The sequence below is a fragment of the Stigmatopora nigra genome, chromosome 7 (assembly GCF_051989575.1).
Source record: "Stigmatopora nigra isolate UIUO_SnigA chromosome 7, RoL_Snig_1.1, whole genome shotgun sequence".
Taxonomy (NCBI): domain Eukaryota; kingdom Metazoa; phylum Chordata; class Actinopteri; order Syngnathiformes; family Syngnathidae; genus Stigmatopora; species Stigmatopora nigra.
Genome location: NC_135514.1, coordinates 13,388,380 through 13,516,959, shown reverse-complemented (window position 1 = coordinate 13,516,959; position 128,580 = coordinate 13,388,380). Strand labels below are relative to the sequence as shown.

The following is a 128,580-nucleotide window of genomic DNA, read 5'->3' as shown; positions in this document are numbered from 1 at the left end:
TACGGGGACCAGAAGATTTACGGGGAAAAGAAGAGTTATGGGGACCAAAAGATTTACGGGGACAAGAAGCGTTACGGGGACAAGAAGCGTTATGGGGACAAAAAGAATTACGGGGACAAGAAGCGTTATGGGGACCCGAAGCGTTACGGGGACAAGGGTTATGGGCACAAGAAGCATTTTGGGGACAAGAAGTGTTACGGGGTGAAGAAGCGTTACGGGGAGAAGAAGCGTTATGGGGACAAGAAGCGTTATGGGGACAAGAAGGGTTACGGGCACAAGAAGAATTACGGGGACAAGAAGCATTACGGGGACAAGAAGCGTTACAGGGACAAGAAGCGTTACGGGGACCAAAAGTGTTACGGGGACAAGAACCGTTACGGGGACAAGAAGCGTTACGGGGACAAGAAGCGTTACGGGGACAAGAAGCGTTACGGGGACAAGAAGCGTTACGGGGACAAGAAGCGTTACGGGGACAAGAAGCATTACGTGGACAAGAAGCGTTACGGGGACCAACAGCGTCATTTTTTGTCCAATCAAAGCGTACGAATAGATGCCCACTTAAAATGTGAGATTTCAAAAACTCTAACAACATAAATAAACAAAAAAAAACACCCACCATTTCTCTCCCCACGCCACCTCATACAATCTTTCCCACATTCCCCCCTCCACCAGCAAGTACAAGAAACCATTTTAGGAAGGAATTTAAGCCCTGAAGCTTTTATTTTAAAGTAGAATACCTTCTGTTGGAAGGATTTACCGGCTGTTTTTTTTTAACATGACGGCTTGTCCGCGACAAATGAGAAGAGAAGAAGAAGAAGAGGTAGAAGAAAAAGAAGAAGAAGAGGACGTTTATGCGTAACGTCATTGTGCTTGATGCAATGTAGGTCAGCATTCTGCGGGGCGCCAGATAAGACACCAGGAACAAGTATTTCCCGCACTTACAAGCACATATCTGTCAACAGAGAAAGTGACAGATCTACAAGAGCCTCCTCTCTCTTCCTTCTCACCCATCCTTTTTTGTTTTTGTTGTTTTTTTTTTGGCCCGCCAAGCCGCTTCCTTTTCCCGTCGTCATTAGCATTTTCAGCAAAAACGGGGGCCAAATTCGGGCCTATCTTGTCGGCGCGTCGGGCCTGGCCCGCTTCGTTATCTGAGTACTACAGAGGTGCAGCTGTTGAGTAAAATGGATTTGCCCATTTTTTTTATTTATTTATTTAAAAAGGGAGACGAGGGAAGGAAGGAGGGGGGGGGGGAATAGGAGAGGGGGGGTAGGTTCAGGTATTCGTGGGAATTTAAATGGGCCGTCTTATGTGAAATGTTTGGTTCTGGATTCGATGGCTGAACTGGATTGAACTGGATTAATAGGGAAAATTGATTTTACTTTTGTGTTGAGGGTAAAGTTTAAAAAGGTAAAACTGTGTTTGATATTCTTGGACAAATTCTGTTGATTTTGGATCTCGTGCTAGTTTTGCGTGGCCGGACGTTTGGTCGCCAGTCTTTTGGTCGCAGGTCAAATGTACTTATATAATAAACAGTACTTTGATATTAAACTCTCTCTCGGATAATAAACTCTCTCCCAAAAATTAAACTCTCTCTCAGGTATTAAACTCTCAGATATTAAACTCTCTTGGATATTAAACTCTCTCTCAGTATTTAAACTCTCTCTCTCAGTATTTAAACTCTCAGTATTTAAACTCTCTCTCTTAGATATGAAACTGTCTCTCAGGTATTAAACTCTCAGGTATTAAACTCTCTCAGGTATTAAACTGTCTCTCTCAGATATTAAACTGTCTCTCTCAGATATTAAACTGTCTCTCTCAGATATTAAACTGTCTCAGAATTTAAACTCTCTCTCATATTAAACTTTCTCTCTCTCTCAGGAATTAAACTCTCTCAGGTATTAAACTCCGACTTAAAACTCTCTTTCTCAGATACGAAACTCTCTTAGATATTAAACTCTCTCTCTCAGGTATTAAACTCTCTCTCTCAGGTTTTAAACTCTCTCTCTCAGATATTAAACTCTCTCAGGTATTAAACTCTCTCTCATAGATTTGAAACTCTCTCTTAGATATTAAACTCTCTCTTAGATATTAAACTCTCTCTCTCATATATTAAACTCTCTCTCTCTCATATATTAAACTCTCTCTCTCTCATATATTAAACTCTCTCTCTTAGATATTGAACTCTCTTAGCTATAGTGAAAGTTTTTAATTTGCACTAACTCACCACATTTTCAAATATTTGTGTGCAGTTTCCCTTTACAATACCATCATACAACATATCCTTTATCTACAACAAAAAAATGAACAAAAATTGACCCCCATCTTCCCCCCTCCCAAATTCAAACCATCTAAAACAGTAGCCACACCTCCTGAAACACTGCATCACATGACGTATCCCACCATTCACACTAAAACCCATCAAAACAGTAACTTTCCCAAAACTTGTTGCCCCCTTTTGAACCAATTTCCAGACTCCCGAGGGTCTTTTTTGTCGGCTCGAGAAGTGCCCAGGTGGGTTGGAGATGCTGCTACAGTATTCTGCGCAACTTCTGGCAAATGCATTTCTTTTGTTTCCCATGCACACACACACACACACACACACATATAAACACCCGTGTGGAGGAATCCTGGCGAGCTCCGTGACCCCCGTGGGAGCCGGCAGCGAGCCTCCAGCCATCAGGGAGGTTGTTGGCTTCACACATTTGTGTGTTTGTGTGTGTGTGTGTGTGTGTGTGTGTGTGTGTGTGTGTGTGTGTGTGTGTACCTGCCAGCCCCTGCCGAATTGAATAAAAACCACACACACACGTACAACCATATGCACTCCAAACAGGAATGGTGCCATAGTTTTAATAGTATCAGATGGGTGAATGTCATTCATGTGTTTGATCACATGTTCAGTGTTTGGAATCCAGGTTGTAAAAATTTGGTTGGAGTGGCTTACTTTTAGGATTATTTAGACAAGTGTATTTTGGGGCATTTTTGCTGTCTCCTTGTATAAGATGCACCATTGAAATTGTCTTAAATTTGGTGAATTTTAGAATTTCTCTTGTATAAGTCGCACCCTTAAAATTGTTGAATTTGACAATTTCTCTCGTATAAGCTGCAAACTTAAAATTGACTTAAAATTGGTGAATTTTATAATTTCTCTTCTGTAAGTCGCACCCTTAAAATTGTTGATTTTAACAATTTCTTTCATATAAGCCGCACCCTTAAAATTGTTGAAGTTTACAATTTCTCTCACATAAGCTGCACCCTTAAAATTGTCTTAAAATTGGCAAATTTTACAATTTCTCTTGTATAAGCCGCACCCATAAAATTGTTGAATTTTACAATTTCTCCCGTATAAGCTGCAAATTTAAAATTTACTTAAAATTGGCAAATTTTAAAATTTCTCTTGTATAAGTCGCACCCTTAAAATTGTTGAATTTTACAATTTCACCCGTGTAAGATGCAAACTTAAAATTTACTTAAAATTGGCAAACTTTAAAATTTCTCTTGTATAAGCCGCACCCTTAAAATTGTTGAATTTTACCATTTCTCTCGTATAAGCCGCACACTTACAATTGTCTTAAAATTGTTGAATTTTACAATTTCTCTCATATAAGCCGCATCCTTACAATTGTCTTAAAATGGTTGAATTTTACAATTTCTTGCGTATAAGCTACCGTATTTTCTCACATTTTAGCCGCCTCCTCGTATAAGCCACACTCTTAAAATTGTCTTAAAATTGTTGAATTTTATAATTTCTCTTGTATAAGCCGCACCCTTAAAATTGTCTAAAAATGTTTGAATCTTACAATATCGATATGAATCGGCCGCACTGTCTTGCGTCAAGGCGTTTCATGCATGTTATGTCTAATTTATGCGCATATAAGCCATACCTTCGATTATTTTTTGCGACAAATAGGACATATATGCGAGAAAATACAGTAATCTAATTGTTAATAACTTCTGACGTTGTATATTGATTCACTCTACAATGGCTAAATTAATCTTTTTGGTTCAAACTTGTCTAAAAAGCAAAGATAAGGACTTACCCTGGAAATAAAGCAGGATTGGTTACATTGTCTCTGCACATCAAGACTACGAAAACATCTCAGGTCAATTTTCATTGGTTAAGAATATCTGCAAAAATTAGACAAAGGAAATCATTAGGATTAACACAAGAATACACACAAGTTTGTCTTTTTTGTTAGCAGGAGGACACATTAAAAAATATATATCTTATGTGTTCAAAAAATGGACAGATTCCATTATTTTCGTAGGTAACCCTGCTTTTATTTTGTAAGGAAACCCAAAATTTTAATTTGTATCCATACTAAACTTATTTTCCAGCACAGTGGAATTTTATCAACCACAAAAAATAGTTTATGCGTAAAAAAGGAAAACAAACATCACCTATATTAACTAAAAAAAATCATCTCCATAAAAATGGAGTCAACCATTTTCCTCGCAAGATGCCTGGCCAAAACTCCATGTTTACGCATTTATTTTAGTGTTTTTTTGGTTGTTTTTTTTTTAAGCGCCAAAGGTCAAAGCACTTAATGGCGTCTCCACAATCAAGTGTTGTTGATTAAGACGGAAGAAAACTTTTGGGTAATGTCAACTTATTTATTCTTTGTGAGTGGGCCACTCGTCGGATTTTGGCGCGGTGGCAACAGCGGCGGGGAATTGAACAAAGCGCCGCATTGAAATGTTAGCGCGCGGAGGTGCGCAGGTGTCTCTTAATGGTATTCATGTCGTCTTTGTCCCGCTGCGCCCACGCGGCGGCGCACAATTAAACGATTGTGAAGACAATTTGAACACCCGTGAAAAGTTTACTGGTAACGCCGCCACGTTGCTCGACCATAATTACTATTAAGCCGTCTAACCCAAAAGCGATGGACAGCTGCTGCTTAAACAAAATGGCCGCCCGTCGTCGGGGGGCTTGATGTGCTTTTATTTTTTTGTAAAGAGGTTTAATCGTTTGGAGAAAAACGACAACTTTTGAAAATGAAACCTAAAAAGCCAAGTTGTCCCTACAGTTAAATGTACGGTGCGTTTAGGGACAGTCCGGAAAACACGGTACAACACTTGGGGCATTGCAAACTGAAGCATATTGGTGCTAATTTGTGACGTTACCATGTTGTTTTTTTTAGTTTACGTGAGTCAGCAGTTGTTTGACTATGACTACAGTGTTCCCTCGCTACTTCGCAGTTCAGCTACCGCAGATTCAGAGCTTTGCGGATTTTTGGGGGGGAAAATAATACAAATATTACATTGAAACAACATATTTTACATTTTATTTTTGTTATAACATGAAATTCACTCTCTCTAACCCTATTCTATAGGGTGTATTGTACACGGGGTAGTTTTTTTTTTTTTTAAATTGAATTAAATTCAAATTAAGCATTTTTGAAGGGGAATCCCACTTTGCGGAAATTCCTGGTGCCCATTAACCGCGATAACCGAGGGAACACTGTATTTACGACTTAAGGTTTCTATAAACACAAAATAAAGCAAATTTTATTCCGTTTGTTTCGGAATATTTGTCATTTTTGGTGATTTAAAGAATATTGAGCCGTATTGTGATGCAATCCATAATTCGGCAACCCAAAAAGTTCCAAATTATCATCATTAATTGCAGGCAAAAGATCCGCAAAAATTAATGTCGTATTGTGATGAAATCCATAATTCGCCACCCCAAAAAGTTCCAAATTATGGTCATTAATTGCAAGCAAAAGATCCGCAAAAATTAATGTCGTATTTTGATGAAATCCATAATTCGCCACCCCAAAAAGTTCCAAATTATCATCATTAATTGCAGGCAAAAGATCCGCAAAAATTAATGTTGTATCGTCATAAAATCCGTAATTCCTGACCCCAAAAAGTTCCAAATTATCATCATTAATTGCAGGCAAAAGATCCGCAAAAATTAATGTCATATTGTGATGAAATCCATAATTCGCCACCCCAAAAAGTTCCAAATTATCATTATTAAATGCAGGCAAAATATCTGCAAAAATTAATGTCACATTGTGATGAAATCCGAAATTCGCCACCCCAAAAAATTCCAAATTATCATTATTAATTGCAGGCAAAAGATCCGCAAAAATTAATGTCACATTGTGATGAAATCCATAATTCGCCACCCCAAAAATTTCCAAATTATCACCATTAATTGCAGTCAAAACAGGCAAAAACAACAAACCAACAGTAACAAAACAACAATTCACCCTAACTCACTTTTTGGCCCTTTCTCCCCGCCCCTTTTCCCAACCCTCACCCAATCAAATATCTTTAAATCCCAACTTGTTCCCAATACCCCGCGAGGGTCCACATATTTGCTCACAAACCAGGTCCCCGTGTAAACACCCGCGTACCCCCCCCGCGCGTGCACATTATAGACAATGGCTATTAGCGTGCGCACCTGTGCTCCCGCCTGCGCCGCCATGCTAATATCGTCTAAATCTCCACATAAGGTGCGCCTTCCACGGGGCTTACAGCACCATTTGCTCTAATAAATTCTTTTGGCAACGTTGTACGCAAGCTGCTTCCGCCAGAGCCCCGCGAGGCCCCCCGCAGGACGAGCAGGGGGTGGCCACGAGATGAGGATAAATTGTGGGTGGGGGGGATAGTCCATGCGGACTTGCTTGTCTAAAATCTTACAAATGGAAATGTTTGACAATTCTTTATCTTCATTTAGATGGCGGACATTGCTTGTTAGCCTTTGAATGGATTTAGTAGTAAACAAACTAGCTAAGCTAAAGTTGGACATTTGGCAAAGAAACTCGGATTCGGGGTAAACTTTTTCCAACATGGCAACATTTTGCAGTTTTTTTGGTTGGGTTTTTTTGGAGTGTCATGTACTTGAGATCTGTTTTGGTTCTGTAGAAGGTTTTGAGGATGTTTTTCTGTTGGTAGATTGCTAAAATGTCTTAATCTGAACCCGTCTTGGTCTAGTTCTTCATCCTCAGTCTGGTTCTTGGTCTTTTTCTGACTGTAGGATTGCTGAACTTGTTTCAGTCTTGGTCTTGGTTTGTTCTCAGTATTAGATTCTTGGTCCTAGTCCTAGTACTTTTGTCTTGATCAGGTCTCAGATTGCCAAAGAGTCTGTATTGGCATCTGTCTTGGTCTAGTTCTTTCTCTTGCAATGGTTTCAGAGAGCTAACTGTTTCTGTCTTGTTCTTTGTCTTTGGTTCTAAGATTTCTGAACGATTGTGAGGTTCTAAGTTAGGTCTTGGACCAGCAAAAGACTGCCATGTACCTGACTCTGTCTGGGTTTTTCTCTTTCCAGGTTTTGGACTTGTTTCTGTCTTGTTCTTGGTCCGGTCTACGACTACAAAAACTCTGTCTACATCTGAATTCTCTTGTTCCTTCTCAGGTCTTGTTTTGATCTTTGTGTGACCGTAAGATTCCTGAACTTGTTTCCGTCTTGGTCTTGGTTTGCCAAATGTTTCTGTCTGGATTTTGGTCTAGGTCCTCTTTCGGTCTTGATCTTGACCTTCTCTGAGACTGGTAAAAATACTTTTTCTTGTTCTTGTTTTTGTCTCAGACTGCCAAAAGGTTCTGTCTCGATTTTGGTCTAGGTCCTCTTTCGGTCTTGATCTTGACCTTATCTCAGACTGGCGCAATTCTTTTGTTCTTGTTCTTCTTGTTTTTGTCTTAGTCTGGTTTTGGACCACCTAAGCACAGTGTCTTAGTCACTGTCTAGATCTTGTGTTTGTCTTCTTATGATTGGTCTTTATTCCAACAGAACCCCAATACCAACTGAATCATCATAACTACCACTGAGTCAGAGACCCCTACTCCATTTTGTTGGGATCGGATATTTAGCTACACCACTCAGTTTCCAGGAAGTACCTCAAAACCCCCAAATATGTCGAAGGCCTCCATCTTCAAACTCCATCACGGATATGATCAGCCAATGAGAGGCTCATTACCACAGCGTTCAGAAAAGGGGAGGCGTGGGTTATGGAGGTACCGAGGCGTAGGGGTAGCACAGAAGAGGGTACCGAGGAGGGGGTGTCTTTAGAGGGGCTTACATGTTGACTAATAGAGGCGCTCCGAGGTATTTATTTCTTATTGTTCCTCCGGAAAGTCATTATAGCGCACCAGAGTGCCGCCTTCTTTCTGATCCCCAGCAGGGCGCACCAGAGTGATCACAAGCGGGGGGTGACTGTACTTGTTTGGCGGTGTGGGTATGTTTGTGTTGAATCCACTTCCCACTCCCACTCATCACGCCTACTCCACTTTGAGGGACAGGAGCATGGCTTTGAGGCATCTTCACACTTGTTAGAGTACACAAATTATCATAGTAGAGATATTATTATGGCAAAATTGTGAAAGTATGGGGAGTACTCCAGTTGCCATGTACTCGGTCAGGGTTGGAACTTTTTGGGGTCGTAAATTAAGGATTTCATCACAATACGACAGTTTTTGCTGATCTTTTGCCTGCAATTAATGACGATAATTTGGAATTTTTGGGAATTACGGATTTCATGACATTGTTGATTTTTTTGTACAGCATTTCTTGTAGTGGGGAGGAGCTATATGATGGAAGATTTTGTAAACTAAGATGGCTGATCTGCATATTTAAAAGTATTGTTTCAGTTCAGGCGTTTGTGTTTTTTTTTAATATCCGACAGTGGTGGTTTTTCGTTTTTGGTTTTCTTTTTTTTCCATATATAAGGCGCACTGGATTATAAGGCGCACTGTCTATTTTAGAGAAAATTTAAGACTTTTAAGTGCGCCTCATAGTGGTGAAAATACAGTAATTGCTATTGACTTCCAGCTATGAAGCACTCACTCACTACACAGTCACCTCTAGAGCCAGCCATTGTTGATGTTTTGGATTTTTTTGTATAAAATCTTGCAGTGGGGGAGGAGCTATATGATGGAAGATTTTGTAAACTAAGATGGCTGATCTGCATATTTAAAAGTACTGTTTCAGTTCAGGCGTTTGTGTTTTTTTTTTAATATCCGACAGTGGTGGTTTTTCCTTTTTGGTTTTCAGTTTTTTCCATATATCAGGCGCACTGGATTATAGGGCGCACTGTCTATTTTGGAGAAAATTTCAGACTTTTAAGTGCGCCTTATAGTCTTGAAAATACGGTACTTGTACCACAATTCTATTAAAATGACTGTATACCGTATAATACACATTTATATAGTATTTCACCAAACTTGACCAAAGTTTTGGTGCTTAAAAGGCGTATTAAACGGAGAGCACCTTCCCCGAATTTATGCGGCGTAATTATTCCATGAGTAACACCTGCACAACAAATTTGCCATTCAAATTTGCGAAGCTGATCAAACAACGGCGAAACACTGTCATTATTGGATGGTTGAAAACGAGGGGTGGATCTTTTTTTAAGCATTTTTTTCGTCTCTTTTTAGGGAATGGGGTTTTGAAAAAGAATTAACGATTGAGCTGGAAGCAAACTTCATTTTTATAGGTTTCGCACAACCCATTTCCCAAAGTGTATTTAACAAAAACAACAAGGTAAATTGCTTTTGAATCTCACCTGCTGGAAAAAAAATGAACCAAAAAAAAAAAAAACAATCATGTTGGCTTTGTTTTTCTTTGCCAATTACTTTTTGGGAAACGAGGATGACGGTAAATTGGGGCTAACGGGCCTAGTTGATGTAATCTCGTAATGGCTATAATCCTTGATGCATGAATAAAGATGGCCGCCGTCACCTGGCTTCTGGAGAGTGGTTATTTAAATCATTTTTTGGGATGATAAAATATTCATTTTGGTAAATGGTAAGTATATTAAATGTTTTTTTTGGGTAACAATGGCTTAAATAAGGGTGGGTCAATGAAAAGTATAAAATATATTGGTTGGTTTATACTAATTTTGAGCAAAAAATATTTTTTGAATAAATTATAGGACAACTATCCTATTAATTAAAGTTAATCTGAAATATGGAATTTCAAAATGTGGCTTTTTATAATAATTCTTGTGGTAGAAATGAAGTTTATTATTTTCCCACATGAAGAAAATACTTTAAACTGTCCTAAAAATTGCACTTGGGAATGAAATCTTAAATTTTTGACCTTTTAAAAAGAGGCTAATAAAATCTGAAATTTGGCAGGCGAAACGTTATATAAAAAAAGAGCTTTTATGTTTCATAAGATGTCTTTAAAAATGCGGTTCATTATCTGACATGGATGAAATATATGATCAAAGTAATGATTATTACGTGTAATGTCTCTATGAGCACTGGGCGGAGCATTACATATTTTATAGTGATTTGTTTTTCCCGTTAGTCAGTTTTAATGGCGGAGTATGTTCGCTAATACGAGAGAAATATATACTACTTCTTGTTCGTGCGTTATCCTATTGTGAGGACATTTGTGTGCATCATTTTCAGACTATTTTGAGGGGAATACTAAAGGAAACAACCCTCGATAGTTTGAGTCTGAAAGTCAGGGTGGAGGCGGGGCTAATAGAGTCAACCCGGGAGAAGAAAGGTATCAAAATGTCAAACAAAATTAGAATTAAATTTAGTGTAAGGTTAGATTAAATTTATTTTTGATAGTCTGCATCGTAATATAAGTTCATTTAATTTTTTTAATGTTATGTTACGAGCGCGTTGCCATGGGAAAAAAAACTACCTTCGGCAAAATCTGTCAAATTTTAGTACTATTAAACACATTTCAGTACTATTAACCCACTAGTTATTTGTTACTTTGTTAATAGATGGCGAATTACAACAAATTAAGTTTTTCCAATCTAATATCCTGTTTTTGGCGATTTTTTTTCAGACCGTTGGAACGAATTAATTAGTTTTTAGTCCATTTCTATGGGAAACATTTAGTGTAAGGTTAGATAATATTTATTTTTGAGTGTGTCTGCTTTGTAATCGTAAATTTCCTTTAAATTTGTTTATGTTATGTTACCAGCGCCTTGCCATGCAAAAAATACTCTCCCTTCCGCAAAATCTGTCAAATTTTAGTGCCATTAAACACATTTCAGTAGTATTAACCCACTAGTTATTTGTTACTTTGTTAATAGATGGCGAATTACAACAAATTAAAGTTTTTCCAATCCAATATCCTGTTTTTGGTGCTTTTTTCAGACTGTAGAAACAAATTAATTAGTTTTTAGTTCATTTCTATGGGAAACATTTAGTTTAAGGTTAGATTATATTTATTTTTGAGTGTGTCTGCTTCGTAATCGTAAATTTCCTTTAAATTTGTTTATGTTATGTTACCAGCGCCTTGCCATGCAAAAAATACTCTCCCTTCCGCAAAATCTGTCAAATTTTAGTGCTATTAAACACATTTCAGTACTATTAACCCACTAGTTATTTGTTACTTTGTTAATAGATGGCGAATTAGAACAAATAAAAATATTTTTCCAATCCAATATCCTGTTTTTGGTGTTTTTTTCAGACAGTTGAAACAAATTAATTAGTTTTTAGTTCATTTCTATGGCAAACATTCATTTAAATTACGAGTAAATCAACATACGAGCTCAGTCCCAGAACGAATTAAGCTCATATCTCAAGGTACCACTGTATTAGGACCGGTGTAGTCTACTTTAAAGCCAATCGGCGGTCTGGAACTCTGCATTTAATCCACGATTACCAGTGTCCCAATTAAACCTAATCTACGATTACAAAATGAAATATCTTTCCCCTGGCTGCCGCCAGATTATTCAAATCCCCGCTAGTGTAATCGTAGCGGCGCGTAATCCCGACCCGCCGCGTTTGCCATTCATACGCCCGCTCGTAAACAACCGGCGTGGGGGTGACGGCGTCAAACTTTGGTTTCCGATCATTAAAATATTAATAGCAGATTAGACGCCTTAATGTCGTCAAGTACAATAGTAGTCGCTTCGGCGCCTTTTATGGGCGGACGTAATCCGGCGCCGTTGACGACGCCGCTAACTTCTCGCTAAAACGTGTGACTAATGGCCGAAAAGCCGCAGCTTTGGGAGCGACGCCGCAAAGCGCCGAGATGGCGTTTGAACGCCACCTCAGGGTCGCCATCCCGTTTTGTTATAATGACATTAAGTGAGATTTAAGGACAGTGTGCGTGGGGTGATAAGGCAAAGCTTCCGGAATATTGACCAAAAAAATGGATGTGAACCCTTTTATGCAGGAATTATGTGGGTTTTTTGGGGTTCAGAACTGGGAAAGTGGCAATGAATGAACTTGAAATTGGATGTCAATTTACGTCAATGGCAGCCAATGGGTTAATAGTAGTGTAGATGTGATTATTTGGAGGTAATTTAACAGACTTCACTTTAAAATTATTACTATATTATTATGTTGTAATGATTATTCTGTTGTAAAATGTATGCTAACTAATGTCCTGTTTGAGTAAATTAATACCTATACATCTATACCTATACTTCTATACTTATACATATTATACCTATACTTCTATACCTATACTTCTATACCTATACATATTATACCTATACATATTATACCTATACATCTATACCTATACTTCTTTACCTATACTTCTTTACCTATACTTCTTTACCTATACTTCTATACCTATACACCTATACTTCTATACCTATACTTCTATACCTATTCTTCTATACCTATACATCTATACCTATACTTCTATACCTATACTTCTATACCTATACTTCTATACCTATACTTCTATACCTATACACCTATACTTCTATACCTATACTTCTATACCTATACTTCTATACCTATACTTCTATACCTATACTTCTATACCTATACACCTATACTTCTATACCTATACTTCTATACCTATACTTCTATACCTATACCTATACATATACATATACACATGAATGTTAATAAAAACTAATAAAATCAACATAAACCAATAATATAACTATTGTTGTTATATTCAATATATCATCATAAATTACTATACATTTAATAAAAATAATTGTGATACTTCCCACTTAAATTACTATACATTTACTAAAATTTAGTTAATTTTTTTCAGTTTTATAGCAAACACATCCGCCGATGTTGTTAAATTTGTTGGGCAGGTGTTACTCGTGGAATAATTATTTAATTATTCCACGAGTAACACCTGCCCAACAAATTTAACAACATCGGCGGACCGGATTAAAACACCTCACAAGCCACATCCGGCCCGCGGGCCGTAGTTTGCCCACTCCTGTGCTACTTAGTTCCTTCCTACTTCTCCCTCTTCCGTTTCCATTAGCCCACCTTCCTCATTTCCTTCATTTTCTTCTTCATCCTCCCTCATTTCATTCCATTCATTCTTCCCATCTTCATTCTTCGCCCCATCAAATCTCAACTAACAAGCGTATCTTCTCTTTTTCCGAAACGCCAATCACGCCGCGATTTCCTCTTCTTCCGCATCCCTCCTTTAATTTTCTTCCCTCCTTCCCAGAGGCTAAAAAAATTAATTCCTCCTCCTCCTCTCTTCTTTTCTCCTCCTCCTCCTCCTCCTCTTCTTCATCCTCCTCCTCTCTTTACACACTCGCCCTCTGGAAAAAGAAGTCGAAGGAGAACCTCTCCCCAAAGGGGGATGCGGCTTATATCGCATTTCATCCTCCTTTTCTCAAATCCTCCGATAAAACGTGAATGAAAGTTTCCGAATAAAAAGAGAGATTATTTCCCGCAGATACTAATATTAGTCTTTTGGCACGCCCGTCGACTCGCTATTGACGGCGCCGTTTAATCTCGCCGCGTCCTTTTGTAGCGACGGGATAAAAGAGGGGGGTTTGTTTTATATGTTCCCATACCTGCGAAAAGAAGCAGCTATTCATGTAGATGACTTATCAGGCCGCGGCAGAACCTCCCCTCCCTCTCCCCACGGCGATGAAAACGAGGAGGACGAGGAGGAGGAGGAAGGAGAAGTTGAATGGTTCCTGTTGGTTGGCACGTTTTAGCGGGATTCAACTTCCTACTCAAGTTTTGCGCTATTGTAGCGTCATCTGAGAGGACTGCTAACATTTATTCATTTATATGCCGGGAATAATACCGTCTAAATCAGGGGTGGGTAAACTTTTGGGCCTGGGGGCTATATTAACTTTAAAAATTTGACAGATGGGTCAGCACAAGATAGGATACATATAAAAAAGTGCATCCGTTAACAGTACATATGAAACATAAACAGAAAAAAAGGTTTTAAAAGTATTAACATACTCATCATTAAAGTCAAAAGTATAAAGTACAAAGTAAAGTCAAAAGGAATGTATTAAGAAATATTAAAATGTCATTTAAAAAACTATAGAGGGGCTGTAAAACACCAAAAACAAATAAGAGTGGACAGCACAAGATAGGATACATATAAAAAAGTGCCTCCGTTAACAGTACATATGAAATATAAACTAAAAAAAAGGACTGAAGTATTAACATACTCATCACTCATCATTAAAGTTAAAAGTATAAAGTACAAAGTCAAGTAAAAAGGAATGTATTAAGAAATAGTAATATGTAATTTAAAAAAAAGATAGAGGGGCTGTAAAACACCAAAAACAAATAAGAGTGGACTGAGCTACTGCCATTGGCTTTTGGGGGGGGGGGGAACATGCTCCAGCACCCCCTGTGAGCCTTGTGAGGATAAGTGGCTCAGAAAATGAATAACGAATGAACTGAAGGGCTAATAAGTATATTTGGATAAGAAATGGTCAATACATGTCAACTTATATGATTTTTTTTCGTATTTTATACGTTTTTTTGATCATTTTAAATTGTGTACGTTGTATAACAACTTTTGTACAGGATTTTTTAAAAGTAGGTTTTTGGTAAAAAAAAAATGTGGTCAAAATAGTCAATGAATAAACAAGAAAGGAAGGAAAAGGGAAACCGGGAAGTGTAAGAAAAACATAAAAAAGGCACAAAGTCAGGAAGTCATTAAAAACCAGCAAGAAAACACGAAACTAGTATAACTAAATTATCAAAAAATGGAGAAAAAAAACTAATACGGACTAAAAATATAGACAAAACTTTGCAAAAAAAAAACGGCAAGCGATCCACAAGAATGCAAAAAACATTCAAAAAAAGTTCCGCAAAACATTAACTAAGGGCTCAATCTGAATTTACACAACACACACCGAAAACCATGTGAGAATCCCAATCCAATTCCCGCTGTTCGTTTGACTCCACAAAAAACCAAGCTTTGACTCTTGAGCTAAAAGTTCAATCTTGAACTTTCCAACAGCCAAAGTGCTTAGTCTCCCCCCCCCCCCCCCCCCCCCCAAACAAACATGGCATGGTCACAAAAAGTAAGAAGCGGCTTGGGTTGGCCCCGACACAAAACCCACAAAACTCCCCAACTCTTATTTGAACAAAAGTAGCCGCGACAGTGTTAGCGCCACTAGCGTCATTCCTTTGTTTCCCCCTGCTCCAAAATCTCCTCCCCGACCTTCCCTGACCTCCATGATAATTCCCTAACCGCCTCCCTCATCCAAAAAACGTTCTTCTGATCTCCTCACGGTCACGGATGGTCCATCTCCGAACTTTGCCGCCACTCAAAGCTTAATTCTAACATCGTTCCTCCCCCAACCGTAGGAGAAGGGGGTTATTTTCCAACTTTTAGTCCGACCTTTGCCACTTTTGCATTACCGAGATTATACTACCATGAGCCAAGTGGCTTTTTAAAAAGAATTCTTAGTTTTTTGTGTTCCGAAAAGTCCGTTTTTTTGTCCGGCGACGTAGCGGTGACTTACCGAATCGGAGAAAAAAAACGGGGGGTCCGCCCGTTGCTGCCAAGCTTGACTTGGAGTGCACTTTCCCGATAAACAAAAGCACATCCGGGCTTGAGCTTCTCATTTCACACTATGTGCTTTGGCTTCGGGGCGCCGCTGTCCTGGCGTCCAAAAAGACGGCTCCAGTTGGCTTTCCTTAAACAACAACAACAAAAAACAAGATGCCACATGTGGAGGATTAGCTACCATCCTTCTTCATCCTCGGAGCGTTTGGCCCGCCCTACGCCTACCTTCCACGCGGAACCCGTCGCTAAACGTGGTCAGCTCGGGTTCCCCCACCCCTCTACGCCAGGCACTCGATTGGATTCGCACCTTCCGTGTCCAAGCCGACTGGGAGTAAAACCATGCCGGTGGAAATGCCTCGAGGCTAGAAAAAAAGCCAAGGCGATAATCTGTTTGGGAATGCCGGTGGAATTCCAAATACTCGGCGAGGTCTTTGATATTTGCTTAGGCGAAATTATTGTGAGTCATCTCGTGATGGAGGGATGGATAGAAAGTTTTGTTTTGAAGTTATGGTAAGTTATTTGGAAGTTAGGGAGAGTTTTTCCTGTTCTTTTTTGTTTGAGTTTTAGACCAAAGCAAGGTTTTACTTTTCTGGCAAATAATCGTAAGTTTTTGGACTATGTATTCCACCAAATAGGCAGAAAAAAATTACATATTTGGGGAGAATTGTTTTATTATAGGAGGTCAAGAAGTGATATCTCACATGAGGGAAAACTTATGGGTTTTGAATATAAGATTAGTCAAATTGTAACAATTTAGATCATGCAAATATTATTTTCAACTTTGTACAGTCATACCTCTACTTATGAATAATTCTACGTACGAAATTTTCAGGTTACGAAATCCTTTGTTGTATTTAATGCAGTGTTTATGTAAATTCTTCATTTCAAGTTTATTTAGATGTGTTTATGGGCATGTGTTCGTATGCTAACGTTAGCTTCTTCCTTATTGTACTGTACTACTGCATAAATAGTACGTTTTTGCATGCTTGTTATAAATTTTATTACATCAATAAATCCTTTTCTAATATTTTTTGTCTGTTTCTCGCATTTTTCATACAAAATCGAGAAACTGATCATTTTTTAAAGTTTTAAGTTGGTACTTTCTTGAGGACAATGGAACAAATTACGGAATTTACATATAAAGTACTACTCTACTTACCAAATAGTCAAGTTACGAAAAAAGTTCTGAAACCAATACATTTTGTAAGTAGACTGTCTTCGTAGGAGTCTGATATACGCAATTGCCACCAGAGGGCAGTACAAACCCCCCAAATCAATACGACTAAACACAATACTTTCAATACAAACCACTCCAATTAAAAGACCAATCAATCGACCAATTTTTCCTATCGAAATACATCTAGAATCAACTAAAGCACACAAACACGCTAACACCGCTACATTTCAACGTCCTCAAATGATCCCCTTGTTGCTAAACACCCATGCTAACACTCCCCGTACATATGGCGCATCAATAGCATAGAAACGTACGACCGACACGCGCCTAATGCACCCCCAATTACAAAACCAACAACCAGGATCTGACGACATTGGCACCCGTCAAGGCCCGAGCCGCTACGTACCAGAGCAGCGATTAGCATAGCGCCAGTTAGCCCATTCCGGCGCCCACCCGTCTCCAACCCCCACTCCGTCACCCCCCCGGCTGTCTCGGTGAACAGATGCGCCGCCCACTCGCAACAGTTGTACGCTCCCCGCGGTGGCCTAGTGGGAGACGCCGGGCCCCCAAAAGACGCTAGCTTGGCCACGTTTAGCGTACGCCTAGCGGAACGCTATTTACCCAAAATGCGGCACCTGCCGAAATGTTGGCGTGAGGAAATATTTGAGAGTTTTAGTGAACAAATAACAATTTATATTGTGTGAATAGTACGTGTCAGAATTGATTAAGGGGGGGTGGATTGCAAATGGAGGCTAATTTAAGCGGCTAATAATAAACAGGCATGTACTAATAACGCTTAATGAACGCATTTACAGAAGAAGTTGGTTTTAATGCAATAGTTGGTTTTAATTGCTTTTTAATGGAACGCTATGAGGAGGATGTCGCATAACTTTCATTTATTTTTTATAATACGTAATATTGTCTTGATAGAACTTTATTCATCTCACTTGGGGAGATTTTATATATTAAAGCAGTATAATGGAAAATAAAGAAGGTTGGGAAATGATGGGGAATAAATCAAATGAAATGTATTAGCTGGGACAAATATTATTTGGGATTGTTTTTATGATTATAATGAGTAGGAAGGGATGATTTATTATTATTAATGTTGGGAACTAAAAGAATGGCTTTGTGTTTGTTAGAGAAAAATCTGAATACATAAATATATTTTAATACTAAGACTATGCTTCTTAAATTAAATAAAAACATCCCTAATTCTATTTTTAAATAAAGATATTTTATGTTTGTTATGATTGACAATTATAACTTCAAAATCAAAATATTTGAGAAAATAATAATAATAGTTGCAATAATAACAGTGAAAATGACAATAATTTATCATCCAAATAAATAAAAACATAAAAAAATATATTTGCTGGTGAAAAAAAATAATGCAACAAAATGGTATTTAATTATCTTATAATATATTTATCATTGGTATTTTAAATTAATATGTAATGCAAAAAATTACCTAATGTACTGAAAATATTTCATAAAATTTAATACATCTAAATATATAAATAATAAATATATAATATTTTTTTATAAATCCTTGTAACGGACCATAAATATATTTCATATGTTACGATTGACAATTATAATTTAAAAATATAAATATTTTAGAGGAAATAACAATAATAGTTGTAATATAACAGTGAAAATCACAATAGTTTATCCACCAAAAAAATAAAAACTAAGTAAAAAAAAATATATATATATATTTGCAGGTGAAAAAAATAATGCAACAAAATAGTATTTAATTATCTTATAATATATTAATTATTGGTATTTTAAATTAATATAAAATGCAAAAAAATTACCTAATTTACTGAAAATATTTTATAAATTTCAATAAATATAAATATATATAATAAATATATTATATTTTTTAAATAAATCCACATAAAAGACCACAAAAATATTACTAAAAATATTCCTCCTTAATTTTCCGTCTAACTTAGCTAACTATGGTTATAATATAAAATACATATTTCTGAATGCCAATATTTTCCCAACTATGACAGACTGAACGATATATGATGCCCTTCTTTGTTTTACAGATTTGACAGTATTGCAAGGCACTTCCCTGTTGACTGGATTTAGAATGGGGGGTCCGCCCGGGGGGTGCTTTTCCATTGATTGTCATGTAAAGTACAGTAAATCTCCAATAAACAGCCGAATGATTGGCATCCCATAATGATGTTTCGGGAGGTGCAAAAAAAAGGGCTCCATTTGAACCCACAGCTTGCCACCAGCCCGAAAAATCAACATTTGGCAGAAGGACTTTGCCCCCAAATTCAAGTGTCAACACGCTGAGTCAACAGTAGCTGATCTGGGAGCAGCTCGGCTGCCGTCTGGACAAAATTAAGACCCAAAAAAATTGAGACTGGGGGGGTAAGGAGGGAGTTTTGGAGGGGGGTTTAAAATCTTTTTTTTTTTGATTGGCGTGTCTGAAAAAGTAGAGACGTCTTCGCTTTCCTTTCACAAAACTGCTTTTGTTCGACAACCTGGAGCCAAGATGGCCGCTTGATCCTCCGACATGACATCCTCTGTTTGTTCATGTAGAATACGTCTTAGCGTTTCTATTGTATAGACAAGTCATTCTCAAAGTTTGCTTGTGTGGGCTCCTTCTAGTGGTGAGATGTAAAAAGAATCACTCAAATGCATTAATATCTTCATTCGTTGGTTGTGCTAAGAAGCGCTTATCCTCACTAGGATCTCTTGGCCGACTATTTAAGTTTAAGTTTGATTTATATGATATTATTTTTGATGTATATAAGTGTGTGTATATGAATATATGTATATTTGTGTATGTGTATAAGTGTATAAATATATTTGTGTATGTGTATATGTGTGTGTATATGTGTATATGTATGTGTATATGTATACGTGTATGTGTATATGTATATGTGTATATGAGTATATGAATATATACTCATGTATAGAAGTGTATGTGTATATGTGTATAAGTGTATATGTATAGAAGTGTGTGTATATGAATATATGTATATTTGTGAATGTGTATATGAGTATATGAATATATATATATGTATAGAAGTGTGTGTATATGAATATATGTATATTTGTGAATGTGTATATGTGTATGTGCATATGTATACGAGTGTATGAATATATGTATATATGTATATATGTATATGTGTATATGTGTATATGTGTATATGTGTATATGTGTATATGTGTATATGTGTATATGTGTATGTGCATATGTATACGAGTATATGAATATATGTATATATGTATATATGTATATGTGTATATGTGTATATGTGTATATGTGTATATGTGTATACGTGTATACGTGTATACGTGTATACGTGTATACGTGTATACGTGTATACGTGTATACGTGTATACGTGTATACGTGTATACGTGTATACGTGTATACGTGTATACGTGTATGTGTATATATGTGTGTATAAATATGTATGTGTATATATGTATATATGTATGTTTAAATATGTGTATATGTATATGTGTACATATGTATGTGTACATATGTATGTGTACATATGTATGTGTACATATGTATATGTGTACATATGTATATGTGTATATATGTATGTGTGTATATGTAGATGTGTATATTGTATGTGTATACGTGTCGAAGAGCCAGAAGGGAGTTCACATATGCTAATTGTCATTGACTTCTAGGTATGAAGAGAAGCTAATTTAGCACTCTTTTGGAAGGGAACTTACACAGTCACCTCTAGAGCCAGCCCTAGTCGATATCCACCTAAGAATTTCTCTTGCGACAACAGTAGAGTTGTGCAACATCTTCCCTCAAATGAAATCGCCGACATTGGCTAACGTCGGCTGGGATGCCCGAGGGCGCGTTCTGCGTGGGCCGATAGTGCGGCGGCGGGTGGGCCGAGGTGGGCCCGCGGGGGAAGGGTTGGCGCGTCGGAGGCCGGGACCGGCCGCCTGCTCTCCTGGCATTTTGGCAGCGTCAGGCGGGCGAAAGCGCGTCTAAGCTGGTTTACTCGATTCCAATACGGGCGCTCTTGGCGCCATCTTGATCGCCAGTTGGGAAAATGAGATCCCACCAATTGGTTCCACGTTGACTGACTGCCATTGACGCCCATAGACATCCAATCCATTGGAACTGGGAGGACTGGAAACAATGGAATGGGTAGTCGTAGTACCGTATTTTCACGACTATAAGGCGCACCGCATTATAAGGCGCACCCTCAATGGATGACATTTTTTCCATATATAAGGCGCACTGCACTGTATTATAAGGCGCACTGCACTGTATTATAAGGCGCACTGTATTATAAGGCGCACTGTATTATAAGGCGCACTGTATTATAAGGCGCACTGTCTATTTTTGGAGAAAATTTTAGACTTTTAAGTGCGCCTTATAGTGGTGAAAATACGGTAATTGCTATTGACTTCCAGGTATGAAGCACTCACTACTTTACAGTCACCTCTAGAGCCAGCCATTGTTAATGTTTTGGATTTTTTTGTATCAAATCTTGCAGTGGGGGAGGAGCTATATGATGGTAGATTTTGTAAACTAAGATGGCTGATCTGCATATTTACCAGTATTGTTTCAGTTCAGGCGTTTGTGTTTTTTTAATATTCGACAGTGGTGGTTTTTCCTTTTTGGTTTTCAGTTTTTCCCATATATAAGGCGCACTGGATTATAAGGCGCACTGTCTATTTTGGAGAAAATTTAAGCCTTTTAAGTGCGCCTTATAGTCGTGAAAATACGGTAGTAATAGTAGTAGTAGTAATACTGGTTTCCTGTTAAGTCAAGTGTACTGTCATTCCCAAGGTTTTATTTTCGAGTTTGGTGTTGAATGAATGGACTCCCAAAACAACAGGCGGCTGATTATCGGGGCGATAGGTCGGACGACGTGACCCCGATTCGTCCCCAAGACACAATATGGACATTATGTGAGGCACGACAAAGTCTATTGACGTGGTCACAATAAAAGTCCCACGAGGACGTTGATGGAATTTTGTGATAAGCGCTAAAAATCCCCCTCAAATGCTGTTGGAAAAGGCAAGAATTCATTCGGACGAGTGGAGGAAGTGAACTGCGGCAACAGGTGGCGCTGGCATTAGAGCGGAGATTAACTTTTTAAATGATTTTGATTGGGAGAGGCAAGCATTTTTTTTTAAATAAAGTAAATAAAAGGATCATTCAGATTGATTTGATTAGTTTATATTGGATATGATCGATAGTAAGAAAATAAAATGGCCTTGACTATCAAATATTTATAATAGAAATGTACTATGACAGTTTGGTATTGATTAAAATTGGTGTTTATATTTTTAGGCAATATTTTGTGGGGCAAAATGTTGTATTTTTAAAAAAAAAATTATTTGGTTATGTTATATATATATTATTTTTTACTGTTATGGGTAAAGGTTGTTGCTAGGGAAAAATAGATGGCGCTTTCTAGTATTTTTTGAGTTTACGGTCCATTTTAGGTGAAACTTTTATTAATAAATAAAAAAGTTGGGTAGAAAAAGTACTTTTTTGGTCATGAAATGTTTAAAAAATTGAGTACATTATTTTTCAAGGAAATAAACCGGTATTTTCGAGAAAAAAGCGCATTTTTTCAGGAACGAGTCGAACTTTTTGCATGTTTTTTTACAAGCTAGCTAGCCGCTAGCCGCTAGCACGTTCCCAAGCTAATGCCGATCCCTGACATCAGTTCCTGCTAATTTAATTGCGGCAAACGCGGTCTCAACCACATAAATTCACAGACATCACCATATCCGAGCAGATTAGACCGGCATAGCAACAACTCCAGACTGAAACCTGATTGGCCCAAAAAGAATAACACATCCTACTGTACTGTATGTCAATATAACCCCAAAACATCCTTCTTTTTTGCACACCTCCAGCTATTACACAACTTGTTGAATGCTTTACATGTTTTTTTTTCCACAAGCTAGCTAGCCGCTAACCGCTAGCACGTTCCCAAGGCGATACCAATCCCTGGCATCGGTTCCTGCTAATTTCATTGCGGCGAGCGAGGTTTCATGGAGGAGGCCCATTTATTAGAGATTGCTTTTAGTCTAATTCAATTTTCTTCCTATTTTTTTAAACTTGTTTATTTCCGTGCCGAAAGTCCGGCTGAGGAAAAGCCAGGCCTTATTTCCCTCGTTAGCCGAAATAATGGGCGTAATAGCAATAATGGCATTTAATGCAATCAAAGGCAGAGACGCGGCCCATCAATGTCGGTGGGAAAATATACAAGCGACTCTGCACATCATTCTGGAGCACTTAAAGGGGGCGGGAAGGGCGGCGTGGATCACGTCGTAAAAAAAAACAGATTGGATTTCATGCATTCGAACTTAGCGGCCATTGATAAACATTGTAAGAATTTTTGTAAGTGAGTTTTTTCATGTTTGATGCGAGATATGGTTTATTATTTTCTTGGATTTCATTCATAGATGTCAAAATAAGTCTTGTTTTGCGGTTTATTTGATTATCTTTGCTTTATTTTTGAAATAAATGACCTTATTGGAGGCATTTTCTTGCGTTATGGCGTTTCGTCTTGTTCAGTTTGCATTTTTGTGAATGGCAAGTCTAATTTGTGCGCATATAAGCCGTACTCTTGATTCAGTCAGTTTTTTTTTTTGTTAAAAATACGGCTTATATGCGAGAAAAGTCGGTAAGCAAAAAAAATGCAAGTTCTCAACTCGATTTCATGTGGGCCGGACCATTTTAGATTTTTTTTTTTTATAAATGGATTTAAAAAACTGGATTAAAATCCCTGAATATTCAGTTTTTTTAATAGATCTAAAACAATGTTTATTTTAGCTTTTTTAGACATATTTTTAGATTTTACAAAATGATTTTTGAACTAAAAACAGGAAAAAATTGATTAAAAAATGACAATAATTGATTTAAAAGGAGGAAATCAGGAAATTTAATATATATCTATACTCTACGTTTAAATTTGATCCTAAAACAGAAAATTGGCACTCATCATTTACTTTCCCGGGCCACACCAAATGATGCGGCGGGCCAAATTTGGCCCCCCGGGCCGCCACTTTGACACAAATGCACTAGAGGGAAACATAAGCTAACTGAGGGGTTTCCAGCAAGTATACATCAAGTATACTTATTCATGTTGCTAGGACAGAAAACTGCTTTGTTTCGACTTTAAGACTTTTTTCAATCCACCAAATTCTGTCAATCAATGAAATTTTGAAAATTGATAGTTTGCTTTCTTAACTTTACAACTCGATACAAGCCCTGAAATTTAAAATCTAAACTTCCCGCAAAAGTTCTCTCCACGTGTTTAATTGATGCGCTTAATTACAACGCCACCGCGCCTACGAGACGAGACAAAAACGTACAACTTTTTCCATTTGGGCCTTGTCCGGGCCGCTTACATGAATTTTAATTGCGGCCCATGTTGACAGACACACATACCCGCCTTCCCTGGGGTGTAAAAATTTAAAATCAACTAAGTAAGAAAGAAAGTCTGGCTAAATGGGGTGACGGCGTAAAGGGAGGGAGGACGGGAAAATGAAGAGGCGAGCGAGACGGCGGCGGCGGCGACGGGAGGCTTTTGAATTCCCCAAAGGTGGTTGATTATTCCGCGCTAAAAGGAAGCGTGAGCCGACGCGTGGCATTAAAACGCTCGCCGCGACGCCAAGACCAGATGTTGCCGCATGCTTTATTTATGCTAGTGTGGACCAAAAAACAGTCGCCGGCTTCATTCCTTTTTGGCCCACTGCAATAAAAAACAGGTTTTCGGGATGGCCATGTTTTGATACAGGCTAAATTCTTCAAAATTTTGAGGAAATATATTTTTGGAGGGAAAAGGGTGAACTGTGATGACGTTAGTTGCCGGGGACATTGGAAGCAGATATTTTTTAGAGAAATTATTGGGGAGTAAAAGTACTTTTTTTTTAAATACAAGGATATTTTTGCGGAAAAATCACATGATGTTATGGTCAAAAAGTACAAAAAGATATATTTTATTGCTTGAAATAGAAGTTTTTTTTGGGGGGGGGGGGCATAGGCGGATATGTGATGACGTTAGTTGCCGGGGACATTGGAAGCAGATATTTTTTTGAGAAAAATTAGTGGGGAGTAAAAGTACTTTTTTTTTTAATTTAAGGATATTTTTGAGTAAAAAATCACATGATGTTGTGATCAAAAAGTACAAAAAGAATAGAATTTATTGCTTGAAATAGAAGTTTTTGGGGGGTTGTAATGAATAAGCATTTTTCTTACTGTACAAATTACTGCAAAAATACTTGTATAACTTCAGAAGTACATATTTTCATTCTTTAAAAAAGTGTGTTTGTGAAAGTTGAAAAATAATATATTTTTTGGTTTCCCAAAATAAGTAAATTGAAACAAAATAATTTTGCAGTAAATATAAAAGGCAATCTAATCCTTAAATGCTATTTTTAGGCAACCTAATTCTTGAGTTATTTTTTTTTAGAGGCGGGGCCAAAAATAAAACTTTTTCCTTTTGTTTGTTATTTTAAACCCAATTTTCACCCAAAAAATCTGAAAACCTACCTTTTTAACAGTAAACATTTTGGTTTTAAGCAAAATGACATGCTTAGAATATACAAAAAAAAATCAAATTAAATTCTTCAAAAAACATCTGGTTCCTCTCAAATCAGATATAATTTTTATTGAAATTTTTTTAAATATTTTTTCCATATCTTTTTAATGTCTTTCCAATTTTTTTGACTTTTTTTGACTTTTTTTGACCAACTTTCCAACAATAATGACTTATCCACACACACTGTGGCATTATGGGTAAAAAAAAAAAAATCCACCAAACAGTAGCATCTTGTATTCAGCCAAATCTACCCGAATTGCCTCGCTTTTGTCTCCAGGTCGCTAATCGTCGTGGCCAGCGAGCTAATTGCCAGAGCGCTAACGACGAGCGTGCTAATAGGCCGGCGTCTGTCGCACGTGATTGTTTTCGACCGGTCGTCCTATTTTTTTATTTTTTTGCCGGTCCGGTCCGGGGGAAATGAGAGCAAAACATCTCTTCTCTAATATCTACGGCGCAGGCATCAACATGCTTTTGCGCGAAATGAATTAGCGCTAATTAAAAATCAACAGAAATGAGCATGCAACACTCTGTGCCCCATTAATATTTGAACCAGTAGCGGCAGCGGTAATTAAAGCGCCACTTTCTCTTCTTCTCAATCCGGCTGTCCGCCGATAAAAACAAAATGGAGAAGAATACAGGTGCGCCACCCGTCAACAAAATCTAGACGATGACGGATCGATATCATCCGTCATTGTTTAGGAAATGCGAAGCCAAAAAAAACAACACGATCCATTAAGAAGTCAAAGAATTTAAAAAAAAATGCATTTTTGACAAAAAAAAAATTATTGTGCCGTATTTCCGGACTATAAGTCGCACTTTTTTTCTAATAGTTTAGCTGGATCTGCCACGAATACTCAAGTGTGACTTAGTATAGTATTTTCTCGCATATAAGACGTATTTGAAACAAAAAAATATTGATGACTGAATCGTTCTCGCATATAAGCCGTATTTGGAAAAAAAAACTAAAAATGATGACTGAATTGACGGTATTAAATTAGAGTTGACAAAGCAGTTTTCTGTCCTAGCAACAACAGAAATCAGTATACTTGATTTATACAAGCTGGAAACTCCTTACTTATTTTACATTTCCCTCCAGTGCATTTTTTTATGCTTACCGATTTTCTCGCATATAAGCCGTATTTGTAACAAAAAAAAAAATGACTGCATCAAGGGTACGGCTTATATGCGCACAAATTAGACTTGACATGCACAAAACTGAAGAAAATGCGGCCGATAAGTTCATTTATTTAAAACTACAGAAAAGATAAACACATAAAACGTTAAGCAAAATTAATTTTGACGTCTATGAATGAAATTCAAGAAAAAAAATAAACCCTACCTTGCAAAAAATGTGAAAAAACTCACTTACTTGTGCCTCCTATGGCTCAATTGGCGTTGCCATCTTACCTTTTAAGCATGCTCTGATTGGCCAGATGCGTTGATAGATGTTTTTGTAGTGTTTATCATGTCAGCACATCCCAATAGTTGTTAAGGGGGATTGAAGGTCTTGTGCTCGAGCATTAAAATATCAGTCTTGATACCTGCGTAATGTGTATCTCATGTTATTATTGCACCCAGTGACTTGGTGAATACTAGACAGTTACGGACACACTTCCTGGTTGTACTGCTCACATGACTTCCTTTTAGAATTTGTCTAACTGAAGGCAACGCCCTTTCAAAATCCGCAATGCAGCAATCAATTTATAGAGTATCTCAAAAATACCAAACGGGGCAAATACAGTCAACCCGGGAGAAGAAATGTATCAAAATTTATGACAAAATTAGAATTAAGTTTAGGGTAAAGTTAAATTAAATTTATTTTTGAGTGTGTCTGGATCATAATCCAAGTTCATTTAAAAAAAAATGTTATGTTACCAGCGCGTTGCCGTGCAAAAAGCAAAAATCTGTCTAATTTTAATAATATTAAACACATTTTACTACTATTAAACCACTAGTTATTTGTTACTTTGTTAAAAAAATGGCAAATTAAAACAAATAAAAATGTTTTTCCAGTCTAATATCCTGTTTTTGGTGTTTTTTTCAGAGGGTTGGAACAAATTAATTAGTTTTTAGTTCATTTCTATGGGTTCATTTTAGTTACAAGTAATTTGACATACGAGCTTAGTCCTGGAACGCATTAAGCTCATATCTCAAGGTACCACTGTAATGTTTTTCCAATCCAATATCCTGTTTTTAGTGTTTTTTTTTCAGAGGGTTGGAACAAATTAATTAGTTTTTAGTTCATTTCTATGGGTTCATTTTAGTTACAAGTAATTTGACATACAAGCTTAGTCCTGGAACGCATTAAGCTCATATCTCAAGGTACCACTGTAATTAAATTCTGCAAAAATGTAAAATTTGGGTTTTCAGAGAAGCTATTTGTCTAAAAAAAAGTGGAGATTTGTATCATGTCTAAATTCTGAGAGTGAAAATATGACGTAAAGGCAACGTGACTATTCTTGACGGCTTTCAATGGCAGGAAAAGGAAAGAAACAAAAGGCGTTATCAGGACGTGCCGGCGGGTCAACAGCTGAGCCAAAATGGCGTCACTGCGTCTCAAGAGTCATTTTCTATAGACGGCTGACTTTTTTTTTTAGAGAGTGAGAAAAGCGGCCTCTTTTTTTCCCGGAGATTTGGAAACGTATATTTTCTTTTCGCTTTGCGCCACGGGCCATCTGTCGGCGCGTCGCGGTGATCCCGGGATTCGAACGCGTCCCGTTAACTCCCAGGTGCGAACGCGCTTGGGCTAAATCCCGCCGTCTATCCGTCAATAAGGTTTCAAATATTGCCGAGGTTTAACGACATTTAGGAAAATCAAAGATGGAGGCTCAGAGGGATTCTGCGCGAAAAAAAAAACATTCTGGAAAAAAAATGAGAAATTAAAATGGCGGTGCCAACAAAGTGTTTTAAAAGGGAACGGAAGGTGGCGCCGTACTCGCTATGTTTTTGGATGTCATTTTTAGGGCTGACGGGAATTTAGATTTGGGGTAAAATGGATATAATTATGAAAATATCATGAATAATTTTGCCTGTTTTGGCATATTTTGACATATATTTTGTATATGATCTGCTTATTTTTTTAAGTATATATTGTTCAAGAATACATAATCAAAACTTATTTTTTAAGTCGTTTTAGATCTTTAAAATTAACACATGAATTAATAAGGGAAAATAAAGAATGAAAAATTATTAGGTTTTGACAAAAAAGTCCTCTAAGATTAGATTTTTAAAGAAAACGTATTGCGTATTTGGCATATTTTGGTTAAAAAAGTTTTTTTTTATTTGAATTTCAGAAAATTATGTACAAATTATGTTTTATTTTATCATATAAGCACATGTTTGTGCTTTTTTTTTGTTTAAATTTAATTAATTCATTTTCTGAACTACATTATTCTCACTAGGGTCACAGGGGTGCCGGAGCCTATCCCATCTGAGAAACCCCACACAGGCCCAGGAAAAATGCAAAAACTCCACACAAGTGGACTAACCTGGATTTGAACCCGAGACCCCAAAGCTGCGAGCCCAATTTGCTAACCACTCTTCCACCGTGCCGCCTGATTTAAAATAGTTTTCTTTAAAACACTCTTTTTACACAAAATAATGTTCTTAAAACAGTTTGACCATTGCTTAAACTTAAAGTCTCTTAATTCTATAAAAAATGCAAGTCATTGTTGTCTTTACTTCACAAAAAGGTTATTTCGGGGGACAGAATAATAGTTTTTTTCAAGACAGCCATATTTTGTGTAAAAAAACGAGATAGTACAAATACAGATCCAAAAAATAATGCGCACGAGACATGAGAGCACTTTTGAGGGGCCTATAAAACCGTTATTGCAAACACAAGTGGCACCTGAACGCACCGCGTTGTCGAGTCTGTTTTGGTCCACGCATAAGTGGCCACGGTACGTTTTAGTGGCGCTACCAAAGAGCGGCGAGGAGAGTTCGGGGTTCAACGAGCGACCAAAGGACAACAGCTGTTAGTCATGTGTCAGCGCACGCACCCACGTTTTTGCAGAATATAATTTTATGGCCTTTTACGTGCAGTTACAACTCGCTCATCTTTTTTAACCCTTGATGGCACCATATGTCCTATGAGTTTTGACGGAAAAGGGGTGGGGTTGCTTGTTCAATCCGGGATGTTTTTAAGAGGATTTTTGTTGTTTTGGGCAAAATGTAGTTTTTGGGCAAAAACTGTGTTAAACTATTTTTACAACATTTTAAAAATGCTGTTTAACTATACAATTCCAGTACTAAATTTGATTACTGTTATTGATTATGATAGTTTTATTCCTGATTTTTTTTTTTGTTTTGGGGGCTCTTTTTGCAGTTTTTAATGTTTTTGTGGGTTTAGCATTTTAAAAACAACTTTTATCCCCTTTAAAATATATCATGATGGAAGCCATTGAATATAAACAGGATTTTCTTCAAATCCAATTTTTGTATGGGTCATTTTGGGCAAAAAAAATCGGTTTTTGAACGATATATCGACTATTGGGGGAGCTTATCAATACCGTATAGGCACACATGCAATACTCACTATGGCCACACATCAGCAAAGCGCCTGGCAAGCATTCAACCTTACAGGTGTATTAATAATGTCATGATCCTCAAATGTAATGATTCATATCCATAAATAAAACATCTTAATAAATATCATTAGAATATGAACAGATCTGACTTAAATCTTACCTTATTTGTCACGATGTTTCTGCTGAATGATCAGCTTGAGGCTTGCAATTAGTTTGTGTAGATCTCTATTGCGAAACTCGCTTCCAACTTTAGCCTCGCTGCACGTTTTGCAAAGTATAGCTTTTACAATCGAAAAAGTAAAGATGATCCCCCGATTCACTGCTTCTTCTTCTTTTTGCACATATTACGATAGCCATTGCTTAAACTTAAAATAGCCGCAATTGTTTGTAATTTTGGTTTGTGAAGTGGACGTGTGGCGTCCACCTTAGCAAGTTAGCATTAGCGTCACTCAACTCCTACAGTCAATGCCGTGATTGGCTGCGTTACGTCACGAGTCATTACGTCGTCTGTGATTGGCTGGATCCCTGGCACAGCAAAATGATGCGGAAAAAAGTTTTATATTTTTAAATACGTATATTAAATTCAGCGTTATTGTTGTCATTAAACAAGTATAATTAACATAAAGTGAAGAATTAACAACATAAAAAAATACATAATCAAAAAATAAAAACGATTTACAACAAGTAAATAACATGTAATTTTGTACTATTTCCAAGGGGTTCAGGCATTAAAGGGGTTTAAAGAAAAAGCACCAATAAAAAGGTTTTTAAAAAATCTTGCAAAATCAGAAAAATACAAAAAAATTGTACAAAAATACATTATTTATGTTTTGTTTTTTTAACTTCTTGTTGTAAGAATGTACTTGTATTATATTTGTATTTATTGTGTTTTAGGACTTCCAGGAGAATGAGATGGTTAATCTAAAGGGGCTATCCTTAATAAAATTCAAATATAAAAAATAAAAAAAGCCTTCAGGGATCAAAAGATGGTTTCTGCCGTGCCTCCCGGGCAAACCAGATTGGACACATATGGCAGAGAATGGGTTAAGAAGACTAAATTTCCATTGAAGTGATGATGGAGTGCAGGCCTACCAGAAGGTGCATCAGATATGTTCTCTGCCATTTTATCTCCAGGTAAATTCAATCAGTTCCCATAAGAGAGCTGGTTCAAATCTAGATTAGTACGCCCAGGTCAGCCCGAGGGAGGATCCCGTAAAACCGGCAGAGAGTTCAGCGGGAAGCCATCGACGTCTCATGGAAAAATAATAATTGAAAGTCCAATTTTAATGGATTTTTTTAATGTGGCCCCCATTGACGGCAATGGAAGTCCGAACTAAACGAGACGTTTGTTTGTTTCTCCGTTTTCAATTAGCCAAAGACTCAAATATGAATAAGTGTGTGTCAATATGAATGACGGGAGGTGAAGATGGCGACAAACAAGGGGAGCTCATTATGGGGGGTTTCCGTGTGTTTGCAGAGATTGAAGACGTGCAGATGGCCAGCCAACGTCAACTACGCTTTAAAAAATTTAAATTAAGGAGATCGCTATGGGAGAAAAGTTTCTACTATAAGAAAATGTCAATGTACAAAACTCTTGGATATGAAACTGGCCGTTCTGATATACAAAAGCATGATCCAAGTTACAACACTTTAAAAAATGTCAATACTAGGGATGTTTTCCATTGGAAATCCAATGTGATTTTATTGGAAATTGACATTTTTTACAGCTTTGGAAAAGAAGGGGATTTTTAATGTTTTAAAAATGTGTTTACATTTTTAACTTATCAGCTGACACTGAAGGCGATAGGCGACCAATCTAATTTGACTGGGAAGGTTAGCAGCAATTGGACAATGCTATGGTAGTTAATAAGTTAAGTTTTTTAAAAAAATAATAAGTAGAAAGCAAAAAAATAGATATAAAGCATAGTTTATAATGCCATTTTTTTCCATTTCATTTTCTGAACTGCTTTATCCTCACTAAGGGGGTGCTGGAGACTATCCCAGCTGACTTCAGGTCAGAGGCAAGGGACCACCCTTGAATTGGTGGCCAGCCAATCACAGGGCGCGATGATACAAACAATGACTCATAACTAGGAGCAATTTAGAGTGTCCAATCAGATGTCTACTATGCATGTTTTTGGAATGTGGGAGGAAACCGGAGTACCCAGAGAAAACTCATGTAGGCCCTGGGGAGAACATGCAAACTCCACACAGGTGGAGTAACCTGTAATTGAACCCAGGACTCCAGAGCTGTGAGGCCGACGTGCTAACCACTCAAGGCACTGTGCAACTCCACAGAAAATATTTTGAAAAATGAAATACTATTTATACTATAATAATATATATTTTTAATCATAGCCTTTATCTAAAAATGTTATTTTGTATAATTGAATAAAAATAAATTGGGTTTAAATCTAAGAGAGTTTAATATCTAAGAGTTTAATATCTAAGAGAGTTTAATATCTAAGAGAGAGAGAGAGAGTTTAATATCTAAGAGAGAAAGTTTAATATCTAAGTACTGTTTAATATCTAAGTACATTTGCGCGGCAACCAAAAGGGACCAAACGTCCGTCGACCAAACGTCCGGCGACCAATCATCCGGCATCCAAACGTCCGGCGATCAAATGCCCGGTGACCAAACGCCCGGCGACCAAACGTCCGGCGACCAAACGTCCGGCGACCAAACGTCCGGCGACCAAACGTCCGGCGACCAAACGTCCGGCGGCCAAACGTTTGGCGACCAAACGTCCGTTGATTGGCTGCCTACTGATTGAGGCTGGGATAGACACCCAGTACCCCCTACGACTCTCGTGAGGACAAAAAACTCCAATATCCCACTCAAATTTCAACGATAAAACCACACAAAACCTTCCAAAAAAACATTCTGGAACCCAAAAGAGCGTTTCACTGTGGCGTTTTGTTTATTCATGAAAAAAAAATAACAGCAGAACATCAACAGAAGGCCGAGCGGCGTCAGCGGCGTCGACATCGGCGGCGACGGCTAACGAACGAGCGACGCGTTCGTCCCCAAAACATTTTCCAGCGGATGGAACGGAAGCGGGGGGGTGCCGTAGACCGACCGCCCCATTGCCTAGCGCACTGACTCGAACCCTATTTACACATATACACTTTTACAAACACCGAAAGTGGCTCGTCCAATGGAAACCGCGACAAAAACCGCCCCGAAAAAACGATTGACGGCCACCACGACGCGGATTGCATATTTTCTCGCTTCCTCAACTTATTTGCATGAAATTTGCATCCGACAAGAACATTTTTTTCCCCGCTTCCTTGGATTTAAGACACTTTTTTTGCGCCCCCAAAAAAATCCGGAAAAAACAAAAGTCGCGGTCCGCTTTGCGTATAAATAAAAAAAAATGACAAAAACATCGAGAAGGGAGTGAAAAAGTGACTTGGTCACTGTAAATAAATACTGGGAAGATGGCGTCGTTCACATTTTTTATGTTTTTTTGTTGCGTTCCAGTGGCAAAAAAAATGGAAATCGCATGTGTGGAACAAGGCATTTGTTGGCATAGTTGATATTTTATATGTCATATCTATTTTCTTTATACATGTATACGGTACGTATACATTGGGGAGAAGTGGGTGGTGTTCTGGTTTTGGTGGAATTTTAAGGCCTTGTCAAAAAATAAAAAATAAATTAAAAAAATGGAAAAAAAATATTTAAAAAATTGATAAAAATTTTGAAAAATTAAAAAATAATAATAAAAACTTGGTCCTGATTGGACATCAATGATGGGCCAAATATGAAAAGGGAAAATGAGGAAAAATGGGGTGGATTATTATTATTATTTTGACATGGAGGTCAAGCTAGAAGCTGAAAGGAGGAGTTTAATCGGTGCGAGGACGTTAGGACATGAGGACGTTAGGACGTGAGGGCGTGTCCACGTGTACATGTTTATTTTTTGTTGCAAAAACTTCAAGTTTGCCTTTTTGGGTTTTGGACGTTTTTTGATGGGAAATTTAAATGAAAGTATTCTGGACATTCTGGACAAGTTAGCATATAAATTAGCGTTAACTAATTTTTGGGTTATGTACATATTTAAAGAGGATGGGATTCGAACCTGTTCAGAATTAGTTGACAGGTCAATGTGGGACAATTGAAGATTTTGAAGCTTTTAGTAACCAAAAAAAAAAATGCCTAGTAGTTAAAAATGTCATAAAAGTGATTACATTAGCATTTACACTACATTTTAGCTAAAATAAGTCCAAATTTGCTATTCAAGTAATTTGATCAAAAAGTTGAACCCATATTTTTACACAATGAAAAAAAAACTAAAATTGTTGTTCATTTTATGCTAAAACATACTAATTTTGTTTTTAATAATATGAAAATAAGAACTCAACAACCATTGGATTGGTTGCTTTTTTTTTTTCAAAATAAAATAAATTACGACTTATTTTCCTCCTAACAAGTACACATGAACACGTCCAATCAGACATAGTGCAGTTAGTAAATGCTTACCTTAATAATGCAAAGAATATTATATTTTATATATTATATATATAAAGTATAGTAATTGTTTTATCCGCTTTTAGCTCACAAAACAAATAGCGCGCGTTAGCAAATGTGACGTTTTTTCTTTCATTCTGTGCGGGTTAGATTGTCGTTTCATCCAGGGGGGTCAAAGGTCACCTAAAATTCCCAATTGGGGGCAAGGCGGCAACGAAAAAAAAATTGGGGGCGGAGCAGAAAAACATTTGGGGGAGGGGCAGAAAAAAACATTTGGGGAGGGGCAGAGAAAAATGGGGGTGGGGCAGAAAAAAATTGGGCGGGGCAGAACACAATTGGGGGAGGGGCAGATAAAAAAAATTGGGGGAGGGGCAGATAAAAAAAATTGGGGGAGGGGCAGATAAAAAAAATTGGGGGAGGGGCAGATAAAAAATGGGGGCGGGGCAGAAAAATTGGGGCGGGGCAGAAAAATTGGGTGAGGGGCAGAAAAAATGGGGGAGGGGTAGAGAAAAATTGGGGCGGGGCAAAGAAAAAATGGGGGCGTGGTAGAAAAAAATTGAGGGGCGGGGTAGAACGTTCTTGTCAAATTGATTGTTGAAACAAGATGGCGGTCTGAGCTTTGAGGCGAGCCATTTTGCGAACCGTTTTTCCACCGGTTTTGTTATTTTTTGTGCGGTAATACCAAACGACGCCATTAAAGTCTTTACAGTGAATCGTACAATACTTTTAGAAAATGCCAAAAAAAGGGGCGAAAAAAAAAAACGGGTTTCAGTCGTGGGCGATAGGGGCGGAGCCAACTCTAACCCTCTCCTCCATCTTAATCGGCTGCCCGTTGTCGGTTTGCGTCTTTTCGTCTGTTTCCACAAAGTCACCGTCGGGCTCCGAGGGCTCCTGTTCGGGGCCGGCGGGGCTACCGGCGCCCTCGCCGTCGCCCGCCGGCTCCCTTGGCGGCGGCGGTGCTTTGAGCGGCCGGTTAACGTAGAAACGCTGGTTCTGGAAGAACTTGATGACGGTGAGTTTGGGGAGGTCCAATTGGGCGGAGAGGGTATGGACCGCCTCCTCATCGGGGTAGGGGCCCACGTCCTGGAGGAAGCTTTGAAGGATGCCAAGGGCCTCCAGGGAGATTTTGCCACCGCCAGTGCGGGATTTGAGAAGGAGGCCCCGAGCCGCTTCGTCTTCTGTTTCGGCCGGGGAGGCGGTAGAGGGTTGGCGGGGAGGGAGGCGGGGCCCCGATGGAGGTGGTTGGGAGGCAGGGGGTTGTGATGGGTGATGTTGTTGTAGGGATAACGCTGCCGGGTGGTGTGGGGACTGGAAAAGATGTAAAAAGGCAAGTTTATTTAGTTGTTTTTGGAAGCATTTTATCTGTGATAGGGTCGCAGGGGGTGCTGGAGCCTATCAAAGCTAATTGATTTAAAATGGGGGAAATCAGGAAATGTAATATACATCTATACTCTTCATTTTGATTGGATCCAAAAACAGAACATGATTTACTTTCCAAGGCCGCACAAAATGATGCGGCGGGCCAGATTTGGCCCCCGGACCGCTACTTTGATAGCTGTGATTTAGAGTAAGGGTGTCAAAAGGTTGGTTCGCGGGCCACATTAATGTCAATTCGACTTCATGTGGGCCGGACCATTTTAGATGTAAGATTTAGATTTTTTTTTATAAATGGATTAAAAGAATCGGAATAAAAGCCATGAATAGCATTTTTTTTATAGATCTAAAGCAATGTTTTTTTTAGCTTTAGACCAACCTGGATTTGAACCCAGAACGCCAGAGCTGTGAAGCCGGCGGGCTAACCACTCAAGACACTGCTCCATGGAAAATATTTGAAAAAAAATAATATCCTTTTTTTGTTTTTTTAAATCATGGATTTTATATAAAAATATGATTCAATTTTCTTTACAACCGTAATTTATTAGAAAATAAATTGTATTTAAAATTTTTTCATTTTTTTCTTACAAGGGAAAACTAAAAATTTATGAGTTGTGTTTTCCTAGTCACTTTCCCGTCATTAACAGCAATAAACCTCCAAAACATTTCAACATGGAAGGCCGGTATTGACTCCCAATATTCTGTCTAACTTTGAATTGATGCTGGTTGAATGCACTTTACTGCAATTGTCATCGGCATTTGCGTATTGATGACTTTGCGTCAAAAAAACAATGTGAAAATGACTCATTTTAGTGTTTGTGTATGTCTATGTATGTGTGTATATGTGTGTGTGTATATGTGCGTGTATATGTGTGTGTGGGCTTCCAATGGGTGAACATAGGTGCCTGTTGACCCGTTATAACGGCGGCACTTGGATTTGAGCGGGTGAGTCACGCGCTAGACACGACAAGAGTGTGTTGGCGCAACACTTAACACACACACACATATATACACACACATTTATGCAAGACTCTTCATTAGGTACGCTTTGTAATCACTCATAACTCAAAAGTCTCAAATTCCACCTTCATAAAGACGATATTGTGCATTTTGGAGAGGTTTGGATTTTTGTGGTCAGCTTGTGGCTGGTAATTTGAAAGTGCTTAAAATGAGTGCAGATTTGAGTTTTGGCTGCAATTGAACTTGTTTACTGGGAGGAATGCTAATATGGGGCAATATTTGGTGGGAAATTAAAGGACATTGGACTATGGGTTGATTTGTTTTATAGACTAAGTTGAAACTATTTTGTATCTATTTTTTGTGGAATAAATGTTCTTCAGTCATTATTTCCATGTACTTTGAGCATAATGTCTTTTTTATTATTAGTAAAAATTGGTTAGAGAAAATAAATCTTTTGAAAATGTGTTTTTTTGTTCTGGTATTTTTTGCTTTATTTTTTTAGATAGATTTTTTGGAGCAAAAGTTTTACATAATCATATTTTTCAGCCCCAATATCTATTTATGTAGATAAAATATTTTAAAAATGAACCAGTTTTTATCATTTTACAAAAAAAAGCAATTATTTAAAAAAATCTATTTTTAAAGAATTAAATCCTATTTCTGCAATGTGCTATGTTTGTCAAAAAACTATTTTTTTAAACCAAAATAACAAGTTGACACAAAAATATTTTGTTCTTTAAGGAAAAAGCTGTATAAATATTTTTTTAAAGAAAAACATGGGTGTATAAATATGTATTTTCCTTTAAATATAAACTTGAATTTTCTTCCAGTAAAACAAAAAGTGCCTTTTAAGGAAAGTCATATTCTTAAGAATAAAATAACTAATAAAGTAGAAACAAGAGCCCCATTCCATGTTACATATAATTAAGTGTAGTGTTTTTTTTACCTGCATGTGGTCAGCAGCAACATGCGCATAGTGGGCGGGCCTTTCGTTATTATGATGCTGTTGCCCGGCACTGCTCTCCTGCTCATAGATAGCATCACGCTCCACCTGCGCCAAGCTGAGGAAGCGGCGAATCATAGACAAGTTCTCCCACAAGGTCCGATTCTCTGGAGACGGGTCTTCCTTCCAGCGCAGGAGCTCACACAGCCATCCCTTTAAAAAAAAAAAACACACATATTGACTTTAAAAATTTGACAGATGGGCCCGGGTCAGCAGAAGATAGGATACATATAAAAAAGTGCATCCGTTAACAGTACATATGAAACATAAACAGAAAAAAAGGTTTTAAAAGTATTAACATACTCATCATTAAAGTCAAATGTATAAAGTACAAAGTAAAGTAAAAAGGAATGTATTAAGAAATATTAAAATGTCATTAAAAACCATAGAGGGGCTGTAAAACACCAAAAACAAATGAGTGGACAGCACAAGATAGGATACATATAAAAAAGTGCATCCGTTAACAGTACATAAAAAATATAAAGAGAAAAAAATGACTAAAGTACTATTAACATACTCATCACTCATCATTCAAGTAAAGAGTATAAAGTACAAAGTCAAGTAAAAAGGAATGTATAAAGAAATATTAAAATGTCGTTTAAAAAAAGGTAAAAGGGCTGTAAAACACCAAAAAACATAAGAGTGGACAGGACAAGATAGGATACATATAAAAAAGTGCATCCGTTAACAGTACATATGAAACATAAACAGAAAAAAAGGTTTTAAAAGTATTAACATACTTATCATTGAAGTAAAAAGTATAAAGTACAAAGTCAAGTAAAAAGGAATGTATTAAGAAATAATGAAATGTCATTTAAAAAAAAGATAGAAGGCCTGTAAAACACCAAAAACAAATAAGAGTGGACAGAGATACCACCACTGGCTTCCTCGTGATGGCGCCATTTTGGAGAAGAAGAAAAAACAAAAACAAAAAATACGGACCGGATTAAAACATCTCACGGGCCAGATGTGGCCCGGGTGCCTTAGTTTGCCACATACAAAAACTTCCCAAAATCTCTTCCCAAAACTTTAGCAAGTCCACTCCCCCAAAAAAGTTAAAATCCCCTCCCCAAACATTTATTCCGCCTCGCTTTAAAAACACCGTAACCAGGTTGGGTCGGCGATCTGGCGTTTGTCGCCGGGCGGATTACACGAGCGGCCTTGGTTTGGCATCCCCGCTGCACACGGGAGATAACTCAGCATTTTGCATGTCCCCCTTATTCCAGATCCCCCTCCCCACCCCAATAAGCCTCGTCAAACGGGAGGAAGAAAGAGAAAGAGGGTCCGTAAAGCCCACCTTGTTCCTTTGCCACATTTATTGTTGCCTTTTTAATTTGCATGCAGAGGGATTTGGACCCGGTTCCATTTGGGCCGTCTGTGCTTTCAGCTGATTCGGCAAAGACGGGGAGGACACACACACACACACACACATATATACACACACACTTGTCTTGTCCAATAAGGGGACGGCGAAGGCGTAATCCAAATCAAACACTCTGCAAAGCAGCAGGATTAAACCCAAAGTAGCAGAGCCAATCAAAGCCCACATGGTGGGAACTCCCCTTCAATGCCAGGACGTCCATTTTATCAAAGGCAAACGTCCATTATGGGGGGTGTCCAACTTGCGGGAAGTGGGATTTATTTATTGAAAAGGGAGGCGCGGGGGTGTCAAACATACGGCCCGCGGGCCGGATCCAGCCGGTCTGATGGTTTTGGTACGGCCCGGGGAAGAAAGCTGCATTGTATAAAAAAAATATTAAATTTCTTTAAAATTTGTAGTTCTTGTATTATCCGCTAGGGGCGCAGTGTTTTAGTACGTGCAGACAAGATGAATTGACATTTATTTATGTTGTTATGTTATTCTCTTGTTCATAATATATTGTTCATAATGTAAAAGGAGAATTCTGTCAATAAACATTTTGATAATTTACTCATTTTTTGCACAAATTTTTAGTATTAGTGACGAATATAAAGGAGAAAAATGGCCTTATTGTTAGTTTTATGTCATTTTGCAATGAGTTTACTGGTCCGGCCCGCTTGATTTTAAATTAAGATGTATTCGGCCCGCAGCCCAAAGGGAGTTTGACACCCCTGGTTTAGTGCCTTGGCTTGACGGTGGAGGGACTTGGGTTCGAATCTAGGTTTGGACTTTTTTGTGTGGAGTTTGCATGTTTTGCATGTGGTAGGCTGATTGGACACTCTAAATTGGTCCTAGCTATGTGATTGGTTGTTTGTATTATCGTGCTCTGTGATTGGCTGGACACCATTTCAGGGTGTACCCTGCCTCTGGCCTGAAATTAGTCGGGATAGGGTCCAGCACCCTTCTTGTGATGATGAAGCAGTTCAGAAAATGAGATGAGACTACATTTGAATGGTTTTAGGCTAAAAGGTTAATTTTTAAGTAATTACACAGTCACCTCTAGAGCCAGCCATTGTTGATGTTTTGGATTTTTTTGGTACAAAGTCTTGCATTGCAATGGAAAATTTTGACTAAAGTGGCATCAGGATATTTATCATTATTGTCCCAATTTCAGGCATTTGTGTGGATTTTTTATTGATATATCCGACATTTTTGGTCCAATACTTTCATAGTTTGCTTCAAAAAACGGTTTCAATTGGTTTTTGTGTACAGAATTAAATGTTTTTATTGTGTAAATTGTGCGATCAAGTGAACTTTGCTTAAGGTCTTTAACGTCCAATCAAAATCGTTCATTCGCCCCCCTGCTGTCAAAACGGCGTCATCAATGGCAACCAATGTGTTAAAAAAGAACCTTAAATTGGCCTAAATCGACAAAAAAATGCCTGTAAAATGCCCAAAAATCAGCAAAAAAGTGGCAAATAAACAAGAAGTATCCCAGATAATCTCTAAAAATCAAAAGAAAATGATGCAAAATTTACAACAAGTGACCTGTAAGTGCCCTAAAATGGCCTCCAAAAAAACCCAACAAACTTTAAATAGGCAACTAATGGGAACTGGTTCCAGGCAAGACAAATTCATCATTTTCAGCAACCGCAATCCCAATGGCTTAATTGTCTAAAATCAGGTTGCTGTTTTTTTTTTACACTTTTTTAATCATTTCGTTGAGGTCAATTGAAGCAAACAAAGAATGTGCTATGATTAAGGAATTTTTTGGTAAGCGGAAAAATGACACACACAAAATGAACACTTGGAATTATTCTGCTCTAATAATTTTGAAAAGTCTCTCCATTTAAAAAAAGCTTTAAAAAAAGGGAGAAAAATTAATAATCCAAAAATTTTGTATGATTTTTGGGGCAATATTTTCCAAATTCCATTGGGAAATTATCAATTGGTATCACCCCGCCCCCTAATTAATTTGAAGTATTTCTAGGCCAATGGTGAAATTTAAAAATAAATGTTAAAAAAAATTGTGGGGGTGCCGGAGCTGACCCCAACAATTATGGCGAATCATTTGTCACCCAATTTGCAGGTAGCCAAACAACCAATCACGCTCACTCTCATACTCAAGGACAATTTTGGGTAGCCACCATGTTTTTGGGTAATTTAAAGTAATTGGTAGTACCCAAAGAAAACCCACAAAAAAGCAAAAACCTCACAGAAAGCTTTGAAATTAAGTTTCGATGTTCAAATGTGAGAACCACTCATCCACTATGCCTCTGTCGACTAATTTCCGAGTATCCCCCAGCTCCAATTGACTGAAATAAGCTCCAGCACCCCTTTACCGCGAACCTTGTACTGGAAAAGTGCTTCAAAAAATGAAAAGTTGCTTTAATCATGTAAAAAAAAATGTTATCAGGAGCCTTATAGGGAAATTCGTATCAGGATGTGTCTATAAACACTGGTATGGCGAGCTTGGGGGGTGTCGGAGCAAAGTAGTATTGAAGCTATTTATGTAAATATGGCACAGGTGAGTCAGTGAGGTATGAAATCCTCCCATGTAGATGTTTGACAAGCTCCCAGATGCCGCCAACAGCTTCATCCCAGTAATAATCGGCGACAGCCCGGGATTAGCGCGTAACGTCGGTCACCGCGCACCTGCCTGAGAATGCACCGTACGTACCTAATCCTCCGCCTATGGGTCACCTAATTAATAACGGGTCGCCCTCCCCAATGTGAAGGGGCCATTTTGTGCTTCAGAAACGACACAATGGCGCAATTCAGCGGGCCGATGGAAGTCACGAGCTGCCCAGTGACTGACTCCTAAAAAAAATAAAAATAAGCAGCACCTTCTTAGTTAATCTCATTTACTGGTGATCGGACGCCATCAGGCTGACCTCAGATGGCGGATAAACTAAATAAGCCAACAGATGTACAGAGGTTTGTCTTTATTTGCTGCTAAAGCTGGATGTGTTAAAAATAAACATTTGGTCATTTGGTTTTGGTTATCTGTTTTAGTTTAAATATAGCATCAAAGTTTTTTTCTGTAATATAAGGAGATTTAAATCAGATTTTTTGAGAGATTTTGGGGGAGTTTTGGCACGGCAATGTGCTCGTAGCATAACATAAATAAATTTTAATGATTTTGGATTGCAATGCAGACATACTCAAAAATAAGTTTGTTTTAACCTTAAAGATAACATCTATTAACAAAGTAATTAATAACTAGTGGTTAAATACTAGTAAAATGTGTTTAATAGTACTAAAATTACTAAGTACTAAGATTTCTCAAGATAGATATTTGCTCAAAATTTTACTTGTATCTCAAGATAAATATTTGTTCAAAATTTTACTCGTATCTCAAGATAAATATTTGCTCAAAACTTTACTCGTATCTCAAGATAAATATTTGCTGAAAATTGTACTATCTCAAGACATATATTTTCTCACTTTTACTCGTATCTTAAAATAAAAATTTGCACAAAATTTTTACTCGTATCTCAAGATTAATATTTGCTCAAAATTATACTTGTATCTCAAGATAAATATTTGCCCCAAATTAAACTCGTATCTCAAGATGAATATTTGCTCCAAATTTTACTCGTATCTCAAGATATATATTTGCCCAAATTTTTTACTCGTATCTCAAGAAAAATATTTGGTCCAAATTTTACTCGTATCTCAAGATAAATATTTGCTCCAAATTTTACTTGTATCTCAAGATAAATAGTTGCCCAAAATTTTTACTCTTATCTCAAATTCCTCGTATGTCAGGGCACTCATATGTCAAGGTACAACTGTAAAAAAATTCAAACTGGAGATTTTTTAAATGTAAAAAGTATGCTAAAAAACAGGTTAGGAAACACTGTACTAGCTAAATATTTGTCAATTTGCTCATTGTTTGAAGAGTCATTTGCCACCCAAGAGTCACTTTAAAAGAGTCACTTTCAAATGGCAGTTAGTTCAACATCTCACAAATGAACAAAAACACCAAAATAAACATTTTAATGATGACAAATCCTTTTCTTTGGAACCGTGGCTCCCCGAAACGGCAGCACAATTTGACATATACGCACAAAGCTTCCCATCTAATCTAATTTGGTGGTTATTAGGCTGACATCAGCCCGAAGGATAAATCAAATAAACCAACAGATGCCCGTCACTTTGTCTTTTTTCGTGTCCTAGATTATTCCGGAATAGACCTTTTTCAATGCCAATGACTGCCATGGACGTCCAATCATTTATTGCCATCAATGGCTAAAAAACAGATATTTTTCTTGGGTATCTTGTGCGTTCAAATGAAACCATTCCATTAAAAAAAAAGACAAAAAAAACGTGCGGCGCCTCGGAAATAGATTCCGCCAGAGTGGACGCCCATCTGGCGAGGACGAGGAGTGCGCCATATGCCCGTCTCCCGCCACAATAAGCAATAATTGCAGAAGAACTGGGAGAAAGGGGGCGGACGGTTTTCGTCTTGCGATGCGAACGGAAGAAGAAGGAAAAAAAAGGGAAAAAATGGCCTTAAATGAACTGCACAAGCAAAACGGTTTAGCCGAAGATAGTATGTCATTGTATTACCAAACTGAAACCCTATAGAGTGTGGTCGATTTACTTTCAAGACCAAACTGCGTTCAAATATGGACTGGATTTTTTATACTAACATATACCAGTATCATCCTAATAACAAAATAGATTATACAAATATACCATCTACCTCTACCATCTACCCTCTACCCTCTACCATCTACCCTCTACCATCTTCCTCTACCATCTTCCTCTACCATCTTCCTCTACCATCTTCCTCTACCATCTTCCTCTACCATCTTCCTCTACCATCTTCCTCTACCATCTTCCTCTACCATCTACCATCTACCTCTACCATCTACCTCTACCATCTACCTCTACCATCTACCTCTACCATCTACCTCTACCATCTACCTCTACCATCTACCTCTACCATCTACCTCTACCATCTACCTCTACCATCTACCTCTACCATCTTCCTCTACCATCTTCCTCTACCATCTTCCTCTACCATCTTCCTCTACCATCTTCCTCTACCATCTACCATCTACCTCTACCATCTACCTCTACCATCTACCTCTACCATCTACCTCTACCATCTACCTCTACCATCCACCTCTACCATCCACCTCTACCATCCACCTCTACCATCCACCTCTACCATCCACCTCTACCATCCACCTCTACCATCCACCTCTACCATCCACCTCTACCATCCACCTCTACCATCCACCTCTACCATCCACCTCTACCATCCACCTCTACCATCCACCTCTACCATCCACCTCTACCATCCACCTCTACCATCCACCTCTACCATCCACCTCTACCATCCACCTCTACCATCCACCTCTACCAGCCACTTCTACCATCCACTTCTACCTATACCGTCTACCCTCTACCATCTACCTATACCATCTACCTATACCATCTACCTATACCATCTACCTATACCATCTACCTATACCATCTACCTATACCATCTACCTATACCATCTACCTATACCGTCTACCATCTACCATATACCATCTACCATATACCATCTACCCCTACCATCTACCTCTACCATCTAACTCTACCATCTAACTCTACCATCTAACTCTACCATCTACCTCTACCATCTACCTCTACCATCTACCTCTACCATCTACCTCTACCATCTACCTCTACCATCTACCTCTACCATCTACCATCTACCTCTACCATCTACTCTCTACCATCTACTCTCTACCCTCTACCATCTACCCTCTACCATCTACCCTCTACCATCTACCTCTACCATCTACCTCTACCATCTACCTCTACCATCTACCTCTACCATCTACCTCTACCATCTACCTCTACCATCTACCTCTACCATCTACCATCTACCTCTACCATCTACCATCTACCTCTACCATCTACCTCTACCCTCTACCTCTACCTCTACCCTCTACCTCTACCATCTACCTCTACCATGGGCCAACTCCACGACAATGACTCGCCACTCCCTGGGGAGGACAATGGTGCGGTGGGTTGGCGGGCGGCTCGCATCATAGCCAACGTAGGAGGTGCTTTTGCGAGGGTGGGGGTTAGGCGGTTTAAGCGAGCAAACACGGGCAGATGGAGCATAAAGAATAACCAAAGGCAAATGACCAGTTCATCTTAAATGGAGCACATTAAACATCTGCGTGGCGACGCAGGCTTTTAAGCGCGTCTTTTATTCCTGCGCCGCTCGCGCTCGCTAACGTTGGCCAGGCTCACCTTCAAAGAAAATCGGGGGAAATGCTGCTAATTGTGTTTTGTTAAAGTACAGCAGGCCTAAAAAATGAATAATGATATTTTGAGGAATTCTAAGTTGTGGAAGAAATGCTTTAAAATAGTAAAGTGTGCAATCCTTAGCACATTTACATAGGCTTTTGGTTAGTTTTTTCATAGTTTGCAACTTTATATATATAAATATATATATATTTTTTTATTTAACTAAATATTTATACTAAAATTGAAACAATTGATGGTCCTAAAATTTGGAACAATTTGTGGTCCTGAAATTGGGTAAAAAAGTGATGGTCCTAAAATTTGAAAAAAAAATGATGGCCCTAAAATTGAACAATTGATGGTCCTAAAATTGAAACCGTTGGTGGTCCTAAAATTGGAACTATTGATATCTAAGATGCCATACTCGCAAAAACATGGTCATTTTGATGATTACTCAATCAAAGATTTTCCTCGAAATTTGGACTAACGTCAAGACCCATTTGTTACCATTTGACTTTGTTTTACCGCGCAAATTTTCTTCAAGACGACAGTTTTCCGTTGACCGTATGAGTAATTCCAGGACAGATGGGGGATAAAAATGCGCCAAGATGGCGGAGAAGCTGCAGCAGAAACCACAACAACAACAACAACAGCAGCTGCATTTCAAACGCACAAACGACGAGGCAACGTCTGATTCCGTCAATTAAGAAACGGGTTGTGATTTAATCCAAATACGGGCTTTAATTGCTAATATCAAAGCGTAATTAAGATGATAAATCGTGACTGATCTTATTGAATTAGCAACCGGCAGAGAAGCAGCAAATTGACTGTCAGATAAATAAGTGTTTGTAATTGGCTGACAAGTTTGCTTCCAGAAATCATCAAATGCAATTTTTTGGCCCTCAAAAACTATTCTTAAATGCAACATTAAGTTTAAAAATAAAATTTAGAAAAATACTCATTTGATAGGATTAAGTTGGAAAATCCCATGTTTTTGGGGGAAAAATGTAAATACCGTATTTTCACGACTATAAGGCGCACCGCATTATAAGGCGCACCCTCAATGAATGACATTTTGTCCATATATAAGTCGCACTGTATTATAAGGCGCACTGTATTATAAGGCGTACTGTATTATAAGGCGCACTGTATAATAAGGCGCACTGTATTATAAGGCGCACTTAAGTGTGGCTTATAGTGGTGAAAATACGCTAATTGCTATTGACTTCCAGGTATGAAGCACTCACTACACCACAGTCACCTCTAGAGCCAGCCATTGTTGATGTTTTGGATTTTTTTTGTATAAAATCTTGCAGTGGGGGAGGAGCTATAGGATGGAAGATTGTATAAACTAAGATGGCATCTGCATATTTAAAAGTATTGTTTCACTTCAGGCGTTTGTGTTTTTTTTTAATATCCAACAGTGGTGGTTTTTCGTTTTTGGTTTTCTGTTTTTTCCATATATAAGGCGCACTGGATTATAAGGCGCGCTGTCTATTTTGGAGAAAATGTAAGACTTTTAAGTGCGCCTTATAGTGGTGAAAATACGGTAATTGCTATTGACTTACAGGTATGAAGCACTCACTCACTACTTCACAGTCACCTCTAGAGCCAGCCATTGTTGATGTTTTGGAATTTTTTTGTATCAAATCTTGCAGTGGGGGAGGAGCTATATGATGGAAGATTTTGTAAACTAAGATGGCTGCTCTGCATATTTAACAGTATTGTTTCAGTTCAAGCGTTTGTGTTTTTTAAATATGCAACAATGGTGGTTTTTCGTTTTTGGTTTTCTGTTTTTTTCCATATATAAGGCGCACTGGATTATAAGGCGCACTCTCTATTTTGGAGAAAATTTAAGACTTTTAAGTACGCCTTATAGTCGTGAAAATACAGTAATAAAAACTCCTTATCACACAATGCATTACATAATAAATGCAGACCAAAAATATGATGATTAAGATGATGATGTCTTTAAAAAAAGAAGAAGAAGCAAGTGGACACAATCGCCATCATGAGCCACATTTATCGCCCTTAATATTCCCCCCCAGCGGACACGTGCACGCTCATGCACGTGCACGTCGTTAAATTGAAATATTCACAGGCGTGTGTCACAAGCATGCAGCATGGTAATTATGACAGATCTGATTAGGCTCCGGGCTGCAGGTGCGACCTTGCGCATTCCTAAGTGTGTACATAAAATTAATTACAAGCCAGAGGAGGAGGGGAGGGGTAGGGGGAGGAGTTTGGGGGGGGGGGGGTGATGGGGGCGGTCTCGCTCCGGGCAGGGCGGGGGGGCAGTCTCTCCCACGGGGGGCACCCTAATGGAATATTTCCCCCCAGTCTAATAATACAGTTGGTATTGACTTGAGGTAATTAGGGGGATCATTAAAGCGCTTTTCCCGGCGTATTTGCCTGCCTGATCAGATTAGTCGGAATGGGCTTCAGAACAAGCCCTGTGTGGTCTCTGTCGGGCGGGAACGGAGGGCTCAACCCCACGCCGGTGGGCCGGGTTTATGCTCCGTGGAGCCACTGGGATGGAATTTTGGAGAGAGAGGCTTTAATAATGACCATGTGGATGTTGAAGTGGTGAGTGAGTGAAGGGGTTGTTGCCCTGGAACTGTTGGTTTTGTTGTTATTTGGATTGGTGGTGTGAATGAGGTGGGGTGCGGGCCAAGAGTGGTCCGGGAGGGGGGTTTGTCGGGGTCGGAATGTGATTAAGATGTGGTTGTTGTTTTTTTAGGTGGGTGATGGGAAATTAGGTGATTGGAACTTTGCTTAAGTTTTTAGTAGTGGTTATATTTGATTTTTTTTTTTTTGCATACTGGGGTTAAAATGGTGGAGTCAGTGGAAGACAAGAACCTTTAAATGTCCTAAAATTAACAGGGAGTCATTGGGAAATGGTCAAAAAATTAGCAGGATTCGACAAATAAGGAAGGAGCTTCCTAAAAATCAATAAAACTCATTGGAAATTTCTAAAATATTTATAAATAAAATATATACACTGGAGTATAAAATGCATTTTTGGGGGACATTTTTTTAAGTTTTTCCAAAATAGACAGTGCGCCTTATATATGGAAAAAAACAGAAAACCCAAAACGAAAAACCACCACAGTCGGATATTAAAAAAACACAAATGCCTGAACTGAATACTCAATACTGTTAAATATGCAGATGCCATCTTAGTTTACAACATCTTCCATCATATAGCTCATCCCCCACTGCAGGTCACTAGAGGTGACTGTGAAGTAGTGAGTGCTTCTTCATACCTGGAAGTCAATAGCAATTACCGTATTTTCACCACTATAAGGCGCACTTAAAAGTCTTACATTTTCTCCAAAATAGACAGTGCGCCTTATAATACACTGGGCCTTATATATGGAAAAAATCTCATTCATTGAGGGTGCGCCTTATAATGCGGTGCGCCTTATAGTCGTGACAATACAGTACTTCTCCATATAGACTTGCCACTTAACGCTAAAAACTTAGCAAGCTACTTCACGTCCAGATAATTTTTCTTCTCTTGAGCGTCATTAGATAACTTTTTATTAGATTAGATAACTTTATTCAGTAATCAAACCGTCCACGCCACCACCGCGTCTTTGGAGGCGGAAGGTAGGCGCGGAGTGACGTGCCTGTGCCGACAGATGGGGTGAGAGGTGGCGCTAGCGAGACGACTAGGGAGTCGCAAAAAGTGCTGGAGGAGGGAGGAGGGGATTTTTGGTGGGAGGGGGAGGGGCAAACTGGTGGGAATTCCACCGTCCATTAAACAATTTAAAGAGAGGCTCATTTTCAGAAGGAAGGGGAGGATGCCGCCATTTGCCAGATAATTCATTCCCTAAATTAATTATTCAGACAGCTGCCTCTCTAGTTCGGCAATAAGAGACCATTTGGTTCCCATGGCAACCTAATAAGCAAGCGGGAGATAAATAAATACATGAATAAATTAATAAACAGACGCTGCTGCCTCTTTTTTGAATCCCTGGGGGTTGCCAGATATCATCTGCCTGGATTTGTTTTTGGGTTTAAAGATTAATATGAGTGATGTGTGGAGCTTTTTGGGGGGAAATTAAAATATATTTGGTAATATTTAAGGACAGAGAGAGAGAATTTAGAGTTATTATGATGTTTTTTTTTCAAAGTGGTATTTGGTTTATAAGTGGATGTTGTTGAAAATCAAATATGTTCTAAAAATATGTTAAAAAAAGGTCAAGTTGTTCTATTAGTAAAAAAACGGTCAAAAAACAGCTTCAACAGATGTTATTTCACTAAAATAAAATAAAAACTCATTGGATTGTAATTACTAGACGAGTAAGAGTTTCTTTAAAAAATAAACAATATTTAAAAAAACGGCAAAGTCAATTTGGCATGTTAACATTAAAAAAATAATGAGTGATTAAATTTTTTTGGGGATTGGTGATCAGTGGATCACTAAAAAATATCAATGATTAAGTGAGTTAGCCACATTAGCATCCTAGCATCCAATTACAAGCATTTCAGTACGCAATAGCAAGCAAAAGTAAGTTTTTATACGTTTTTTCTCTTAAATTTCAATCAAATACGTCAAAAGTTAAGGACTTCATCCTATTTTGAAATAAATGACCGCATTATCTTACGTTATGGCATTTTTGTGGCAGTTTTATGCACGTCAAGTCTAATTTATGCGCATATAAGCCCTCCCCTAAATAGGAATAGCAAGCAAAAGTAAGTTTTTATACGTTTTTTCTCTTGAATTTCAATCAAATACGTCAAAAGTAAAAAAAATTATCCTATTTTGAAATAAATGACCGCATTACCTTACATTATGGCATTTTTGTGGCAGTTTTATGCACGTCAAGGCTAATTTATGCGCATATAAGCCCTCCCCTAAATTCAGTCATCACTTTTCCATCAAAAAATTCGTCTTATACACGAAAAAATACATTAAATCCTACATCCTTTCCCAATCAAGCTCCATGGAATTCCCCTCAATGACACTTACACAATAACAACAAAGCCCTTTTCACAAAAAAACGTCAAAAAACCACTACACAAGCTTTCAAAAACCCTTTCTTCCCCAAATAATAGCCAGTCACTTCATCTCAAAGACAAAAAACGCCGAGTTAGCCCTTTCACGCGGCCCTGCCACACACCCGCATCCAACCTACAAATCACGTCGGTCCACTAAAGTGATTCCAGCCAATTAGTCATTTCCAAAACAAGATGGCAGCCGTTGCAGGGATGTCGTCACCCCCTAAACCGACCAATGACGGCCTAACACCCGCCGCACCCTTCCTTCTCCTCCCGGGACCGCCGTGCCAAGCGAGTGCAGGGCGACAGATGGCATCCACCAACCCCCCAAAAACCCCCGCGCCGCCTCCCATACTACTGCATAGCGGCGAAACTCCGCCCCCTTCACACACACACCCCCTCTGGTGGACCAGATCAGTGCCATTCTGTCTCATTAGAGCTTGGCTAATTAGCGTAGCCTCTTCCAGGGGGAAGGGGGACGGTGTAGGGATCTTGGCGAGGCGGTACGGGGGTAGCGTGGGTCGCGTTGTGAACCGGTCATTGACGAGTCGGAGGGATTTGAGCCCGGGGTTTCCCTGGGTGCTTGTTTTATGACAGCAGGGACTCTGATTCCATCTGTTGTGAAATTCCTAGCAGGAAGTGTTGCGACATAAAAGTCTTGCCAATGGGATGAACCCTACTTTTACCCACGCCGCTTCAAGTCCCTCCCACGTGGCAACCTGTGTTGCCACGTGCTAATTTGAACTTGGCGAGTTCAGGAGTTGCTTTTTTTCGATGTTAATGGCGACAAAGTGGAGGGTCGGAGGTCAGATGAAGGGTTTTTTACTATGTTGGTGTTTATGTAAGGAAAAATATTGATATTTATGGGGATGATTATAGAGTGGCCATAATTGTTCTTGCTAATAGATTGTTTTTGCCATTAGTTTAAATATATATTTATTATTTAATGACGTGCTATTTAATATTTGTATTGTTTGGAAAAAAAAGTCCTGTTTAGACTATGTTAGATCAGATTTTTATATTTTATTTGTTTTTTATTTATGTTTTGGCTACCTATTATGGTTAACTCCAATATAAATCAAGTGCTATGTAATATTTGTAATTTTTTTTAAACAATTCTTGTTTAGATATTTGGACCATTTAAGATCAGATTTTTTAAAATATATATTTTTTTATTAATGTTATGACTACCTATTATGGTTAAATCCAATATAAACCAAGTGCTATTTAATATTTGTATTTTTTTAAACAATTCCAGTTTAAATCCTTCAACCATGTTAGCTCAGATTTTTTTTTAAATATTTTTATTTATTTTTTTATTAATATTATGACTGACTATAATGGTTAAATCCAATATAAACCAAGTGCTATTTAATATTTGTATTTTTTTAAACAATTCCAGTTTAAATCCTTCAACCATATTAGCTCAGATTTTTTTTAAAATATTTTTATTTATTTTTTTATTAATGTTATGACGACCTAATATGATTAACTCCAATATAAATCAAATGCTATTTAATATTTGTATTCTTTTCTAAACAAGCCCTGTCCTTGTTAACTTGGAATTATTTTGTATTTTTTAATGTATTTTATTTTCACCTATGTTGTGACTACTGATGTTTTTACTGATTTAATTGAAAGTATATATTATTTATTATTTTTATACTGACCACTTACTTATTGATTATTCTTGACTTATTTATTAATAATGTATTTGTCTGTTTATTTGTTGTTGCTTTTGTGCACTGTGTCTTTAAATATCATTAATAATAATCAATACATTATAATAGCCGAGCAGTTTAACTGAAATCCAATCTTTTGTATATGCTACCTTTCTATATTTACCACTACAGAGTAAGCAAACACTTTATGGTGATGCTTTAAATCTCACTATACTTGTATAATGACAATAAAGACATTCAATTCAATTCAATTCAGTTAACGAGGTGGGGGTGGGGAGGGGCAATACGCTAGTTTAGGGGTCGGACGTGAATAGGCAATTTCACGCAAAGCGTCATAATTAAAACTTCCCGAAATGTAAAACCTACTCCAAGAACTGAATGTCTTCTGAAGATTTGGTCAATTTAATCGTTTTTGAGCCTAAAAAACGTCAAAATCGTCAAAAATCGTCAAAAACGTAGTAAATCCTGACATTAGCTTCTTTAGCTAAAAAACATGCTAAACTTTCGGAATCAAACGTCATTGTCGGGGGTAAATAAACCCCCCAAAAAAACTCCATCTTGAAGATACGTTTTTGAAGGACAACCACACGAGTGGAGGATGGGCTTTTGGACTGGCAGGACGCCCAGATTTGGGGGTCCTGGAAAAATAATGGGGGTGGCCATTGAGCCTGGCACGGTTCGATTTGACGTTTTTGGGTGATTTTGGTTCTTTCTGGACTTGATATTTCATTCAAAGTGAGATATTGAAGTGTTCCCTAGAGTAGAAAAGCAGTAAATACTAGTTTACTGTTGCATATGACTGTGTGTGATGACTATATGTCGAGGGGGCAGGCCTTTCTGATTGTATTGTGGATGGGTGTGTGTGTATGTTTGGGAAAAACGAGGGTGGAGGGGGTGATTGGATGGTTGCCATCCTGTTTTCTCTGCGGGCTCGTAACCATCGTAGGTTTCTGCCAGCTTTTAACTGCAACCCCTCACCCACATGTATTCAAAATGTGGCATTTGAAGGTTTTAAAGACCAGGCAGTTGCTCATGTCAGGTTCGAGTTTAGTCATTTGTAGGATTTGGGAGTGTTTGAGGCGGTTTTGGGGTGTGTGGGTATTGTTGGGGTGGTTTTAGGAAGGGTTTTATAGTTGGTTGGAGTTGAAGGGTGGGTTTGGGGTAGTTGGGGTAATTGTTTTGGGGGTGGGAAGTTATGTTAGATGGGTGCTAATTTATGGGGGAGATGTTTGGTGTGTTTTGAGGGGGAGGAGCTAGCTTATTGGGTGGGGTTTGGGGGGTTGGGCCTAAGGAATGTTGGGTTTTGATGGAAAATAGGGTGTTTTTAGATTGCTAAGGATCTGGAATAAGTACTATGTGATATTTTATATAGTGATATGTTGACCCGTAGTAGCCTTGATCTAATATAAGACAAGCTTGTAGTTTTTAAATGAATTTTAATTTGGAGGGAAATGTTGGAAAGTGTCCGTTTTTGGAAGAATTTTTTTTGTGTTTTGAGGTTTTTTGGTGAAGTGCAAGATATTCTTTTTTTTCGAAATAGACTAATTGTGTGTCAAAGTAAGGCCTGGGGGCCAAATGTGGCCCGCTAGATCATTTTGTGTGGTCCAGGAAAGTCAATCTTTTATTGTAGGATCAAATTAAAATGAAGAGTATATTAAATTTCCTGATTTTCCCCCTTTTAAATCAATAATTGTCATTTTTTAATCATTTTTTCTGTGTTTTTAGTTCAAAAATAATTTTGTAAAATCTAAAAATATATTTTAAAAAATCCTAAAATAAACATTGTTTTAGATATATAAAAAACTGAATATTCAGGGCTTTTAATCCATTTCTAAAAAATAAAAAAGTCTAAATATTATATCTAAAATGGTCCGGCCCACTTGAAATCGTTACCACAAGTCTGACATCCTTGGCTTAAAGTATTACATTTAATAATCATGAAATAAAGTTGTAACCTAACCTAACCACAAATACTTATATTCAACACTGACTCATCCATAAATACTTTCACAACTCTACTAATTATCACCTATAAATCAAGTCCCTTACTAACAACATTATTAAAAACAGACTTTTTCCCGGAATCTACGACGACATTAATAACAAATGTCTCTCTAGCGAAAAATACTGACTATTACCTTCGTAAATGTCAACTTTTACAAGGTTACAGATCCAGCCTTGACGGGTTTGAACCAGTTTCTAGTCCAGGGGTGTCAAACTTTGGTCTGCGGGCCGAATACAGCTTAATTTGAGTGGGCCGGACCAGTAAACTCATTTCAAAATGACATAAAACTAACAATAAGCCCACTTTTTTTCCTTTGTATTAGTCACTAATACTAATAATTAGTGCAAAGAATGGGTAAATTATCAAAATGTATATTAAAATAATTTCCCTTTTACATTAAGAACAATATATTATGACCAAGAGAATAACATAAGAACATAAATAAATGTCAATTCATGTTGTCTGCACGTACTAAAACACCGCACCCCCTAGCGGATAATACAAGAACTACATTTTTTTACGAAAATTCATATTTTTTTATACAATGCAGCTTTCTTCCCCGGGCCGTACCAAACCACCAGACGGGCCGAATCCGGCCCGTGAGCCGTATGTTTGACATCCCTGTATCTAGTCACTATGGCTTTTTTACATGTTAAAAACGAACCTGTAGAAAACCACCATGTTTAAACAGGGTTCTAGACTGAAAAATGCTACCATGCTAGCTTTGTTGCGGCGATTCGGCGACGCCGGCTGCTTTGGCGGATGGGTGGGGGGCTTTTGCTCAGTCGGGGGGGCGTACCAGCTGCCCGGGGAGCGCCCGTTACGAGATGGAGGCAGCGATAAGTACTCTCCCAGGCCCCCTTTGGTAGGCATAATTAGCACACTTCTTATCTACTCCTCAATTCGCATTCAGCGCCGCTCGCCATCCAGCGAGCAGGCGTCCAGACACAACCGAAAAAAAATTTCTCCGACACCCCCCTTTTTCCCCGTCTTTGAACCCTTTGACAAAAAAAAACACGGGTTTGTGCATCAAACTGTAATTTTGGTCAAACAAAGCTATCAACGAACGTCATCGTGCTAATCAGCAAGAAAAAAATAAAGTCTTTGCAGATATTTCGGGATGATTCACGGCACCCCCGCACCCCATCATGGCGATCTATATTCCCTGTGGTTTTTTTCATGGAGTGCAATTGTGGAAATCTTCCCGACTCGGTGGAAATGTGGTGATTGAGGCGTTTTTTTTTTAGGGTTTGGCAGGTTTTTTGTGTGAGTTTAGCGAACGTACCTGGCTTTTGGAAGCGGCTACTTTGGCGAAAAGTGCCTGAGAGACTTTGGCCCTTTTCATTTCTTGTTGGATCTCGTCGTAGATGTTGGAGTTGATGTTGAGGATGCAGCTTTCTGTTTTGCCGTTCCATTCGCTGGGCAGTGGTGATGGTTTTACCTGCTCCCCCCCCCAAAAAAGATACATTTAAGTCAAGGTTATATTACATGGTTGCCTGTTTGTTGGATGATGATGCTAATAGCTAGCAGCTATAAATGCTAATTTCACAAGAAAATTCTTTGCGGAATGCGACGGGAATTTTGGGTTTTTGCTGTTCTACACCCCAATATTAAGAGAAAAAATATATGTACAATGTATTAAAAATAAAAGAGATTTATAAGGTGGATTTTTAGAACTAGAGGTTGCACCAGCAAAAAAACACAAAATAAAACAAATAAAAATATTTAAAAAAATATATACATATACACAAACATATATATACAGATATATACACATACACACATACACATGTGCACATATATACACATACATACATATATACACATACATACATATAATATATGCATATATACATATATGCATATATATACATACACATATATACACACATATATATACAAATATATAATATATGAATATATACATATATGCATATATATACATACACATATATACACATACATATATATACAAATATATAAATATATGCAAATATACAAAATGCATATATATACAAATATATAAATATATGCAAATATACAAAATGCATATACATACAAACACATATATACACATAAATATACATACATATATATATATATATATATATATATATATATATATATATATATATATATATATATATATATATATATATATATATATATATATATATATATATATATATATATATATATATATATATATATATATATATATATATATATATATATATATATATATATATATATATATATATATATATATATACATACATACATACATACATACATACATACATACATACATACATACATATATACATATATATATATATATATATATATATATATATATATATATATATATATATATATATATATATATATATATATATATATATATATATATATATATATATATATATATATATATATATATATATATATATATATATATATATATATATATATATATATATATATATATATATATATATATATATATATATATATATATATATATATATATATATATATATATATATATATATATATATATATATATATATATATATATATATATATATATATATATATATATATATATATACATATACATATACATATACATATACATATACATATACATATACATATACATATACATATACATATACATATACATATACATATACATATACATATACATATACATATACATATACATATACATATACATATACATATACATATACATATACATATATATATATATATATATATATATATATATATTTTTTTTTTTATATATATATACACACACATACGCACACATCTCAGCAACACCCTTATTTATTTATCTGTTAACTTATTTATGACCTATTTATTTATGTCTACAATGTATTTTTCTGTGTCTGTATTCTCACCCTCTTGCTACTATGACATCAAAATTTCCCAAATACAGGATGAATAGTCATTTTATCTAATCTCCTCCAATATATAGATGTATAAATAACATTTTTTTTATTTGAAAGTTTTCAGACTCGACATCCAATCCATTTTGACTTTGAATTGGACGTCCATTACCGTCAATAGCAGGCAATAATTGAACCCTATTGCCCCAAAAAATGAAATATATGATATTGTACTTACGGGAGAAAGGCCGACAGGAATGCGAGGGTTCCAATCTTCGGGGCGCACACTGTTACAGTCTTCCCTCCGCGGCTGCAAAACAAAAAACACACACAAGAGACAACAGCGTCATTTTATGTATTGCAAAAACAAGGCGGCTGTCGCGTTCTCCCAAAAACACTTTGATGCGTCGCACTCTGTGATTTGCGAGGATTCAAAACACAAAAATCAAATCATCTTCATTCACAAGCATCTTTTGATTCCTTTGACGAGGCAACAAGTCGCCTGATAAAGACGGGAAACGTTTTGCATATGAATCAAAGTCCCAGATGAGTGGAGAGAGCGCGATGGGGTTTGAGTCAGGGTTTTTTTTTTTTACCCAAAAATATTTGGGTGGATTACTCAGCGATTGTTTTTGACATTATTATATTTTGGCTCTTGTATTTATAACGTGGGTTATTTGAAGATGGAAGTGTACATTTGGAGCAAAAAAAATTGTTATAAAAAAAAAACTATCAAAATTTTTGATGAATTAATTTTGTTGACTTGTGAAATCAGGGAAAATTAACAGATTTTTTTATGTTTTTATATTTATTAACAAGAGAAAAAAAACATAAGAAAAGTTGGACTGTATTATGTTATCAAAAAAAACTATCAAAATTTTTGATGAATTAATTTTGTTGACTTCTGAAATCAGAGAATATGAACAGGTTTTTTTTGTTTAGATTATATTAACAAGAGAAAAAAATCATTTTATAAGAAAAGTTGGACTGTATTATGTTATCAAAAGAAACTATCAAATTTTTTGATGAATTAATTTTGTTGAATTTTGAAATCAGAGAATATTAACAGATTTTTTTATGTTTTTATTATATGTATTAACTAGAGCTAAAATCATTCATAAGAAAAGTTGGACTGTAATATGTTATCAAAAGAAAATATCAAAATTTTTGATGAATTAATTTTGTTGACTTCTGAAATCATAAAATATCAACAGATTTTTTTTGGTTTTTTTTAAATATAATAACAAGAGAAAAGTTCATTTATAAGAAAAGTTGGACTATATTATTTTATCAAAAGAAATTATTTAAAAAAACAATTAATTTTGTTGAATATTAACAGATTTTGTTTGGTTTTTATAGATATTAACATTGAGAAAAACATTTTTAAAGGAAAAAATGAAAATGAAAAATACTGTACACTGATAATCATTATCATCTCATAATCAGGTGCACTGTATTTATCTACTTATTACATTTATTATCCTCACAAGGTTCGCGGAGGGTGCTTGAGCCTATCCCAGCCAACTTGAATACACTGGATTGGTGGCCAGGAGACAAAAGACAACCAATCATAGCTCAGGTCAATTCAGAGTGCTAGCCAGCTAGCTTAGCATGCATGTTTTTGTGACATGGGAGGAAACAAGTACCCCAAAAAAAAAACACCCAAGCCCTGGGAAAAACATGCAAACTTCACATTGTCAATCAGTCAAGGTTAGGGTTGTGATTGGGCAAAAAAATGGCGACGAAACGCGTCATTTGCTGCTAATCGTTAAGACGTTGGCGTAACGGGATGCCGCACAGGTGACGTCAAATACATTTTTTTTAATAAGCCTATAAAAATGTTCCCTCTGTCTCAGCGGCCTCAATTGCCAGCCGGTATGATTAATGCGTGCATATTCACGCCGCATCGCGCCATATAGGAGAAGCTGGCAGATGGCCAGGTGCTCGTGTGATCTCGGTGAGGATTGCGTCTTGAGATCTACACCAGAAATCGCCTTCCAATCACACATGTGGAAATGATAGCTGCATGCAAATGATTATGTTATGCTACAAATGAACGCTAGGCTTTTTACAACTTTTTTTCTTAATTTATTTTTCATTAAAAATAGGAATAAGGGTACTAAATGACTTCCATATTTTGCTCAGTTCCTAAAAATCTTCGAAAATTGAGCCCTAGAGGTCAGTTTACAAAGTACAAGCGGCTATGGCAGGTTGTTTATGTTATGCTAGGTTGTTGGTACCTAGCTTAAGATCCTAAAAAAGTATTGTTGTAGGCACATTATGATCATTTTAGCTACTTAAAAACTCTTGGTAGAGGTTTTACTTTGCAAATCTAGTTTAAAGTAGCATACCTGGCAACCTTGGCCAATTTTTATCCTTTTAACATTATATATTATATAATTTTATAATGATTGCAATTCCCCTTATTAAGCAATAAAAAAATACACATAGGGTGCACTTAAGAGTCTAAAATTTTCTCCAAATTAAAAGCCCTGAATATTCAATTTTTTTATCCATCTAAAACAATGTTTATTCCATTTTTTTAAATATATTTTTAGATTTTACAAAATGATTTTTGAACTAAAAACACAGAAGAAATTGATTAAAAAATGACAATGATTGATTTAAAAGGGGTAAAATCAGGAAATTTAATATACATCTATACTCATCATTTGAATTTGATCCTAAAACAGAAAGTCCGCACACATGATTTACTTTCCAGGGCCACAAAAAATGATGCGGCGGGCCAGATTTGGCCCCCGGGCCGCCACTTTGACACCGGACACAATTTGAAATCATCCAAAACCGCCTAAAATACAGAAAAAAATGTCTAAATTGACAGATATGCTACATAGCTACATATTTCAGGGTTATCCAATCCAATCCGGGATACAAATTTACACTTTGATTTTCCAATGGGTGCTTTTTTTTTTTAGAACATTTAGCATTTTTTCCCCAAGAAAGGACAGCAAGAAAAGATAGGAGTTCTCAACAAGTGGCTTCTTTGACTTTGGTGTTCTCTTGCGTTCAAGTGCGGCACCCCCCGCTGCTTCACAATCCCACTTTTGACTTTCTAGGTGGTCATTTAAAAAGAAGGGTGCGCTTTGTACGCGGGCGGCTATGCGAAAACCAGACAGAGGAAGTCATTGTGGGCCCGCTCTCAGTGGCGGGATGTTGCTGACAAATGCACTTCTTGCACGTACTGTTCCTTTAAACACGGATCACTGACTCGAGTTGTGTCGTTGTACATTTGAGCTTCGTTTCCTCAGTCAGCAAATTATAACTAAAATGCATTTTGTCATAAGCAGCATTAATACAAAAGTTTGTCTTGATCACTGACCAAGAATTATTATTATTATTGTATTATTTGCCATTTTGTTGTGGTTGCCAATGAAGCGTATGAGTTTCCAGTTTAAGAGTAAAAATATCCATTGGAGGCAAAATTTATGCACTTTGGTAAAGTTTGGTTATCTATTTTGTCTTATAATGAACAGTTAATAGGATTAAAAAATAGATTTGAGGACATTGTGTCAACTTATATGTTTTTCTCCGTTTTTACATTACATTTTTTGTATGGAATTTTTTTGGTACATTTATTAAATGAAGAACAAATAGAAGAATGAACTCAAAGAGCCAATATTGGTACATTTGGATAAAAAATTGTCACCCGATATTACATAACTGTTAATTTATACGTTTTTTTCTCGTATTTTATACTTTATATTTACCATTTCAAATTTTCCAAACTTTTTTGCGGAATTTAAGTACTTTTTTTGTAAAACTGATCTTGTTTTACCCATTTTGGCTCTAATTTGGATAGTTTAAGTCACTGGTAGCCTACAAAAACGTCATCGTCGATTGCTAATGTTGAAATTTAATATACATTTTTACTATTCATTTTAATTTGATCCTAAAACAGAAAGTCGGCACTCATGATTTATTTTCCCGGGCCACACAAAATGATGCGGCGGGCCAGATTTGGCCCCCGGGCCGCCACTTTGACACCCATCCTCTATAGTCTGATTCTACAAAATTTAAAACCACCAAGAATTGTAAAAAAAAAAATAAAATTCAGTTTCAATGACAATTTGGCAAGCATATCTACCATAAGAAGCCCATAAAATATACCCAAGATTTTCAAGTTTTACCCCAAAAAAACAGAAACAAAATGCGCTTACCTGAACCGGCCTATTGGGCGGCGTACTAATAAGCGGCGCGGCGCCCATGGCGGATGCGGCGGTCAGACTCCTCTCCCTCTCTTCTTGATAAATACGGTCTCGTTCAGCCTCTGGAAGTTGCAAAAAGTTCTGCATGGCTCGAAGGTTAACCAACAATGACTGCGAAGCCGTTTTGGGGTCCTCTTCTTTGCGCAAAATCTCCGACAACAAGCCCTAAAAAACATTAGGAGACGCCATCATGGAATTGCTGTCATTCAACGTCAAACACCCGTCAGTTTATCTGATGGATAACAAATTTAAATTGGGTATACTACACAAATATGCGACACTAAACTGAGAGTCTGGGGGGAGGAGGGTTTTGTGGGGGGGGGGGGGCAAGTTGATGAGTGGCCATAAATCACATACTCCGCTCCTCCTTAAGCTTCCCCATCAACACCTCCACCTGCACTCCATCTGCTGCTTTTATTAACAGCAAAAAAACACAAAGTACTAATAAATAATCCTCCAAAGACAAACTGGGACAAGGCGTGCAAGGCTATATTCTTCTAAGTAACAGATTGAGGTTGGAGTACAAGATGGTACATTTTGTACAATGGAGTACATTACTAATAGATGATTACTTTTGGGTTGAATTTTATTTAGCGTGTTTTTAGGACTATAAGGCGCACTTAAAAGTCTTACATTTTCTGCAAAATAGACAGTGCTGCTTATAATCCAGTGCGCCTTATATATGCGAAAAACCACCACTGTCGGATATTAAAAAAACACAAACGCCTGAACTGAAACAATACTGTTAAATATGCAGATCAGCCATCTTAGTTTACAAAATATTCCGTCATATAGCTCCTCCCCCACTGCAAGATTTGATACAAAAAAATCCAAAACATCAACAAAGGCTGGCTCTAGAGGTGACTGTAAAGTAGTGTTGTGAGTGCTTCATACCTGGAGGTCAATAGCAATTAACGTATTTTCACGACTATAAGGCGCACTTAAAAGTCTTAAATTTGCAAAAAGTCTTAAAAATGCACATCAAATTTGGTATAGTTTTGTTTGGTGAAAAAGGAAAATCTAATTTGGTTGGTTAGTGATAAATGAAAATCTAATTTGGTTTGGTTTTAGTTGGTGAGACATTAAAAAACAATTTGGTTGAATTGGTGAGAAATGAAAATCAAATTTGGTTGGTTGGTGAAAATGTTCAATCAAATTTGGTTGGTTGGTGAAAATGTTCAATCAAATTTGGTTGGGTTTTGTTTGGTGAAAATTTTCAATCAAATTTGGTTGGGTTTTGTTTGGTGAAAAATGTCAATCAAATTTGGTGGGTTTTGGTTGGTGAAGAATTTCAATCAAATTTGGTTGGGTTTTGGTGGGTGAAAAATGTCAATCAAATTTGGTGGGTTTTGGTAGGTGAAAATTTTCAATCAAATTTGGTTTAGTGAAAAATGAAACTCAAATTTGGTTTAGTTTTGGTTGGTGAAAAATAAAACTCAAATTTTTTTGGGTTTTGGTTGGTGAAAATTTCAATCAAATTTGTTTGAGTTAGTGAAAAATTTCAATCAAATTTAATTGGATTAGTGAAAAATTAAACTCAAATTTGGTTTAGTTTTGGTTGGTGAAAATTTTCAATCAAATTTGTTTGGATTAATGAAAAATTCAAATGAAATCTGGTTTCATTTGGTGAAAAATGCAAATAAAAATTGGTTTAGTTCAAATTCCCCCAATTTTTTTATCTATATTTCCCATCCATTTAACCTTCCCTCACCTGCGTTCTATTGAAGGCCACTCTGGCGAAAACAGCCTGCGAGATGCCTGCCCGCTTGAGCTCGTCGCGGACCCACTGGTAAATCTCGGAAGACACCTCGGTATTGTTGCCCACCTGGGGCTCCATCGGCTTGGCGTGCGACCCCCGGTTGACTGGTGGATGGTTGAGGTACTGCTGCGACAGTGACTGTTGCGCCAACAGTCGGTTGACGGCGTACTGCTGGTTGAGGATCTGCGCCATCACCAGTTGCTGGTTGACCAGCTGGGGACTGATGGGCGTGGACACCAGACCCGGGTGGTGTAGGCCGGGGGGCATCTGGGGCTGTTGCCGTCCTGCCGCTTGTCCACCGCCGGTGTGCGGATTGGGCGGCGGTGGGGCGTGGGATAGCGGGGGAACCGGCGATGAGGGTGTCTGCTCTGCCGTGCTACCCGGGATGGGTTGTTGTTGCTGGGAGAAGCCCAGGTGGTTGTGATTGTGGTTGTGGTTGTGATTGTGATTGTGGTTGTGGTTGGGCGGCGAGAGTTCGGACAGGCCGTCCATCTCGGCTGTGGGGACAAAATAAAAATCATATTTAGAAAAGTTTTTGGGAAAAACTCATTTTGTGAAAACTAGCTGAGGAGGCTATCTCTATAAATAAATCAGAGGTGTCAAAGTGGAGGCACGCGGGCCAAATTTGGACCGGCGCATCATTTTGGGTGGCCCGGGAAAGTAAATGATGAGTGGCGATTTTGTGTTTTAGGATCAAATTAAAATGAAGTGTATATATGTATATTACATTTCCTGATTTTTGCCCCTTTTAAATCAATAATTGTAATTTTTTAATTCATTTTTTCTGTGTTTTTCGTTCAAAAATCATTTTGTGAAATCTAAAAATAAATTTTAAAAAAGCTCAAATAAACATTGTGTTAGATGTATAAAAAACGGAATATTCAGGGCTTTTAATCCAGTTCATTTATTCAATTTATCAAAAAAAATCTAAATATTATATCTAAAATAGTCCGGCCATATTAATGACTCGAATGCTTCAATCTGATTGGCCAAATCAGTTCTTGGATTGTAAAAATGCCTCCCTGCTTCCTATAAATATTGAATTAAATTCAAGTGTAATTAATTTTAGCCATTGCACATGAACAAAATTAAATGTCTTTTTTTTTACCAAATTATCAAACAAAAAATCTATTTTTTTTCGATTTCTTTCATCTTACTTTAAAAACCTTATCTTGCTAATAAAAAAAAAACTCCATTCCCCAACTGCTAACATCAATTATCCTCACCATATATGGCAAACGTTAGCGCTTTTATGTTAGCACGCCAATCCGTGGGTTGTATTCATACGTTCATAACACCTACACACTTTGTATTCATTCATTTCTTTAAATTTATTTAAAAATTAAAAAATTGGATAGACTTTTTTTAAGCAGTTGACGGATGTCGCGGCCGTTTTTCCCGACTGTCAAACGACACAAAACGTGAGTCTCAGACGAGTCTATGGAGTATTTGTCAAAGACAAATAATGACGGGAATGAGGCTAAATGGGTTTTGGGGTGGGTGGAACAAATAAAAAAATATATCATCTCGGTAATAATCACGTCTTCTTTTTACCCATAATCCTTGCCGTAGGGGTCTCTGATGGTATGATGTGAATGTGTTCGTTTTAGCACTGGGGGGCAACGCCATGTAAATTGAATAGAGAAGAAGAAGAGGAGGAGGAGGAGGAGGAGGAAGAGGAGGAGGAAGAGGAGGAGGTGGTCCTCATGTGGATTGATGCTACAAAAGCGCCCGGGATTAAAGGAACAATAGGAACGTGATGTGGGCCGCGGGGGTGAAGGAGGGAATAAGAGGAGGGGTGAGGTTACGTGACAAGTGAGTGGTAATGGGAATTGATAAGACAATTAGCTATTAGCAATTAGCATTACATTACTGATGGTGCTTGGAAACTGTGGGTTTTGATTAAAGTTTTGTTGAAGGGAAAAATTGTAGTTATTTAGATAAGGTTGAGATTTTAGTCAAAAAAGAGTTTTGCTTTGAGATATGAGTTGGTGTGCTTGTATGTCAAATTATATTCGATTTTTGTGGGTAGGGAGAAGTATAACCTGTTTATTGGAAGTCACTGATACTGTAAAATGTAGTTAAGGCAAAAATAGTGTGTTTATAATATTTTTTTGACTTAATTGTGGTTTTTACATCCAATTATCATTTGTTTTTTGTTGATTTTGGCAAGTGGAAGTGAGTATTGGGTCATTAAGTAAAAATTTATTGCATATATTTAAATTATAATATAAAATATAAATATATATTTTTGACAAGTGAGTGGAATGGGAATTGTTAAGACAATTAGCTATTAGCCATTAGCAATTAGCATTACATTACTGATGGTGCTTGGAAACTGTGGGTTATGATTAAAGTTTTGTTGAGGGGAAAAATTGTAGTTATTTAGATTGTGAGATTTTAGTCGAAATAAGAGTTTTGCTTTGAGATATGAGTTGGTGTGCTTGTATGTCAAATTATATTCGATTTTTGTGGGTGGGTAGGAGTATAACCTGGAAGTAAGTCACTGATACTGTAAAAGTGAGTTTTGGCAAAAATAATGTGTTGATTATATTGTTTTTGGGCTTAATTGTGTTTTTACATATAATTATTATTTTTTTGTTGATTTAGTGAAAGTGAGTTGAAGCAAGAGACTATTTGGTCATTTGATGAAATTTATTTTCCTTTTTTGAACTTATTATATCCAATATAAATATTATATATATATATATATATATATATATATATATATATATATATATATATATATATATATATATATATATATATATATATATATATATATATATATATATATATATATATATATATTGACAAGTGAGTGGTAATGGAAATTGATAAGGGAATTAGCCATTAGCAATTAGCATTACATTACCGATGGTGCTGGAAACTGAGTTTTGATTAAAGTTTTGTTGAAGGGAAAAATTGTAGTTATTTAGATTGTAAGATTTTAGTCGAAATAACAGTTTTGCTTTGAGATATGAGTTGGTGTGCTTGTATGTCAAATTATACTCGATTTTTGTGGGTAGGGAGGAGTATAACCTGTTTATTGGAAGTCACTGTTACAGTAAAAGTTAGTTTAGGCAAAAATAGCGTGTTTATAATATATGTATAATATAAATAAGAGTTTTGCTTTGAGATATGAGTCGGTGTGCTTGTATCTCAAATTATAATCCATGTTAATGGGTGGGGAGAAGTATAACCTGTTTTTTGTATGTCACTGCAACAGTAAGTTAGTTTAGGCAAAAATAGTATGTTTATAATATTGTTTTTGGACTTAATTGTGGTTTTTACATCCAATTGTCATTTGTTTTTTGTTGATTTTGGCAAGTGGAAGTGAGTTTTTGGTCATAAAGTAAAATTTAAATGCCTATAGTTTAATTATTAGATCAAAAATAAATATTATAGTATTTTTTTATAATTGTGTTATTTTATACACTATTTTTTCAAATAAAAAGTAATTCATGAAACAAAACGTTGATAAAAATATTTCTGGTTGTGTCACGCAATTCCACTCTAAACTTTTATATTAATTTAATAGTATTTAAACCCAATAAAGAGTTGAAAATAAGATTAATTTCAAGGTCCAAACTGCTATTTGCTATGAAATGAGTACGTTTGAAAGAACCTTTCGACATTGAGCCAGAAAAGCACACAAAAAAGTGCTTATACGCCTAAAAATTGCACCAATGGCACGCTTTATGCAAGAGTTTTAGCAAAAAGAACATTTTCAATAGACTATTTAATTGCTTCAACTTATGTCGAGCAATTGAATTCCAAAAGTGCTTACTGAGGTAAACTATTTGTCCTCCATTCAAGTGCCATTAATTGCGTTCCAAGCCTTTCATTAAATCTATTCTTTTATACCTTCTCATAATTGAGATCTACACGACCAATTTAAAGACAATGGCCGCGTTTTTTTAAGTATCTTTCTGTGCGAGTAAAGCATTTCAGGTTACGAAATACTTTCATATGAAAATTACTGTACAAATACACAAAAAAATTGAAAAAATCCCCCAAAACGTCAGTACGTTACGTTATTTTATTTTGAAATTGCTGTGGTAGCATTGCGTCCTGCTTGAAAATCTTTCTCCCTTCTGCTAGCTTCTCATTGGCTGCCTAAAAAAACAAGTCTCCATGTTTTTTTTTGTGTTTTTCGTCCCTTAAGTTTGTTAAAGCAACTTTTTTCTTCATTTAAAATGACTTTTGCAAATAAAATTCAATTTCTGTTTAATAATAATACGTTTTTTAGATGTGTTTACGTGCTAATTTTTTTGTGCTAATGCTAACTTCCTCCTTACACAACTAGAAAATGTTTATTGTTTTATTTTAATAAATTAGTTCATAATTTTCTAATTTTCATTCATTTTTGAGATTTGAAAATTGTGAGATGAATTATGAGATGAGATGGAGTTATTAATTTTGATAAATTTATCAAACATTCTTATTTTCTCTCATTTTTGGGTATTTATCACATTTTTCATGCAAAATTGACGTATAAAATACTGCTTTCTTAATGACAATTAGTCAAAAGTTATACAACAAGTTCTACCCTAACCCAATTAATTTCGTAAGTAGAAGTAACATTGTATGTAAATGCTAAAACTTACCTAGCGCATTAGCACGAGGGCTCTCGCGTAGGACACAGGTGCCCAGGTAGCCCTCCAGTTGAGAAGATTGGCGGATACCTGCGTCAAAATACAGTTTTTTTATTAGAAAACGGGAAAAAAATGGTACCTTATCTCTATTTATTCAAGATTATCAGACTATAATGGACATTTTTTTGCATAATTTGGCTGGGCAGGCGACTAATAATCAACTGTAACTTTTTTTTTTGACACGTTATGTTGTTTTTGTTTTTTATAGATATAGTTATAACAAAAAAATGTTTAGTTGACACATGCCATTATACTACTGTTACTTTAAATTATGGTTTTCTCAATTTCTGATGAAATAATTTCAAAAAATGACCACCCAAAAATGCGACAAAATACCAAAAAATGACCACCCAAAAATGCAACATAATACCCCCAAAAAATGACGCCCCAAAAATGCGACAAAATACATTAAAAAGAATGACCACCCAAAAATGCGACAAAATACCAAAAAAAATGACCACCCAAAAATGCGCCAAAATACAAAAAAATTACCACCCAAAAATGTGCCAAAATACCAAAACAAAAAATGGCCACCAAAAATGCAACAAAATACCAAAACAAAAAATGGCCGCCCAAAAATGCGACAAAATATCTTTAAAAAACGACCAACCAAAAATGCGACAAAATACAAAAAAATGAACACCCAAAAATGCGACAAAATACAAAAAATGACCACCCAAATATGCGACAAAATACCCCAAAAAAATACCACCTAAAAATGCAACAAAATACCCCCAACAATTTTCACCATACAAATAACAGCCTTTTGAATTTATACTGTATACTCCACCACTTAATTGGACACAAATGACATCTAAAAAAAATACAAAAAGCTTCTATTTATGTCCTGATTGGATCAAATCAAAGCAAAGTTAGCTCTGCTGCTAAAGAGTGCCGAGTAATCTGAAATTATTAGATAACAAGATAAAAATGTGTCAGCCGCTTCATGTGACGGCAGCGTGACAAAGACGTACTTAGTCGGACAACATATCGTATTAGCCAGCAATTGTGTGTGTTTTTTTTGCGGCTGGAGGACAAAAGTGTGTGTGGCTTTTTTTTTTTTTTTTTTTTTTTAAATAACTAACCGGGCCGTTTTTTTTTGCTTACCCATCATATCCTTTGTCTTCTTGAAATGTTTATACCAGCGCCCGAATTCTTGACACTTTGCCGCCGACACATTTGCATAGTAAGTGCTGTTGACGATGGAGGAAATCATACTCTGAAAGACATAGAGAGAAAAAGACAAAAAAAATGAATAAAAACTTTAAAAGTCTGGAGTAAGAAAAGTAAAATGTGACTAAATTTGTGTGAAATGTGCAGCAAGGATTGATAAAAACATGGTTGGTGGTCTTCATGGAGTTCAACATTGGCTACTTATAGCTAAAAATATAGTTTGTTTTGAAACTTTTTTACTTGGCGTGGATATCATAATTTTCATGAAAATCTATGATTTTAATTTTAGGCTTATTTTGGTTCGATTTTGAGATCAAAATTGTTCAATTTTAATCTTGTGACAGTACAATTTTTCTTGTATTTTTTGTGGCAGACCGTAAATACTATTTTTTTGTCTGATTTCTGTGGTTCAGACGGATTATTTGAGCAATTAACTATAAAATATTTGTAAATATCTTCTTTGGTAACTTACATATTAATGGGGGTTGTTATTTTTTTGTGGTTCCAATGCACGGACGTTTGATCGCATGGACGTTTGGTCGCATGGACGTTTGGTCGCATGGACGTTTGGTCGCATGGACGTTTGGTCGCATGGACGTTTGGTCGCATGGACGTTTGGTCGCATGGACGTTTTGGTCGCATGGACGTTTTGGTCGCCCGGACGTTTTGGTCGCCCGGACGTTTTGGTCGCCCGGACGTTTTGGTCGCCCGGACGTTTTGGTCGCATGGACGTTTTGGTCGCATGGACGTTTGGTCGCATGGACGTTTGGCCGCCCGGACGTTTTGGTCGCATGGACGTTTTGGTCGCCTGGACGTTTTGGTCGCCCGGACGTTTTGGTCGCCCGGACGTTTGACAACATAACAAAGAGTTTACTGTTGAAATCAGCTCTCAAAATTATATTATGAGAATTTAATATCTAAATATTTACTGTTGAAATCAGGGTAACAGAAAAAAATAGTAAAATAAATATACATTCATTCATACACAAGCTGATTAGTCAACGCGACACAAAAAAAAATCATAATCATTTGCATACTTGTCAACCTTGGCCAATTTCTCCCCTTATTAATGATTGCAATTCCCCTTATTAAGCGATAAAAAACTACAAATGTAACGTGACACATTGGTTCTTTTCACCACTATATAGTCCCATTTCACATAAAATAGCACTTCACAAGCCACACACAAAAAAATGTGAAGCAATTCTTCCGAAATGATAAAAACGCAGCAAAAGGCGGCCATCTTGCAACAGAGTGAGCCAACAACAACAAAGAAAAGCACATAAAAAAAACATCATATCGAGTTCAACACAACAAAGTCAAGCGACCCCCAACCTTTGTCCCATGTATTTTTTCTAATCAAATGCCACCAAGTTTGGCCGCCATTTTGCACATCTGCCATAAACGAAGGTAGACGAGATCTTTACCTTCAAAGCGGCGAAACGCAGTTGCTTTAATAATAACGCCGGCGGCAGATGGCCGGTTGGTAACAATCTGTCGGAAAGTCAGACTTGAAGGAGCCGGGGGGTCGCGGCGAGCATGTCGGACCCCCTCGTGCTTACCTTCCTGGAAAACGAGTGGGGAGATTCTTTTCCTCGGTGGCGCCTTTTCATTATTAAAATGAATGTTTTAACACCTCGATGGCCTCCGGGTGAATATCAAGGTTGGCGCACGGGAGGGGGGGGGGAGACGGAAAAAAAAAAAACACTTTTTGATCGTCATACATATTCAAGAGCGCCCGACCATCTGTTTTCAAATTACAGGTATACGCCATCTTTATCGTTTTCCGTAATGTATGCGCTGGGGGAGGTTGCCGGCGAGTGTCGGCGCGACGTTTGTGATGCTCTCCGGCAACGATGGGAGGTGAGCTTTCAACTTCTGACCTTTCTGTCACCCTGTTAGAACATAATGTGTAAAGCAGGGGTGTCAAAAGTGTAGGTTGAGGGCTGGGAGTGGATCGGTAAGGGGTGGGAAATGGTCTGTGGGGCAGTTGAAAGCATACTGTCAAGTGATATGTTTTTTTTTACGAATCTCATAAGTTTTTTGATCATTTCAATCACCAAGGGTGTCAGACTCGGGTTGGTTCGCGGGCCGTGTTAACGTCAACTCGATTTGATGTAGGCCGGATCATTTTAGATATAATATTTTTATTTTTTTATAGAAATTGATTAAAATAACTGGATTAAAGGCCCTGAATATTCTGTTTTTATAGATCTAAAACAATGTTTATTTTAGATTTTTTTAAATATATTTTTAGATTTTACAAAAGGATTTTTGAACTAAAAACACAGAAAAATTGATTAAAAAATTACAATTATTGATTTAAAAGGGGGAAAATCAGGAAATGTAATATAGTTTTTTATAGATCTAAAAGAATGTTTATTTTAGCTTTTTTTAAATATATTTAAAATTTTACAAAATGATTTTTGAACTAAAAAACTGAAAAAATGGGTTAAAAAATGACAATTATTGATTTAAAAGGAGGAAAATCAGGAAATGTAATATAGTTTTTTATAGATCTAAAACAATGTTCATTTTAGCTTCTTTTAAAAATATTTTTAGATTTTACAAAATGATTTTTGAACTAAAAACCTAGAAAAAAATGATTAAAAAATGACAATTATTAATTTAAAAGGGGGAAAATCAGGAAATGTAATAGTTTTTTATAGATCTAAAACAATGTTTATTTTAGCTTTTTTAAAATATATTTTGAGATTTTACAAAATAATTTTTGAACTAAAAACCTAGAAAAAAATGATTAAAAAATGACAATTATTAATTTAAAAGGGGGAAAATCAGGAAATGTAATATACATCTATACTCTTCATTTTAATTTGATCCTAAAATTTACTTTCCCGGGCCACACAAAATGATGAGGCGGGCCATATTTGGCCCCCGGGCCGCCGCTTTGACCAATAAAATTGGTGATTTATCACTTGCTAATAACAACTGTTTCTATTTTATTTTGTACAACCACAAGAAAGTGGAATTACGAGACTACCTCTGGAAAGACGTTAGAAATAAAAGACATTGCTGTTAATGACAATGATACCTTAAAGAAAACAAATGAAATTCCCTTTCAACATCTGTGCCGTTAAAGAGTGGCCAATGTCCCTCAGGTGCCTTTAAAATCAAAGTTTTCTTTTAAAAGTTTGGGAGAATTAAACTTGGAAAGACAACTCCACTATCCAGTTGGCACAAGAGCAGAATTAAATTAGAAGTAAATTTAGTGTTAGGTTAAATTAATTTATTTTTGAGTGTGACTACATTGTAATCCAAGTTCATTAAATTTGTTTATGTTATGTTACGAGCGCGTTGCAATGCAACGCCATGCAAAAAGTCTCCCCTTTGCAAAATCTGTCTAATTTTAGTACTAAAAAACACATTTTAGTACTATAAAAACACTAGTTATTTGTTACTTTGTTAATAGATGGCGAATTAGAACAAATAAAAATGTTTTTCCAATCCAATATCCTGTTTTTGGTGTTTTTTTCAGAGGTTTGGAACAAATTATTTAGTTTTTAGTTCATTTCTATGGGAAACTTTGGTTTGAGTTACGAGAAAATCAACATACGAGCTAAGTCTCAGAACAAATTAAGCCCATATCTCAAGGTAGCATTAACGCAAAGTCAAGTTTTGGACAAAAACTGGAAAATCCTAGTTTTTGCAATCTAATATCTTGTTTTTGGTGTTTTTTTTTCAGAGGGTTGGAATGAATTAATTAGTTTTTAATTCATTTCTATGACAAAAAAACGTTCGTTTGAGTTACAAGAAAATCAACATACGAGCTTGAAACAAATGAATTAGTTTTTAGCTTATTTCTATGGGAATCGTTTTGTTTAAGTTACTAAATATTCGACATACGAGCTCAGTCTTGGAACAAATTAAGCTCATATCTCAAGGTACCACTATATTATCTATTTAACTCGACATCTAGTTTTGGCCAGAAACTGTAAAATCCTACTCTGTACATACACAAGTGAAGTGAACATGAACGCAACATATGTTTAATCAACATCGATCAAGTTACACCTGGGGATGGGCGGTGGCCAATTAGCACAATCTGGTTGAATGGGGGCATGTAGCCCCCCCTCCATTACGGGTCTAAAATGTCATTTCCTGAAAATTGGAAGCGAGTTGCATGAGGCACATTCGGACAAGCGAACAACGTATCACAAAGCCGTCTTTTGTGGCTCTACTGAAAAGCCTTCATTGAATTTGAGTGGAGTTGAACGGAGGGTTCACAAGGCAAAATATTCCTTTTAACGACTCATACATTTATGCATGACGGCCTTCTTTATTCCTTCCTATTGGATTGAAGCCCTCTTTTTTTTATCTGGGCTTTTAACGTAGCTACCTGCGCTATCCCCCATAACCCCCCAAACCCCCTAGAATTCTAATCCAACCATCCAACCGGCGTCCATGTTTTATTTACACCATATCTGGGCTAGGAAGCTCCTCCTCCCCCTTCTACCTCGATGCTTTTTTTCCAAGGCTGGCTCAACCCTAGCCGCCATCTTTGACACAGATGTTCTAATAAACGCTGCTCATTAATCAGCCCTTTCCCTCAATACATCACGCCAGCTATCTCACGGGGGGGGCCGCCCGGTGTTCGTGTATGAGTATGACACACAACAACAACACAAATGCACACATTTTACACATTATGGAGACCCTGTGATGCCACCAATGTGCCAATGGGAAGGCTTGGTGATGGCGTCTCAACAGGTAACATGGTTCTGCATCAGTGTGTAGTGTGTATACACTCATGTGTGTGTTCATTTGTGTTTTTGTGTGTTTAGATAACCATCTGCAGCTCACTAAGCTTATCAGCAGGACCAGGAAGTGGTACTGGCCGACAATATAAACGTTTTACCAATCCAATATCCTGTTTTTGGTGTTTTTTTTAGAGGGTTGGAACGAATTAATTTGTTTTTAGTTCATTTCGATGGGAAATGTTCGTTAGAGTTACGAAAAATTTGACATACGAGCTCAGTCCCAGAACAAATTAAGCTCATATCTCAAGGTACCCTTAACCAAAACTGGAAAATCCTAGTTTTTTGCAATCCAATATTTTGTTTTGGGTGTTTTTTTCAGAGGGTTGGAACAAATTAATTAGTTTTTAGTTCATTTCAATGGGAAATGTTCGTTTGAGTTGCGAAAAATTTGACATACGAGCAGAGTCTCAGAGCTAATTAAGCTCATATATCAAGGTACCCTTAACCAAAACTGGAAAATCCTAGTTTTTTGCAATCCAATATTTTGTTTTGGGTGTTTTTTTCAGAGGGTTGGAACAAATTAATTAGTTTTTAGTTCATTTCAATGGGAAATGTTCGTTTGAGTTGCGAAAAATTTGACATACGAGCAGAGTCTCAGAGCTAATTAAGCTCATATATCAAGGTACCCTTAACCAAAACTGGAAAATCCTAGTTTTTTGCAATCCAATATTTTGTTTTGGGTGTTTTTTTCAGAGGGTTGGAACAAATTAATTAGTTTTTAGTTCATTTCAATGGGAACTATTCGTTTGAGTTACGAACAATTTGATATATGAGCTCAGTCCCGGAACAAACTAATCTCATATCTCAAAGTACCATTAACCAAAACTGGAAAATCCTAGTTTTTGCAATCCAATATCCTGTTTTGGGTGTTTTTTCAGATGGTTGGAACAAATTAATTACTTTTTAGTTCATTTCTATGGCAAACGTTGATTTAAGATACGAATAACTTGACATACGAGCTCAGTCCCGGAAAGAATTAAGCTCAGATCTCAAGGTACCATTAACACAACGTCAAATTTTAAACCAAAACTGGAAAATCCAGGTTTTTGCAATCCAATATTCTGTTTTGGGTGTTTTTTTCAGAGGGTTGGAACAAATTATGTAGTTTTTAGTTCTATGGCAAAAAACTTTTTGACTTACGAGTAGATCGACATATGAGCTCAGTCCCGGAACAAAATAAGCTCATATCTCAAGGTTTTTTGCAATCCAATATTCTATTTTGGGTGGTTTTTTTTACTACTCGGTTCCCATCAAGGGAGACAGGAAATGTGTAGTACAGCTTTTCAAAACACACACAACGATATACAGATTAGCGCACATACATTAGCGCCTATTCCAAATCGTGAGTCAAAAAAAAATGGCGTTGGCGAATCCTCGCCAACATTACGGCTCAATTACGCTACCCACCTCAACTAGGGTGACCCAAACGCACCCCCCCCCCCACCACCACAACACACAGAGATGGCATTTTGATGACTGTTTGCAGCTGGTGCATCAGTGTGTGTCTGTAGTTTAAAAGGGGTGTGAGTGGGTAAGGGGGGGGGGAGCTCGTTTGTTGCCATAGTTTCTGACAAAGTGGGCAAAGGGGGGCTGCCAAGCTTGGTACCAACCAACCACAGCGCTAAGCCTTGATTGGCTGAATGAAGCAAGCGGGATTAACACACTTTAAGCCCCCCGATGTAGCCGTTGTGGCTAAATGCGTACATCCCGTCGGTGGACATTACACCTAGGATGACTCCCAAGGGTGGAGACAGATGTAACCAATGAATTTGAATGATGCCCAAGCATCGGAAATAACGAGAAGAGATCAGAGTTCTCTGTTCGCTAGACAAAATGGACATTCGGATTTGTTGTCCAGGGGCAAAAAAACGGCATTTTTCCAAAGGGCTGTTGTCACAAAAAATAAGGGTGGAAATAGCAAAAGGTAATGGATTAAAATAACTGGATTAAAAGCTTTGAATACAGTTTTTTTATTGATCTAGAACTATGTTTATTTGAGGGTTTTTTTGTATATTTTTTGGTTTTACCAAATAGTTGGTTTGCGGCCCGCGTTAATGTGAACTCAATTTTATGTGGCCATTTTAGATATAATTTTTTAGATTTTTTTTTAAATAAATGGATTAAAAGAACTGGATTAAAAGCCCTGAAAATTGAGTTTTTTATCGATCTAAAACAATGTTTATTTGAGCTTTTCTTTTTTGATATTTTTAGATTTTACTAAATGATTTTTGAACTAAAAACTGAAAAAATGAATAAAAAATACAATTATTGATTTAAAAGGGGAAAAATATATTAATATAAAAATATTTTTGTATATTTTTAGATTTTACTAAATGATTTTTGAACTAAAATCACTAAAAAATTGATAAAAAAATAACAATTATTGATTTAAAAGGGGGAAAATCAGGACATTTAATATACATCTATACTCTTCATTTTAATTTGGTCCTAAAACAGAAAGTCGCCACTCATCATTTACTTGCCCGGGCCACAAAAAAATCATGTGGTGGGCCAGATTTGGCCCCTGGGCCTCCACTTGGACAACTTTGGTGTAAACCATTTGAAATGATAAAAAAAACGTATAAAATGACAGCTATGTGATAATGGGTGACCATTTCTTATCCAAATATACCAATATTAGCCCTTTAAGTGCATTCTTCTATTCATTCTTCATTCAAAAAATGTACCAAAAAAATTCCCTAAAAAAGTTGTTACACAACTTGAAATGATCAACAAACCTATCAAAAAAAGGCAAAATGTTGACATATATAATCTCCCCAAAGAAATTTCTTTGACTCCATTAACTGTACATTATACAACCAAATTGTTCAAAAATGGGGCTGTCGTCACAAAAAAATAAGGGTGCAAATACCAAAGGTGACTCCGTGTCTCACTTTTATATCGACGGGTCACGAGGCAAAAAATGTGTAAGGTCGTACGGAACCCTACCGAGATGACAGATGGCAAAAACGCATTGACGTATGCCGTGTAAAAAGGTGCAAAAAAAAAAACAAATGCGTTCCTGAAATCTGTGAAAAATAGCTACTACCAAAATGCAGTAAAAAACTCATTCATAATGAGTAGACTAACAAGAATCTATACTGCATAAATCCACAAAAAGCAGGTATTTTTTGTTTCAGAATCCATTAAAAAATCCACAAAAAAAGCATGCATTTTTTGTTCCTGAAATCTGTAAAAAAATGTCTACTACCAAAATGCAGGGAAAAAATAATTCATAATGAGTAGACTAACAAGAATCTATACTGCATTAATCCACAAAAAAAGCAGGCATTTTTTTGTTCCTGAAATCCATTAAAAAATCCACAAAAAAAGCAGGCATTTTTTGTTCCTGAAATCCATTTAAAAAATCCACAAAAAAAGCATGCATTTTTTGTTCCTGAAATCCGTAAAAAAATGGCTACTCCCAAAATGCGGGAAAAAAACTCATTCATAACGAGTAGACTAACAAGAATCTATACCTCATAAATCCACAAAAAAGCAGGCATTTTTTGTTCCTGACATTCGTAAAAAAATGGCTACTACCAAAATGCGGGAAAAAACTCATTCATAATGAGTAGAAACTAACAAGAATCTATACTGCATAAATCCACAAAAAAGCAGGCATTTTTTGGAGCATTTTCAAAGGCTTCTTCCGAGTCAAACTTGTCATCTGGCAAGCACCCGCAGAATATTCATCCCCCAAAATTGGTTTCACAAAGCAACATAAAATTTAGTTGGCACTTCAGCCATGGTGTACACCCACAAAAACCGCCTCAAGAAGCCAAGCCGCCTAAAAAACACTCAAAAAGCAACCATGCGAGTCATATTTTCAAAGAATTAATCAAAAATGAACTTGTCAGTTTGCTAGCACTTCATAAAAACTGCCCTAAAAACCAGTTTCAGTCAAAAACGTAAAATTAATCATGAGTACACCAAAAAAAATTTAAAAAATGACTCAAAAATCATCTTTTAACTCAAATTTGTCAAGTTATTAAGACTAATTGAGGAAACTGCAACTACATTTCAGCCAAAAACGTAAAACTAATCTTGAGTACCCCAAAAAAACATAAAAAAATGACCCAAAAATCATCTTTTAACTCAAATTTGTCAAGTTATTAGGATGAATTGAGGTAACTGCAACTACATTTCAGCCAAAAATTTAAAACTAATCAAGAGTACACCAAAAAACGTTAAAAAATAACCCAGAAATCATCTTTTAACTCAAATTTACCAAGTTATTAAGACAAATTCTGAGGAAACAGCAACTACATTTCAGCCAAAAAACATCAAACTAATCATGAGTACACCAAAAAACATAAAAAATGACCCAAAAATCATCTTCTAACTCAAATTTGTCAAGTTATTAAGATAAATTGAGGAAACTGCAACTACATTTCAGCCAAAAACGTCAAACTAATCAAGAGTACACCAAAAAAACGTTAAAAAATAACCCAAAAATCATCTTTTAACTCAAATTTACCAGGTTATTAAGACAAAATCTGAAAAAACAGCAACTACAAAGACACATAAGTCAGCCATTTTGGCTCAAAGTAGCCTCATTTAGGCTTTCCCAGATTAACATCTCTTCGATATAGTCTACCGGCTGCCAAATTTAAAACGAGCATACTCGACAGATACTATAAATTGTGCGGAATTTATGTTTTTATAGCATGTGGGCGAAGAATGCCAGTGAAGCTGAACAACCCTCGCATCCAAGTCCAATAAGACCTATAGAAAAAAAAAACCCTTCATTTCAACTAGGGACACAATAATAATAGACATACTGTTAAATTCATAAAAAAAGGCGTACTGAAGAGATCTTTCAGTCTCACTAGAGAACTGAAACATTCTTCAATTTCATTTAAAATTGGTGTGTATGTGATAATAATAAAACGTGGTATGTGTGTGTGTGTGTGTGTGGGTATGTTTGTGTGTACACCGCACTCTCTTCTGAGCCTTCTTCACATATGGACCGTAAACAGGGTGATTACCAGACTGGGCTGGGCTGCGCCTGAACGCCACCCGGGGACTCTTTACATCATCAGCGCACTGCTCATGCCCGGCTAAACACACAAACACACCGCCGCAATGCTAAACAACACACACACACACATATCTACACAAACGGCGTCCACACAATGCACTAGAGGGTCTCCAGGTGACCATACGCTAGCCTGAGAAGAGATCTGGTTGCATACGCTATGGTTTAGAGCAAGGGTTCCAAACATGAGGCCCGCGGGCTGGAACTGGCCCATTAGGGGGGTCAGATCCGGTCCGCGGAGTGGTTCTGCCAGACAGGCGCTTTACATCAAGAATGTAAAACCAGAGGAACGAGATTAACCAAAGAACCATGTTGTTCAAATTCCTAATCACGGACAATGAGTTAATACTGAACCTTAAAATTACTCAAAAACTATCAAGAAGTCAACCAGAAAGGCCAAAAACTCATCAGGAAGCGACAAATGAACAAGAAGTATCCCAGAAAGTCCCTCAAAATCAATAGGAAATGATTCAAAATTTACCAAAAGGGACCTGTAAGTACTCTAAAATCCAAATGTTGAATGTTTGTTTACTTGAGTTTTTAATAAAGAACAGCACACGTTAATGATCATATATATGTAAACATGTATATTGTATATACTAAAATCATGTACATCTATGTGTAAGTATGTATATGTATTTTTATATATATGTAAGTATATGTATATATAGACATATATGTAAGTATATGTATGTATATATAGATATATATGTAAGTATATGCATGTATATATAGATATATATTTCAGCAACATGCTTATTTATTTATATATTCATTTATTACTTCATTTATATATTTATGTATTAACTTATGTATTACCTATTTATTTATGTCTAAAATGTATTTTTCTGTGTCTGTATTCTCACCCTCTTGCTACTGTGACAATGGATTTTCCCAAATTACCCTCATTTCCATCTATAGTTCCTTGTGTAGGTTGAATATAAACAATGGCACATACTAGATACACAAATACTCACACATAACACAGTTTTAGACCGCATTGTGATCACAACTTTGTTCATCTAGCAGCTTTAAGATGATTGGCCAAGAGGTTCAGAGACAGGAGTTCACCTATGTTAATTGTTATTGAGTTCCTGGTATGAAGAGAGTAGGTACTTTGGCTAATTTAGCACTAGGGAACTACACAGTCACCTCTAGAGCCAGCCCTTATTAATATGTTGGAATTTTTTGGTATAAAATCTTACAGTGGGGGAGGAGCTTTATGTTGGAAGACTCCAACTTTTTGGGACAAATATAAACTGGTTCTAGCTGGTATTACGTTGTGGCCCAATAGGAGGAGGAGTTACACACTGCTGGTCTAGACTCACATTTTAAGATTTATACGTCCATTTGATTGCATCCAGTCTACAGCTGCCATTGTGATATAGTGAGTGAAGTGCCCGCTAGTGCGATATATGTGCACCACTCAATACAGAATGTGTCTGGGTGGCTACTGCAAAGTAACTCGCAACGTTTTGCCAATGACGATATACAGGTGTCAAGGTAATGGATTCGGGAGAAGAATAGCAGCTATTGGTTGGATAAGTCGCAATGGCCGGTGTTGGTTGGCTAATAGGAGCTCTCAAATTCAATTTTTGAAAATGTATACATGGCGTAATTTGGTGTCTGATGTATACTTTTTGTTTTTTGGCTGAAAATGTTCTCATATTTTTTTTTGTTTTTTTGTTAAGCATTGACTTTGAATTATTCATTTAATTACATTTTGTCATAATATTTTTACAGTGTTCCCTCGCTACTTTGCGGTTCAGCTAACGCGGACTCAGAGCTTCGCTGATTTTTTTGAGGAAAAATAAAATACAAATATTACATTGAAACAACATATTTTACAGTTTTTTTTGTTATAACATGAATTTCACTCTCTCTACCCGTATTCTATATGGTGTACTGTATACAGGGGGGTAAATTTTTAAAAAATACCAAATAAATTTTTTAAATAAATTTGAAAAAAAATGTTTTTTTTTTAAATTAAATTCAAATTAAGCATTTTTGAAGGGGAATCCCTACTTGGCGGAAATTCACTTATCGCGGGTGGTCCCGGTCCCCATTAACCGCGATAACCGAGGGAACACTGTATTTTGGAAAAATAAAATGAAAGATTTGGACAATTTTGCTACATTGTTTGGCTAGTGCGACTTATACTCAGGTGCGATTTATTTATATATATATATATATATATATATATATATATATATATATATATATATATATATATATATATATATATATATATATACATAGATATTTTTTTCCTTTTAATTTGCTTTTTTGCCTGTTTTTTACATTTGTATAGATAATAGATGTTTGATCCTTTTGAACTCGAAAGAAATTTTCTTTATGTCGACGCCCACACATGATAATTGACGAGCTAATTAACAGATCAAACTAAGGGTATTTTTAATCCTTGTAAATTGTCATAAAACATAATGGAGCTATACGTGCAGTTGTGTATGATTTTCTGTGGCAAAAACGGGCTATTTGTTGCTTTTATAATCATCTTTTTTTTAATACACCGCATTTTCTCGCATATTAGCCGTCTCTGCATATAAGCCGTACCTTTAAAATAGCTTAAAATCGTTGAATTTGACAATTTCTCTCGTATAAGCCTCCCCTGATTCATAATTTTCAAATCGATATTCAGGGTTTTAATAGGTAGTACAAATGTGATACTTTGAAGGTAAAATCTTACTATAAACTATACTAAACTATACTATAAAAATCAAAAGTTGTCATCTATTCAAAAAATAAGTCATGTGACCAGTACAACCAGGAAGCATTTTATCCAAAATACAGATTATTTTTTTGTTGAATTTCACTCCTAGACGTCAAAATTAATTTAGTTTATCATTTTATCTGTTAATCTTTTCTCTATGTTGAACTAAATAACCGCATTGTCTAAGATTACACATATAATTTATGCGCATATAAACCTTACCCTCGATTTAGTCATTTTTTTTCAGCGATAAAGTCATTTTTTCAGCGAAAAATATGGCCTATATGCGAGAAAATACGGTATATATTTTTTTTAAACGGGGGGTAGTAAGCAGATTGGTCTTCAGCACCTGTGATAAGGGGCATTCTTTAGCCAGAGAGCTCTGATTCATGTCTTTGAGTAACTCCTTGAGGGCGTTTCTTACTGTAGAGTGGCTCCATTGCTCAGGTGGAAGGTCCTCCAGCTTAGGACAACTGTAAAGAAGACAAAAAAAAATAAGGATGAGGGACAAGAAGGAGGGGAGAAGAGAGACATTTGAGTAGACGATTGGAATAATGAGAATCAGTTCAGATGGACAGAAGGCAGATAACATGGATTGAGTTGATGTTATCTGGAATTAAATTAAAGGAGCTGCAATTCAATGTCCGACATGATTTAATCTTTGCTTTTTAAGTGTTGGGACAATTCCTCGATATGTGGGATAATTATAGCTAGCTTTTGAAGTGAATGACATGGAGTCCAAATTGTCTTGTGATGACGTTTTGTTTGAAATTGGTTGAGTTCAATTTTCTTCACAAATAAATAATTGTCGTCAGTGGTGACTTGATTTAAGAGCAGGGGAGTCAGTAAATGTTTGTTGCATTTTAAATTTTGGCTTAAAAAGAGAGGGGATTGTTTTATTAGACCCAAATGGGGGAAATGTATCAGATTTGATATATGAATTTGGAGTAAGGTGGTATTTTTTCCTTGATAAAAATAGTAAAAATGGGGCTAATTAATGACAAATATTTGACATTTTGTAGTTTTTGTTCAGAAGGATCATTAAATATTCAGTGGCTCATTTATGTGAAAATTAAAATAGTCTCAAATTGCAAATATACACCGGATGCCAGAAAACGATGATTTGAAGTTAGCGTAACACAAGGTAAAAACGAAAAATAACGTTTTAACGTTTCTCACCATCTTAAAAACTAATCTCCAGATACAAAACAGTGCAAAGGAACATTTTATTGGACTTTTGGGTTTTTTTAAACCCCCAAAATTTTCATTTTTCAAGAAAAAAAACACTCCAAAATATAGGAACTATATCAGAAAACAAATTTTGGTATATTCATTCATTCATTCATTTCCCAAACCACTAGGGTCGCTGCGGGTGTGCCGGAGCCTATCCCCGCTGACTTGTGGTTAGGCTCCAGCGGTATGGAAGATGAATGAATGAATGAATGCAATTTTGGCCCGTTCAAAGTTGGGCAATATGGAAGATGAATGAATGAAATTTTGGCCTTTTCAAGAATGGGCAGTATGCAAGATGAATGAATGAAATTTTGGGCCGTTCAAGGATGGACGGTATGGAAGATGGATGAATGAATGAATGAAATTTTGGGCCGTTCAAGGATGGACGGTATGCAAGATGAATGAATGAATGAATGAAATTCATGTCCATTCAAGGATGGACGGTATGCAAGATGAATGAATGAATGAATGAATGAATGAATGAATGAATGAATTATATTTTGGCCTGTTCAATGATGAGCGGTAGATGAATCAATGAATTTTTGTCCCATTCCATGATGGGCGTTATGGAAGATGAATGAATCAATGAAATTTTGTCCCATTCTATCAAGGGCGTTATGGAAGATGAATGAATGAATGAATGAAATTTTGCCCCGTTCTAAGATGGGCGATATGGAAGATGAACGAAATTTTGGCCCGTTCAAAAATGTACCAGTATGCAAGATGAATGAACAAATGAATGAAATTTTGTCCCATTCAAGGTTGGGCAATATGAAAGATGAATAAATGAATGAATGAATGAATGAATGAAATTCTGTCCCACCTTAACCGTAAAAACATATAAGTTGGGCCACTCTTAATTCAAGGTAGCAGAATGCATTTGACAAGGCCTGTCTATTATTGCAAGCAGGATGCAGCATGATTGGGTATAAAGTGGCAGAATGAGCAGTAAAGAAAGACAAGCAGCAGCAGCATCCCTCTTCCTCCTTCTCTTCCTCCTCTCCCTCTCCTTCCTCCCTCTATCCTCTCCTCTTTTTTTTCTCCTGCTGCAAGCGCCCCTCCAAGACAGACAGATTTCATTTGGCGCATCAAGCAGATGCATCTGGAGATTACTCCCTCTCTCTCCCTGGCTTTCATATTCTCTCTCTCTCTTTCTCTTTCTTTCTCTCTCTTCTCCTGATTGTTCTGATTAGTTAATTACTTTATACAACACATCTGCTGGATTGATGCATGAATTATACATCAGCTGCATGTGGCCACCGCTATTATTTGGTCTTACTTTTACCTTCTCGCCTGCAATCTGCCAAAACATTAACTCTGTGGCGCCGCCAGTTTCACGTAATGAGCAAAAAAAAAGGCAACCAGGCGCCGGAAATGTACACGTAAAAGTCGATTAGCGCGATAGCTGATGCTAAACTGGTGTCGTTTTTACGCGGGTGGGGTAGCCTCGGGTTTGGGGGGGTGGCTAATTTGAAGCCCCGCCTTCCTTGAATGACAATGAGAAGAGAAAATGATGTTTTAATGTACTGTAATGTGTACTGTGTTTGTGAAGTTCTTCAATTTCTATGGTTAAATATGTAACATTAGATATTATGAATGTTTGGGGGGATTCTTTCTGACACTTGTGATGATTAAATAAGAGAGTGATTTTGTGTCTTGTGGAGCATTTTTGAAATATTTTGTCGTAGTGGAAGCAACGTATACTGTAAGTTACCTTGAAATGTCAATAAAAGGTGAAAATCCTTTCCATTTTGTATGTCTTCGATGTAGAAGACCGATTGGGGATGCCACAAAGTCATTATCTTGCTAGTCGACGAGCTATTTTTTGCAATTAGTCGATGAATTGACTCGTATGTAAATAAAAATATATGCATTGCAACCAAAAAGCGGAATAGTTGGATGAGTAATACTATTGACATATGTACACATATGTAAGGTATGTCTGACTTTCTATAGAGAAAATCTGTGTATGTATATAAATGTATATGTGTATATATGTGTGTATATGTGTATAGATGTGTATATATGTGTATGTGTATATATTTGTATATATATAAATGTGTATGAATATATACGTGTATACATGTGTATGTGTATATGTGTATGTGTGTATGTGTATATATGTATATGTGTATGTGTATATATGTATATATGTATATGTGTATGTGTATATATATGTGTATATGTGTATACATGTGTATATGTGTATACATGTGTATATGTGTATATGTGTGTATGTGTATATATGTATATGTGTATGTGTATATATACGTGTATATGTGTATACATGTGTATATGTGTATATATGAGTATATTTGTATGTGTATGTGTACATGTGTATATATGTGTATATCTGAGGATATTTGTATATGTGTATGTGTACATGTGGATATATGTGTATATACGTGTATATATAAGTGTATATGTGTATATACGAGTATATATGTGTATATATTTGTATATATATATAAATGTGTATATGAGTATATACGTGTATACATGTGTATATGTGTATATATGTGTGTATATGTGTATACTATATACGTGTATATCTGTGTATATGTGTATATCTGTGTATATCTGTGTGTATCTGTGTGTATATATGTGTATATATATGTGTATATATGTGTATATCTGTGTATATGTGTGTGTGTATATATATATACCTATATATACACATACATATACACATATATACATTTATATACATATACAGATTTTCTCTATTGAAGGTAAGTCTGACATATACACATATGGAATGGGTTTTTGACCGCCAAATCATATGATGGTGAGAAAAGCCTGTAAGGGAGGGGAATGGGGAGATGAGGAAGAGGAGGGTGGCTATCCATGCATTGAAGGCCAGCATGCTGGAAATAAACCCAACCTTCTGTGTTCCCCGTGCGCCATGTGCAAGTGAGGAGATGATCTCCAGAGGCCTGCACAACATTGGCTTATCTAGCAGCTGGCACAGGTTCAAAACCGACCGGCACCACTTGGTTAATTTGTGTGCGCACATGTGCGTTTTACACTGGACGGCAATAGAGGTCCAATCCATTTGGGACAGTCCAGTCAAAATGGATTGGACGTCTTTCGACGTTAGTGGAGCCGAAATATGTTCTTTTGGTGACAATTTCGTAAAGTTTGAGAATACTTTTCACTATTTCTATCCATTTTTTGGTACCTGAATGTTCTAGTACTTCAAAAGTGTCCTCACCTGTGCAGCTGGATCTTGAGCGTGACCACGTGGTAGACATCATGCAACATGTCGGCCACCGTGGCGTCGGGCGCGTCCGTCACGTAGGACAGGGGAATGGGGTTCCACTTGCCCACCTGAATCATACCTGCCAGAAAATCCAAGTACATTAAGAACTAAACCATCAAAATTAACACTAAATCTTAATTTATTTCTTTTAGATTTTTGCTTCAATACCAGAATGGGACATGAAAACATGGCCGGTACAATTAAAAACATACAAAAAAGTTGTATTTTGGGGATGACAGAAGTTAAGAATGTAAGAATCAACTTTTTTTAAATCATTAGTGTTTTTTATTGATTCATATTTGATTGGTTTAATTTGACTACAGGCAAAACAGGAGATTGATCCATCGACCTTAGAACTGCGAGGCCATTTTAAACAAACATTTTTCCAAATGTTATTCTTTCCAGGTAATTAATTAAGGTTTAAAATCCCAAAAAAATGTGAATCAGCCAAAAATTTAAGTTTATTTTAATTTGACCCACAAAATCAACAAAAACCTTAAGTCACTAACTTTAAATAAAATAAAAAAATAAATAAAAATTAAAAAATTGGCAAAAACCATTGAGCAAATTATTTCTATTTCTAGCCGTTTACTGAGAACCAACAAAAAACTGTTTCTGAATCACCAAAAAAATTCCACTGGATCTACCTGTTTGCCATTTTGAACAAAACTTTCTCCAAATATTATTCTTTAAAAGTAATTAATTAGGTTTAAACTTAAGAAAATAATGTGAATCACCCAAAAATTGGTTTAAAATTGGTTTAAAAATGGTTTAAAAATTGGTTCCCAACTGTTTATTTTAATTTGACCCACAAAATAAACAAAAACCTTAAATCACCAACTTTAAATAAAAAAAAATTAAAAATCGATTTTTTTTAAAAATTGGCAAAAAACATTGAGAACATGATTTCTATTTTTAGCCGTTTACCGAAAACCAAAAAGAAACAGTTTCTGATTCACCAAATATTTATTTTTTTCCAAGTTTACCATTTTTTTTGACTATTTTCTAGTGCTTACCTTTGGCCTGGGCGGCCGAGCTGTGCGAGTAGCCTAGCGATAGCAACGCCATCTCGATCAGCTGATTGAAGAGCATGTCCTTGCGCACCAGCACGAATTCGGCGTGCTCTTCTTTACTGTCGAAATCCAGAGGATTCTCGTAGTGTTCCACCACGCAAAAAACGGGCAGCATGTTGCCTGGCGCACAAAACAAAGGAAGGTTTTTTTGAGTGATTGCCATCGACACGCCAGGGTCGTAAAAAGACATTTTTCTACTTTTATGGGACAATTTCCACATCGACCGGTCGCCTATTTGTCTAGCTGCCAAAGCGAGGAATTCAGGAGGTTTTGGTAGTTAAGAAAGTGGAGTTCATTTAAAAATTGTTTTTTTGCACATTTAATGTTTGCCAGTTTAAATGTATTGGACGTTTATTTTTGTTAAAGACTGTTAAACATGTGATTTTAGTCGTTTTTGTGAATAAATGCATAGTAAAATAGCTTAAATTATATTGGAGATGAGGTTTTCACATATTTTTTGTGCTACTTTTTAAGTATTGATGGAAGTACAGGAAAGATGCCACAAATATTATGTTATATTTTACCATGAAATTTGCATTTGGACCAAAAATGATGTCATCATAAGACTGATAAGTACTCCAGAAATCAGAAGAATATTTAGGATTTTTTTCCACTTTTTTGCTTGTTTTGCTTTTAAAAATGTATTTTCATCATAAACAAATGAAATGCAGCTTTTTGTATATAAAACTATTAGCTAAAAATAACTAAAAAGACTAAAAATTAATTTCCTTTTTGAATTTTTATCCTTCTATTGACAAACCATGAAAAATTATCAAATTACAGTATTCCCTCAATTATCACAACTTCACCTCACGATTTTTTCTGCTATTATTTTTTTTTTTTGTTATTTATTTTCATAAAAATGTTAAAATCCACACTAAACCTCATAAGCAGAAGCCACTTCTTCCAATAGGACTCATCACTGAAGAAAAAACTAAAAACAAATTGTGTAAAAAGTTATGGTAGGGACCCTAGTTTGCAATTTTTCAAGTATCCCGGCGCAGTATTCGAGGGATTACTGTAATAAGATAATTTTTTAGCCTCTAAGAGCCTCCAAAAGATTCTAATGTTGACTTTTTAATCATCCAATGGTTCCAAACAATGCCACAACCAAAGCATCTCGCAAAATTCGACAACTTGTCTATTATAACGTCCTGCCCCCTTCCTGATTAACTGAGAACCACATGAGAATCATCTCCTGGCCTAACACTCTTGTTGAAACAGACTTAAAACGAAAAGTACCCATAATGCATCCAAATCTCCCCACAGGTGTGCATTAATATCAAGAAAAACATTCCCAAAAGCAGCCAAGTATTTTGAAGTACCGTATTTTCACGACTATAAGGCACACCCTCATTGAATGACATTTTTCCATATATAAGGCGCAGTGTAGTATAAGGTGCACTGTATTATAAGGCGCAGTGTAGTATAAGGCGCACTGTATTATAAGGCGCACTGTATTATAAGGCGCACTGTATTATAAGGTGCACTGTATTATAAGGCGCACTGTCTGTCTATTTTGGAGAAAATGTAAGACTTAAGTGCGCCTTATAGTGGTGAAAATACGGCAATTGCTATTGACTTCCAGGTATGAAGCACTCACTACACCACAGTCACCTCTAGAGCCAGCCATTGTTGATGTTTTGGATTTTTTTGTATCAAATCTTGCAGTGGGGGAGGTGTTATATGATGGAAGATGTTGTAAATTAAGATGGCTGATCTGCATATTTAACAGTATTGTTTCAGTTCAGGCATTTGTGTTTTTTTAATATCCGACAGTGGTGGTTTTTCGTTTTTGGTTTTCCGTTTTTTCCATATATAAGGTGCACTGTATTATAAGGCGCACTGTCTATTTTGGAGAAAATGTAAGACTTTTAAGTGCGCCTTATAGTCGTGAAAATACGGTACAAGTTTTTAGGCTCTCTTAAAGTTTCCCTAAGTCTTCTCCCACCATTGTCTTCTTGACCATTAAACGTACATTAGTTCCTAATATTTTCCAATCCCTGGCATTCCAGAAGATGCGCGCAGAGCCCTGGCAAAACAATCAATCAGCCCACGGATGCCATGGAATGTGCTGAAAGGGCGGCTTTTTTTCCTCCTGCCTCCATTTTAATAGATAAAGATCTAACAATAAAGACTGCTGTGTAGGTTCATTTGAGTGGGGTGGGCGGGGTTGGGGGGGTTGAGGGATCAATACCGGCTTTGTTTCCCGGGTAGCCCGCAGACGGGCGGCGGTAAATATTGTTCCGCCGCAAGCAGACACAATGCCCGCCGTGGGCGCTTTGGCCGAACGGGACCTTCTGCCGGGCGGCTGTGATGGAGGTGAGGAATTAGGCGCGCTGCCTCCGTTGGGGTGCCGTGTGCTACCACGGGAAGAGGCGCGTTTGAAGGTTGGTTTTGCAGCCAATAGCGGTTTGGGTAGGGGATTCGGGGGGAGGGATGAAGAAGGTGAAATTCAAAATGAGTCGATTAAAGTGAGGTCGTTGAGTTGTTAGAGTAGTGGCTTCGTAGGTATGGGGTCTTGGGTTCAAATTCAGGTTAGTCCTAGCTTTGTGGGGTTCTGCTTAGGCCTGTGTGGGTTTTCTCTGGGTACTATGGTTTTCTTCCACATTCCAAAGACATGCATGGTAGGCTGATGAGACACTCAAAAAATTGCCCAATATTGTCTTTTAAGGAGTTTGCAAGTTCTGCCTGGGCCTGAGTGGGTTTTCTCCGGGTACTCCGGTTTCCTCCCACATTCCAAAGACATGCATGGTAGGCTGATTGGATACTAAAAAATTGCCCAATGGTTGTCCTTTTGATTGGACACTTGAAAAATTGTCATTTAAGGAGTTTGCATGTTCTGCCTGGGCCTTTGTGGGTTTTCTCCGGGTACTCCGGTTTCACTCCCACATTCCAAAGATATGCATGGTAGGTTGATTGGACACTAAAAAAATGCCCAATGGTTGTTCTTTGTGGAGTTTGCATGTTCTGCCTGGGCCTTTGTGGGTTTTCTCTGGGTACCCCGGTTTCACTCCCACATTCCAAAGATATGCATGGTGGGTTGATTGGACACTAAAAAAATGCCCATTGGTTGTCCTTTGTGGAGTTTGTATGTTCTGCCTGGGCCTTTGTGGGTTTTCTCCGGGTACTCTGGTTTCCTCCCACATTCCAAAGACATTCATTATACGCAAAAAATGCCCAATGGTTGTCCTACTACTTGTGTCATATGATTGGCTGGCCCCTTATCCAGGGTGTCTGGCCCGGATTCTGCTGTGATAGTCTCCAGCACCCCCTGCAACCCTTGTAAGGATAAAGCAGCTCAGAAAATGAATGAATACATCCAAGTGGGGTCCAGTAGTTGAGTGGTTAGAGTACCCGTTTTGGAATTATGGGGTCAAGGGTTCGATTCCGGGTGGGTTTTGGCTGTGGGGAGTTTGTGTGGGTTTCCTCCGGGTGCTCCGGGTTCCTCCCCCATGCCAAACAAGATTCATGCTAGGCTAGCTAGTTGAACACTCTGAATTAACCACTAGTAATGGTTGTCTGTCTCATGGTGCCCTGCGATTGGCTGGCCATTGAATCAAGTAGAGGGTAATCCTCCTCTTTGCTTCTTCCTCTCGGAATGATGGAGGTGAGGAATTACTGGCTCAGCTGGAACGCCGTGGTCACAAAAGGAGGGCCGGCAAGAAATAAACGGCCCTTCCGAGGTCGCCTTCCCAGCCAAACAAAGAGCGCGTGCGTACTCACGCCAAGTGCAATTAGGAAGTCAGAACCTGCAGCTTTTCCAAACTCATTTAAGGAGCAAAACATCGTAACTCTTCAAAACAAAAACAAAAAATAGTGCCACCTTTTTTTGGACATCTTTGGTGCACTTAAAGAAAAATAATGTCATAATGGCTTAGTGGCTCTTGAGGATGGCAAAGTTTTTGGGGAGTAAACAAAAAAGTGTGGAAATTTGCAAATATTTGTGATATATGGTCGTACCTCTACTTACAAATGCTTCTAGATAGGAAAAAGTGTTTCGTTTCAAGATACAAATTTTACAAAATCTCAAATGTAAGATCCAATTGTCAGTAATTTTCCGTGCAATTCTTCTATTAGGCTGTTATATATTAAAAAATGGCCGCCACGTGGGGTGACATCTCTTTAGAAACGAATGACAATACTAGATCATCGGTTAGTATCGTAAATAACTTGTAGTATTGTAAACAATGTGTAGTATTGCAAGCAACGTGTAGTATTGCAAGCAACGTGTAGTATCTTAAGCAACGTGTAGTATCTTAAGCAATGTGTATTATCGTAAACATTGTGTATTATCGTAAACATTGTGTAGTATCGTAAGCAACTTGTAGTATCGTAAGCAACTTGTAGTATCGTAAGCAACTTGTAGTATCGTAAGCAACTTGTAGTATCGTAAGCAACTTGTAGTATCGTAAGCAACTTGTAGTATCGTAAGCAACTTGTAGTATCGTAAGCAACTTGTAGTATCGTAAGCAACTTCTAGTATCGTAAGCAACTTGTAGTATCGTAAGCAACTTGTAGTATCGTAAGCAACTTGTAGTATCGTAAGCAACTTGTAGTATCGTAAGTAATGTGTAGTATAGTAAGTAACGTGTAGTATCGTAAGCAACGTGTAGTTTTGTAAAAACGTGTAGTTTTGTAAAAACGTGTAGTTTTGTAAAAACCTGTAGTTTTGTAAAAACGTGTAGTTTTGTAAAAATGTGTAGTTTGTAAATATTGTGTAGTTTCATAAACAATGTGTAGTAGCGTAAAAAATAAGTAGTACCGTAAAAAAGTAGTATTGTAAAAAAGTGTAGTATTGTAAACGTGTAGTATTGTAAACAACATGTGGTATCGTAAAGAATGTGTAGTACCGTAAACAACTTGTAGTATCATAAACAACGAGTAGTATCGTAAACAAAGCATTTTTTTACTTAAATACAAACAAAATGATTGATAATATACTGGTAATATGATATTTTTCATTATTTTTACTGGACTATAATACGGGCATCAGATTGGTATAAACAAAAAATCAGAAAATACCACAATTCAGTATCAGGACTTCTCTAATTGGACACCAATTAGTGCTGACTCATCTAAACTACCAGTAGAAAGACCTAAACATAAAATAATTTGCTTGATAATTAACTTGATAATCGATTAGTCAAATCCTCATGGCAGACCGAACAGCAAGTTTAAAAAGCGAAAAAATAAAAATAAATGTGTCCGTTGTTGGATTCTACAAAAACTTCATCATCTGTCCAGAACGTTGCGGGCGAGTAAACAAAAAGTCAGAGGAGCGATGACACAGCAGCAACTCCGAAGCACGACACAGGGATGATTCTCACAGTGCTTCTCTGTTCGCCATTGTCTAACACAAGAAGTGTGTGTATGTGTGTGTGTTTTGTGTGTTTTTGTGTGTGTGTGTGTGTGTGTGTCATGATGACTAAAGGAGCATTGTGACCACGGTTTAAGAGTTTTGGAGTGCGTGCGTGCAGGCTCAGGGGGAACCGAGGGGTGCCATGTTGTATTCAATTTTAACAAAACGGAAAAAAATATAGTTGGATTCGACTGGTGAGGTTTTATTTAAGGTTATTTTTTGGACTATAAGTCGCACCCAAGTAGAGGTCAAGCTAGGATGGGGATTTAGTGGAAAAAATGGGGGTGAATGGACTTCTGGTAAAGGATAGAAATCTGCTACCCAAGTATGGGATGAATAAAGTTTAATCTGATTTAATCTAAGTCAGAATTGGGTTTGAAAAAAAATAATGTTTTTTTTTTAATGAATTTGATTGACATTTTTTAAGACGTCCAATCCATTTTTTATAGAGCTTCCCAGTCAAATTGGATTGGACAGAATAAAGTTGAATATGATTTAATGAAACTTTCAGATCATCAGAAACAGATAAAAAAATGTATTTTTTTTAATGAATTTGATTGCTATTTTTTAAGACGTCCAATCCATTTTTTACAGAGCTTCCCAGTCAAATTGGATTGAATTGAATAAAGTTGAATATAATTTGATCAAATTTTCAGGACATCAGAATCGGATACAAAAAAATATATATATATTTATTTTTTTATTGATTTACATTTTTAGGTATTAGCCAGTTAAATGCTATTGATGAGGAGAGACATCCAGTCAAATTGGATTGGACGCCTTGCCATCAATGGGACTAATTAATAATCACTTGCTATGGAACTTACAAAATGATTCATAATTATAATACTCTTAAATCGACTGAATACACTAAATTATCAATCAAATTTGACAAAAAGTGTATGCCATTGATATCATATTGTCATAAAATTAATAATTTAGCCACTTTAGTCAGTTTCAATTGGAATTATGCCATTATTTCAAATTTCCCAAACAAAGCCAATCAAAGCCGTTTTGTTTAAAAAACTGACTTTTTCACACCAAAAAAAAAAAAAACAATATTTACTGAGAAGAAGCACAAAAATTGGGAAAATTTTAGGTCTTTTGTAACTTAAAAAGTATTAATTCAAAATCTTTATTGATTAATCAATGAATCGTGGCGGCCATATTGAAAATCCAAATTGAGAATGTAATATTTTTGGGTGTTGATATTGAAGCCCTGTGGTTGTCACAGATAAAATGTGTTGGAAAAACAATGTACCTCGCTTGTGGCACGTCTTCAGCAGGTGATTGGCGGCGGGTTTGTACGGGATTCCGGCCAGTTTGGCGCCGGTACTGCCCAGCCTGGCCCGCCCCTGGGGGCTGCCGTTCTGCTCCATGCGGGGCAACTTGGCCGGCGGTGGTTTGGACTCGGCGATGCTGTTGACCAGCTCGGTGTTCTCTTTGCCCAGACACGTCTCGCTGAGATGTTCCATCATCATCTCAGCAACCCTCGACTCACTGCGGTCACCTGGGTGGATCACAATAGATTTTATTAGCGTTAGCTTAGCAAATTTGTCTCAAGCGACAACAGGTTTCTTTGTTTTAGTGTCATTTTTTGATGTATTTTTTACTTGGGGGGAAAAATATGGCAAAAAAATGATGAATTCATGAAAGTTTAACGTGAAAAATGTTGCTGTTCTTTTTGTTTGCTTTGTAGTTGAAAAATACATTTAAAAAAATTATTTATTAGATTACTTTCCATTAGCATGGGCCTAGCAAATTTTGTCTTAAGCGACAGGTTTCTTTGTTTTAGTGTCATTTTTTTTGTTACGGATTTTTTACTTGGGGAAAAAAAATATGGCAAAAAATGATGAATTCAACAAAGTTTGACCTGAAAAATGATGGCATTCTTTTTGTTTGCTTCAAAATTTAAAAATACATTAAAAATGCTATTTATTATATTACTGTAGTAATTTGCAATGAAAAAAGTTAAAATAAACTGTGAATATTTAGTTTTTAATCTAAAAAAAATATTACATTAATTCCAAAATAAGAGAAAACATTTTATAGTCTGCAATTTTAATTTTGAAAATAAATATATATATATATATTTTTTTTTAAATGAAGTAGATTCATCTCAAAAGTAGTTGATTAATAAGATACTGTAAAAAAAATTAAAAATTGTAGCAATACTACTGAGTAAAATACGATGGCAAAATACAGCTGTTAAAAAGTACAGTAATCCCTCGAATATCACGGTTTCACTACATCGCGTTTTTTTCCAGAGGCTAATTTTTTTTGTTAATTTTTTTTTTACAAGTTCATAAAAATGTGAAAATTCACCCTGAAACTCGCAAGCAGAAGCCACTCCCCTTTTCTCTGCTTGCTACTATAACTCTGCACAGAAGTAATATATATATATATATTTATTTATTTATTTATTTATTTTTTAAACTTAGCTCAATCATAACAACAATAATTTACAGCCAGCCCCTCCCATTTCAAAAACCCTAGGACGTCTATGTCCGTCAATGGCCGCCATCTTTTCTCAATTCAACCAAAAAACATTCAGACCTTAGGTTTGATAGCCGCATGTTAACACATCAGTTGGCCTTGCTTTTTCTGTCGTGTTCCCGTTTTTTTTTTCCCTCACAGCCCATGTATTATGTATAGACATCCCAGTAGCGAGTCTCACGCGAGGTGAGCCAAACAAGCTTCATTTTTTTTTTTTTTTTTGCGAGAAGGCATTAATTTGCAGGGTGTTTCTGCTCAGATGCGTACAGTTGAGGTTTTGCCGTCAAGCACGCAGGGTTGAAAGGTTTGGCGAGGCCTACCATCACTTTGCCAAAAAAAATCTCGCAAAAGAATGTCACCAGATATTCCAGTTGTCAAGTTAGTTTTTTTTTTTTTTTTAGTGGGACTCCTGCCAAAATTCATTGACGGCAACTCCGATTAACGAATATTTTTAAAAAGTTATTTCATTCACTCATTGGCTTAACCTTACCAAGGTCATGAGGGTGCCGGAGCTGATGCCAGATAAATATGGGCAGTAAGGGTTCGCCCTGAATTGGTCCCCAGCCAATCAGAGGGCAAGAAAAGACTTTTAAGTAAAGTGAACAAAGAGAATAAACTGTAAATTTTGGAAAATGGGGTGCCGGAGCTGATTCCAGCTAACTATGGGCAGTAGGCACGGTAGGCCCTGGATTGGTCGCCAGCCAATAACAGGGCTCAAAAAGACATTTATATAAACTGAACAAGGAGAATAAACAGAATATTTTTTTCGGAAAGTGGAATTATCACCAAGCTCACAGGGGGTGCCGGTGCTGATCCCAGCTAACTATGGGCAGTAGGCAGAGTACGCCCTGAATTGGTCACCAGCCAATCACAGGGCTCAAAAAGACATGTACATAAACTGAACAAGGAGAATAAACAGTGAGTTTCAGAAAGTGGAATGATAACCAATGACCAAGTTCACAGGGGTGCCAGAGCTGATCCCAGCTAACTACAGGCAGTAAGCACGGTAGGCCCTGGATTGGTCGCCAGCCAATCACGGCACAAAAAGATATTTACGGAAACTGAACAAAGAGAATAAACAGAAAATGTTGTAAAGTGCGTGTAAAGTTGTCAAAATAACAAACGAGCACAGGTTCCTCGACGAAAAACTAAACTGTTAGCGTTTAAATCCACCCGCGGCTGGATTAGACGTGTCCATTAGGCCGTTTGTTCGGGTTGCACGAGTGTATAAGTCACGGTGCATGTCATTGCATCGTGTTAATTCACTGGCGCTGTCAGAGGACAAACTCGACCACCCCCGCGTCCAAAGATCATCAACTCCCCCCATTCATGACGCGCAATGAGCCAAGTAATTCCCTGCAATTAGGGCAGAAAAGTGAGGGATGAGGGTGGGGCGGTGGGGCATAAGCAAAGAATCCACACACCACGAGATCAATGTTAAAACAACACAAATAAAATTACAGTATATTACTCTATTATAGAAATCAATGTATACTGTTTGGTGATATGAAAATAGATATATACTGTTTGGGTGATATGAATATAGATATATTCTCTATTCAACCAATGAAGTACTGATTAGATATTCATATTTTTTAAATATATATATATTTTTAAAGTATTTTTGGTAGAATTGAAGAAACAAACCTGAAAAGCAGCAGCTTGCCACAACTTGATTTCCTCTTTTCTTCAAGTTTGGCCAGTGTAATACTGGGTTTTCAAATAATAAACAAAAAAAAAAAAGAATAAAAAGCAGGTGAAAAAACTTCCTGATGGCAGGTGAGTTAGGGGAGGGGGGGGCGTCGCGGAAGTCAAGCCGGCTTTCGAGGAGGCTCCGCCGGGCAAGAGGCGGGACCACCGACCGGTGTCAGAAGCTGGCTGTGCGAGTGTCTCTACTCTACGCTAGCTTACACCGTCCGGCGTCATGGACGCTAACAAACATACCGAAGAAAAACAACAACAAGCGAGGGTATAAAGTGAGCAGTTAGCCGCTACTTGGCGATAAAAGATACAAACATGGCCGTGGGAAGAAGGTAGGTGGGAAGAGGTTGCCAGCATGCCCGCTAACCGCCACCGGGAAGCAGAGAGCGTATAGAACGGAACATGGTAGCCACCACCACCACCACCACTACCACCACCAACCGCCGCCGCCACGAACGCCACAGCCACCGGCTACTCAGCGCTTCTAACCCGGTGGGCTCGTGGAACTAGCTAACGAGCGCGGAAGAACGAACCACCGTCCCTTCGGCGGTTGTTGGCAACACGGAGTCGAAACACAAGGATGGCCACATTAACGAAGAAAAAAACCCCGAAAAAAACAACAAGAGGAGGTCAAAAAGTACCGTTCACTTTCCCGATATCGCTGATAAACGACGCTACCTGACCGGGGTTCATACGCGGGGTTGACCGGGCTTGCTATACTACCACCACCACCGCCACCGCCTGGAGGTTGGAAGAGGAGGCGGAGGATGGTGTCCTGCTGCTGGGGCTCGGAACTCCTGTGCCTCGGCTATCCGCCCGTCCGTCTCTGCCCCTCTCTCGCTCCGGCTCTCCCTGCGTGTCCCCATTAAATTATTAGTTGTATTGACTCATCGCCCTCCTCCTCCTGCTCAGCCGCCTCTCTCTCTCTCGCTTTTTCTCTCTCTCTTTTTCTCGCTCTCTGGCTCTCTCTCTCCCCCCTCGGCGGGCACATGGCGCGGCCGAGGGGGTTGCAACATTTCCGGGGTGGTGGAGGTGGTTAGAGAGGGGGAAGGCTGACGGTAAACTAGTCCCGGGAGAGTGGCGGAGGATTCCACCTGCAAGCCGGCCGTAAAAGAAGTACGTATGCGGTTGTGGGTTATGTAAAGTGGAAAGCTTCCGCGTAGGAAATTCTAATCAGCTTGATTGGAGTGCATTTATTAACAATAGTGGCAACTGTAAATCTGAAATCATCAATCATTCATATTTGTACGGGGCCACTCTTTGTGTTTGCAAATCATCAAGAATGGAGGACAGGAGAGGATGTCTAACTTTTTTTTACAGTTTGGTCTGAAATTTAGTAGGTGAGCATTAATAGGAGTAAATAGAGGTGAAATGGTTTGTGAAAACTTGTTTTAAGTGTAAAAGTGATGGTGAGAAGAGCAGAAATGGTATATTTGATGGGCCGTATTTTCCGGATCATAAGTTCCATTTTAGTATAAGTGATAGTGGGCCAAGAATGCACAATGAAAAGGGGAATAAGACCTAAAACGGGGTGGATTATGAATTGGGTTTTTGGGAAGGCATATTTTTGATTTGATTAGAAACTAAAAGCAAACATATGCTATGGTAGCGATAGTACAATGGAGAACAGTTTTGAGATAACTATAGCCTGAAAAACAACTTTGAGTTTTAGTCTACTAGCCAAACGATAAAGAAAGCGTGACTTATAGTCCGGAAAATACGGTACATTTCAGAGCAAACCAAGCATGTGAAATATATTTGTAATGAAACCATTTGTAAATGATTGAATAAAAACAACTAATTAAATTCTAAATGTGTCAATCACTACAGTCGTCTGCCACCACCTTTGGCCAGCTGGGATTGACTCCAGCACCCCCCGTGACCCTAATGACTATAAAGCAGTTCAGAAAATGAAATTAGATCATTCCAAAAGGTCGACCATGGGAAAATATTCCCGAAATATTTGAATATTAACATCAGATTTAATTCACTTAAAGCTAAAATACAACCATTTCCACTTTCAATATTACCATTATGTTTTGTTTTTGTTTGAAAACTCCTCATTCACAATTATGTGTGCAAGTAAGACAAAATGAAGTCAGAAAAATCAACATGTAAATTCTAAATAACACCAGAAAATCACCTATAACAACAAATATGAATGAAAACATGACATTTTAAACTTTGACCTTACGTCGAGCGATGGCTGTCATCAGCTACAAATCTTTAACCGTCAGTCAATCAAAAAACAAATTCCCCTCAATCAATCAAAAAAAAAGATTTTTAAAAAGCACTCCGATCCTTTCTTAACACCAACAGAACATCCAAAAATATCCCAACGTCCGTCCACACAACCCGAACAAATGTCGACTACCGTCTTCCAAGTCAACAAAACAATGCATTGTTAACGTGGCTTGTGTTTGACTTGACACTTACCATTACACAACAAAAGCGCAAACAACAAACAACAAAGCCTGAGAAACTTTGTCTGACACATAATTTGTCGAATTATCACTGTCAAGGAAACCTGTGTGGCAGGTCATTGTGACGCTTTAGCGACGACACCCCCCAAAAAATGCCACCAACTGCCAAAACGCGGAAGGAAAACGTTGGTGGAAATCAGGCGCGCAGCTTGGGCAAACACAGGCAAGCTGACATGGTAATTAAAGAAGCTAGCTACCCTTTTTTGTTGTTTTTTTTGTTTGTTTTTGTTTTATCTCCTGGCAGATGATGTCTTATTGACGTGTCAATACATCTAAATTAGATTTGATTTGACTATAAAGTCTTCCTGTGGGGTTTTAAAATACTAACTGGGAGTTGGGCTGCCACAAATTGTTATTTTCATCGTCTATTGCTATGTTTTTCGCATATAAGCCATGTTTGTAACAAAAAAATTAGGGCTGAATCAAGGGAAGGGCTTATCTGCGCACAAGACTTGATATACTGTTTTTCACCAGTAGATGTTGGCAAAGTGGCATTTTCCTATTTGTTGGTTATTTTCTGTTTTGCAGTAAGAAAACAACCATTAGTGGATGAATTAATTCCTTAAAATATTGACCGTAATAATGTGTTTTTGATTCATACAGTGTCTCAGAAATATGAGATATTTCAAATTTAATGATTTTAAATTAATTGTAAGGGTATGGCTGATAAAGGGGGGCGGCTTATATGCGAGTAAATACGGTAATCGACGATTATTTTGAAGTGGATGGATTGGGCGGCTTATATGCGAGTAAATATGGTAATTGTCGATTTTGCAGTGAGTGGACTGGTCGCCTCATGGGTTGATTGGTCATTTACAATTCTGTGACAATGGGTTTTTCATTTTATAGATGTTAGTACTACAAGTACTATGTTTTAAAATAAAAAAAACATATAGTGTCTGAAAATATCTCATTTTGATTTAAGTATAATAACCAAATATGTTTTTGTCGAGGATAAAATAAACCAGAGTATATTTATATATACATTTTTTTTTTCAAAACCAAAAATTTACCACCCGTTTTCATACAAAAATCTTTTTTTTTGTACTTAATACATTTAATAAAATATTTGTTCTGATTTAAAAAAGAAATAGAAACAATCCAAGTATACAGAATTAAAATAACAAATATTTCTTTTTGCTTTTGATGAAAAATGTCAAAAAACAGCAAAAAGAAACAAAACAAAAAAGGTTATTTGAGGATAATAGTTCACAGTCATTATTTCCTGGATGATTATTGTGGCAACAATTAGACAATTAATCTTCACATCAGGCCACATTCCTCTTTTATTACACACAAACTATTTCTATAGATTTGCATATTTAGCTTTCATAACCAAGAAGACGAACCACAAGGCAACGTGCCAATTTGGCAGACTCCATCTTGGGTGTGCCGGCTCAGGAGAGCTGTCAACTTTGACAAAAATTCCTCGTCATTTACGCCTAGAAGCCCATTGGCAGATTGCTAGCTACACAGCAACCAGCAACATACCGTATTTTCTCGCATATTAGCCGCCTCCACGTATAAACCGGACCCTTAAAATTGCCTTAAAAATCGTTGAATTGGACAATTTCTCTCGTATAAGCCTCCCCTTGATTCACAATTTTTACTTCAATGTTCATAGTTTTAATAGGGAGTACAAATGTGTTACTTTGAAGGGAAAATTTTAAGAAAAAATATTGAATATGCTATTTTTGAGATACCGTATAAATCGATTGTTGGATTGTACATTCCGAAAGGGTATTGCCTGCACGTAAACAAATTGAAAAAGTCAGTCAGGTGACCAGTACAACCAGGAAGTGTGTTCGTAGTGGTCTAGTTTGTCAACAAGGTTAAATGTTTTTTTTCACTTTTTTTGCAAGTTTTTTTATTGAATTTCCTTCATAGAAATCAAAAAGTACAAAGTTTTTTAGCATTTTATTTGTTTATCTTTTCTCTATTTTGAAATAATATACTAATAATTTGGTTTTGTGTCAAATTTATGCACATATAAGCCGTACCTTCGATTTAGTCAACATTTTTTGTGGAAAAATACAACGTATATGCAAGAAAATATGATAGATGTTCTAAAAATAAACTTTTTAAATCTAGCAACTTACTTATTTCCTTCAAGATTCTGTTTGTTTCGCTAGTTTTACAAAAATTTAAAGAAGAACCACAGGAAACTTACAAACGAGAATTTCCATAACTATCAACCCAACGACAAGTCAGAAAACGTGTCAATATTTGCAGTCCGAAAAAGCCAAAACACCATAATCGTCTCATTTCTGCAAAGCTGCTGTTTGGTAAACTTGACGACCGCAGACACTTTTTGCGCCAAGTTGAAATCGTCACCCCGCCCGCAATTGTCGTTCCGCGCACCCCCGTGAGTTCAAAAGTTCGAGTGGCCGCGCGGAAATCCCCGCCAACGTGAGAACGGAAACATTGAAGGTGAAACTGCGACTTAAAAAGTCACCTGAGACGGAACAAGTTAAAAAATGATGCTAACTACTAGTTGAAGACAAGCTAATCAATCATATTGTGTTTCTATGTATTAACCCTTAAGTTACCCAATGTACTGTATTTTCACCACTATAAGGCACACTTAAAAGTCTTAAATGTTCTTCAAAATAGACAGTGCGCCTAATAATCCAGTGCGCCTTATATATGAAAAAAAAACTGAAAACCAAAAACGAAAACCACCACTGTCGGATATTAAAAAAACAAACGCCTGAACTGAAACAATACAGTTAAATATGCAGATGCCATCTTTGTTTACAAAATCTTCCATCATATAGCTCCTCCCCCACTGCAAGATTTTATACAAAAACATCAACAATGGCTGGCTCTAGAGGTGACTGTGCTTCATACCTGGAATTCAATAGCAATTGCCGTATTTTCACCACTATAAGGCGCACTTAAAAGTCTTACATTTTCTCCAAAATAGACAGTGCGCCTATAATACAGTGCGCCTTATATATGGAAAAAATGTCATTCATTTAGTGTGTGCCTTATAATGCAATGCGCCTTATAGTCGTGAAAATACGGTATGCTCCCCAAAAAAGTCATTTTACCCGAATTTTATGATGTCATACCTGGCAACCTCTGCCAATTGCTCCCCTTATAATTGTGATTCCCATTATTAAGCAATAAAAAAACGCAGCACATATTTACTCACATAAGGCGCACTTAAGAACCTAAAATTTTCTACAAAGTGTACTTAAAAAACCCTACACAAAAGTTCTTATACGGCATACACCACATGAAATGATCAAAAAACGTATAAAATACAGGAAAATCGTATAAGTTGCCAGGCATGTGATATTGGGTGAGCATTTTTTACCCAAATATTTTCCAATATTAGACCTGGGAGTTCATTTTTTATTCATTTTCTGAGCCGTTTATCCTCACAGGGCTCGCGAGGGGTGCTGGAGACTATTCCAGTAGGTGGTGGGACACCCTGAATTGGTTGTCCAATACTATATCAAAAATTAGGATGATATTGATGTTAATGACATTTTACATTGGATTAAAATTGAGAAATTGACCAAAACGATCCTCATTTATGAATTAGATTTGATCTATTTTTGGGGGCTGTGTTAAGTCAATGTAAACGAAGCATGTTGTCAAAGTTTGAATTTTTTTTTAACATTTGCATCGGCGTGACAATTAATATCACGTGTTTAATGAATGCATCACTAATGATGTCGGGATTTGTTTTAAAACCGGTTTGAACCATTTGTTCATTGCAAACTTGGTCAATTTTGACATGTGATTCGACAATTACCTAAAATAAACATTTGGCTTCAATGAAAACAAGAAAAATGTGACTTTTTTGTTTATTTTTTTCTTTTAAATTTGGCTGGAAATTATCTTTCAATGCAGCTAATGGCAGTTAATGAGTTAATCCATAATTAGAACTAAAGTAAACGCTTTAATCTGGTTTGTCCTTTGAATTGAGCCACTTACACAAGTATTTCTTTTTGGTAGATTTACACGTGATAAACATGAATACCAAAAAATAAGTAATATTAATAAGTAAAACAGATTTGGGTGAAATTGGTCCTTGAAAATGACCACAATTACTGCTTAAATGTACTGCATACTTTCTTGAGTATTTTTGGGTTTTCGCATGATACAAATGTCGACCAAATTTCATGTTAGCAAGTGAAATTGGCTACAGGGGTGAAAGTTACAAAAAAACAAAAATCACATGGCAACTTTGTCCTCAAAAATGCCCAAAATGACAAATATAGCTGTTTATTTATTTTGAGACCTTGTTTTGTTAGTTTGCTAATTGCTGTCAACTAGTGGACGAGCGTGGAAATGCAGCCATATGTTTATTTCCACCAAAAACACCTGTTGAGGCAGGAGTTTAAATCCCAAAATGACATTTTTAAACAAATACAGCTGTTTTTTTGACTTTTTGTTAAATTGTGCTAAATGCTGCTTACTAGTGGACAAGCATGGAAGTGCAGCCACATGTTTATTTCCACCCAAAATGCCTGTTGAGGCAGGAGTTTAAATCCCAAAATGACATCTTTAAACAAATATAGCTGTTTATTTTTTGAGACTTTGTTTTGTTAAATGTTGCTAAATTCTGCCAACTAGTGGACGAGCCTGGAAGTGCAGCCATATGTTTATTTCCACTAAAAACGTCTGTTGCAGCGGGAGTTTAAAATCCCCCAAAATACATTTTTAAACAAATATAGCTATTTATTTTTTTGAGACTTTGTTTTGTTAAATTTTGCTAAATGCTGCTTACTAGTGGACAAGCGTGGAAGTGCAGTCACATTTTGTTTATTTCCACTAGAAACGCCTTAACGCTTTAAATCCCAAAATGACATCTTCAAACAAATATAGCTGTTTATTTTTTGAGACTTTATTTTGTTAAATTTTGCTAAATTCTGCCAACTAGTGGACGAGCATGAAAATGCAGCCATATGTTTATTTCCACTAAAACGTCTGTTGAGGCGGGAATTTAAATCCCAAAAAGACATCTTTAAACAAATATAGCTGTTTGTGAGACTTTTTGTTGAATTTTGCTAAATGCTGCTTACTAGTGGATGAGCGTGGAAGTGCAACCAATGTTTGTATATTTCCACCAAAAACGTTTAAATCCTCGAATCGTGCAACGTAATCACTAATAGATTTATAAAAACATATTTATAAATTTACAACCCGCATTAAACCACGTAGTTTTGACGGCAAAACAAAGATTATTAGAACAAAAATATTTGAGTTTTTCAGTGGCACGACGCTAGCAGCCACCGTGATTGTCGGGGGCCATCGGAGAGCGTCGATAACCCCTGCCAGGCCTTGGCACGGCCAACAGGTGGCGAAGCCGCCAGCCAGCCGGCTTGGCAACGACGAGACTGCGGCGAGGAACGGGAAAAAAAAATATGCAAAAAAAAAATCTGACATCCAGAAGGGCGGCGGATTTACGCTGAACGCACGGGCGAAGAACACTGCTGATTATCAATTAACATGTCGCGCTTTTGCGTGCTCGGGGGAGCTTGAGGGGATTGCTTTGGTGACGCCAAAAAGTCACTGGAGGTAGCTTGTGTTAGCTAAAATGCTATGGGAACAATGGGTGGTTTTAAATGGGGAAGGGTGGTGTTAATATTCTGGTTGTGGGAATTTGGAATTGTTGGGGTGGAGTTTGAATATTTTGGCTAAATTTGGAAATGGTCATTTTTTTTAAAAACACCCATAAAAGCCTTTTAAAGCGAGTTGTAGCTGGTTTGGTTATTTTAAAAAACGAACTGGGATGAACATAGTTTAGAGGCATGGAGAAGTTTAAGGTTTAAATTTTGTGTAAAATAGGATTAAAACTTATTTTTAAGTGTGTGTATAGTAAGTTCGAAGTTCATTTAAGGTAGATTTAATGTTTATGTTATGTTACTAGTGCGTTAATGTCACATTTTAGTATTGAAGATCATAACATGTATATAATATAATACATATGTATTTGTTACTTTAGGAGTAGTTGGTGAATTAAAACAAATAAAATATATTTTTTCATTGCAATATCCTGTTTTTGGTGTATTTTTTCAAGGGTTGGAAACAGATTCATTTGTATTAAGATTTTGATTTGAGATACAAGTAAATTGACATTAAGCTAATATGTCAAAGCGTTACCAAAATAAAAAATTAAAAAAATGTATTTTTTTTTTAATGAAAATGATAAAAACAGATGCCAGAAAAAAACCTTTGGATAGGACGAGAGAATTTTTTTTTTTTGCTAAAATCAACAAAAAGTGGCTCGAAAATGACCCAAAATCAACAGCAAATAATCTAACTATATCAAATGTGGTAAATATAGTCAAAACCATTGACAAGAACCCAATTTTAACAATAATAATTATAATAACAATCATCATTTTCAGTAAAATTGACTATAAACCTAATATTATGTCCAGTAATTCTATTTAATTACAAAAACACAGTCTGGCGGATGAATGGACTCTCATGTGTTTTTTTATATATATATATATATACATATTTTTTTAATGGTGGGATTATGAAATTGTTAGCAGCTCCTAATAAGACGATTTTCGCTAAAGACCCCCGCCACCAGTCTGTCGCCCACCGCTCAGACTAATTTGTATTAGTAATCGCAAATAATAGTATTAATTCCCATTAGCGGCAAAGGGTGAGCACCAAGACATTCCATTAAAACACCTACGTGTACTCAGCCTCTAAATAAAGATGCTTCCTTTGCGCTAAGCCAACTCTCCTGAATTTCCATAATCATCCCAGTCTCCTCTCCCATTAGTGTCTGTTCTTCCTTTCAGTTTTTTTCGGGTTTTTTTTTTCCACCCAACCTCCTCCTTTTCCTAAATAGGATATTTCCATCCCGCAAAGGGCCAGGTATACCAAAAAAATGACGATAAGTGACATTTAAAAGGCTTTTTGTGGCAAATACGGCCATTATTATTTATTTTTTTGCTGTTTTTGGGGTTTTCTTTACAAATAAGGCCAATTTTGCCAGATTTTTTTGTATGTTTATGCATTATAAGACCAGATAAAGCTTTATTGGGTCGTTCTGAACGTAAGACGACGTTTTTTTCCGTTTTGTTTTAAGATAAAGAAGAGTTTAATGCTCAAAAATATTTTTTGTTGATATTTTAGAACTATTAAAACCCATGACAATGACACTGAGAATATTAAAAATAGCTTGTATTTAACAGAAAAAAAATTTAAAAAAAATAATTATTGCTTTTTTAAAAAACTAGATTACCTGGCAACCAGCTCTACTGTGCATAGATTGCTGGGATAGACTCCAGCACCCCCGCAACCCTCGTCAGGAAGTGCGGTACCCAAGAAGAATGATTGAATATAAAATATTAATAGAAAAAAAACTAGACAACTCTAAAAAAGATGACCTAAGCATCCAAAACTAAATTGGCCTTGTGACCTCTGACCTCAAAAACCAACATCAATTAAAAATATATCCGTTAATTTTGCTAATCCTTAAAATATCCCAAATACAAAACAGACTTATGCCACCAAATCTATAACTTAAGCTTCTGTAGTTATAAAAAAACAACATAAAGACTTAAAAAAAATATATATTCAACAAAAAAAATACAAAAACAGATGCTAAGCATGAAAACATTTCTAAAAAAATGACCAAAAATAAGTTAAAAGTCATAAAATTTGGCAGGCTCAGAATTCAGTCGACATTTAGAAAATATAAATATATATATAATTTATTTCAAAAACCTATATGACTGATGTTGGACAGCTTTGTCCAAATTTTTGGGTAAAAAAAAGACATTTACTTGTACTATCTTACACTTTTCAATACATTCCCATATTAATGAACAAATTTATATAGTATTATATTGTATATATATAGGAAAGATGGCTAATTTTCATGACTCAAACACCACCCATTAAATTTTGACCTGGATTTTAAGAGATTCTTGTTGTCTGATTTTCAGTTCCTGCTAATTTTTGGCTATTTTTGGGCATTTCTTGGTTCCCTATGAACCCATTGGCTGCCATTGAAGGCCTGTTTTAACTCAGATGGCCAATAGGAATTGAAACAAAGTGCACATAATCACACAAATCACTAAAAAAATGGTTTTGTGACTCCCCTACCAAAAATTTTTTTTTACATATAGTATAAGTGAGCTATAAAGTCGCTAGGGTGCCGGATTGGACCCCCTTTTGGCCCGAGGACCTCCCATTTGACACCCTTGTTGTAAAAACTGACAATTTTTTTGCGTATTATTCAAACGTAGGCGGACAGGTTTCACAAGTAAGAAAGCAACATACATAAAACTTGTAATAATTGTCATCATTTCATATTTATCGACAATTCCACGTTGTCAATCATGGCCGTTTTGAGTGGCCGTTTTTCTCCGTTTTATTAACGACTTAACGCGGAGAACACGGCTCGTCCCCGTGGAGCAAATATTCCGTAACGTCTCTTCTCACAAATCCAATTAGTGGTGGCTTTTATTCCATTTTTTTTTGGCGTGGCGAGCGCGGCTTTCAATTAGCGGTGAAATAAGGTGATTTCTTACGTTCTTCAAATGTCCGCTTCAACGGCGTGGGCGGCGAGAGGCGATGAAGGAGAGGTGTAATGAACACGCCGACGGCGGCGGCGGCGGCGGCTCTTAAGCGCTTAATTGTTTTCAAATGGCGGGAGGCGGACGGAAATAGACGGAAGGGGCGAGTGGCGGTGGCGCCCCGTGACCTGACGATATATCGCGGATAGAGTATTGAATATAGTATTTCACTTAAAGTCATTTTGGAGGTGGAATATTTGAATGGGAACTGTTTATTGCATACCTGGCAACTTATACTTTTTTTACCATGTTTTATATGTTTTTTTGGAGCAATTTTTTGTACTTTCACCCATTTTGGAAGGTTCTGTTATATTTCACTTAAAGTCATTTTGGAGGTGGAATATTTGAATGGGAACTGTTTATTGCATACCTGGCAACTTATACTTTTTTTTTACCATGTTTTATATGTTTTTTTTTGAGCAATTTTTTGTACTTTCACCCATTTTGGCAGGTTCTGTTATATTTCACTTGAAGTCATTTTGAAGGTGGAATATTTGAATGGGAACTGTTTATTGCATACCTGGCAACTTATACTTTTTTTACCATGTTTTATATGTTTTTTTGGAGCAATTTTTTGTACTTTCACCCATTTTGGCAGGTTCTGTTATATTTCACTTGAAGTGATTTTGGAGCTGGAATATTTGAATGGGAACTGTTTATTGCATACTTGGCAACTTATACTTTTTTTACCATGTTTTATGTTTTTTTTGGAGCAATTTTTTGTACTTTCACCCATTTTGGTAGGTTCTGTTATAGTATTTCACTTGAAGTCATTTTGGAGCTGGAATATTTGAATGGGAACTGTTTATTGCATACCTGGCAACTTATACTTTTTTTACCATGTTTTATATGTTTTTTTTTGAGCAATTTGTTGTGCTTTCACCCATTTTGGAAGGTTCTGTTATATTTCACTTGAAGTCATTTTGAAGGTGGAATATTTGAATGGGAACTGTTTTTTGCATACCTGGCAACTTATGCATATTTTTTTGTACCATATTTTATGCTTTTTTTGGTCATTTCAAATGGTGTACGCCATATAGCAATTTTTGTACTTTTACCCATTTTGGTAGGTTCTGTTATAGTATTTCACTTGAAGTCATTTGGAGGCGGAATATTTGAATGGGAACTGTTTATTGCATACCTGGCAACTTATACTTTTTTTTACCATGTTTTATATGTTTTTTTGGAGCATTTTTTGTACTTTCACCCATTTTGGCAGGTTCTGTTATATTTCACTTGAAGTCATTTTGAAGGCGGAATATTTGAATGGGAACTGTTTTTTGCATGCCTGGCAACTTATGAATATTTTTTGTACCATATTTTATACTTTTTTTTGGTAATTTCAAATGGTGGACGCCAAAGAGCCATTTTTGTACTTTTACCCATTTTTGCAGGTTCTGTTATATTTCACTTGAAGTCATTTCGGAGGTGGAATACTTGAATGGGAACTGTTTATTGCATACCTGGCAACTTATACTTTTTTTACCATGTTTTATATGTTTTTTTGGAGCAATTTTTTGTACTTTCACCCATTTTGGCAGGTTCTGTTATATTTCACTTGAAGTCATTTTGAAGGCGGAATATTTGAATGGGAACTGTTTTTTGCATGCCTGGCAACTTATGAATATTTTTTGTACCATATTTTATACTTTTTTTTGGTAATTTCAAATGGTGGACGCCAAAGAGCCATTTTTGTACTTTTACCCATTTTTGCAGGTTCTGTTATATTTCACTTGAAGTCATTTCGGAGGTGGAATACTTGAATGGGAACTGTTTATTGCATACCTGGCAACTTATACTTTTTTTACCATGTTTTATATGTTTTTTTGGAGCAATTTTTTGTACTTTCACCCATTTTGGCAGGTTCTGTTATATTTCACTTGAAGTCATTTTGAAGGCGGAATATTTGAATGGGAACTGTTTTTTGCATACCTGGCAACTTATGCATATTTTTTGTACCATATTTTATACTTTTTTTGGTCATTTCAAATGGTGTACACCATATAGCAATTTTTGTACTTTTACCCATTTTGGTAGGTTCTGTTATAGTATTTCACTTGAAGTCATTTGGAGGCGGAATATTTGAATGGGAACTGTTTATTGCATACCTGGCAACTTATACTTTTTTTTACCATGTTTTATATGTTTTTTTGGAGCAATTTTTGTACTTTCACCCATTTTGGCAGGTTCTGTTATATTTCACTTGAAGTCATTTTGGAGCTGGAATATTTGAATGGGAACTGTTTATTGCATACCTGGCAACTTATACTTTTTTTACCATGTTTTATATGGTTTTTTGGAGCAATTTTTGTACTTTCACCCATTTTGGAAGGTTCTGTTATATTTCACTTAAAGTCATTTTGGAGGTGGAATATTTGAATGGGAACTGTTTATTGCATACATGGCAACTTATGCAGGTTTTTACCATATTTTATACTTTATTTTTAGGTCATTTTAAATGGTGTACGCCATATAGCAATTTTTGTACATTTTTTTTGTAAGACTTATCAATTTACACATTTTGGCTCTAATCCAGATCTGGTCAGGTTCTGTTATATTTCACTTGAAGTCAGGAAAAGTCATTTTGGAATATTTGAATGGGAAATGTTTATTGCATACCTGGCAACTTACCAGATTTTTGAGTCATTTTGAATGGTGTACACCTTATAGCAATTATTGTACATTTTTTTGTAAAACCGATCTCAATGTACCCATTTTGGATCTAATCCGGATGTGGACACGTTCTGTTATATTTCACTTGAAGTCAGGAAAAGACATTTTGGAATATTATACAGTGTACGCCGTATGGCAATTTTTGAGATTTTTTTGTGCACGTTTTTTGTAAAACCGATCTAAATGTACCGATTTTGGCTCTAATCCGGATCGTCTCGGTCATTGGTAGCAAACAAAAACGTGCAAATGTCTTTATGCATGATATGCGTGAATCACTTCCGCGTTTTCACAATCTAAATATAGCACGTCAGCAAGCAATGTACCAACCTTCATTTTTTGGGCTGTTTTTCGTGCGGATGAACATCTACGCTAGCTATCAAGCTAACTCTTAATTTCGTTGACTTTTTGAAAGGAGATTGATTAAATTACCCAACACTGAGATCAAATTTGGTATGAAAACTTTTAGCGGTTGAAGTCAAAAACGGAGAAATTGTTTAGTGATTTTTGGTAAATAGTTTGGGAATTTAAAAAGGGCATTTTTATGCTTTTGGAAAGTCCTAATGTGCGTACATTTTGTACAAAACAACTAAAGAAAATACAGAATTTGGAAAAATTGGTCATTTTTTTGACAGAAAAGTTTGTCATTGATGACATTTGAGACATCAAAATGGATTGGACGCCCGAGGAAATAAAAATGTCTCAAATTCTTGAGTCAAACCGGGACAAAGAGCGTCCTAGCCTCCATTGAAAGCGTAACAAAATCCAAACGCTGACAGCAAAACGTTAAAAAAAATAAGACAAATAAGTCCAAAAAGAACGCGGGTGTCGACTTAAAGACGCGGCGGCCTTTTATCGGCGTATTTTCCCTTTGCCGCTTTTAATCCCTCGTCAAAAGGACGCGTCACTCATCCGGCGAGAAACAAAAAAAACGGGACGTGGGTGGGTATTAACAAGCCGATCTCTTTCCCGCAAAAAACTCGCCCTCCTCCTCAAAAACAAACAAACAAACAAACATAAAAACAACAAGAAAAAAGGAATCCCAAAAACCTCCGCAGATGGGATCAAGACAAGCGTTAGAAGGCGGGACAATGCGCAAAAAAAATGGAAAATAAGCCTTAAGCTAATGTGATTTGAATCGTGACTTTAAACTAAAGTATTTAATTTTATTTGCTACGCCGCGAGAAGAAGAAGAAGAAGATAAAAAACGCATTTTTTGGGAGGTTTGTCACGGCGTACAAAAAAAGCGTGACGGAAACGACATGACGGACTCTGCTTTTGTGAGGGTTTTTTTTTAATCTATCCCGCGAGGACGACGCAACCTTTTGAGGACCCGCGAATGGAAGGGGAAAAATGGAGGGTGTTTTTGTGTGAAAATGTATGCGGATTTTGGAGGAAAGATATGTTAAGGTTAGATTGGATGGTTGGAAATGGGAGGACTAGTGTTGGATTTTGGGTTGTTAATTGTATTAATTGTTTTAAGGGAAATTGAGTTTTTTGTCTATTTTTTGGTCATGCTTATTGTGGTCAAGGTTTTTTTTTAGCTAAAATGGCTGTCAAATTGTAATAATGTCAGCCAAGTAGTGACATTTTTAATATTTGATATCTCTCATTGCAAAAATAAGTAAAAAAATGCACAATAATAGGCCAAAAAAATAAGCTTTAAACCCTATTTTGGGTAAAATTGACCTAAAAAAATGGGAAAAAACACACTAATAGTCGAAAAAATGACCCATTTAAAAATCAATGAAAATATTAAACGTTTTTGGATGAATGTATTTTGTTTTCACTATGCTAAAAAAATACATTACCAAACTTTGATTGGCACATTTAAACACATTTTGACCCCAAAAAAATGGGCAAAAATAAGCATAGATGAGCAATAAGGATCAACAACAGTGTGTGATTAATTAAAACTTTAAAAAAAAAATAGAAAATAAACTTAAACCTAATTGTCAAATTGACACATTGAAAATCTATTAAAAAAATCTGACATTTCTTTTCCACTGGGTTTTTTTGGCATTTTTCTCACTTAAAAACATTTATCTTGTATTCTTTTAATGTATTCTGTCAAAAAAATATATATATTTCCTTAGGTTTTTTAAATTTTTTAATTTTGACAAAATAAGTTGGTTGAATTTTGGGTTAAAATTGACCCTTTAAAAATTTGAGCGATTTTTTTTTTTTTTTGGTTTAAATTTAAGTTTAATATATATGTATATATAGATAATTTAAAGTATTTTGTTATGATTAAGAAAGTATGGGGGCTCGTTTTTTGTATAACTTTTGAAACGTGGGCATTTTAACTTGCCTCAACACGCATCAAAAAAATAAATGAATAAAATCAAAGCAAAATAAACTATGCATGAATCATTTGATTCCAATCGTAAAATGGAAGGTGGAATCCCAAAAGTGTGTGTGGTAGACAAAAGTCCCTTCTTTACTGGCGACAGTCTCGTAAAACTGGTCTAAACAGGTATTTAGCCGGGTACCTACCGCAGGTATAATTGGACACTTTGCCACGCAAACCTACCATCAACATCCAGACGTTTAAAGACTGCAATTAATGCTTTTAGTCTAGATATCATTCCTCGAAAAGAAAGAATAGATGTTTGACTCATTGGATGCCTCGACGGGGATATTGGCGACCAGTTCTTTTTGGCGGATTGGTCGTCTATCGCTTTCACTTGCAGATAAGAAGTTGATAATAATCAATGCGGTGACAAAAAAATGGGTTAGAAGGACCTTCAGTTGTGAGTGGACCCACAAAAAAGTTAAGATGATAAAAATGGATGCTATATTTGGGGTTTTTTGGTTGTTTTTTGGATGTCATATTTGGGTTTTTTTGATGCCATATTTGTTTTTTTTTGTTTTTTTTGTTTTTTGGATTCCATATTTGGGGTTTATTTTGGTTGTTTTTTGGATGCCATATTTGGGTTGTTTTTTGGATGCCATATTTGGGTTGTTTTTTGGATGTCATATTTGGGGGGGTTTTGGTTGGTTTTTGGTTGCCATATTTGTGTTTTTTTTTTTGTTTGTTTTTTGGATGCCATGTTTGGGGTTTATTTTGGTTGTTTTTTTTTTTGATGCCATATTTGTTTTATTTTGGTTGTTTTTTGGATGCCATATTTAGGTTTTTTTGATTGTTTTTTGGATGCCATTATTGGGTTGTTTTTTGGATGTCATATTTGGTTGGTTTTTTGGGTGTTTTTTGGATGCCGTATTTGGGTTGTTTTTTGGATGTCATATTTGGTGGGTTTTTGGGTGTTTTTTGGATGCCATATTTGGGGTTTATTTTGGTTGTTTTTTGGATGCCATATTTGGGTTTTCTCTTGGTTGTTTTTTGGATGTCATGTTTGGAGTTTTTTTTGGTTGTTTTTTGGGTGCCATATTTTGGGGTTTTTTTGGGTTGTTTTTTGGATGCCATATTTGGGTTTTTTTGGTTATTTTTTGGATGCAAAATTTGGGTTTTTTTTTTTTTTTTTTGGAAGCCGGGCGGCAGTTTCACTCCGTCATGTAAAATTTTGGTAGCTATGTCATTCATTGGAAGACCCACAAAAAAGATGGATGCCAGTTTATTTTTGTAGAGTAAAAATTGGACGACGGGTCAATGCACAAAAAAACGCACCAAAAAAATCTCAAGACAGCATTTACAAAAATAAACTGAAAATATGCGACTTTTTTTTTTAAAGGGTCGTTTTGGGTCATTCCAGGGAGAAAATCAACAAAAACCTTTTTGGATAAACGTTCAGCTTCATTTTCTTTTAGTAGATCAGTCAATCATGACAATAAAAAAGCCCCCAAAAAAGCCATGACTAAAGCTAAATAGGAAGCGCATTTGAAGAGACGGCTTTTAGAGCGTTTGATCGTGCTTGGCGTTTATTTCATTAAAAACAAATCAAAAGATATCTTGTTGTTTAACTTAGCAATGAGAATTTTTCCAGGCATTTCAATTAGTAGCACGCCAACAAAATCATTTCAACAAGACTACAAATAAAAAAGCGGGTTAGGCCATTTGATAGGAAAATTGGTTCTGCTTCAGCTCACAAAAACTCAAGATTTTCCTGAAGGAGAACGACCAATATTGCAAGAATTTTCGAACAACATACGACAAAATCTTAAAATGGAATCAACAAAAAAGTATTTCCAAGTACGTTTTTTTTGTAAAACTGATCTCGTTTTACCCAATTTGGCTCAAATCCAGATCATCCTGGTCATTGGTAGCAAATGAAAACGTCTTTATCGACTGCTAATGTCTTAAACATGATATGTCAATCACTTCTGACTTTTCGCTGTATAAATATAGTGTGTCAGCAAGCAATGTATTCGGATACTCAAACTGTCAGCGTCATACAGCGACATCTACAGAATCTTTAATTTAGTGCACCAACTGATTGGGCTCCCGGTCCATTTTGTAGAAAATTTTAGACTTTTAAGTGCGCCCTTTGTGAGTAAAAAAATGTGCCAAATTGCATTTGTACGTTTTTATCACTTAAAAATGGGAATTTGACTCAATAATAAGGGGAGCAATTGGCTGAGGTTGCCAGGTATGATATCATAAAATTTGGAAAAATTAGGAATTTGAGTAAAATGCTACTTTAGAGAAAATTCTAGACATCAAGTGTGCACGGTGGATGAGTGGTGACCGCATTTGCCTCGCAGTGGGGGGGGATTTGGGTTCAAATCCATGGCCAGGGTTGACATGTATGATATCATTATATTTAGCAAAATTAGGAATTACAGTAAAATGCTATTTTAGAGAATATATTTGACATTTAAGTGTGTTTGAGTGGTTAGCGTAAGGGACTCGCAGTGAAGGGATTTGGGTTCAAATCCAGATTTGGACTTTTCTGTGTAGGTTTTTTCTGGGTACTCCAGTTTCCTCCCACATTTCAAAAACATGCATGGTAGGCTGATTGGACACTCTAAATTGCCCCTAGCTATGAGTGATTGGTCATTTGTCTCCTTGTGTCCTACGATTGGCTGAACACTGACCGATTTAGAGTGTACTCTGCCTCCTACTATGACCCTAGTGAGGATGAAGTGGTTCAGAAAATGAGATGAGAAGTGTGCTCAATGTGAGTAAATATGTGCCATGTTGTGACTATACATTTTTATACATATTTTTTATTTTTTAATCGCTTATTACAGGAAATTCCAATCATTAATAAGGGGAGCAATTGGCCGAGGTTGCCAGATATGAAGACAAAAACTCCCGACTCTGATCAAGTAACTCAATAAGTCCATCTACAAAACATGGAGGTCAAAAGTCAAACTGGCAAAAGGTCAAAGGTCAAAACTCAAAAATATCCTCCATTTCTTTCCATTTTTTTACCCGATTGTTGACATTTTGAAGCAATTTGAACGCTAGCTTTTGTTTCCTCGCAGACAATAACCCACAAAAAAAAAATTAAACGACACCGCCTCGCGACTAATTGGCCCCGCGGGGTCAAAAAAACTAAACTAGCATGACACTACCCAGCGGAGAAGAAAGTGGTGGGCGTCGTCTTATGAAAACACAAACCCGCGCATCCGTTTCCGTAAAAAAAAGAAAGCGGACGCTTTTTTTCCATCAAATACATTTGCTCTGTTTTATGTAAATGGAAGGTTAGTTATTCAATTGGACATTTTGGATTTGAGGCCATAAAATGTTTCATTTGCGCGTTTACACGTTTATTTTTTTTAATTCCCGTCAGACGTAAAAAAAGAATTGGACGCTTGCGTTTGTCGTTTTTTGGTTCTTATCATTTTTCTTTTTCAGGCTTCATTTTTTTGGGGGTTATTTCTGTCTAAATATGAGGATGAATAACAGTAATGAGAACTACTTTAAGATTTTTTTGTCCATTTTACAACTGCAATTGCATTTTTGGTCATTAGAAAAGGTCTTAAATGACTCAAAAAATATAGAAAAGTTAAATATAATAGAATGTCCTGAATAGAAAAAGGCAGAAATATGCATTTGAGATACCGTAACACGATATACATCCGAATGTTAGTGATTAATGATATTTTGTGACAGGTGCGGTTGCTGATTTTAATGTAAACTTGCCAAAAAATGCCCCAAAAACGCCAAAAATGCCCAAAAAATGCTGAAAAATGCCGAAAAATTGATCACGGGTGAAGTTTAATCATGTTAATTATCATTGGGATATGATTTTTTTCCTCACAGTGTGGTTATGTAAGACAAAAAAAAGTATTTTGCTTTATTTTAATTAATTTTGGTGTGCTCTATCGTTTTACTACTGTAAGACGCATGTTAAAATGGGTTTATATTGTATATAATGTGTTTTTAAGAGGAGTCAAAAGTATTTTTAATTAATGTCCTGCCGTAGTTGGAGTTCGGATATTGTGACTACTAAGTAGGATCATATTAATTAAATATTTTTGGTAGATATTCAGATGTTGAAAATGTCAAAATCCATTTTTTTAGCCTTTTCATAAACTTATTTTTTAGATTTAAATGCTTTTTAAAACTGACTTTTTAACTTTATATTTAAACAAAAAAAGTACTTATTTAAAAATTAACATGAAAAATATAAGGGAAAAATACAAATATATTTTTTGTTTTTATTAGAAATATTTATTTTTGTTACCTAAGGTTTTTTAGCATTTTAATATCAAATATTTTCTAATTTCTTATGGTTTTGAGTCTATTTTATAGAGATAGTGTCTTTTTTAATATATTTATATATGCATACAATCTTTTATTTCTATTTAAAAAGGAGAAGCTGTTAATATTCAGTCATTTATATCGTCGTCAATGAAATCTTATTGCCAAAAGATAATCATTTTTGCATTATGTTTATGACCAAAAATCTCACCCGTCCCGAAGCGTTCAAAATCGACAAATATTCATTTTTCATAACTCAAATCCATCCGAACGGGTCACTTAAGTATCAATCCACCCGTCATTTTACTGCAAAATTCAACTTCATTTAATTTCCATCCCATATAAACACCTCATATCTATTAAATATGATTTAATATCCAAACCTCCTCCAATTTTCTCAACTTTAAGCAAATCTTGACATCATAAAATCTCCGTCTATTGACAAAAATATGAAAATCTTCCATAGAACAAGTTGCAAAAGTGTCATTAAAAACCCCATTCATCACCAAAAAAATAAAATCTTAAATACATATCTTTTAATAATCATACAAGTGTGTGTGTGTTCTCCTTAGTTGCCCTTTTTTCCCTCATATTCATTCAACTAAAACACGAAAGCGTGCTAAATAAAAGCCGGCGTTTACATTTCCCATTAAAAGCTCACATGCTCTTAACTTTTTAATTCCAATTTTCTCTCTTTATGAAATATTCAACTCAAAAAACCACTTTGCTTCCATGTGGCTTTTTATTTTTTTTAAGTGAAAACCAAGGTCTTTTTTTCCTTCCCCTCCTGCGTTATATCCTTGAAAAAAAAACACTTCTTACTACTATACGCCACCCCAAAAAAATATAAATTAAGCAAATAAAAAAATTAATAAAATTAAAAAAAGTGAAAGCCGAACGTACCTGTCAAGTCAACAGCGGCTCGACTTCTCGTTTGCCATCAAAAGTTCCACAGTGGCGTAAAAAAGACGCAAAAAAGACGCAAAAAGAAGCGAGTAAAGTACTACCGATGCCTTTTTAGGGGTCTATTTTTTTTCAAGTTCGCGGATGCGGCGGAGGGTGATGATGCGAGGAAGGAGGAGAGCGGAGTGGTGGCACGCGAGGGGCGGCGGCAGGTATACCACCAGAGCACCGCCCCCCGCAGCCCCCCAATCTCCGCAAATCGATCATTCGCCAGCTGTACAGCGGCTTGCCCCACTTTGCGGTGACGCACATGCAACAACAAGCATCAAACACCCCCCCAAAACACCCCCAAGCCCCCCAAAATGCTCGTAAAACCACCTCAAAAAAGACAACCAGACCCCTTTCGAACGCGAACGCGCTACGTTTACGAACGCCCGGAAAGTAGACATTCCAACCTAACATGAACGCGGAAATGGAAATAAATTGGATTATAAAAAATGATTTAATAAAGATAAATGGAATCCGGCTGGGGACTTTTAAGACAAGAGTATCAAAGGGTGGCAACTAAGCCGAAGTAGTTCAACTGGGAGTTTAAAACAGCTGCGCGTTGAAATGTTGAATTTGTAAAAATTCGATTATCATATTTACTGGACGGGGCGATGGCACGCGAAGGTTTCACGTGGTAATAGAAAAGCATGTGCGTGTCCTTCTATAGCTTTTTTTAGTTATTTGGGGCTCATTATTGTTATGTTTTAGTGTGAAAGCACATATTAAATTAATGTTTTACGTGTCAACGTCAGGCGTGCGCGTGCGTGGATGATTGACAGTTTGCAGGTGTTTCCAGCGAGAGCCAGAAGAGAAAAAAATAAGAGTTTAACGCAAAAATAACAACGCTAAATATTGATAGACGTCTGTAAACGTCACTTTGGTTAAAAATATGTATTTTGGGTGATATTAACTCAGGAAAAAGAGTGTCCTCTGTATGATTTTAAGGAAAACTATTCAAAATCTGCTAATTATAAGAAATAACAATGCATTTATGATGGGATCATATATGTTGTTTTTAATTGCATTAAAATAAAACGTTTTAACGATAAATATATTAAAATCTGAATAGGAAGCTTTATTTCATATTCACTAAAAGCTCAACACTACCCTAAAAATGTATGATTTGATTTGGAAGCAAAAATAATTTAATTGTATCACTTAACAGGAAAAATATGATGAAAAGCATTCCCAAATATTAAAAAATGTCAAACTGATTTTGATAAAAAGTGACTGTTTTTCCATATTTTCCCCTTAAGAAAAAAAATCGCCAAGTTTCCATGTTTTTCTCGCGCAACTCCAACAAAACTTTTATCATAAGCACCGAATCTGCATTTAAAATAAAAAAAGAAATGAATGTTTTCGCTTCGTCTTTCCTTCCTCACGTGTTTTATTTATTTTTTTTTCTTCCTCGTGGGATTCCAAATGAGAATAGGAGCATGCACTTGAAAGCCATTCCAAATCATTAGAAATTCTCGCTGTTTTTCATCATTGCGGACAACAGCTGCTCATTTCAATGTGCCTCTTGTTTGTTTTGCTCTCAAGATGCTCCTGAATTACCATTTGTGTCCACAGGAGGGCGACAACGCAAAGCAATGCGATCCTGACTTTCTACTCCAAAGAATAAAGTCATTTTTTAGAAGCATTGACGACGATTGACGTCCAATTCCTTGGAATTAGGAGATTTTAAACGCTGCCAGCCCTCCCAGAACAAATATATTGCACGTTTATGGACATAAATGGATAGAAATGAGTTTATAATGAGCTTTTTTGACTGGATTTCTTTGTGTTTACTTCAACTCGTTAGCTTTGGATTTAGTGTTTAGTGTTATTTGGTTTGCTCATATTTACTCATATTTTTAATCAATTTTTCTCCCATTGAAGCTCATTATAAACACTTTTTTGCCCGGTTTTGTTTAGATTCAAGTTACGAAATCAAAAAAAGTAAATGCATTTCCTTATCCGTTATTTTCTTTTGAAAATATTGTCACATATGCATTAATTCTCACTTCTGGGCTCTCATTGGCTGTCTCACAACAACCACTATCCATGTTTCAAGATTCTTACTTACATATCTGTCCACCTCGGCTAAATGCTGCCCTTAATAATGATTACAATTCCCCTTATTAGACGATTAAAAACCATACAAATGCAACACGGAACATATTTCCACACACACACACACACACAGTACACTTAAAAGTCTAAAATGTACTACAAAATGGACGGCGTTAACGGCAAAATGTGCATATCATGCTTAAAAAAATCCAGTTTCAACAGATTTTGTATCGTTGTTATTCATTTAAAGACATTAATAAATAAATTTCTTATCATTTTCTCTAATTTTTGTTTGTTTTTCCACATATTTCATACAAAATTGGGACCCTGACTGTAGTTGTGTGAGGATTGTGGAACAAATGAGAAAATTTACATATAAAGAACTGTTCTACTTACAAAATTTTTAAGGTACGAAAAAAATAGTCAAAAAACTATGAAAAAAGTATGAAAAAAAGTATACAACTGTATAGTAGTTATATATTTTTTGCCTATTTTCTATGGCCTTATCAAAAATAATTTTCAATTCAGTATTATTCAGTATATATTGTTATTATTAGTATTATTATATTTGAGTGAAGTATTTCTATAGCATTTAATTCAAAGAAAATACATTTTTACTATACTACAGTATCCGTGGGTTGTAAATTAAAAAAACAACAAAAAACGGGGACAGGAAAGATTAGAGCGCGAGTACTTTTGCCACTCAACACTGTCTCGACAATAAAAAATAAATAAAAATAGAGTTATAAAATTACAGGGAATTACACAGAGTTTCCCAAGCTTTCAGTCGTGGTGTAGACACCATTTTATTGTCGTTTAATAATAGCCTATTAACGACTGGCGCTTGTTTGTTTGAAAGATGCGCGTCAATGTGGAATTTTTTTCTTCTTTGGCGGTTTGTTTGGAAACTTTCCAACGTTTTTCTTCTCTCTGTAATCGTTCAACTTTTAGAAATTAACGAGGATTCCAAAGTGAAGATTCAAGTCGGCTCGTGTCAATCGAACTGTCGTGTTTTAGGCGAAGGCGTTAAGATTTATCATCGTTTGATGATTCGGGGAATGTTTTTTGGGGGAAAATTCAGCCCTTGGCAATGCATTTTCTAATCGACGCTAAATTTGGTGGAAAAGCGCAAGAGAAGATACAAAATGGCGGAGGAAAAACTGAATAGGAATGTGGTTATGTTAGTAGGAGACTTATTTAAAGATTTGTATTTTGACAAATTTAAGCGACCAATCCCGTCCAATCATGAGGAAATTTGGTGGAAATGTCAACTGCAACAAAAAAAATCTGAAAAAACGCATAAGTTTTTTTTAAAGTGTTTTATATGTATTTTGATCATTTCAAATTGTGTACATGTATAACAACTTTTGTATGTGTTTTTTTAAGTGATTTTTTTGGTAAAACTGATCTAATTTTACCCTTTTTGGCTCTAAATCGGATCGTATTTGGTGGGGTTTTTGGGTTGTTTTTTGGATGACATATTTGGGTTTTTTGGGTTGTTTTTTGGATGCCATATTTGGTGGATTTTTGGGTGTTTTTGGAATGCTATATTTGATGGGTTTTTTGGGTTGTTTTTTGGATGCCATATTTTAGTTTTTTTTTCTGCGATATTTGGGTTTTTTTGGTTGTTTTTGGCAGATGAAAACGTCATTTTTGATTGCTAATATTGTCATGCTTTAAGAATAACACGGACATGTGTATTTGGCTTTTTCACTATATAAATATAGCGTGTCAGCAAGCAATGTACCCAGATAGTCAATCTGTCGGGACATATATATATTTTTTTACTGTTTTATTACCCCAGTCTAACCATTTTAACTATAAATGTGCATTAGAACCCAAAAAATAAGAACTCTCATTAATATTATAAATTACCAAAGCAGATATTTGCAAATATTTTATGATTAATTGCTCAAATAATCTGTCTGAACCATAAAAATCAGACAATAGTATTTCCGGTTAAGAGCTAGAGAAATATTGTAATGTCACGAAATTAAAATCTTACAATTATGATCTTAAAATCTAATGTAAATAAGCCAAACAATAAATCATAGATTGGCCCAAAATTCAACAGAATGTTGTTCACTTTGGCCGGGGGCGGAGCTAGAAAAATACTATCAGGGGTGGCCAGACCAGAGAGGGGGAGGCGGCTTAATGATGGGTGGCAAATATTTCATTTTCATAAAAAAATGTTAACACTTGACAGGGCCACAAGCTAGGTAAGTGGTTCATACATCTGCCTCACAGTTCAGAGACCAATAGTTCAATACCCAGTGGGTTCGAACCTTCCCTTATGGTGTTTGCATGTGTGGGTTTTCCATGGGTATTCCAGTTTCCTCCCTTATTCCAAAAACATAAATCCTACAGATTAATTAGTCCAAATGTGTCCTATTGTATCCTGCAATGGACCGACAACCAATCCAAAGTGCCTTATGTCCATTCAAAGTTGGCTCCAGCACCCCCACAAACCTAAATTCCCTTATAACATGGCTTCTTTATTCACTTTAGGTCACATTAGCGTCTCTTTTATGGATTTTAGACCGCCAATTTTCCCTCTAGGTACAATAACGGGTAAAAAAAAAACATTTGGAAAGTGAATGTCGTCGGTAGCGATTTACGGCGCAAAGTTCCAAGTGAGCAGGAAGTGGCGAATAGAGCGTGAAGTTCCTCAGCGTGGGTACAGAGAAAAATCACTGCGGCAGCCCGCGAGTCAGGATTAGCGTTTGAAGGCTAAGCGGCGTTATCGCCTGTGATTAGCGGGCGCCGGCAACACTCGTTCGCTTCACCTCAGAGGCGGCCGCCGATGTCAATAGGGCTAATTGGCTCATTAGCGCAGGTATTTAACAGCGCTCTAATCGCTCGGTGTCATCACTTAAGCCCGAGCCGATTGAATACCGAGCTCACCTCCGCAATAATTGGACATGAAGAGCCTCTTCTGATGCCGCCGTCGGCCATGATAGCATAGCGGCTTCGTTTTTTTTCCATTTTTTTTCTTCATTAGGCTATGGCAAACTCTGGCGGGTCTCAATTAGATGTACCAGTCTATTTATGGGCAAAAAAAGTAAGCTTGCCGGTTGTTATTGACAGTGGGAGGCGTCCTATCTATTGTAAGTGGGAGGGGCAAATGAATGAATGAACGAAAGTGAGCGAACTTTTAAAAAAATTCAGCCCCTGAAGTATGTTTAAGTCAGGAACAGGAAATTTGGTAGGTATGTCTGGAATGGGTAGAGCCACAAAAAAGTCTCAAGAACCCATATTGGGAAATGTAAAGAAAGTCAGCCATTTTCTGTCAAAGTTGGCCTGGCCATTTTAGGTCCATTGCCAAACAAGTAGGTTAGTTGGCAACTTTTTGAAAATTCAGCCCCTGAAGCAGAATTTACTCAGGAACAAGAAATTTGGTAGGTATCTCTGGAATGGGTAGAGCCACAAAAAAGTCTCAAGAACCCATATTGGGAAATGTAAAGAAAGTCAGCCATTTTCTGTCAAAGTTGGCCAGGCCATTTTAGGGTCATTGCCAGACTAGTAGATTAGTTTGGCAACTTTTTGAAAATTCAGCCCCCAAAGCACATTTAATTCAGCAATATGAAAATTGGTAGGCATGTCTAGAACGGGTAAACCTACAAAAAAGTCTCAAGAACCCATATTGGGAAATGAAAAGGGAGTCGGCCATTTTCTGTCAAAGTTGGCCTGGCCATTTTAGGGTCATTGCCAGACAAGTAGATTAGTTAAGGCAAGTTTTTTAAAATTCAGCCCTTGAAGCAGAATTTACTCAGGAACAAGAAATTTGGTAGGTATGTCTATCATGGGTAGAGCCACAAAAAAGTCTCAAGAACCTATATCAGAAAATGTAAAGAAAGTCGGCCATTTTCTGTCAAAGTTGGCCAGGCCATTTTAGGGTCATTGCCAGACAAGTAGATTAGTTTGGCAACTTTTTGAAAATTCAGCCCCCAAAGCACATTTAATTCAGCAATATGAAAATTGGTAGGCATGTCTAGAACGGGTAGACCTACAAAAAAGTCTCAAGAACCCATATTGGGAAATGAAGAGGGAGTCGTCCATATTCTGTCAAAGTTGGCCTGGCCATTTTAGGGTCATTGCCAGACAAGTAGATTAGTTAAGGCAAGTTTTTTAAAATTCAGCCCCTGGAGCAGAATTTACTCAGGAACAAGAAATTTGGTAGGTATGTCTAGCATGGGTAGAGCCACAAAAAAGTCTCAAGAACCCATATCTTAAAATGTAGAGAAAGTCAGCCATTTTCTGTCAAAGTTTGCCTGGCTATTTTAGGGCCCTTGCCAAACAAGTAGATATGTTTGGCAACTTTTTGAAAATTCAGCCCCTGAAGCACGTTTAACTCAGAAAGAGGAAATTTGGTAGGGATGTCTAACATGGGTAGACCTACAAAAAAGTCTCAAGAACCCATATCGTAAAATGGAAAGAAAGTCGGCCACTTTCTGTCAAAGATGGCCATTTTAGGACCCATGCCAAACAAGTAGATTAGTTAGGCAAGTTTTTGAAAATTCAGCCCCCAAAGCACATTTAATTCAGTAATATGAAAATTGGCAGGCATGTCTAGAATGGGTAGACCTACAAAAAAGTCTCAAGAACCCATATTGGGAAATGTAAAAAAAGTCGGCCATTTTCTGTCAAATTTGGCCTGGCCATTTTAGGTCCATTGCCAAACAAGTAGGTTAGTTGGCAACTTTTTGAAAATTCAGCCCCTGAAGCAGAATTTACTCAGGAACAAGAAATTTGGTAGGCATGTCTAGAATGGGTAGACCTACAAAAAAAGTCTCAAGAACCCATATCATAAAAGGTAAAGAAAGTCGACCACTTTCTGTCAAAGATGGCCATTTTAGGACCCTTGCCAAACAAGTAGAATAGTTAGGCAACTTTTGAAAATTCAGCCCCTGGAGCACGTTTAATTCAGCAATATGAGAATTGGTAGGCATGTCTAGAATGGGCAGACCTACAAAAAAGTCTCAAGAACCTATATCAGAAAATGTAAAGAAAGTCGGCCACTTTCTGTCAAAGATGGCTATTTAGGACCCTTGCCAAACAAGTAGAATAGTTAGGCAACTTTTGAAAATTCAGCCCCCAAAGCACATTTAATTCAGCAATATGAAAATTGGTAGGCATGTCTAGCATTGGTAGACCCACAAAAAAGCCTCAAAAACCCATATCAAAGAATGAAGAGAAAGTCAGCCATTTTGGTAAACGTCTCAGCAAAGCAACTTTTTCAAGTAGAAATTCACTCTACATTGCTTTTAACAATGAGAAATTTGGTCTAACTGTCATTAGTGGACCCACAAAAATGTCTGCAAATTATTTTTGAAGCAGCCATTGGGTCATTTTCAATACCCTTTCCCCCTTTTAATCAAATTCCTCGCACATTCAGGGAATCTCACTCAACTAACACCAACAACACGTGAAAAACTTCTACAAAAACCACCTAAATAAAACACTGTATGGCTTTGGACCATTGTTTCAAGCCCTAAAAAACGAATAAAATCTTCCTCTAAACAAACCCCCTGATGACACAACATTTGAAAGACACCAAAAAAACCACCAAAAAATCCCTCAAATTAAATCACAAAATTGGCCCCCCTGAAATATATTTTTGTTTGTTTTTCTTCCTTTCCCGCAACTTCCTGGAATTGACCAAAAAATCTTTAGCCTAGCCTGCCAGCTCTTATCAAAAGGAAGAAAATGGGGGTGTTGGTGGTGGTGGGCGGGGCTTGAACTGGCGGGTATTTTGGCTTTTGTGGGCATCCTGAGGGCTCGCTTGAGCTGGCATGATGCTGACCAATGCCGTTTTGTCTGAAAGGAATGTCTAATGTGGCATCAGTCACTGTTGGCATCCTGGAGGTACGGCGCCATTCCCGTCCCGGCGCCCGCTGCTGTGCGCCGCGGCGATAGGCACAGGACGGCGAGCTGGCGTCCTTATCGACGCCAATCCAGATGAACCTACAGACACGCTTCCCCGACACCCTCTCGCTGTGCAGTTGGCCGCCACCACCGGCTCGCCTTTAGCTAAAAAGGAGAATGGGGCGAGGGGGGGGTGTTGCGCCTACTACCACCACCACCACCCGATTGGCTACGCGTCCCCGGGGCGCCAAAACCTGGGCCTCCTCCCTTGAGGCTCTGGGGCCCCCGTTTGGCAAAGGTGGGCCGCCATTTCCAATGGCACCCACCCCGGGAGGTTTCCGCCTAGTTGGACGAATGGCGATGGGTGAACGGAATCTGCCTTTGAGGGGGGTCGGGGGGGAGGTATCGCTATCCGTTTGGGGGGGGGGTATTGTAGATGAAGGGTGGTGGGTTCGCCAAAAAGTGATGTTTGGATGGGATGGGATTTTTGGGGTTTGTTTGGACTTAAAAACGGCAATTCAGGGCCAATTGGGTGTGTTAGGTGATTTTTAGTTTGGTTGTTTTTTGTTGGTTTGGGTGTTTGGTTGTTTATCTTAGTTATTGTGTTGTTAATAGTGTTTAGTGTGGTTTATTGTTTCGAGTTGTTATTTAGTGTGGTTTATTGTTTTGAGTTGTTAATAGTGTTGTTATTTAGTTTTTTGGGGTTGTTACTTAGGATTTTGTATTGTTATTTAGTTTTGTTGTTTTGGTTTTTATTGTTTTTTGTTGTATTTTTAAAGTTACTTTTTGTAGTGTTGTTTTTTATTGTTTTTTTGTGTTGTATTTTGAGGTTACTTTTTTGGTGTTTTTGTTGTTGTTTTTTTAGGTTTTTTGTTGTTTTGGTTTTATAGTTTAGTTGTTTTGTTTCATTGTGGGTATTTTTCTCCTAAATAGTTTATCTATCCATTAGCCAAAGTCCAAACCCATAAATGGTTCAAAACTCAAAACAATTTGTAACCAATTGACATTTCATTATTGCAAAATGCTAAACTTTAGCAAAAATACCACCCTAGGCTAAATTCAAGTCTCAATTAGATCGATCCAATCGTTTTTTGTGAACTATTTGAAACTTTTTGTTAGAATATTTTTGCAGTCCGACGCCCAACAACATATTTTCCACCTCCACCAACCCAAACAGTCAACAAATCAGCTCCGTTTATCCTCCGACCAATCTAATTTAGTACATACCGCATGTCACAACGCAAAACATCCCGACCTCCCACCGACCTTCTTAACGCCATTACGTACGTCCACATTATCGCTCTTTCTACGTGACCTGGTCCGAATTCCGCCACCCTACAAACGGCGCCTTGTTCGGTCTCTGATTGATTAACGGCGAAAGCGCACAGAGTTCAAACCCCATTTACGGATGTTCTCGGCGTTCCCTTCGCCGCCGAATGGAAACGACGGGCGTTTCCAATCCCGTCGGGGATTGACGGCGGCGAGCCTCTGGGGCGACGTCTAACCTGGCGACGCCCACCTGCGTCGGTCCAATTAACGCGCCTGCCGTTGCGTGCTAAGTCGCTATTGGATAGGTCGCCTCTCGGGATCTTAATTTAATACTCTAACCTGGGAAATGAACTTTATTTTGAAGGCTTAAAACTGTCACGAAAAGAAGAGTGAAAGCTTGGAATGGTAAATTGGAACAATTTTGTTCTTGGCAACTTATTAGTAACGTAAATATTTAGACTCAATTACCCATAATTCCTCTTTTAGCGAAGGCTGCGTGCTAGCTAATAATAAGGAGCTCGTTACCAACTGCTATTTGACACCTGGTGAGGGTCAAAGGTCAAAGATACTTATTGACAAGCGTTGTGAAATGGATTATGCTAATGAAATCATTAAAAAAGGGGAGGGGCTATTAAAAAATATCAAAAATTGAAGGAACTGGAAAATGTATTTGTTTTAAACGTTGTGCCATTGATGGTGATAAATGTCCAATCTGTTTAGGAAAAGAAGAGTTGGCAGCAAATTACCATACTTTCATTAAAAAAAAAAAAAATTCAATAAAAAAATCCTAAATAAATGTATGCAACAGAATAAGGAACTCGGAATAAAACTCGGCTTTCCATTCACGGCAATAGGCGTCCAATCTATTTAGGCTAGGAGAGTTAGTAGCGAATTACCTTAAATTCATTAAAAAAAATAATAATAATTTTATAAAATCTAAAATAAATAGAGAGAATGCAACTCATGCTAAACTATGGGTTCCATTGACATTGGAAGATGTCCAAACTATTTAGGCCAGGAGAGTTGGCAGCAAATTACTATATTTTCATTAAAAAAATTAAAAATTATATTAAAAAATCCTAAATAAATATAAGGAACAGTAAAAAGGAACTCATGCCATACTCGGTTTGCCATTTAAGCCAATAGGCGTCCAATCTATTTAGGCTATAAGAGTTGGTAGTGAATTACCATGAATTCATTGAAAAAATGTAAAAAAAAAAAAATTAAAATCCTAAATAAATATAGAGAACAGAGAATGCAACTGATGCTCAACTCTGTCGTCCATTGACAGTGGTAGATGTCCAATCTATTTAGGCTAGGAGAGTTGGCAGCGAATTACCATAAATTCATTAAAAAAAAATCTTTAAAAAAATTGAGAGAATGCACCTCATGCTAAACTATGTCTGCCATTGACAGTGGCAGTTGTCCAATCTATTCAGGTCAGGAGAAGTGGCAGCAAATTACCATTAAAAAAATAAAAAACATTAAAAAAAATTATGCAAAAATCCCCCCCAAAAAATATAGAGAACAAAGAAGCAACTCATTCTAAACTAAGTAAAAGGAAGTCATTCTAAACTCGGTCTACCATTGATATTAACAGACGTCCAATCTATTTAGGC

General features: G+C 36.7%; 1 protein-coding gene and 1 long non-coding RNA gene across 6 annotated transcripts; both read right to left on the bottom strand.

Moving 5' to 3' along the window:
- Nucleotides 1-15,643: 15,643 nt before the first annotated feature.
- LOC144199906 (uncharacterized) lies at nucleotides 15,644-30,411 on the bottom strand. Its single transcript, XR_013327002.1, has 3 exons — nucleotides 30,123-30,411; nucleotides 26,841-26,974; nucleotides 15,644-15,812 (listed from the first exon to the last, which is right to left on the bottom strand). It is a non-coding gene; the product is annotated as an uncharacterized LOC144199906 (long non-coding RNA).
- Nucleotides 30,412-34,927: 4,516 nt separating this feature from the next.
- On the bottom strand, nucleotides 34,928-117,895 carry satb1b (SATB homeobox 1b). Of its 5 annotated transcripts, none has more exons than XM_077721246.1 (14): nucleotides 98,692-98,968; nucleotides 96,444-96,506; nucleotides 93,562-93,810; nucleotides 86,882-87,058; nucleotides 85,818-85,944; nucleotides 81,795-81,843; nucleotides 68,755-68,866; nucleotides 67,600-67,677; nucleotides 62,942-63,486; nucleotides 61,183-61,395; nucleotides 57,243-57,314; nucleotides 55,372-55,527; nucleotides 37,717-37,926; nucleotides 34,928-35,744 (listed from the first exon to the last, which is right to left on the bottom strand). In XM_077721246.1, exons 1-14 carry the CDS (start codon nucleotides 98,708-98,710, stop codon nucleotides 35,205-35,207), a joined length of 2,610 nt encoding a protein of 869 aa, XP_077577372.1. In that variant the 5' UTR covers nucleotides 98,711-98,968; the 3' UTR covers nucleotides 34,928-35,204. The 5 variants fall into 5 exon arrangements, with proteins under 5 accessions (XP_077577372.1, XP_077577370.1, XP_077577375.1 ...); XM_077721244.1 differs by having other exon boundaries at nucleotides 81,720-81,843; nucleotides 98,692-98,967; XM_077721249.1 differs by lacking the exons at nucleotides 96,444-96,506; nucleotides 98,692-98,968 and adding an exon at nucleotides 117,725-117,895 and having other exon boundaries at nucleotides 81,720-81,843.
- Between the last annotated feature and the right edge of the window lie 10,685 nt (nucleotides 117,896-128,580).

Coding starts and splice junctions, on each gene's coding strand:
- satb1b (XM_077721244.1), bottom strand. Junction 63,487..67,599: donor CCCTCGTGCTAATGCGCTAG/GTAAGTTTTAGC, acceptor TTGTCCCCACAG/CCGAGATGGACGGCCTGTCC. Junction 61,396..62,941: donor TGGCCTTCAATAGAACGCAG/GTGAGGGAAGGT, acceptor AATGTTTTTTAG/GGCTTGTTGTCGGAGATTTT.